Source organism: Pongo pygmaeus, chromosome 9, assembly GCF_028885625.2.
Source record: "Pongo pygmaeus isolate AG05252 chromosome 9, NHGRI_mPonPyg2-v2.0_pri, whole genome shotgun sequence".
Taxonomy (NCBI): Eukaryota; Metazoa; Chordata; class Mammalia; order Primates; family Hominidae; genus Pongo; species Pongo pygmaeus.
The window spans coordinates 109,244,545-109,388,723 of record NC_072382.2 but is presented as its reverse complement, the minus strand read 5'-3'; the positions used below and the strand labels follow the sequence as shown (position 1 = coordinate 109,388,723).

Sequence of the window (144,179 nt, the reverse complement as noted above, 5' to 3'; positions counted from 1 at the left end):
TAAATCAAGCTAATTGACATATCCATTACATCAAATACTTATCATTTTTCATGGTGAGAACAACTGAATTTACTGTTAGTGATTTTGAAATGTACAATACACCGTTATTAACTATATTCACCATCCTGTGCAATAGACCTAAAATATATTTGTTCTTCCTGAGACCTTGTATCCTTTGACCATCATCTCCCCATTCACCCCATTCCCCAGCCTCTGTAACCACCATTCTATTCTGCTTGTATGACTTTGATTGTTTCAGATTCCGCACATGAGTAAGAACATGCAGTATTTGTCATGTCTGGCTTATTTCCCTTAGCATCATGTTCTCCAATATTTTCCTTCTTTTTTAAGGCTGAATAGTATTCCACTGTGTATATAGATGACATTTTCTTTATCCATTCATCTGTTGATGGACACTTAGGTTGATTCCATAACTGGGCTACTGCAAATAGTGTCTACTTTTCTTAATCTTCTTCTTTTGGGGGGCAGTAGCCCTACTCTGTGTCATTATTATTTCCTGTGTGACTAGAACAATGCTGTGTATTTAGTAGTGTTCACTTGATACCAGTTGAACAATTGCAGAAGTAATGGCAAAGGTGATGACTTGGCCTTCTGATGTACATCCCCTCTGCTCTGTAGTGACAGTACCTGGGCAGCATCTGAGGGACACACAGGCGGCAGGAGAGAGAGAGAGTCAAGGAGGCCAAGCTTGCTTCAACTCCATGCACTCCATTCACTGTCTGGGCTCAAGTCAGTCCTTATATTAGTGCATGTTTCACAGGATTTTTACACGAAGTGACACTCAGCCCATTCTCCTTTGGTCATAAATGAAAAGAGAAGCTTTGTACTTGTCCAAGAGAAAGAAGTTCCTCTTTGTCATTTATTTACTTTTAATGATCAGGATTGAAAAAAACCTGAAACAACTAGCATGGTTTAACTTATGACCAGGCAGGCTCTGTGCTTGGCTTTACACACATTGGTGTAGTATCAAATCTTAGTGATGGAAAGGAACAAGTCGATTTTATGTACATTATCAACTGGATCTTGATCACAGATCTTTGAGGGTTATTAGTATTCTCATATTATAGATGGGGACACTGAGGCCCAGAAAGGATAGATCATTTTCTTAATGTTACTCAGTAAGTGGAAAATTTAGAATACGAACACAGGCTTTTGTCACTTCAAGGTCCATTTGCTTTTCACTTTCCCACAGATGGCTTGGGCTAAAGTGTTTGAATTAGCAGTATTGTGTCGCCCTGCCAGTGGCCACTTACGCTTCTTCGTGACTTTTGTATGGGCTTTCCCGGTGGCCAGAAGGGCAGGGCTTATATGATGACTGTGGCAATAGTGACATGGAGAAAACTTCAAGAAGTAGGGTTTTCATTTCTCTCTGGGCATGCGCTCACTCATGTGTTTGGGAAAGTGAGGCAGAATAGCAGAAAGCTGCTGCTCTCTTTCTCCCCAGCTCCATGACCAGCTGGATGTGAAGATGGCAAAGTGAGAAGGCCTCTGAGACGATCATGCTCGATACTGCGATGTGCTAAGAGCTTATCGCCTTCATCAAGGCCTGGGGACTTCTCCCATCATGTTGCAGACTTGCAGAATTCTAGGACTGACATAGGTCTTCACTTTTCAGTTCTCAGGGTAAAAAGGCGGGTAGATGAGGGGAGTGCGTGAAACGAGCTAGTTTAGCAACTAATCAGGCACAAGAGCTCAGCACTGATTCTCAAAGGATGTCATTTTTACACCTGAGAATGTATATGGTGATGGTGGTGGGGAGATACCAATTAGAGATTCAGTGCCAGTGTCAATGTGAATGTTGTTTTCTTAACATTTTTGGCCGTTGGCTAAGTTCTAGATGAGTAGGCAGAGAAATAATTTCAAAGTTTATTTAGAATGTCGTCCTGCTAATGGGCAGAGAAGTATCTTGAAAGAAAGTTGATACGAAATGAATGCTGCTAAGTCATGGGAATTGCTCTCAGGAAGGAAAGTATTAGCAGAGTTAAGTAACGTTAATTGCAAGGGATGGATTTGCTTTGGTACTGAGGTCTGAAATGTTGGAATTCTCAACTTCTTAAATGAGAAACAATAATGTTGATTTTGTAAAATAATGTTGAGTTTATTTTTATTTTGGCTCCTTGCAGGAAACAAGATTTTTTTTTTTTTTTTTTTTTTAGCAGATCTGCAGATTCTAAGGGTTAAACCCTCCTTATGCCTTTGAGTAGTTGTCAGGTGATTTGGGGCGGCTTGCATGTATTTCTGGAGAGGGTAAGGCTAAACTAGTGACAACTACATTCCAGGTGTAATCCCAATCTCGATGTCACAGAAGAAACCACTAATTTTCAGAAGCGTCTGAAGTCTGGGAATTTGTCAATGCACTGGGCACAGTAGTCCTTGGTGCAGCTTAGACATGCTTAAATGAGGCAAACCGGACTGACCCATCAATTCGGTCAAATAAGAAGTAGAATTTTTCTTCTAAGTTACTTCGAAATTGACCAGTTCAACAAAATGACAGCATTAGAGAGCTGTTTTGGTGATATGTTAACATTTCCCTATTGTATTTAACATTTAAAGTATTGTAGAGCTAATTCATAATCTGACATGTACAAAATAAATGCTTATCCCATAAACCTAATACCAACACATGATGTACTACAAATAATTTGATTCCAAATGAATTAAGAGAAAAGGTTTTGAAGTTTCAGATTCTTTTACCAAAAATATCCTGGGAATTTGAGATTGTGCCTGTGCAGCCTCAAACAGATGAATAAAAAGTAATGTAGGCCGGGCACCCGGTGGCTCACACCTATAATCCTAGCACTTTGGGAGGCTGAGGCGGTTGGATCACCTGAGGTCAGGAGTTCAAGGCCAGCCTGGCCAACATGGTGAAGCCCCGTTTCTACTTAAAATACAAAAATTAGCCAGGTGTAGTGGTGCATGCCTGTAATCCCACCTACCCAGGAGGCTGAGGCAGGAGAATCGCTTGAACTCAGAGGTTGCAGTGAGCTGAGATCGCGCCACTGCACTCCAGCCTGGGTGACAACAGCGAAACTCCATCTCAAAAGAAAAAAAAAGTAATGTAAAGTTTTGTTTTTTTCCCCTTTGGGTGGTGAGATTAAAAGTAATTTAAAAATTTTAAATACTTTAATATATTTTCACACGTCATACAATAAATATGTAAATTTAATTTGACAAAAAATAATTTTGAGTGGTTACAAAAAGGGACAGGTGTGGCTTGGTAACTAGGAAAACATTCCCAGCCTGGGAAACATTCTGGTGAGAGCTTGGAGGCAGAAGACAGAACTCTGATTACATTCAAGGAGTTTGCCAGATGGCACCAGATAACTGCCAATGTTCGGTTGCACTATAATTATTATACACTCTCTGTCGCTTCAGCAAGCGCTCTTTTCACAAGACAAGTGGCGACAGAATGTTGTATTAAAGATTATTCATTGCTAAGCTTATGTTAAAATGAGGAAACGAAATGGAAAGTCTTGTTTTGGTAATGTCTCTGGGGTATGAGGAATGGAGGGAAAGTTTTGACTATGAGCATAACTGCATAGAGAATTTTGTTTGTTTATGCCTTTTGGGAATGCATTATTTTGATTGACCCTAATTGGGAATTCAGAGGGGGAGATTTCCTCTATTATCTGTAAAGAAAGGATCTGCTGAGCAAACACAATTGCTAGGGTCATGTTTAAAGTGCTTAATTGATCTGCTTTCAAGTCTAATTTAACAGTTCAGGGGCTCCAAACATGTGATACGTTGGTTACCAACTCATCTTAGTCTAATTTTAGTTAGTGTTCATATTAGAAAGTTGTATAATACTTTTCTTTCTTTCAGATATATTCTATAATTCACATTTTCACTAATTTTACCCAGTTCTCCTTCCACCCCCAATCTATCCAAATAACTGAGTTGAACTGTGTGAGTTTACTGCTCTATTAATTTATTGACAGAGATATACAAACCATGACTTCCTCGGCTGTTTCAGATGAAACTGTAGATCCACGTGTAAACTTGCAATGCACAGCTTAGCTGGAAAGTTATGTGGAGCAGGTGACCGAGGGGATAGCTTTCATTGCTTGGACTAAAGTCAGTTTTGAAAGAGCTAAAGATGCCTGTTGAATTCTGGAGTGTGTGTGTGTGTATGTGTGTATGGGTGTGCATATGTGTGGTGTAAGGCAGCAAACTCTTCACATTTCAAATAACTAAAGATATGGGTGGTAAAATGAAGTCACATTTTTACACCTCACATGCTGACTAGGGAGAGCAGTCAAATGCAGCATCGATTGGTTAAAATTAGTCTATCATTCTTGGTTTATGATGTTTTAAAGACATGTTAAAGTTATTCATGAAGATGTAAAAGACACATTTAAAACCCACATCAATTGCACTAAAAGTCAACTGGAAACAGAAGGTTTTTAAATCCCGGTGGTGGCAATTGGCAGCCAAAGGAATAAAGTCTTAGTCAACATATTTCCATGTCCCCCTGAACACAAATAGCCTCGAACCTTCGGAGGGTGTTCCTTTGAGATGTTTCATCAGTGACATCACAGTGATTGCCAGCTTCCACGGACTACTTTAGGCCCTGCCCAGAGTCCAGGAGTCCAGACAGCCTGGGAGGGGAGAAGGAGTTGGAGCTCAAGTTGGAGACAGCGAGGAGAAACCTGCCATAGCCAGGGTGTGTCTTTGATCCTCTTCAGGTAACTGCAGGATTTTTATGCTTAGCATACGGTGTGTGTGTGTGTACAAGCTGCAAATGAGAAAGGCAGAGGAATGTTTGCATTTCTTAATGAAATAGGCAATGCCCCTTGGATACAGCATGCCTTAAGATATAAAGTGAGTACTATTGCTTTCTGTTTTCCTTTTTTTTCTCCTAAGGGTATGCATTTTCTCCCTTCCTAGTAAAAAAAAAAATTTTTCTTTTTTTGTATTATGGAAGATGGTCTTTTTTCTATCTTCTCTAAGTCTCCATTCAAAGAAAGCCAATGTCAAACTTCCTGCACAATTTATTCAGAGCTTTTTGGGTTTTAGTTCATCCATTTGCAATCACTGGATCATATGGCATGACCTTGACTTCAGGGAATGTTTAAAATGAAACCCAAAGTGTCTTTATGGGTTAACAGCAGAAAAATGGAACTTGGCTGATCTGAATTTCTGCCTAACTGGTTCATTCTTCCTAAAGTGTATAAATGTGTGTGAAAGGAATGTTCACACCACACCTTACAGTTAGCATATGTGTTGATTGAATTGAATTCACTAGAAATTCTCACCTTAACTCTTTATGTTTTATTCATCCAAAATCACATAAAACCACAAATATTCAAGGTCACCATTAAAGTGCAAGAAGTAGTAAGAGGTAAATCCCAAGAAAGAAAGAAGTGTGATGGGTAGCCTGCTAATTCAGAGATGACTGAAAAAAAAAAGTAAAGAGTGCATAAACATATACAGTTTAAACAATGACTAAAAGGCAACACTTCTATAATTATCATCCAGGTCAAGAAACAGATCATTGCCAGCACCCAGAAGCCCATTCTTGATCAACCCCCATTCTGCCCCAAGATGTTGGGATCCTCTTGTCCCTGTTATTCTTTATAGTTTGACCATCTATATCTGCATTCCTAAACAATATGATTAATCTCCCTATTTTTGACTTCATATAAATGGAGTCATATTCTATGTTTCTTTTGTAAATTCTTCTTTCACCCAACAATTATATTTGTGAGATCTACCCATTTTGTGTGTAGCTATAGTTCATATATTTTCTTTGCTTTATGAAATTCAAATGTATGACTATACCACAATTTATCATCCATTCTGCTGTTGATAAACATTTGAATTGTTTCCAGTTTGGAGTTATTGTGATAATATTGCTGTGAACTCTTTGTTTATGTAACCTGGCACACACGTCCTTGACTGTCTTAAGGTAGAAGCGAAATGCTAGATATTACAGAATGAACATTTTCAATATTAATTCTAAGAAAGCTAAATTGTTTTCCAAAGTGGTAGAAAATTTATGCTAACTTTGTTTAGCCAGGCCAGTTAATTGCAGTGATAATTCACTTGTGTCATAACTCCTAGGAATTCTAGTAACTAGTTCCAGTCTGCTAATTCTAGCTTTGCCTCTAACTTGTTATCTGTCATTACACAAACATCTTAATCTCCTCTCTCTAAAATTCAGTTTCTCAGCTGTAATCTTGAGAAAGATAAAAACTGCAATAACACTTGCCTGAGTTGTTGTGAAGGTAACACAAACAGAGCTGTGGAACAGCTTTCAATAGTATTTTTCTCATTTTCTGAGTATATCCTGTTGGATCACTATCCATGATTCCCGTGACTTAACAGCTTAATTTAATAGGCAGATTTGGTGGGACTGTTGTTTTGCTCTCCTTGAATTGTTTTGATCATTATAAGCCAGGCTTCATATTTTCTGCTTATCTCTGCATTTCTTGAGAACTTACCCAAATAAATGGACATTTGGACTATGGTTTTATTTCACTGATAAGTTTATAAGAAAGAGTCTGTCTTTGTTTCTCATTCCTTTGCCTCCAGGCACCTTGGCAAGACTCATTACCTTTCTGTTCTCCTCTGCTCTTTTGTACGTTCTCATAAATCCTTTTTCCTTGATCCATTCATTTTCTTCTGTTTACTTTCTCCTCCATGCAAATCTTTGTAAAGATTTTATATTTTTTCCCCTTTTTATTTTCTTGGAGAGACAGGATCTTGCTGTGTTATCCAGGCGGGTCTTGAACTCCTGGGCTCAAGTGATCCTCCCACTCCAGCCTCCCAAAGGGCTGGGATTAGAGGCATGAGCCACCATGCCCAGCCATTTGTAATGGTTTTCATTGGCAATTTACTATTTCCTTCATGCTGAGGTCTAAAAGATGGATAACAATTAAAAGGGAGATGAAACATGAATCTGTCATCATTTGGCTATATAGCTACTGGTTGGCACCATCTGATTTGAACTTGTATTTTTTTTTGAGACAGGGTCTCATTATGTTGCCTAGGCTGGTCTTAAACTCCTAGGCTCAAGGGATCCTCCCACCTCAGCTTCCCAAGTAGCTAGGACTACAGGTACCGACTGCCATGCCTGGCTGAACCTGTATGTTATGCCAGTTACACAATATGAAAAATGATTATTCAGTTGGCATTTATGCAATTAATAGTTTGGTCCATTGATAATATAATCAATACAGTAATTACAATTAATAATTCAGTCATGTTAGTTAAAAAATACCACTCAGACCAAAAGCTTGCTAACAACCCTTTCAGCCTCTTGAACTCTCACCTTTAGCAAACACACGAAACACCCTTTCTCCCTAAACTTTCACTCTACAGTAGACTTTGGTCCTAAATGTCTAAAACATAGATATCGAATTATCTAAAATATATAAATATTTAATTTCATTTAGACTGCATAATGTGCAATTTATACCATCTCACTGAAGACAATAGTTTGATGACTTCATTGCACATGTTCTCAAAGTATGATTTCCTGTATGGACAATCTGTACATACTATGAAGATACCATCCCTGCTCTTTGAAATGTTTACAAACTAGGCACATCCTGGACCTGACTAAAAATAGCTGGCACAAGCCCTTGTTGAAACCGAAGTACCCATGAAGTTAACACTTGCTCTTTCGGCTGAATGCCTGTTATGCGAGGGGCTTTTGGTTGATCCCAGTAGGCTATGTGCCCAATGCAGGACTTGTCAGAGGCCATGCAGCTGTTGAAAGTACTTTCTGCTTTCAGTAGAGTTAGATGAAGACCTACAGCAGCCTGAGGCCGGAAAGATTATGGCATCCCACTTATCTATGTAATTCAAAGCAAGAACAATACTAAACCATAAAATTTTTCTGTTTTGGTACCCCTGCTTATTGATACTCTTAAGAAAAGTATACACATGCATACGCAAACACACAAACACACACACAGTAGTTGGAGAAAGAAAAATGTAATATTTCACATTTTATGAAAAGCATCAATACAATCATCACAGGAAAAAGTCAGGACAAAAATGGTGGTCTTTATGACATCAGGCAGAGAAGTCAGGCTCTCTCTCTGTAATCATTAGGGCTCTTCAGGGAAACATAACTAATAGAATGTGTTGTGTTGAGCGGATTGGTGTCTGTTTTTAAGGAATTGGCTTGTGCAATTGCAGAGACTGGCAAGTCCCAAATCTGCAGAGTGGGCTGGTAGGCTGGAGACTCAGGGAAGCCTCCAGTCTAAAGATAGTCAGGAGGCTACATGTCCCAGATCAAGGTGTTGGCACAGTTGGTTTCTTCTGAGTCCTTTCTTTGGCTTGTAAATGCCCATCTTCTCCTTGTGTTTTCACATGGTCTTCCCCTCTGTATGTGTCTGTGTCCTAATCTCTTCTGATAAAGACAGTAGTCATATTGGATTAGGGCCCACCTTAATTACCTCATTTTAACTTATTTACCTCTTAAAAGACCCTATCTCCAAACACAGTCACATTCTGAGATACTGTGGGCTAGGGCTTTGACATGTAGATTTTTGGGGGACACAATTTAGCCCATCACACTCTCCTTTTCCAGAACACTTCTGTTTCCTGTGAGGAAAGAACGAGCATTGTTATACAGAAATGCTCATTAATCTCCTTGTGTTTTCTTTGTTATGTGTTATTAGGAGGTGAGGACAAGCCAGAGGTCCTTGGTGTGCCCTCAGAAGTCTGCCTGAAGTTCTCACCAAGCCGCTGTGAAAATGGGGATAAACACCCGGGAGCTGTTTCTCAACTTCACTATTGTCTTGATTACGGTTATTCTTATGTGGCTCCTTGTGAGGTCCTATCAGTACTGAGAGACCATGCCATGGTCCTGGGATTGACTGAGATGCTCCAGAGCTGCCTGCTCTATGCCCTGAGACCCCACTGCTGTCATTGTCACGGGATGCCATTCTCCACCTGAGGGCACCTGTGACCTGCACTCACAATATCTGCTATGCCGTAGTGCTAGGATTGATTATGTGTTCTCTAAAGATGCTGCTCCCAAGGGCTGCCAAGTGTTTGCCAGGGAACGTTAGATTTATTCCCCAACTCTTAACTGAAAATGTGTTAGACAAGCCACAAAGTTAAAATTAAACTGGATTCATGATGATGTAGGATTGTTACAAGCCCCTGATCTGTCTCACCACACATCCCTTCAACCCACACGGTCTGCAACCAAACTCTAATTCAACCTGCCAGAAGGAATGTTAGAGGAAGTCTTTGTCAGCCCTTATAGCTATCATGTGAATAAAGTTAAGTCAACTTCAAAAACAACTTCTAGAATTTATTTTAGCTTCCATGTGTGATAGAGCATTTGACCCTTGGCTGGGATTGGAGTGACAAGTGCTACCGTATTTCTAGCATTTGAGGTAAGCCAAGATGCTCCAACTGCTGAAGATTTGAAACCAAGTCAACACACTGTGTCATATGTCAAGTAATTCCATTGGTTCAGCACTCCTCAAACTTTTCCCCTAAACTAGTCTCAAGGGCAGAGGGAGAATAAATCCATTCCACTACGGGGTCTGAAGCATAGCCTGAATTGCTGGCTAAAAGTGCAACATTTCTTTGGAGTCTTGTGTTTTATCTTTAGAATCCACGAGAAATGTATTTTCTATCTTATAATATCTTCATGTTTGTTTTCATATGAATATTTAAAATTATTTACACTAAGTAACACAAGAACATGAGTCATGTCCCTAAGAGTAGCATAGTCTATTTTGATTATTGTTATTACACAAATGGAGCTAGTCTTTAATCAACTACAGTTCTAAAAGGAGGAAAATAGAAAGTGCAAACTTATATGTTTATAAAAGACATATAAAATAGATGTTTCTTAAACATGTTGCCTGAACACCCCATGTTAGACAGAACAAATTTGCTATTTGTGCTGAGGTAACCACGGAGAAAGGGAATGTTGTTAAACCTCATCTTACATAGCCTCCTTTATGAAGGCATTTCTTGCCGAGAATTTGACCTGTCATTGAGGCATTGCCTACATCACATTATAGTTCTTAACCTTGGCTACATTCAGAGAAAGTCAATTATCCCAGGGGTGATTTTTCAAAATACTGAGGCTGGGTCCTTCTCAGGCCAATTAAATAAAAATCCCGGGGGATAGAGCCCAAGTATCTATCTTTTTAAAATATCTTCTAGATGATTATATTGTGTAGCCAGAGTTGAGAATCACTGATACCAACCCTTGCTTCTCAAAATTCGATGTGATTGTGAATTACTGGGAAGTCTCATTTAAATGCAGATTCTAATTCCATTCTGATTCTGATTTAGTCTGGGGTGGGGCCTGAGAGCCTACATTTTGGACAGACTCCTAAGTGATGCCAGTGCTACCCTTCCAGACTGCTACCCTTGGATTAACATATTAGAATCACTTGGGGGACCTTTAGCAAAACCATGCAAGTTTGAGCCCCATTCCTAGCCATTTCTAATTTTTCGGCCTTGGGTGAACCTGAGTGTTATTCTTTTTTTGGAAGAACTCCAGGTGACTCTAATGTGCAGCCAGGATTAAGAATCCTCAAATAGCTAAAGAAAAAATGTTATATTTTGAGAGGTTCCTCTCCAAATTGGGAAATAGCAGCGTATAGTCCTCAATACCTTGTCCCTAACTTCAGTTAGGACTACACATATGGATGTGCAACTGCTAATGATTTAGTAGGCAGCATATGTACTCACAGACTTGTGGCTCTAGGGCCCTTAGTAGATGGTTAGCAGTCTTTCCCCTATTTGCAGAAAACCTACTGTTTGTGTATGTGTTTGAGAAAGAGAGAGTGTGTGTGTGTGTGTTGGGGAGAGCCACAACATTCCCTTCAGATGTTGGACCATCTGGCCTTTCACGGAAGTCTGAGTGATGGTGCCAACACTGACAACAGGTACCATTTATTGAGTCTACCGTATATGAAGCCCTGTTCTGGGCACTTTCCATAACTCATGCCATTTAGCAGATTTGGGAACTGAGGATCAGAGACTTCACTAAACAGATGTAAGTGGGGAAGCCACGAGAAAAGGATCATCTTAACCTCTATGGGGAACTGTGTACAAATCATGCTTTGTTACAGATCTCCAAACCATTGGATTATGCTTTAGGTTTTACCCTCACATTCTTTAATATTCTAAAATATCAGTCTGTTTATATCAAGGTAACAATTGCAGTCCTCTATGTCGTTTCTTTTTGTTTGTTAATCCTCACTCCTTTCTTTCTCTAACTTCCTGTGACTGAATCTACTGAGAGGGCCCATTTTTCGACCACATTGTGAGCAATCTTTGCAGGGATAGGATATCCATTAACAACTTTAGTGGTGGGGCTAGGAATTATGTAATGTCTTTCACATTCAGGAGTCCTAGTCATTATGGCTAAATCCCAGTCTGACTCATAAATCTCCTTTATGTACAAACTTCCCTATGACCTCAAGTACCCTGACTCATCTTAGAACTCTGCGTCCCTCGATGTTGGCTCCATCCACTGAAACGCTGCCTGATTATCCCAAACAAGATGCTAGTTCTCCTCTAGAACCAGAGCACTGAATCCTAGTTATTAACTGAAGTTCCAGCTCACAGACTTGTTCCTACTCTGGCTTTTTTCTCTTGCGTTCATTCATTCATTCAACAAGTACTTATTATGAAACTAAGTGCTGGGCATTTACTAGACACTGGAGATAAAATGGCGAGCCAGCCAAGCCCCATTCTCATGGAGCATGCCATTTAGTGGGGTAGACAGGTACATAATAGGTAGTTATAATGGTGTGAAAAGTTCTTTGATGAGATAAGGATAAGGTGCTGTTGGAGGAGATTCCAGGCAGAGGGAATAGCATGAATGAAAAACCAAAGCCTAGAGAGGATGGTGAATTTAGGTGTAGTTGAAGCACACAGTATCTCTCCAGCCACTGGCAGTAGTCATGCCACATAAGAGCAGATCTCACAATTCTGACCACGTTGCTCTGACTTCCAAGTTGAATCACTTCTGAGATTCTTGCTGGCATGCCTTATGCACTGGAGGGGGCCCTTTGCCACCGACAATTGTTTGAGTCATGTCTGTGCTTACATATAACTTAGACACTGGCCTAGGGCCATCCTATCACTTGTGTCCACAGCAGCCAGACTGGCTCTTCCCATTTACCATCTCATCCCATTGAGCAGTTCTCTGTTGGGTGATGTTCTCCTCTTCTTGCCATAAGTCCTGGGATGCCAAGATTCCAGCATGCATTGATATTGAGCTGCCCACTTTACCATAGCAACAAAGCAACCATCTGATTTTTTTTAAAAAAGATATCTTTCAGTGCTGACTTAGACTTTCCTTCCAGTCTTCTCTAAACTCACTACTAAGGTGTACATCCTTTGGAACTTCTTGTTTTTATCTAACTATTCTCTTACACTGAAATACACATACTTTTTATTCATTTCTGGCAGTCTCAACACCATATCTGGTCCCCAACTCCTCTTCCTGGGGCTGCCATATAGTTGGCTCCATAAGGCATAAGAAATTATCCAGATAATTCATGTCCCAAGCTGTGGCTCTAAGAAAAGAGACTCAAGATACTCCAACCTGATCAGCATCCATAATCACATTTCCAGCTTTGCTTCATGGACCCACATGGGGTGTGTGAAAATGATCACAAAATGGTAGTGCTTCCATTGTTCTCTAATTTAATTTAAGCCATCTCAAGGGGACAGCCCTTTCTTTACTTTTACTATTCCTTTATCATTTTGCTGTCCCTTTTGCTTCACTGGAACACAGTCTTTCTACCATTCTTGCCTGCCCCATAGGCATGTTGGTGCATAATCAACGCCATTTCTAGATGGCATCCCTGGACCTTTCCTTAGCAGGCTGGGTATGTCTGTTACCACCTTGAAATCTCATTACCCAGAATCCTGTCCTGAATGCCTAGAGTACCCCCAGAAAGTAGGTAGTGACAAATTAAACTGGTTCTGTCCCCTTTTCCCCTGAATATGTTATCTATCATTCTTTCAGTAGATCTAGTTTATCATTTCCTCTTTTCAGAATGTTTTTTAAAACTTTGGCACAGAAGACCCTTCTTAGCGGATCCAGGTCTACCTGTAACCTCTCTTCTGTTTACCTGTCCCCCACGCCCCACCTCCACTCTCATTTCCAACCATTTCCTACTATTTGCTGTTTTCAATCATGCTATGCTGTCTTCTACTGTGGGGTCCTTGCATAGCTATTCTCTTTGCCATTAAGTGTTATTACCCCAAAAGTTATCCCCAGATAATTTCCTTCTCTGGGCCTCATGCCTAAACACTCATAGCATTTATCACATTGTATTGGTTTGTTTGTGTGTCTCTCCCATGTGCAATTCTTGTTTATGGGGACTGTCTTCAATGTTTAATTTTAGTTTCTAGCTGGTCCATCATAATCACTAGATAAGTATCTGTTGAACATGTCAGTGACTACTTGGCTAGATGTAAAAACTTTTGGAATAGACATGTACCTATTTCTATGACTAGGTTCATGATCTGCTTTTAACACAGTATAATAAAAAGGAGGCATAAAAAGTTCCAGTTCTAAAAGTTCTATTAGGTTGATGAGAGAACCAAACTTCTTTTTAAACTTTAGGCAGTTGAAACAGTTGTTCCAAAGGCAGTTTGCTTCTTTATGAAAAATTCATGATGCTTGCTTCTTTCGATCTGTCTCTATCACCACCCTGAACAAGTTGACAATGTTTATGAATTACTCATCAAAGCCCAATGTGTTGAGCATGTTTTTGAGTTCATCTACAAACAGGGTGAAACCAGAGAAATTTCCACTTTTCAAACTGTAGAAAGTTAAGGTCAAACTTCATGTACACACACCATATTTAAACCAACTGTACTGCATGCATCCTATATGTGAGGCAATTTTATGTGTTCTATTTTACTCAATTCCCTTTTATATTGTGAAGTATTTATCTTCATTTGTACCTTAAAAATGAGAAGCCTGAGGCTCAGAAAGGACAAGTAGCCAGGCTTAAAACACAAAGCTGAGAGGCAAACCCAGTTCTCTCCAATTCTGAGAGCTGGCTCTTCCCAGTCACCACGGTTGCCCTTCTGGGCTCTTCCCAGTCACCACGGTTGCCCTTCTGCGTCACTCTAGGACACAAGCACCTTTCCTTATTCTGGGCTGAAAGAGCCAAAAGATGTGTATGTCAGAAGCCTCCAGGTAAATGCCTCAATCACTGCAGCTCAATCATACAGGGTTTGCAACTTACACAATTCTGTGTTTCCCAGGACTTTGAAACAAGCCCTGAAATCACCTTGTCTTTGTCAGTCAACTGAGCAGTAGATAATAAGAGAGGAGAGTATTGATGGTTGATTAGCTGTTTTCAGTATGTCAGTTTTATAGTGGGGATTAAGTGGAAATGACAGCTCCATCTACATCATTAGCTGGTTACACACACTTGCAGGAATTTGTCACATGGTAATTTTCATCTCCCACTTATTAGATCATTTTAAAATAAAGCACTGGAAAAAAGCGTGGTCTTTGGATTCACAGGCTATATTTTGCTTACTAATACGTGATCCCAGATAAGTTACTGAACTTTTGTGAACCTCAATTTCCCTAGCTATAAAAGTAGAAGATAACAGTAAGTATGAACAACTATTATGTATCAATTTAAAAAAATAGAGAATAATGCCTTTTTTCAGGATCACTGTGTTAAGTTAGGTGATATTTTCAAAGTGCTTAGCACAATGCCTGGCATTAGTAAATGCTCAATAAATGATAGTTAATCTTGTTATAACATAAGCAAAGTACGATATTTGATACATAGCCTCACTTTTAAAAAGAAGTGTTAGATTTTAATACTTTTTTTTTTTGAGACAGAGTCTCACTCTGTCACCCAGGCTAGAGTGCAGTGGCACGATCTCAGCTCTCTGCAACCTCTGCCTCCTGTGTTAAAGCGATTCTCCTGCTTCAGCCTCCCAAGTAGCTGGGATTACAGGCATGCACCATGATGCTGGCTAATTTTTGTATTTTTAGTAGAGACGGGGTTTCACCATGTTGGCCAGGCTGGTCTTGAACTCCTGACCTCAAATGATCCTCCTGCCTTGGCCTCCCAAAGTGCTGGGATTACAGGCATGAGCCATCGTGCCCAACCAAAGATTTTAGTACACTTTTAAAGAAAGCATCAAGGATTGGTGGTGGGGTGGTGGTTGCTGCTGCTGCTATTTCAACACTATTTCTTTTAAGAGGGTAATAAAACACTTTGAGAAAGTTGTGGCTTCTTTTTTTCTTTCTTTAGCAGGGGAAAGGGATAGGGATACTGAATTGTAGAATCCCTTTGCTCATGAAGAATACAATGTATTTCTCAAAATGCAAGAACTACTTGAATTACAATACTCAAAATACTTTTTCAATTGCAGATTCCTGCACCAACTCCAGAACTACTGAAAGGGAACTTCTGAGAGTGGGATCTGGCTTGCTATGTTTTAAGCCAGCTCCCCAGATGATTGTTATAGTCACTAAAGTTTGAGAATCCCAGATCTACAACATTCTCCCACACCAGCACCCAAGATTTGCATTTCTGCTCTTTTTTTTTTTTTTCTTTCAGACAGGAGTCTTACTTTGTTTCCCAGGCTGGAGTGCAGTGGTGAGATCACGGCCCATTGCTGCCTTCACCTCCTGGGCCCAGGCGATCTTCCCACCCTGTCAGCCTCTCCTGTAGCTGTGACCACAAACATGCACCACCACACCTGGCTAATTTTTGTATTTTTTTTTTTTTTGTAGGGATGGAATCTCCCTATGTTTTCCAGGCTGGTCTCAAATTCCTGGGCCCAAGTGATTCTCCCACTTCAGCCTCCCAAAGTGCTGGGATCACAGGAGCAAGCCATAGCTCCCAGCCCTGCATTTCTACTGTTTTCAAGAACTTGGGCTCTGGTTGGACTGAGAAGTTCACAAAATTCCACTTTTCTGGAGAGGTCACAAAATTCTTACCCCCATCCCTTTGAACTGCAAATGTACATTCTTTATCTTCTCATCTCTCCAGGAAAAACTTTCCTTGCACCCTTTACCCCCATTCCTAGTCTGTTCCCACACTGGGTCTTTATTCTCTCCCAAACAAGTTTGCCCTGTTGTACTTGGAGATTCAAACCCTGTCTACAATGCCACTTAATAAAAGTTATTTTTTAAACCTGAAGTTATATAGCATGTTAACTTGTATGCAAGAGTTCTATTTTGACATATTTTCAATGAAGATGCTGGGACTGTCATTCCAATTTTAATGGCTTTACAGATATTAAACATCAATAGGTGTTTCCAAATTATGCCTGCTTTTGACTTTCACTTTTCCGGGCAGTCAGATTACACCCAAGGATTAAAAATCAGCATAAATCAGTCTTTACTTTAGACCTCAGACTTAAAAGATTCCGAAATCTTGTGACTTTCTCTCTGGGAAAGTAAGTAAAAAATGAGTTTTCTCAACAGCAGCAATTCCAGCCAGGGTCTGCGTGATATGATATCTGTCTCGAGGCAGTGTTCACAGGTTCCAGCCAATACTGCCTGATCCAGATCCAACTGTGAGCTGTCTCTCTTCCAACAACACACTCGTTTTATGTTCCTCTGACTGCTTCAAAAAGGACATGGAGAAAGAAGTCTATTTTCAACACATGCTGTGTCTACAATGATGACATGCATGGTGATACCCACCACCCACATCACAAACACCCTGCCAAGTCCTAAGCTAATTCGACTTCACAATGGCAAGCTTTTCAGATGCCCAGAGGTTTTATGGTGATTATTTGACGATTCAACACGAAAGCAGCTCCTGTTGTCTGCCGCATCCACACTGAGCTTTCCATTCATTCAGAATGACAGGGCATTCACAGTGTCTTGCAATCAATTTTGAGATGTCTCTGTGAGTGAAAGAGCTCCACTGGCAACATTGCAAGGCCCTTTTTGTAAGTCACCGTTTCCATCCCCACCCCATTCTGTCAGAATGACTGGGGTCACATTCATATTGCAGAGCAACAGAATCAGCGGGAAGCTGAACTTGGAAGATTGGATTTGATCACATGCATCATACCATCTTGATTTTGGAAATGAGAGACAGTCACATGCAATTTGAGAGACTGCCAACCTGAGACACATTTTGAACAATGCCATATGTCAGTGACTTTAAGGATGGTTTTAGACCAGTTCATTTTGAATGACACTCAAGGTGGCTCACGCCTGTAATCCCAGCACTTTGGGAGGCCGAGGCTGGCAGATCACGAGGTCAGGAGATTGAGACCCTCCTGGCTAACATGGTGAAACCCCATCTCTACTAAAAATACAAAAAATTAGCCGGGCTTGGTGGCAGGCGCCTGTAGTCCCAGCTACTCGGGAGGCTGAGGCAGGAGAATGGCGTGAATCTGGGAGGCGGAGCTCGCAGTGAGCCAAGATAGCGCCACTGCACTCCAGCCTGGGCAACAGAGCGAGACTCCGTCTCAAAAGAAAAAAAAAAAGAAACACCACAGACCAGGAATCGGGGCTCACGTCTGTAATCCTAGCACTTTGGAAGGTCCAGCTGGGACCAGGAATGGGGGCTCACGTCTGTAATCCTAGCACTTTGGAAGGTCCAGCTGGGAGGATTGCTTGAGTTCAGTAGTTCAAGACCAGCCTGGGCAACATAGTGAGACCTCATCTCTATTTTTTTTAATTAAAAAAATTTTTAAAAAAGAAAGGGCACATCTCAGACATGTAATACGACTGATGATTAGTCTCTGAGCCATACAGCATTCTGCTCCTGAGAAAGATGTACATAGTGAAATCAATGTATTTCCCTTGAAGACCTCTGTATGTGGTTTCATCTTGTCTTTTTCATCTTTTCCTGGTATTTTCAGTGTCATACATATGTTTATTCTGATGCCACAATGGTTGATGTGAACTTTCAGCTGAGGCTGTATTTAATCTGCAATTAATTCTCTGAAATAAAAGGACATCCTTTTTACCTGCAGTGAAAAGGTAAAGCAAACCCAATTCTTCAGACCTAGCTGTACAAACCACATGGACACTTATCTGTGGAGATAAGAATGAAGGTATATCTCTGCTGGTAGAAAATGACATATTATTACCTGACAGCAGGACATATATTTAGATAAGCATCATTTTTGATTTGCACTTCAAAGCTGGCAAATGTTCTTTTGAATATTATTTATGATGATTTGAAAAAGAGATACCAGAAGAGTTTTTTGTTGTTGTTGTTGTTAATCTGGGTGCCAATCAAAAAAGAACTCAACCAGCCGAGTGCGGTGGCTCACGCGTGTAATCCCAGCACTTTGGGAGGCCGAGGCGGGCGGATCACGAGGTCAGGAGATCGAGACCATCTTGTCCAACATGGTGAACCCCGTCTTTACTGAAATACAAAAAATTAGCTGGGCATGGTGGTGCGCAGCTGTAGTCCCAGGTACTCGTGAGGCTGAAGCAGGGGAATTGCTTGAACCCGCGGGAGGAGGAGGTTGCAGTGAGCTGAGATTGCGACACTACACGCCAGCTTGGCGACAGAGCGAGACTCTGTCTCAAACAAAACAAAAACAAAAAACAAAACAAAAACTCAGCCTTGAAATATGAGTTGTTCTAAGTTACAATACTATTTAATTGTAAATTATTATAACCCTTCATTATAGTGTCTTATATTTTCTGGGAAGAGACAAATTTATTCAAATTTTGTTTGGCTGGAGTTTCCTTGAAGCTATCAGGGCTCTTTGGCTAAGTGATATTAGATTCTAGCCATGTTTATGAAATCATTCTTTCAACATCAACACTGACCTCTTTCATTAACAAAAACTTCTTGGTCATATTTCATAACTTTTTTTTTTTTTTTTTTAAGAGACAGGGTTTTGCTATGTTGGCTAGGCTGGATTCAAACTCCTGGGCTTGAGCTATTCTCCTGCCTCAGCCTCCTGAGTAGCTGGGACTATAGGTACACACCACCACACCTAACTACTTCATAACTTTTAGTTTTTTGTTTTTTTTTGAGACAGGGTCACTTTGTCACCCAGGCTGGAGTGCAGTGGCATGACCATGGCTCACTGCAAACTTGACCTCCTGGGCTCAAGCGATCCTTCCACCTCAGCCTCCAGAGTAGCCGGGACGACAGGCGTGTGCCACCAAACTCAGCAAATTTTTGTAATTTTTGTAGAGATGGGGTTTCGCCATGTTTCCCAGGCTGATCTTAAATTTCTGAGCTCAAGTGATCTGCCCTCCTCGGCATTCCAAAGTGCTGGGATTACAGGCATGAGCCACTGTGCCCAGCCTAATCTTACTGTTGTATGACTATAAAATACTTGAGATCAAGGTCTCTGTAGCCATATTTGTGTTATTGAGGTTGATGAAGAAATCGAGGGGAAAAGAAGAGAAAGAGTGAGGTCTATCATTGCCTCTTTTGATGTGGTAAAACTTTTTGACTTATAGAAAGCGTGGAGCCTTTTTAAATGAATGCTTCACACTGGACACCACCCAGTGGTACTTAAACTAGACTACATGATGTAGGCACAAGTTTCAATAGAGAGTAGGAGAGATACCTCCACAATATGTGGGCTTAATTTCAAGCACCGGGAGTAACTGTCTCCTACCAGACCCCCAATAAAGTTTCCAGACTGTTGCAGCTAGAGGAGATTTCAAAGATACTAGGTTCAACAGTGAGATTTTGTAGAGGTGGGGGACAGGCTTAGAGAAGTTACACAACTACCCATGTTTTGTTCGTGGCAATGCTGGGGTGACAAGCCAGATCCCCTGATGTTTAGACCAAAGTTTTTCCAAGTGGCAACTCTATTAAATTGGATTTCTTTATGGAATCTGTCTTCACAGCTCTCGGGTGGGGGAAAAAAAAGCAAAATGTGGTTCCTTTTGTCTGTGGCCCAAAGAGTGTATCCCATTCCACACATATATAATTGGAAGTGTTTAATCGTGTGGCTACCCATGACCAGGTTTCTCTTTTATAGGCTGGAAAATGTATTGACACTTGTCCTGGCTGGATATCCAGGTATTTTTTTTTACTAAAGATTCAGCTTCTAGTAGTGCAGTTACTTGAAAAAGGGTGGGCTCAGGGGTGCTGGAATCAGAAGCCTTCTGAATCTCTCAGAATCTTTCTAATGTCTGTTTAGTGATAGGCACTTCAGCCATCATTAAGGCTGGAAGTGGAAAGGAACTATCAGCAAGGGTTGAAATTTTAGCTGTGGAGAGGAATAAGTGCTTCTATGACCTCCAAGTTTCCCTACAATGTAATATCATTGGATGGTTTCCTTAAGAACTTTATTTACAACTCTCAGATGCTAAAACCAGCTGATTACAGATATCTTTCCTATCTTTCCCTACTCTCAAGGAACATGATCTAAACATGAGTCATCACAGGCACCAAGATCTTGGCTAGAAAATCTTCCTAGTGACACAGTATCCTATTCCCTGAGAGTTGCCAAAGGAATTCTTTCCATAGCTTCTTCCTCAGAACAGAGGCAATAGGGCATAGTGGAAAAAGATGGACTTTGGCAACAATTAATTAATCCTGACTAAGCCACTTATTAGTGTTTGACCTAAGACAAGTAATTAAACTCCATGAGCCACACTTTTCTCATCTAAATATAGAAATAATGCTACCTATCTCAGAAAGTAATGGAAGAAGTAGAAATGGTGAATATAAAAATACATACAAAGTACAAAACATTGTAGAATCTAGGTAAATGATAACTTTTAAACATAATTTTTAGGTTACATTGGGCTAATACTATGGAACCCCAGCTTCTGTATAAGATAAGCTTTTGAGAATTTATTGCCCCACCAAGTCCTACACACTGACCAGTGCATGTGTGTGTGTTGGGAGTAGGGGGTTGGATGAGAGAAGACAAAACAAGACAATGATTCTCATCTTTTAACTAAAATTTTAGTATTCTTTTTCATCTTTCTCTTTCTCATTCATTGCTTTCTCATTTCCTTTTTAAAAAATACTTTTAAAACAAAAAATATATATTTTTTGTTAAAAAATGTGAACAGAAGCATCTTTGTCAATTCCTTTTTTCTGACTGGGAAGAGTCGAAATAGCTGATGCTATAGAGATGAAATGCTAGCAAGTAAACAAGGCTGGCTCTTCCTGTTAGAAGTCAAGATTGTCTTAAGTACTCTTGCATATTAACTTTTACAAATGAAATTTAGAATCAGTTTTTCAAATTTTGTAAAAAGCCCTTTGGGATTTTGATTTGAATTACTTGAATTTTAAGTTAGTTTCAAGAGAATTATCACCGTTAAAAGATCAAATATTTCCAGTAATGAATGTGAAGTATTTTCCTAAATTTTCTAGTCTATTTAAAAAAAAGCACTTCAGCAAAATGTTTAGTTTTATTTAAAAGGTCTTTGATATTTCTTATTAAATTTATTCCTATAGATTTTATAGCTTTTTGCTATTTTAAATGAAATGTTTTTCTATTAATTGAAAATAATTAGAATATTTTAAAATAACTTAAAAACTAACATTGCTATTAATTTAATAACAATAATATGTTGATAATAATATATTTATTTTATATCTAGCCACATTACTAAACTTTTTGTCAGTTCCAGTAGTTTGGCAGTTGTTGCTTTGGAATTTTCAGGTGGACAATCACATATTAGGCAAATACAGTTTCCCCACTAGGTATGATATTTGACATAAGTTTCTGGTGGATAGTTTTTATCTGGTAAAGAAAGTTTCCCTTCTATTCTGAATTTGTTAATTTAAAAAATTTGGATTTTTTTTTCTTTATCAAACACTTTTCTAGCATCTATTGAGATCGTCATGAAGTTTTTTTCTCATTTGACCTGGTATTAATTAAACTATGTATATTCCTGGGGTATATCCTACTTGACCACAACATATTCTTTCATTATAGTATCAGAGTCAGCTTACTATCTTATTTAGAATGTTTGCATCTGTATTCATAAGTGGAATTGTTTTTTAATTTTCTATTTTTGTGCTATCCTTGTTCAGTTTAGATTTGGTAATAGGATCATGCATCATGCTGGTCTTATGAATTCAATTGAGTAGATTTCAATTTTTCCTTATGGTTTGTAATATTTATGTAACATTATGTCATATTTTATGTAATATTGGAATTATCTTTTCTTGAGGATTTGGTAGAACTCATTGGTAAAATTGTCTTGGTGGACTACAGTGATTAGGGATAGATCTTAGATAATTATATGGTTGATAAATTATTTAGATTTTCTACTCATGAATCAATTTGAATAATTTATATTTTCTCTGAAAATCTTTAATTTCTTCTAGGATTTTAAATACATAGAAAGTGGATAACCCAACCCAACCTTTACTCTGAAAAAAGCAAAAAAAAGCTGGACAAAATATTTTTTAAAAATCTGTTTGAAGGCTTCAGGAGCTAAGAAGGGAGTAAATAATTACAGAGATAGAATAATGGAGAAAAAGAAAACACAAGAAGTCAACTCAGCATTTGGGACTGTTTTTTCCCCATTAGTCTCTAGATTCTGAAGAAGTGACTGAGAGGGTGAGCAGTGGTTTAGATCATCGTTAGGAACTAAGGGAATAAGTATTTGAATTCAGAGTCCCCTAAGAAGGGAAATCATGGCAAGCTCCATAGCCTTTGGGACCCTCAAAAGTGTACCCTAGGAAAAAGGGTAAGCCAGAAGTAAACCAGCCTTCATTCAATCTTTTATTCATGTTGACAATCTCTTTTTAGACCATTTATATTTAATGTAACTATTAATATGGTTATATTTAGTATTATCATTTTATTATTTGTTTTCTGTTGTTCCTTCTGGGTGTTTTTTTTTTTTTTTTTTTTTTTTTCTGTTTCCACTCTCTTGTGTATTGCCTATAAATTTGTCTATTTTTTGGGCTATATATATTTGAATAATTGTTTTAGTAGTTGCTCTGGGAATTGCAATATGCACTTTTTACAATCTACTTAGAGTTAATATTTTACCATTTCGAGTGAAACGTAAAGGGAAATCCCTTTACTTTCCTATCTTTACATTAAAGTTGTCATATGTTTGCATCTATATAAACTGAACCCCCCCAGAAAACGTAATGTTATAATTTTACTTTCAATAGTCAGACATGTTTTAAGGAACTTAAGAGAAAATTAGTCTATTTATTCAGATATTTACCATTTCTATTGCTTTTTCTTCATTCCAATTATTCCTCTGGTATCTTTTCTCTTCCACCTGAAGAACTCCCCTTATCTTCCCTTTTAGAGTAGGTCTGCTGCCAACAAATTCCCTTAGTTTTCCTTCATCTGAAAATTTCTTTATTTGACCTCATCCTTGAAGAATATTTTCACTAAATATAGAATTGTGGTTGGCCATTATTCTCTCTCAGCACTTTAAAAATGTTCCACTGTCTTCTGACCGTCGTGGTTTATTTTTATTTTTATTTATTTATTTATTTTTTTTGAGACAGAGTCTCACCGTCACCCCGGCTGGAGTGCAGTGGCTCGATCTCGGCTCACTGCAGCCTCTGCCTCCTGGGTTCGAGCAATTCTCCTGCCTCAGCCTCCTGAGTAGCTGGGACTACAGGCGCATGCCACCACATCCGGCTAATTTTTGTATTTTTGTAGAGACAGAGTTTTACCATGTTGGCCAGGATGGTCTTGATCTCCTGACCTCGTGATCTGCCTGCCTCGGCCTCCCAAAGTGCTGGGATTACAGGCATGAGCCACCGCGCCCTGCCATCATGGTTTCTTAAAAGAGATCTACAAGCATTCAATTTGTCATGCCGTATATGTGGTGTTTTATTTGTCTCTAGCTGCTTGCAAGATTTTTCTTTTATTTTTGGTTATCAGCAGTTTTAAGTCATGATGTGTCTGACTGTGGTTTTCTTTCTTCCTCACCACCCCCGCCCCCCACCCATCTGGCTGTTGTTTTCTTTGAGTTACTCTGTCTGAGGTCCACTGAGCTTTTAAATCTGCAAATCCATGTCCTTCAACAAATTTGGGATATTTTTGGCCTTTATCTTTTCAAATTTTTTTCTGCATTAATTTATTTCTCTTCTTCCTGGACCTTAGTGATATGGACTATTAGACCTTTGATGTTGTCCTGCAGTTTCCCAAGGCTCTGTTCACTTTTTAAAAAATGGTTTTTGTCTTTGTTTTTCAGATTTAATGATTTCTACTGATCTGTCTTTAAGTTCCCCCACTCTTTTCTCTGCCATCTCCTTTCTGCTATTGAGCCCATTAGTGAATATTTTCATTTTATGTTTCAGTTCTAAATTTTACATTTGGTTCTTTTTTATAGCCTCTATTTCTTTGCTGAGAACTCCTTTATTCATTTCAAGCTTATTGCTTTTACTTCATGGAGCATAACTAGAATGGATGCTTTAAAGTTTTTGTCTGATAATTTTAACTTCTGGTCATCTCTGAGCTAACTGTTGATTCTCTTTTCTATTGAGAATTGTTAAGAATGTCCTTATTCTCTATATGTCAAGGAATTTTGAATGGTTTCCTGGACATTTTGAATATTATGTTATGAGACTCTGGGTTCTGTTAAGATCCTCTGGATAATTTGATCTTTAGTTTTAGCAGGTAACCAGTTTTCATAGTTTAAGATTACAAATCCCAATCTACCTTCTTTGTTCTATGGTTCCAAAGTCAGTTTAGTTTTGAAAACCTTTGCAGTGCTATTTTGGTTCACTTTATTTATGTTCCACCCAAAGGCTAGTTTGGCACTTGGGCAGTGGTCTACACTATGGTTTGGTTCTCAAAACCTTTGCGGTGCTGCTTTATATCAGTTCCACCTACAATTAGCTCAGAAGTGACTTCATACAAAGATTTAAGGAATCCATTTCCCCAGCTCTCTCTTCTCCATGACTTCCCCAAAACTTTCTAGTTCTCAAGGGCTTCTTTTCATGGTCTTCCGGCTAAAAAGCTGGGGTTTCAGCCTCTCCATGTTATTGTGTACTTCTCACAATGGGGTTTGCCTCAGGAGCAGAAAGCAGAGAGAAAAAAGAAAGAAAACGATTAATAGAGATTCCCCCAACATTCTCCAGATCACAGGGACATCTTTTTCCAGCTCCTCTGGTAATAAAAAAGGATTTTCTCTGAGTTTGAGGTGCTTGCAAGCCCACCACTGCTGCTGCTGTTGCAAAAGTGCAGCTTCATGACTTGCCACAGGGCAGGGCCAGGAGATTACTAAAAGAAAGAAAATGAGGATTCCCTTCATGCTCACAATCCTACAGGGCCCCCACACTTTGTCCACTGACTAGACAAAGAGGATTTGTCTCAGTCCTTTTCTGCTCACCTTTGCTGTGTAGTTCCAGGATTCGGGCTGCCATAGAGTGTAAGTTAGGATATATGAGTGGGGAAAAAACAAAAACAAAAGAAACAAGAAATTCACTGTTGTAATGGCTGTCCTATGAGTTTTGAGAAAGATATAGAGTGGAACAATTTTACTCATTTTAACTAACATCAGAAGTCTCTGACATCCAGCCATGAATCATCTAAATCCCTGAGTAGATAATGGTGATACAAGATTGCTAGTGCCACAGCAGCCTGCCAAAGCAAACGAAAACTCCCTCAGGAGAAAGACAGCATAATCCTAGGCATCAACTTATCTTTACCATTTTTCATATACAATGTCTGGTACTCAATAAAAAAGAACCAGGCATAGTGCCAGTGTCTATGGAGCGCTGTAATTTAAGTTATTCAGAGCAACTTTCTTTGAAATGTGTTTTCTTTAAAGTAAAAATAGAAACCTCTTGACAGAAATGAAAAGTCATCACCCCACTTACATTTCCCTCCTCACCACGGTGCACAACAGTGTCTGCTAATATATAAATTAGATGTGTTCTTTTCAGGCAAATATATTATTTTAAGTAATTTGTCACAAGATGAATTGCAATTTTTAAAATCTCTCCTGTTTAAATATTTGCTTGATAGTAACATGATTAAGTCATCACGGCATATGATCTGGCATTTACTTTGTGAGTTGAGATACATTCAGACGTCGTCAGCTAGAATCTCAAGTGATGGATATGTCCCCCGTATGTAGTTGCTTCTTCTCTCTCTTCTCAAAAGGATTCCAAACATGGCAGGGAACAGAGTCGGGTGACCTATCTTTTCATCTATTCTACCACATCTTTATTTTATGATTACTTTATTTCTTCTGAAGGGTTTATTTATGACCTAAACAAGAAACAGAATCTAAGCCAAAACATTTTGTTCCTTCAAATAACAAATAACATGCCTGTAATCTCAGTACTTTTGGAGGCCAAGGTGGGAGAATCACTTGAGGCCAGGAGTTTGAAGCCAGCCTGTCACACAGGCTGGAGTGCAGTGGTGCGATCTTGGCTCACTGCAACCTCCGCCTCCCCAGTTCAAGGGATTCTCCTGCTTCAGCCTCTTGAGCAGCTGACACTACAGGCGCATGCCACCATGTGCGGCTAATTTTTGTATTTTTTTTTTTAGTAGAGACGGGGTTTCACCACATTGGCCAGGCTGGTCTCGAACTCCTGACCTTGCGATCCGCCCGCCTCGGCCTCCCAAAGTGCTGGGATTACAGGCATAAGCCACCGCGCCCAGCCTCTAAAAATTTTTTAAAAAAATTAACTGGGTGTGGTGGAATGCACCTGTAGTTCCAGCTACTCAAAAATCTGAGGCAAGAGGATCACTTGAGCCCAGCAGTTCAAAGCTACAGTGAACTATGATTGGGTCACTGCACTCCAGCCTGGGCGACAGCAAGACCCTGAAAAAAGAAAAGAAAAGAAAGAAAAGAAAGACAAGAAAAACCCCGTAAATAACATAGGTGGTTTCAGCAATAAAATAAACTGACCCCAGGTGTAGAACTGGGGCAAGGTGTAGTACCCCTCAAGTTGAGAAACCTTTGCCCAGAATGAGCCTTTCTGGAAACTTTCCCGTGGGCTTCCTTAAAAGTTTCACTTTATACCCAACATATACACAGCAGAGGGTGCCCCAGTATAATCCAAGAGTCCCAGGGCCACTGAGCAGCTCTGCGATTATAGGGCCTTTGCTCAATTCTTACACTTCTGGTGATGTTTGCTCAACAAACATCTAATGAGTGTTTATTATGTGCCAGGCACATATTCTCTTTAGGCACTTCAGACACAAAGCTGAATTTGGCTCAGTTCCTGTTCTCAAGAAGCTTATATGCAGTCAGGCAGGGGAGATGAACGTGTGTGTTAACTAAAAATATCAACAGCTAACATTTATTTTCCACTTACTATGTTTCCGGCACCATGCTAAAGGCTGTGCCTCTGTAATCTCATCTACTCTCCATAAGAGCTTTCCAAGTTAGTTATTATTATTATGACTGGCATCACGCTGTGAGAAGTGCTATAATCGAGGAATGAAAGTGTGTGGGAAGGAATAAGAAAGAATTAAGTCTACCTAAAGGAGTTAGAGAAAGAAAGAAGTGACATTGACTATTTACTGGTTTACCTTTTCTTCAACTGTGAGCTGGTTGAGTGCACAGGCTGTTTTGCTCAGTTGTGAGACCTCAGTGCCTTGTCTCAATACATATCTGATGAATGAATGAATGAATGAATGAATGATGTTTCAGCTGGATCTTGAATGACAAGTAGATTTTCACAAGATAGGAAAGAGAAAAGGGCCTCCTAGGCAGAGGATGCAGCATAATAAAGTCATTGAGACATTATTGTGAGATACTCAGGGAATACCAAGTAATTTGGGGTAAGAATCAGAGTACAAAGTAGGAAGTGGGAGGAGAAGCTGGAAGGTCAGTTGTTGTCTTATTTAGCTACTGCTGTGTGACAAATCACCCTAAGTCAAGTGGAGTAAACAATAAGTATGTATTATTGTTTATACGAGCCCTCTAGGGGTTTCTGCCAGACTTGGCTGATTTCATCTGGGCTTGGTCATAAATAAGCAGAGACCTGGGGGATAGGCTGGGGGCTGGCTTGCCTAGGATGGCCTCACCCACACATGTGGTGATTGGCTGGATGTTGGCTGAGACATGAGTCTCTGATCATTTAGTAGGCTAGCGTGGGCTTGCTCACGTGGCAGTGGCAGGGTTCCACAAACGTGAGTGGATGTGGACAAGGCCTTTTTAGACCTAGGTTTGGAATTGGTACTCTGTCATTTCTACCACATTCTATTGACCAAAGAAAGTCACAAAAAGAGCCTAAACACAAAGATTGGGGAAATAGACTCCACCCCTTAATGGGAAGAGCTGCAAAGTAAAATTACAAAGGGTGGGGATACAGGGAGGGGTCATGAACTAGAGACATGTTTGCACTCCAGCTATTTCCACTGAGACTAGATAACAAAGGGTTTTCACCATCTGAATGCCAAGTATGGACTTTATTTTGCAAGAATGGGAAGCTCTCAAAGGCATGACATAAGTTTAGGTCTTAGAAATATATCTGTGATAGTGTGACATGATACAAAGTTTGAAGGGAGGAGAGACTGAAAGCAAAGTAACGTTGAGGAAGCGAATCCAGCAGTACAAGATGATGTGGGTTTGAACAAAATCTATGATGTTAGTTTAGTCTATCTAGTCTTTCAAGTTAAATCAAGACCACCTCCTCTATTCTCTGTCCCCACCAATTCATTCTGCATAGAGCTTTAAAAATGTGAGTTTAAATATGTGGGTAAGAAATCAATCTAGATGACCTCTAAATTTCTTCTGTATGTTAAGTTTCCATCATTCTAAGAAGAGCCTTGTCTATGGTCGTTTCAAATGCCTTAAGGATAAAATACTGTCTAAAGGAGATTTTTCTTACATAAAATTTGTGGGGAATCAAGGAGGGTTTTACAGCAAAAGAAAAATGTGATCAGAGCTGCCTATGGGAAGCTAAATTTCACAAATAAGAGTAGAACAGATTAATGGGGGAAAGTTGTAGTGGGAGAACTATTTGGAGTCCATAGACATAGTTCATATACAAATTTATAAGGATGAGGATGAGCCAGCGAGTGGGCAGTTGGGGGTGGGCTGTGGACCCTGGGAGTGGGAGAGGAGGAATGGATCTACAGGGGGGTTGTATTAAGATTAGAGAGAGGCCGGGTGTGGTGGCAAATGCCTGTAATCCCAGCACATTGGAAGGCTGAGGTGGTTGGATCACCTGAGGTCAGGAGTTCGAGACCAGCCTGGCCAACATGGTGAAACCCTGTCTCTACTAGAAATACAAAAATTAGCCGGACATGGTGGCGGGCGTCTGTAATCCTAGCTACTCAGGTGGCTGAGGCAGAAGAGTCTCTTGAACCCAGGGGGGCGGAGGTTGCAGTGAGCCGAGATCATGCCACTGCACTCCAGCCTGGGTGACAGAGTTGAAACTCTGTCTCTCTGTTTGCTGTTTGTTTAGAAGCATTTTGATGACTAAATAAACATACATTTATTTTTATTTGAAGACTAAATAAACACGCTTTTCTCACATGAATTATAGTGTAAGTATTTTTTTTCCATATTAGTACCTATTATTTATTACTGTCCCTTCTTGGCTATATAAATCCAGGCAACATCTGTGCCTCAATTTCCTCATCACAAAAATGGGATAATGGGGCTAGGCACAGTGGCTCACATTTGTAATCCCAGCACTTTGGGAGACCAGGGCGGGAGGATCACTTGAGCTCAGGAATTTGAGACCAGCCCGGGCAACATGCAGAAACCCTGTCTCTACAAAAAATACAAAAAATTAGCTGGGTGTGGTGGTGCGGGCCTGTAGTCAGCTATCAAGGAGGCTGAAGAGGGAGAATCACCTGAGCCTGGAACGTGGAGGCTGCAGTGAGCCAAGATCGCGCCATTGCATTCCAGCCTGGGCGAGAGCCAGACCCTGTCTCAAAGGAGGCGGGGCAGAATAATGGTAGTATTTTTCTCACAGCACTGCTTTGAGGGTTGAGTTAATACATTTAAAGTGCCTTGAATACTGTACGTTGTAGTGTAAGCACGCAATAAATTTAGCTTTGAACATTATCATTTTTTCTTATTAATATTATAAAACAATATTATTTACCACTATGCTATTGTTTTTACTTTTTTTTGAGATGGAGTTTCACATGTTGCCTAGGCTGGAGTGCAGTGGTGCGATCTCGGCTCACTGCAACCTCCGCCTCCCGGGTTCCGATGATTCTTCTGCCTCAGCCTCCTGAATAGCTGGAATTACAGGCTTGCGCCACCATGCCCAGCTAATTTTTTGTATTTTTAATAGAGATGGGGTTTCACCATGTTGGCCAGGCTGGTCTTGAACTTCTGACCTCAACTGATCCACCAGCCTTGGCCTCCCAAAGTGCTGGGATTACAGGCGTGAGCCACTGTGCCTGGCACAAGCATCTCTTTATATAAAATCTTTTTTCTTCTATCTCAGATTACATCCCAGGGACTGAATCCCACAAGGTGAATTACATGGTTAAAAATCACACTCTTTTGGGCTCCATGGCCTTGTGATTTGACTGTTAAGTCTCTGCATTACTCTGTGTGGTTGGAATCAGGGAGATTCAGGCCTAGCTCCAGGCAAAGCAGAGGTGAAGGTGAATGTTACCTAGGTTCCTCCTTCCTCCCCTTTCTATGTTGTTTTCATACCCTCCTCTTCATTCGTTCCTCAATTATTCTGCAGAGAACTTGCTGTGTAGCAGGCGCTGTGCTGTGCAGTGCTTGAGCAAAGAAAGCCGAGTCCCTGACTTGAAGGAGCTTCAAGTCCAGAGGCACGATTACAATTTGGTAATGCTGTTTTGGCGGGAGAGGACTTGAGCTGAGCTGAGGGAGCAGCAGAGAGCTCCCCCAACTAAAATTCTAAAACTTAGGGGTTCAAGTCTTTCTGGGGGAGATAAAACTTGAGATGAGTCAGGCAGTAGAAGATAGCAAGATACCGACATGAATTTGACTCTGCCATTGTTATTTAGTAGATATGGGGCCTAAGGCAGTTTTTAAACTTCTCTGGGCCTCAGTTTCCTTATACATAAAATGGGGATGAAATTGTTGTGAAAAACAGAGAGAGTTGTTTGTAAAGTTCTTGGTATACAATAGCTAATAATGATGCAGCACTTTCCAGGTGCCAAGTATTATACTCATTCAATATATTATTGAATTTTACAGGCAGTTACTCTCAGGCGCTATAACCCATTGAGTCCTCATAACAACCCTATGATGTGGATGATTCTATTATCCTCATTTTATAAATGAAGAAACTGAAGCCAAATATATTGTGTTCGTCTGTTCTCACACTGCTATAAAGAGCTACCTGAGACTGGGTAATTTGTAAAGAAAAGAGGTTTAATCCACTCACAGGCTGTACAGGAGGCATGGCTGGGGAAGCTTCAGAGAACTTACAATCATGGCGAAGGGCAAAGAGGAAGCAAGCACCTTCTTCACATGGCAGAGCAGGAGGAGAGAGCAAAGGCAGAAGTGCTACACACTTTTAAAGAACCAGATCTCATGAGAACTCACTCACCATCACGAGAACAGCAAGGGGGAAATTCACTCCTATGATCCAATCACCTCCTACCAGGCCCCTCCTTCAACAATGATCATAATTCAACAAGAGATTTGGGTGGGGACACAGAACCAAAACAACTAACTTGTTACATCGATCCTAAGTGGATAAACTGGGACTTTAACCTGTGCTTTTAACTGCTATGCTGTAGAATCGCCATAAAACGTCCCCCAAATTGTGAATTACTTATTTATTTTTTAAGAGTATATTTTTAAATTTTATTTTTGTTAAAAATTTCAACTTTTATTTTAGATACAGGAGGTACATGTGCAGATTTGTTACATGGGAATATCGCATGATGCTAGGGGTTGAAGTATGGATCCTATCACCCTAGTAGTGAGCATAGTACCCAATAGGTAGTTTTTAAAAACCTGCTCCCTTCCTTTTACCCTCTAGTACTCCACAGTGTCTACTGTCCCCATATTTATGTCCATGTGTGCTGCTGCCACTTATAAGTGAGAATATGTGGTATTTGGTTTTCTGTTCCTGCATTAATTTGCTTAGGATTATGGCTTCCAGCTTCCTCCATGTTGCTGCAAAGGATACAATTTCATTCCCTTTTTTTTTTTTTTTTTTTTTTTTGAGATGAAGTCTCTCTCTGTCACCCAGGCTGGAGTGCAGTGCGATCTTGGCTCACTGCAAACTCCGCCTCCCGGGTTCAAGCGATTCTCCTGCCTCAGCCTCCTGAGTAGCTGGGATTACAGGCACCTGCCACCACAGCCAGCTAATTTTTGTATTTTTAGTAGAGACAGGGTTTCACCATGTTGGCCAGGCTGGTCTCGAACTCCTGACCTCGTGATCCATCCGCCTTGGCCTCGCAAAGTACTGGGATTACAGGCATAAGCCACCTCACTCTTTTCTATGGCTATGTATATTCTGTGGTGTATGTGTACCACATCTCTCTATCCAGTCTACCACTGATGAGCACCTGAGTTGATCCCATGTCTTTGCCATTGTGAATCATTATTAAAAGAGGAAGAGCACACAATGCAGAGGAACTGGCATGTTAACGTCTGGGACATAAGAGACAGTATAACACTGTGACTTAGGCACATGACTGGTTCTGGTGGAATATCATTGAATCAGGCAGGATTTTTAACTACTAGCAATAGAAATGAATTCAAAATAGTGTAAGCTAAAGGGAATTTGTTGGTAACATCCAGGGGCCCACACAATAGACATAAGCCTGAAGGACCAGGCTTCAGAAACATGTAGAATCCACGGAAATCTCAACAGGCATTGTGGGGAAAAAAATCATCTGGTGAGCAACACCTAGAAAGAATGACATCCAATCCTAGCCCCAGTTGGCTCACATTCCAAGTCCTCATAGGAAGTGTCCTATTGGCCAACCTTAGTATTGCTTGCTAAGACCAGAGGAAGGAGGATCCTAACTCTGCATCTTCTAGTGTGAGAAATGTTTTTCAAGAATTATCCTCTCTCCATGACTACAGGAGGATAATTATTCCCCTGCCAGCAAATTGAGATGCTAATAGAATGTGGATGGATGTTGAAAGCTCAGTAACGACCTAGACCACTGTATGCATTGAGAGTAATGACAGTTAATGTCGAAGTACCATTCCCTAAGCCATCAAACAGGTATTTATTTGAACTCTGAGACTTTGTGTTCCAAGGAGAGAGACAGAGATGTTTGATCATTTTTCACACTGTCAAAAAAAAAGTAGACATAGGCTTCATTACTCTTGGGAGATTTGAAAGGTTTCTGGAAAAAGATAATAGCTGAAAGATTATTCTTTTTCATCATACATTCAAAGTCTAATGTGGATAGCTCCCTCATCCTTGGCTTTGAAATGACAGTTTGCCGGCTTTTTCTCTCTTCTTACAGCTCCTTGATGAAGAGCTGATTCTTGCACCAAAATTAAGGTAGATGACATATCCCCCAAATTACATTTTCTGTTTTATGGCTGACTTCTTCTTTCATATAGAGAGTTGGAGAATTTCAGAAGTGGAGAAACATTAGAGATTACCTAATGTCTTCATTTTCTCGATGAGGAAACTAAGATCCAAAGACATTCTGTGGCCAGCCCAAGGTCAAGCAGAAATAAAACTCATATCTGATCTCAGCTCTGTTTTTTCCATCCTAGCACATAGCCAATGAAATAATTTTTTCTCAGATTTTTTTTTTAAGAGTTTACAACACAACTCAGATACTTCAGAAAACTGAGCTTCCAAATTTCTAGGGAATATATTCTCCTCATTCCATAGGAAAATGTGAGTCAGTTTCTCTCTGAAGGAGAGAAAAACTGAAGGTTTTCCTGTACCCCAATGCTGTTCCCCTTCTCCAGTTTCTGTGGCACTCGGCCCCCGTATCTTGCCAGTGTGCATTCGACCATAGCACAAGGATTGTTATGGTCTGCTCATTGCATGAATATTGTCTGGTGTCCTTGGCTTCTTTATCTTTGCCTATATACACTGTACCACCTAACAGTATTTCAATCAATGTATGAATGATAACTTGTAGGTTGATTAGTTTGTCAATCGTCTTTGTTTTGCAGCTTACTTCTGCTTTCAGCACTTCTTGATCCTGCTCTCCATGGCCGCGGGCTGCCCGCCTGTCCACTGTAGCAACCTGCTTAGGCTACAGCCATGTGTCATTCCCATTCCGGCTATCTTCCCAACAATTGGAGTTAGCTCATTATTCGTGTCTTAGGCTTAGTTGCTTTGTTAACTTTGATGATCATATTATTAGGTATACATGGAGAGTGTCTGTTTCAGATACTTATTGCTGCATTATCAATCACCACAAAATGTAGTGACTTAAAACCACAGGCTTTTATTGTTTCTCATGAGTCTACAGCTGAGTGGCCCTTCTGATCTGAGTTGAGCATGGTTAATCTTGGCTGGGCTTGCTCATGCAACCGTAGTTAGCTGGCAGATCAGCTGGAGACTTGTTGGTCTAGGATAACTTTGTCAAAGACAGCTTGACTTGCCTCCACGTGGTCTTTGGTTCTCCAGCAAGCTAGCCCAAGCTTGTTCCCATGGTGGTGAACACGCTCAAATAGAGGAACAGGAAACTCAAAGATTCTTTTTTCTTTTTTTTTCTTTTCTTTTTTTTTTTTTTAGACGGAATCTTACTCTGTCACCCAGGCTGGAGTGCAGTGGTGCAATCTCAACTCACTGCAACCTCCACCTCCCAGGTTCAAGTGATTCTCCTGCCTCAGCCTCCTGAGTAGCTGGGACTACTGGTGCATGCCACCACACCCAACTAATTTTTGTATTTTTAGTAGAGACAGGGTTTCACCATATTGGGCAGGATGGTCTCAATCTCTTGACCTTGTTATCTGCTCGCCTTGGCCTCCCAAAGCAAAAGGTTCTTTTTCTAGCCTCTGCCTGAGTCAAGTTTGATACTGTCTATTGGTGAAAAGCAAGGCACAAGTCCACAGTCAGTGGAGAGAGTGGAGAAATCAGATTCAGGGAGGTGTGAACCTTGAGGCTTCTAGTGCAATCAATCTAGCACAACATCCATATTAAAATAATTTAAAAACTATCCAAGGCCGGGCACAGTGGCTCACACCTGTAATCCCAGCACTTTGCGAGGCCAAGGCGAGTGGATCACCTGAGGTCAAGAGTTCGAGAGCAGCCTGACCAATATGGTGAAACCCCGTCTCTACTAAAAACACAAAAATTAGCCAGGCATGGTGGCAGGTGCCTGTAGTTCCAGCTACTCGGGAGGCCAAGACAGGAGAATTGCTTGAACGTTGGAGGCAGAGGTTGCAGTGAGCCTATATCGTGCCACTGCACTCCAGCCTGGGTGATGGATCGAGACTCTGTCTCAAAAAACAAACAAACAAACAAAAAAACCAACTATCCAAGCTGGCTGGTTGTCATATATATGCATATACATAAGAATGCATTTGTAGATAAATAGATGATAGATAGATAGAGAATGTCTATGTGTGTGCAATTTTAATCCAAAATAAAAATAATAACCAATGGAGTAGTAATCAATGGAGTAGACATTAGTTGTTTTTTGTCGCCCTTCTCCAGTGTCCATTTGTCCCACTTCTTCTAAAAGTACCTGATTTATTTAGGGGTGAATGACTCCTCCTCTTCTCTTCATGTCTGTAGTTTTGGTGGAGTGGCACATGACCACATTGAGTCAAAGCACCTAGCAACTGTCATTGTTCAAGGGATGAGTGCATGTCTCAGGTTAGGCTACTAAGAGACTCAATTCCAGGTCTTAATTTAAAATAGGCTGCCCTACCAAACTTCTTGCCAGGACCTGAACCTAAAAGTAAATAGCATGGGAGCAGCTTCATTCACTTTGCCACTGTGGAGCCAAGAGACGGAGACAAACTCAATTCTGGTGACATTTTTTGAGCTGCTAGATTCATCTATGTCTGAAGCCAGATGCATGATTCAGTTATTGATATTTATTGATGGTAATCAGTAAATCTTTTTATTTTATTTAAATGTTAAAATATTAGTACGTATAAAGTACTTAGATCCATTTCTAGCAATAATAAGCACTCAATATGTGCTATTACTTGTTTACAGCAATTTGAGTTGGGTTTTCTGTTATTTGCAATCAAAGGAATTCTAACTTAGGCAACCGATGAGAGAACAAGATATTAAAAAGAGCCCATTTATAATAGTAACGGGGAAGTTACAAACCCGCCCCCCCACCCCCACCAAATCCATAGGCATTAACCTAGCGAGAAATGAGACCTATATGAAGAAAGTGACAAAGCTTTATTGAGAGACCAGAAGATCTGAATATTTGAAAAGAAACAAGAACCTAGATGGGAAGATTCCATATTTTAAATGGATCGAATATCCATAAGAAAATCTACACATTTGTCTACTGATTGGTTCCTTTTTCTCCATGTCCCACACCCTGACACACCTAACCCAACTCTTTCAAATGCACACTCTTCTTTCTCCTGCAATCGTGTACTCCTGATTTAACCTTCCCAATATTCTCTGAATCTGTTTCTTCATCTATATACTCACCTCTGCAATTCCAGTTTGGGCCCCTGTAATGTGTCACCTGGACTGCACTACCAATTTCCCAACAATCTTGCTGTTTCTTTTTGATGCTTTAAATTCAGCCTCAAGTTCCAGCTTTTTTTTTTTTTTGAGACAGAGTCTTGCTCTGTTGCTCAGGCTGGAGTGTGGTGATATAATCAGTAGCTCACTGTAGCTTCAAACTCCTGGGCTCAAGCAATCCTCATGCCTCAGCCTCCCTAGTAGCTAGGTCTACAGGTGTGTACCACCATGCCTGGCTGATTTTTTTTTTTTTTTTTTTGTAGAGACAGGGTCTTGCTTTGTTGCCCAGGCTGGCCTTGAACTCCTGAACTCAAGGGATCCTCCTGCCTTGGCCTCCCAAAGTGTTCAGATTACAGGCATGAGCCACCATGCCTAGCCAAGTTCCAGCTCTTTAACTAAGTCATCATCCAAGATCTAGTTGCCGTGACATATGATAATGATTTGTGATCCTAATGTCTGAAAATGGAGTCACTCACGTCAAGTGACGTTGAGCCCACAGTGAAGCTGTTTACATCTCAAAGTGATAAACATATGTGTAATGGACTGAGGTAGTAAGATAATACCTGCTGTGGCCTAGAACCACTGAGATATGAAACGAACCAATAAAAAGTAAATTCAGAAAGGTGGCTGAGATGTTGAGAATGGACATACCTCTGGAGGACCATAAATGCAGCAAGAACCTGACCTTGGACAGGACAACTTTTGACCCTCTGACACTGAGGCCTCCTCCCAACTTGGCATTTGTCCCCTCCCCATCCACTCCCAAGGCTCTGCCTAAGAGAAGCAGTGACTCATTGCTGATTGAAATCAAGGACTTCGGACCCACTCAGCCACGTGTTGGTCCCCCAACCCATGGCTGTGGTTTGTTACCTCCAATTACTGCTTCTGTGGATGTTATACAGGATATTATTGCTTCATTAATCATATGTGACTCTCTTGCAACAAACTGTGAATTTGAGCACATTTAATTGGCTATTGAGTAATTGTGAAAGTCAGTTAGCACACCTAGACTGCACAAACCTAAGTAACACAACACCATTTTTATCCTATACTCCCTGCTCTCTGACAACACTGAATTGCTTGTAATGTTCTGTGCTCTTTCTCACCTTAGTGCCTTCATTCATGTTGTCCCCATGCGTGGCCTCTCCCATAACACCTAGGAGTTGGTACCAACCATTGCCCTCAGCTCACTCTAGCATAATGAACTGTTTTTACGTCTGTCTCCCAACTCCTGGACCTGCAGGTGAGGAGTAGGTCTTATTCATCTTGTATCCAGGTACCTAGCAGAATGCCTGGCATGTAATAGGCCGTTGAAGATTCGCCGAAGCCTGGAAAAAAGAATACAGGGTTCCCTGACCCTCTGATTGTGCCAGAACAGGAAAAATGAACATTTCTTTGAGGGATATTCCTCCCATGTAACAGGACCATAAGCGAGTCGGCCCCAGGGTGCGTAAGGCTGATGAGCGGGAGAAAATAAAGACACAATATTCAGGGTTGAGCAGTGAAATGGAAAATGAATACGGTCACTTGTGCTAAAACTGTCATTCCTTGCAGCAGCGATAATAGCAAGACATAAATATTCATGATGTCATTATTTAGAGAGTTATGAAGTGTCGGCAGAGGACGTACTGTCTGGAATTTTTGCTTCAGTGCCTAAATTTATTACTGGTAAAATTAAGCAAAACAAAACATAAATAAAACCCAGCGGTCTCTGAGTGCCAGCGAGACAACGACAAACTCTCAAGGTCATGGCTAAGCAAAAGGAGGGCCCTGGTCAGCGCCAGCCCAGGGGGCTTCTCTCTGACAAGGCTTTTATCTGGAATATTGCCAGGGTTGGCTATCACTGCTAATGGCAACCTGGCCTGAATACTTAAGAGGGTCTCCTCTTCCTTGCCAAATGCATAAATTCACTCTCCTGAGGCTGTTCTTTCTTTCTCACAAGGTTATTTGTGTTATTTAAATAAAAACATTTATTATTTTCTCCAGATTACAGATAGCCTATATACTCACGAAAGAAAATGTGGTTAACAGAAATAATATGTATAAAATAAAAATAACTTCTAATCCTACCACCCAAAGATAATCGTTTTGGTATATTTTCTTTCAGTTCCATTTCTAACATAATTTAAGTGCTAAACTGGTAGGATATAGCATATGTTGTGTAATAAAGAACTGAGCTGAGCCAGAAAAGCTGGGTTTGCAGCACATCTGTGCTAGTTTCTTAAAGCTGGGAAGCTGTAAGCATGGTACTCAGTTTTCTTATTTGTAAAGTATGGTTAAAGACAATATACCACAGAATTAGTTTGAGAGTTAAAAGAGAAAATGGGCCAGGCTCAGTGGCTCACACCTATAAACTCAGCACTTTGGGAGGCCAAGGCGGGTGGATCATCTGAGGTCAGGAGTTTGAGACCAGCCTGGCTAACACAGTGAAACCCCATTTCTACTAAAAATACAAAAATCAGCCAGGTGTGGTGGCACATGCCTGTAAATCCCAGCTACTCAGGAGACTGAGGCAGGAGAATGGCTTGAACCCGGGAGGTGGAGGTTGCAGTGACCGAGATCACACCACTACTGCACTCCAGCCTGGGCGACAGAGTGAGACTCTGTCTCAAAAAAAAAAAAAAAAAAAAAAGAGAAAATGAATTTGTCCTAATATAATAGGACCATAAGCAAGTCTGCCCGACAGTGTGTGAAGCTGATGAGTGGGAGAAAACAAAGCCAGAATACACTTGACTCAATGAATAGCATGCACTAGGTGGTCAGTCATTGGTAGCTATCGCTATTATTATTATTATTATTATTGAGACGGAGTCTCGCTCTATCGCCCAGGCTGGAGTGCAGTGGTGCGATCTCAGCTCACTGCAAGCTCCGCCTCCCAGGTTCACGCCATTCTCCTGCCTCAGCCTCCCGAGTAGCTGGGACTACAGGCGGCCGCCACCAGACCCAGCTAATTTTTTGTATTTTTTTTAGTAGAGACGGAGTTTCACCATGTTAGCCAGGATGGTCTCAATCTCCTGACCTTGTGATCCGCCCGCCTCGGCTTCCCAAGGTGCTGGGATTACAAGCGTGAGCCACCGTGCCCGGCCACTATTATTATTATTAATAACTTAAGTCATCTAGTCTTAGAAATCATCCTACCCTCCTCCCTATACCTCACCCCTACATCTAGGCGTTACCAAATCCTGCTGATTTTACTTATTTTGTGCTATGCAAATATCTCTGAGGGGATAGGATACTCAAATATATTCCCTCAGTCTCTGCTTTGGTTCAGGCCCTCGGAATTTCTTCCCTGGGTAACCACAGTTCTATTTGTTTCTTTTTCTGCTGCCTTCCAACCATTCTTCAAGAGGCAGGCAGAGAGAATTTCTTAGATGCAAATGTGACCATATCAAGCCTCTGTGATAGTCACAGGGCTGCCTTATATAGGCGTGTATATATGCATATTTGTGTGAATATGTATGTGTGCGCATGCATGTGTGTGTATGTGTGTGTGTGTGTTTGGGAATTCTGAAGCTGAAGGAAGGAGTTTTGTGCTTTGGCCCCAGGAGAGGGATGGAGGGTGTGGAATTGTGTCTAAAATCCCATCTGGGCTTGGGTTCCCCCTAATGGAGGAGCCTGAAGACACTGTTTTTTAGGCATCTTTGGTGAGGCTATTGCTGCAGGGAGCTAGGGACCAGGGGGACTCTGAATGATTTATCATAACATCTGCATGACCCACAGCTGCAGTGTCAGCTGCTGCAGCAGCAAGGAAGCCAGGAGGGTTGAGCTGCAGAAGGCAGCAGCCTGCTGAGGGCTCTGGCATAGCACCAAAGCCAAGGCCAACACACACACACTCTCTCTCTCAATCGTTTGTGGAAGAACACATCTGGATGTGTGGGTATTCCTAAATCTTCCTCAGGAAATATTTCAAAGAAAGGATCTGTGTTCCCGAATACAAGCAGACCTGGTATACCATACCCTTCACGACCTGGCTTCTGCCTTTGTCTCTGGCTCCTGCCTCATTTCTAGTTATGTACCAACAACATCCATGCTCCAGTCATTCTGTGCTAACATTGTTCTCTGGATGTGTCACGTATATCTCCATGTGTTTGCACCTGGTCTGTTAGTCAACATTAGGTCAGGCTGTAAATAACAGAGATTTAAATAAAAGCTAGCAGCTTAAACAAGATGGCTTATTTCACTTTCACATTCAAGTCTAGAGGAGGACAGACCAAAGCTGGTAGATCTGCTGAAGTTCTCAGGGATCTAGGCTATGTCCAACTCACCACTCTGACACCCCTAGGATGTGGCTCTTCTATTTTTGGTCCAAGAAGGCAAATATCGCGTCCAGTTTATAGCGGCAAGAAGAACCTAGAAACAAAGGAGCAGAGAGTAAGTTCCACATATCTTAAAAAAAAAAATTTTTTTTATTGAGACAGGGTCTCACTCTGTTGCCCAGGCTGGAGTGCAGTGGCATGATCTTGGCTCACTGCAGACCTCCACTTCCTAGCTCAAGTGATCTTTTGGCAGCCTCCCAAGTAGGTGGGACCACAGGTGAGGGCACCATGCCCGGCTAATTTTTGTATTTTTTTTTTTTTGTAGAAATGGGGTTTTGCCATGTTGCCCAGGCTGGTCTCAAACTCTTGAGCTCAAAGCGATCCACTTCCCTTGGCCTCCCAAAGTGCTAGGATTACAGACATGAGCCACCACGCCTGGCCTCAGTTCCACATATCTTTAATGTAATAATCTTAGAAGCTTCCAACAATGCTCCCACATACACGCTATTAATCAGAATTAGTCAAATACCTAGCTGGAAGTAAAGTCAGGAAATGTAAGTCTTTATTCTGGGGAACCATGTGCTCCAGTTTAAAATTGAGATTTTCTGTTACTATGAGAGGAGGTTCCAACAGATATTGGAGAACAACTGGCAGCCCCTGCTTAACTGGAGATTCCTACTCTTCTTTAAAGACTTCGGTTAAGCAACAGTCTTCCTGGGGAGATCTTTAACCCTTACCCTCAGCCAAGATTCGTGCCCTCAGAGCTCTCTGAGATCAATCATAACCCTTGTTCCGTCGTGATGTATTTGCTTAGATGTTTACTCACTTTCAAGACTGATAACAATTTAAGGGCAGCTATAGTGTGCCTGGCACACTGTCTGCCTCATAGCAGATTAATAAATATTTTCTGAATGAACTGTTATTATCCAGACAAGAACTGAAGAGCAGGGAGATTCAATGATTTTTAAAAATACCTATGCACTCACAGAAATACATCCAAGTGATTTTTGACAAAGGTGCAAAAACAATTCAATGGAGGAAGGATAGCCTTTCCAACAAATGTTGCAGGAGCAGTTAAATATCTATAGGCTAAAAAAATGAACCTCAATCTAAACCTTCTACTTTATATAACAGTTAACTCAAGATGGATCAGAGACTTAAATGTAAAATATGGAACTCTAAAACCTTTAGGAAAAAAAAATCATAGAACATCTACAGGGCCTAGGACTGAGTGATGAGTTCTTGGACTTGACACCAAAAGTGTCACGATCCACAAGAGGAAAACTGATAAATTGGACTTCATCAAAATTAAATCTTTTTTGTGAAAGACTCTATTAAGGGGATAAAAAGACAAACTAAAGACTGGTAAAAAATATTCACAAGCCACATACCTGACAAAAGACTAGTATCCCATACGTAAAAAGAACTCTCAAAACTAAACAAATTATTCAGCTAGAATATGGGCAAAAGATGTGAACAGACATTTCACTGCAGAGGTTATAAAATAGCAAAAGAAAAGATGTACAACATTTTAGTTATTAGGGAAATAGCAAATGTAAACCACAATGAGATATTACCATATACCAATGTGAAAGGAAAATATCTTGGGACCCCCGAATCACTAAGCTAAAGGGAAAATTCAAGCTGGCAACTGCTTAGGGTAAACCTGCTAAACAAACTGTGGTATGTTCACTCCATGGAATACTACTCAGCAATAAAAAGGAGTGAATTATTGATGCACACAAAAACTTGGATGGATCTCAAGGGAATTATGCTGAGTGAAAAAGCCAATCCAAAAAAAGTTTATCAACTGTATGATTCTATTTATAACATTCTTGAAATGATCAAATGATAGAGATGAAGAACAGATTAGTGGTTGCCAGGGCTTATGGGGGATTGAGGGAGGGAGGTGGCATATTTATGGTGATGGAACTGTTCCAGATATTGATTGGTGTGTTGATTTCATGAATCTACCAACATGATAAAGTTGCATGGAAACACACACACATGTAAAACTGATGAAATCTGAGTAAGTGGGTAAATTGTATCAATGGCAATTTCCTGGCTGTAATTTTGTATCACAGTTACGCAAGTTGTTACCATTGGGTGAAACTTAGTGAAGGGTAGATGGAATCTCTTCATATTATTTCTTACAACCTTATGTTGTAAAGCAATACAAGGATGTTAAGAAGTTTAATAAAAGATGCTTTTGAAAGCTGGAAAAAAGTTCTCCAAATAAATGTACTTAAAAGATATTAATTATAAAAACAAGTAAATCCATAGCTAGTTAATGGTATTTTCGATAGATCCTGTTTAGGTGATCCATGTGTCCTTATGTGAAATAGTAATAATTTTTAAAAAGAGAACTTCTCACATTTGTATAGCATGTTCATCCATGTTAATTCATTTCTTTTTTTTTTTTTTGAGATGGAGTCTCGCTCTGTCGCCAGGCTGGAGTGCAATGGCGCAATCTCAGCTCACTGCAACCTCCGCCTCCCGGGTTCGAGTGATTCTCCTGCCCCAGCTTCCTTAGTAGCTGGGACTAAAGGCGCCTTGCCACCATGCCCAGCTAATTTTTGTATTTTTGGTAGAGACTGGGTTTCACCATGTTGGCCATGATGGTCTCGATCTCTTGACCTCATGATCTGCCCGCCTCAGCCTCCCAAAATGCTGGGATTACAGGCATGAGCTGCCGCGCCTGGCCTTCATTTCTTATTTAAATAGGGTCAGGAATATAAGTCAGGAATATAAGTTTAAGCAAGGAAAAGACCTGAAGCCAGGAAATTAGCTATGTGGCTTATGGTAAGAATGCACGTAACCCCCAAACCTACGTTTCCATAGAAACATGTTAATAGCTTTCTTGTAATTGGCTGGTATTTTTAATTGATTTAAATTCCTCATCTTTATTCTAGATTATTCAAAAAGATTCAGATGGGTGAGATTCTTTGGTTTATTTAAGAATGGATTCTACCTTGCTCTGCAAAGGTTTTGGTATTCTCTTAAAATAGGGTTAGAACAGTTGGGCAGCAGAATTGTACTATTTTGATTGTATTGGTGACTTCAAGCTCCTGGGTTCATTCTAGGAAGCACAAAGCTCAGACTTCAAATAGCTTCTAGAAAGAGTTGGTGCTATGGACTCAATTGTGCCCACCCCGCCACCCCGGACCATTTTATATGTTGAAGCTCTAACCCTCCATGTGACTCTATTTGGAGATGGGCATTTGAGGTAATTAAGGTTAAATGAGATCATAAGGGTAGAGCTCTAATCTAATAAAACTGGTGGCCTTATAAGAAGCATCAAAGACGCCAGGTGTGGTAGCTCATGCCTGTAATCCCAACAGTTTGGGGGGGCAAAGGCAAGGGGATCGCTTGAGACAAGGAGTTCAAGACTGGCCTGGGCAACATAGTGAGACCCTACCTGTAAAAAAGAAAAGAAAAAAGAAAGTTAGTGAGGTGTGGTGGTGGATGCCTGTGGTCCCAGCTGCTCAGGAGGCTGAGGTAGGAAGACTCTTGAACCCAGGAGTTCGAGGCTGCAGTGAGCCCTGATGGCATGACTGCACTCCAGCCTGGGTGACAAAGTGAGACCTTGTCTCAAAAAACAAAAACAAACAAACAAAAGAAGTAAAAGATTCTCAGCCAGGTACGGTGGCTCATGCCTGTAATCCCAGCACTTCGGGAGGCCGAGGCAGGTGGATCACCTGACGTCGGGAGTTTGAGACCAGCCTGACCAACATGATGAAACCCAACCTCTACTAAAAATACAAAATTAGCCAGCGTGGTGGCGCATACCTGTAATCCCAGCTACTCGGGAGGCTGAGGCAAGAGAATCGCTTGAACCCGGGAGGCGGAGGTTGCAGTGAGCCGAGATTACGCCATTGTACTCTAGCCTGGCAATAAGAACAAAACTCTCTCATAAAAAAGATTCTCTCTCACCCTTTCTCTTTGCACATGCACAGGGGAAAGGCCATGGGGCACACAGTGAGAAGGGGGCCATCTGCAGGCCAGGAAGGAGACCCTCACCAGAACCCGACCATGCTGGCACACTGACCTGGGACTTGTGGCCTCCAGAACTGTGAGACTGTTTAAGCCACTGAGTCTATGGAATTCTGTTACGGCAGTCAGAATGGACAAACACCATCACCAAGCTGCAACCAGGTGGTTCTGGTTAGTGAGGGAACAACGAACAAGCTAACAAGTGAAGACTATACTCATTTGTTTTCTCCAGCATCTAGGAGATTGGCCATCCTGACAGACACCTTGAAAGAAGGACCCTCTGAGAAAGGTCATCCGTGGGAGTCCACATCGGGGCAGGACCAGCTTTGGCTACTGTAGGAAACATCCCAAACAGCAAGGGGTAGGGGTAGGCCACCCTCTGAGGCCCATGTCCAGGATGAGGCCCTCCTCTTCTCCATGCCAGCTCCTGTTTGCACCTCTGGGAGATGACAACAGAACACGAAGTCCTTTGTTAGAGGTGGGAGCAGGGTCAAGTTACAGTGACTGCGTAAATTGAGGGAAAACAAAGGGAATGTTTGATTGATTTCTAAACCATCAACAACTGAGACTAAATCTTGTCAGGTTTCAGTGAAGAACCAGATCAATAATCCCTAGAGAAGTGCTTCTCAGCTGAATGTGCACACACATCACCTGGGGGGAGCGTTAAAATGAAGATTATCATTGAGTAGGTCTGGGGAGGGGGCTGAGATGATTCGTTTCTAACAGTGCCCATCGTGGTGGTCCAAAGACTGGGCTTTGAGAAGCCAGGCACTAGATTTAGACTGTGAGGTCCCTGAGACCAAGGCCACACTTTCTTGTCTCCCATTTGGTCCCCAGACTTGGCCCAATGCCTGGGACTAAAATAAGTTTTCAATAAATATTTGCTGAATTGAATTAGTGGGGAACACTGGCTCCAAGGACAAATTTTGTAGCTGAATTCTTTGTTAGAGGAAGCTCGTAGCCAAAAACCAGAGGGATGAAAATTGAACCATAATTAAACCTGTGTTTAACTAGTACTTTGGAGTTTCCCAAACACTTATAGCTAATAACTATTATTAGCTTATTTGAATTTTACTCCTACAATAATCCTCTGAAGAAGAGCTGTCATTATTACTTTTATGTTACAGATGGTAAAAGCAAACTCAGAAGGATGAAATCATTGACCTAAGGAAGGTAACAGCACATGCACTAGAACACGGGTCTTTGGATTGCAAGTTTTTCCTGCTGTGCTCTGCAGAAAGAGCAAAAACATCACCCAAAGTGGATGATGTAACTCTTAGTACCATATAGCTTGAGGCTGTTGATGTCCTTATCCCTCTATAATTGCTATACACTTGGTACAGAGAGCTAATATGTCAAAAATGTAAGTATATGGGTGTAATATGAGGAGATTTCTCAATAATTCATGAGCTCTCTCTGGGCTGCTTGGACAAACCAGCTGCAACTGAAAGCTCCTCTCTCTTCCAGCAAAGAGGTTGCATCCCAGCTTAGCTTCCCTTAAAACCAGAGATTTCCTCCCCCAGGGCAACATCCCACAGACCTAAGGGCCTCCAGGTGCAGGGAGCTGGTGCTCCCACTCAGCTCCCAAACCGCTGGCAGCCAAGCCAGACTGCCTGGCTGCAATGCGGTCTGATCAGATCTTCACCCCTTGGGCAAGGTTGCTTTCAGGCTTTCCCTAAAAGAAAGAACAACGAGGGGCAGGACTCTCTCCAGCTGAACACAGACCTACATCACCAGGCCCTGGTGTGCCTTGTGAGCATGGGAAGTACTTGAACCTTCTTCTGTTGCTGACCCTTGCTTTAGAAATTTTCCTAGTAAAGCTAATTCCAAAACTTATGCCTTGTGATGCTGTGGAAATCCTCCGAGCCTTTGTAGGGCAGGTGCAATCAATCATAAAGGGACCATTTAACTTGAATGACAGAGGGGGTTTACCTGTGGTTTTTCAAGATTAATCTCAGCTTTCTCTTCTCTTTGCCACTCTTTTCTAGTGGCCATAAACTCTGTTTTTTGTTTTTTTTTTGAGACGGAGTTTTGCTCTTGTTGCCTAGGCTGGAGTACAGTGGCACAATCTCAGCTCACTGCAACCTCTGCCTCCCAGTTTCAAGCGATTCTCCTGCCTCAGCCTCCCGAGTAGCTGGTACTACAGGCGCCCGCCACCATGCCTGGCTAATTTTTGTATTTTTAGTAGAGACGGGTTTTCACCATGTTGGCAAGGATGGTCTCGAACTCCTGACCTCATGATCCATCTGCCTCGGCCTCCCAAAGTATTGGGATTACAGGCATGAGTCACCACACCCGGCCCATAAACTCTTCTTCTATGGTCTTTCCCAAAGCATCGTACAGTGCTATGATTAAAAAAAAAAAAGTAGTCAAGAGTTTGATCTTTATAACCATGTCCTGACCCTGTCCTAACCATCTCTGTGGGGTTTCCATGAAGCATCCCAGGGATGTTAGCGGACAACATAATTCCTGTTAGTGTCTATGAGTGGCAGCATTCTGAAGGCTATGTCAGGTCAATGAGACACAAGAACCTCAGCTGCAAAAGGAATGTTTTATTTATGAAGCGCACACATGCCCAAAGCCCTGAGTGTTTCTCCTTCCAGAGAGATAAATGCCATGTAGCTTCCGGCCTGAGCTTGCCATCGCACAAGTCCTGCAAACCCACCTTGCTGAGGTTTCCCCTGCAAGGGAGCAGGAAGGAGGTTTGCAGCCTTCCTCTCCTGGGGGAGACAGGGATCAGCAGAAAGAGTTTACGGTCCTAGAATTGTTCTTTGAGTATCAAGGGGAAAAAAATCTGACCAAAACTGTGGGCGGTCCTGAGGGACAGTATGGCAGCATTTGAACTCACCCTACAGACATCTGAGCAAGAAGTATTTATGAACACATCTGTTATCAATTGGGGGTGGAGTGTGTGTGTGCATTTGTGTGTGTTTATAATTCATCAGTCCCCTGGGATAGTAGAGGATTCCAGTTAGGTAGACAGCAGCATAATGATTGAATGTCTGGGGTTAAGGCCTTGGGTTCAAGTCTAGCTATGCCATTTATTAGGCTGGTGCAAAAGCAACTGCAGTTTTTGCCATTACTTTCAATGGCGAAACCGCAATTACTTGTGCACCAACCTAATACTTCTCTCTCGAGACCTTTGGCAATGTATTAAATTATCTAAGCCTGTCTGTCTAGAAAAACAAGTGCGCAGGCAAACAAAAACCCATCTGATCCTGTGTGTTGTTAAGGAAATGAAATAATGCAAGGTAAGGACTAGCACAGTCCTGGCACATGGCATAAAAACCTGCTAAATGTGAGCTCTTGAAATGGAATCTGTACCAGAATCTCGTTCATCTTCTAGGACTTGATGTTATACTTGGTTCTGCTTTTCTACTATTTTGTCTCTAGATTAGAGCAGCTACTGTTGTTGAGCTCCCTGAAGAGTTAGAGGCATTGCTTTAATAGAGTCTGTGTCACAGGGGCTCAGTGGCTATGGGCCTAACTGATATTTTCCGTTTTCTCTGCCCCCTTCCTTTCCTCTCCATCGTCTCCCATCTCCTATCCTCATATTCCACCAACTCTGTTCCCCTCCTTACTCCCCTTCAATTTGGATCTGGCACCATATGTTTACGGATCAAGATAATTTGTTGCCAAGGAATTTGATTGCCAGGTTTTATTTCCCCATTGCCAACTTAGGCCCCATCTATGCAGCTGAATTTCTCAGCTCAAACCAAGCCCATGCCTGCGATGGGTCTCTAAGATTTTGGGTAGTATCCTGGATATCAAAATGTCTATATCTCTATGATGTACTTCTCCTGCCAGAGGCTTGAAAGTAAAGAAATTGGGCTATATTTGCCTAATTAAGTTGCGGGTGGACAATCCTTATGTCTGTCTCTTGGTCTCTCTTGGCCACCTAACATCTCAGTTTTCTTAAACTGTCCCAGTTTACTCTGTTGTTCTATAGAAACTATTAACAACATCCTCTTTCTCTCTCAACAGTGTTCTGTTTTGGAAGATATATTGTAAGGTCACCCTGTCTTTTGGGATTGGCATATATTTAAGCCTCTTTTCAAATATGGAAAAGATGGTGGGTTACCAGGCAAAAGTTTTTCAGCACAGTACAATAACAAGAACTGTGAGAAGGAAGGTCAGAGTCAAGTTTCAGAAACAGTGCTTCAAAAGGTTTTCTTTCTGTAGTGCAAACAGGAATGTGTTTTTATCATAGCAAGTAGTGCTTTGGAAGACTTGGAAGAGGCTTGCCGCACAATTTACATTTTATGTGGTCAACCCTTATTCAATGGAAAAGCATAAGCTAAAAATATTCAAGGGAAACACACACACACACACACACACACACTCCACATGTTGTTGATGCTTTTGAAACCTCTCCTTTTTCTCACCTCACTTTGTGTGACTGGGAGGAATGCATCTTCCACAAAGTGGTGTGAATGAGAAATCTAATAATACTCAGAGCTCAAAGGAGCTGTCACAGCTTGTTCATCCTAAGATTGTGCAGCCATGTTCAAATACAATAGAAAGAAAGCATCCTAGGAGCTGAGAGGGGAAACTCTTAGCTTTGTTGGCATCAACTATCTCTATCTGAACAGAAGAGACACAAGCTGGTGTAAGTGCCACATGCTGTCAAGCCATGACAGTGACATGGGACCACAATGGATAAAAAGAGACAATGAGCACATGTGGCTGGCAAAGGCTGGACTGCATGTGGAATAATGCCTTCATCTAAAGCAGCTGCAGCTACGGTGGAAAATAGGGCTCCTCAGGCAGGCCTGAGGAACTAGGTTGACAAGTTCTCCCTTACTTGGGAGAGGAATATACATTCTTGTCATTACTCATGGTATCCACCATGTGCTAATCAACTCTTTCCCTTCCTCATTCTAAGAAGGGACACAGGGCCATAAGAAAGGCAATGCAAAATGCTGCCACCTGGTACATGGCTGAAAGGGAAAGGATAATACAATCCCATAAGGGAGAGAAAGGACAACAAAACAATGGGTAGTTAATGTTTCTGCTTTATCTAGCAACAGCCAAGCCAGGTTTCCTGGGAAGTTATGAACCTGCTGACTCTGAATGATGGCGGGATTTATAGTCAGCTCCAGGTTGTCTGTCTTTGACATTCTATTCACTCACATATTTGCATATTCAGAAGCTGTACGAGCACAAAAATATTAATATGAAATCCACTATACGTTACAGTAGAATGACATGTAATTTATTCATATAACTGACAATTAGGCAGTACTCAAAATTCATTTAAATAAGCAAGTGGTTACACAAACATCTAATAATACTAAAATTGATAGTCAGAAGGTATAAAATACCATGGGTATGAAATGCCATGGTAAATACTATTCAACAGACTACAATCATAATTCCAAACTAAATCACGCTTTTTAAAATGATTTTTAGCAGTTCTGGAACAATTTGACTTTTCCCTTTCTAAGCAATTTACTTCTTCCACTGATACAAGACAAGGTCATTATTTTCAAGAAATATCGCAGAGTGACTTAGCTTAGGTTGCTCTCTTGAAACAAATTTTCTTGCAAATTGTTTTTTAATATTGCCCCTTGACATAGAAAACAAACTAGTCAGCACTTAGTTCCCCAAGCAAATACGCTTGGATCAGAACAGTGCCAGGGTGTAACCAAGTTCCGCAAGAGGCAGGCAGTGAAAAACCTTTTGCAGCTTTTGAAATATGCTTATTTCTTTTCTGAGGCTTCAAGCATCATACACTTAGGCATCCAAGCCAGTGAAGTTATGGGAAAATAGTTTGATATACAGATGACTATGACACAATTGCAACTGGGATGAGGGGAAGTTACAATATAATTCTGCAGTACTTCAAACAAAAACAGCTCCTACCTAAAGTTACTTCTTGTAAGCCTCATTACATTTTCATGAAGCATAGCTATGTTTGCAGGAACAGTTTGGCTTATCATGTGTCTGTCTGTATTATTTTATTTATTTATTTATTTATTTATTTATTTATTTATTTTTGAGATGGAGTCTTGCTCTGTCGCCAGGCTGGAGTGCAGTGGTATGATCTTGGCTCACTGCAACCTCCACCTCCCGGGTTCAAGCGATTCTCCTGCCTCAGCCTCCTGAGTAGCTGGGATTACAGGCACCACCACCACGCCCAGCTAATTTTTGTTATTTTTAGTAGAGACGGGGTTTCACCATGTTGGCCAGGATGGTCTTGATCTCTTGACCTCGTGATCCACCCACCTCAGCTTCCCAAAGTGCTGGGATTACAGGTGTGAGCCACTGCGCCTGGCCCTGTTTTGTATTATTTTAAAGTCTTATACTTTATCAGAATGAGGTCCAAGCATGAACCTGGCTTGAAAAGCTAGCAGCAGTAGTCATGAAACATATCAATAAATTAAAAGGCTTTCACAGAATGAGATTCAGCTAAACCTCTTACATACAAAATACAGCTAGAGAAATACAATTCTTTAATGCTGAATTATGAGGGACAGGAAAAAAAGTCTAAAAAAATAGAAAACTCTCTCCATACCTGGGTATCAAGGCAAGATGTAACACTGCATAATGCCACAATATGAGCAGTCACTGGATGACAGATACTCCAGAAACAGCGGTCTCTGGGGATCTCGGAATTATGACCAAGAGATGAAAACACCGTACCAAAAGGCATGCATACAATCACTGTGTGCATTCAATGCGTGAGCTGCGACCTAAGCAGAGATCTAACAAGACAATGAGGCAGTGTTCCAGGGTATCCATTAAAACCGGCGTGGGCAACTACATGTTGATTAAACCTTCCGAGGCAGCAAAATGTGGGCACAGCGCCATGTCTGGGTTCTGCAGCTGTTTGATGATCCTCTTGCGGAATTTCTCCCTCACACGATTAAATTCCATTATGTCCATGGGGTCCTCTTCGATCCAAAACTTATGAAATTCATGCATCAAATAGCCTGTTGAAGACAATACAATGATAAGAATGCAGGAGAAAAAAAATCCTTAATCACATTCAAAATCATTCTGAATGCTGAGGGAGATGCTGAACCAAGCCACAGCAACCATGGAGCTCAAAGAAGACGTCAAAATCTAGAAAATACCACTGTTTAAGATTATTCTTTAAAATCAGTGCAGTTGAAGCCTACCAATCTGCAAGCTTTTTGCAATTGGCCCTGGAATCATTCTAACTCTTCCCAAGCAGGAAGACAAACCAGTTCTGCCATCTCTTGAGTATGAATCGCATTGGGAACATTTTCTGAAAGGCTGACAGTGACTACTTCATCCTTCTCCTCCTAATTAAATTAGTGTAACGGTCCAACTTTTCAAAATCACCCCACTCAGCCTTTATTCTCTTGATATTTGATATAACTAAAGTTTTAAATTACCCCGACAATCAAACAAATGCATTCTGACACTCTATTATGAGACAATAAAAATTGTAAATCAACCCTGAACAACACAGACTGGTCATTAAACCACATGAAATTGTTAATAAGACTTCCTTGCTCTGAAGCAATAATTTCATATTCAAATCCTTTGGTGTCCCAAAAATGCTATCCACGAGTGATCTGGATTGAAACAATTTGGGGAATAAATGTTAAGTATTTGATATAAGAACCTATTCATTGTGCTTTGTTCCCCATTATGCCCCCTCCCACTACCACATTTGTTTAATTATTTTTATCTACCACATTTAGTATTGAAATATGCGTAGTGTTTTTTTTTTTTTTAATACTAGATACTTGTAGGTAGTAAACTACTACAAGCTCAGGTGTCTCTACATGTTAGAAAGAAAAGTACTTAAGGAAGTAATCCTAGTTTTAAAAAAAGAAAAACAGCCAGGCATGGTGGCACATGCTGTAGGCCCAGTTGTTTGGGAGGCTGAGGTGGATCACCTGAGCTCAGGAGGTCGAGGCTGCAGTGAGCTGTGACTGCGCCACTGCACTCCAGCCTCGGTGACAGAGTGATACCTGTCTCAAAAAGAAGAAAAGAAAAAGAAGACAAAAGAAAAACAAAGATTATGCAAAATTTTCTTTGTCTTAACATTAGAAGGAGGTAGAAAATAGAAGACAGGATTCTGGAGCCAGAAACCTGGTTTGAATCCTTGCTTTTCCACCTGCATGCATAAATGAAAATGGGGAAGGGGAGGATGAGAAGAGAATTTGGAATAAACATACTTAATTCTAATAGTACAAAAAAAATCAATACTTTTTGTTTTTCTGGTAACTAGCTATGTATGAAAAAATGCTCAACATAATTTCATACATTTTTAAAAATCTTTACTCATATATTATTTTAATACAAAATTAGGAGTGACCTTCACTGCCCCCAACACACATGGCCGGCTGCTGGTCCTCTTCCACAGACCCTTCCCTCTGGTTACTTGTCTCATTACATTGTTAAGTATGCTTATATTTGTTTAAGTATGTGGTCTCTCTGTAAATATAGGAGAAGGAGGGTTGGGTTGACTGTTCCATTTCTTTTTTTTTAAGTTTATTAATTTTTTAGAGGAAAGATCTTGCGATGTTGCTCAGGCTGTCCTTGAACTCCTGGCCTTGTGTTATCCTGCTGCCTCAACCACCCAAATAGCTGGGACTACAGGCACATGCCACTGTGCCTGGCTTACGCCATTTCTTTTAGGACTAGCCTGCCTTTGGGCCTTTCACACACTAGAATTGACTGTTTTTAACATTTCTGATGAGGGCACACACCAACCATCACTCTACTGGCCTTGAGGTTACACAAGCCAGGGCCCCACTATCACTGTCATGGGAACCTGAACACATCAGAAAAGGCCCAAATCAGAAGTATCAGTCACCCCAGAAGCCATCTCCTCTGTCTCTCTTCATCTGATGCTTGGATTCCCGGAGGCAGCATTCAGGCTTGAACTTCTCTGGTGACAACACTGACTGTTTGTTCCTTGGATGAGGAACCTGATTCTTAAAAGCTTGTTTCTTGCCAGGCACTGTGGCTCACACCTGTAATCCCAACACTTTAGAAAGCCAAGGCAGGAGGATCACTTGAGGCCAGGGGTTTGAGGCCAGCCTGGGCAGCACAGGAAGAACTCATTTCTACAAAATTTTTTTTTGAGAGAGGGTCTCGCTCTGTTGCCCAGGCTGGAGCACAGTGGCGAATCTCAGCTCACTGCAGCCTCCACCTCCCAGGTTCAAGCAATTCTCCCAGGTTCAAGCAATTGCCACCATGCCTGGCTCATTTTTGTATTTTTGGTAGAGATGGGGTTTCACCATGTTGGCCAGGTTGGTCTTGAACTCCTAACCCCAAGTGATCCACCTGCCTCGGCCACCCAAAGTGCTGGGATTACAGGTGTGAGCCACCATGCCTGGCTTACAAAAAGTTTTTTTTTTTGAGACAGAGTTTCGTTCTTGTTGCCCAGGCTGGAGTGCAATGGCACAATCTTGGCTCACCACAACCTCTGCCTCCCGGGTTCAAGTGATTCTTCTGCCTCAGCCTCCTGAGTAGCTGGGATTACAGGCATGTGCCACCACGCCTGGCTGATTTTGTATTTTTAGTAGAGACAGGGTTTCTTCATGTTGGTGAGGCTGGTCTTGAACTCCCAACCTCAGGTGATCCGCCCGCCTCGGCCTCCCAAAATGCTGGGATTACAGGCATGAACCACCGTGCTTGGCCACAAAAAGTTTTTTAGAATAAGATAGCTATGGTGGCTTGCACCTGTAGTCCCAGCTACTTGGGAGGCTGAGGCGGGAGGATCACTTGAGCCCAGGAGTTTGAGGCTGCAGTGAGCTAGGATGGTGCCACTGCACTCCAGCCTGAGCAAGAGAGAGAGAGAGAGAGACTCTGTCTCTAAAAAACAAACAAATAAAGGTTCTTCCTCATTCTGGGCCTAAATCTGTTGCCCTGTATTTCACAGAACAACTTCAATCCTTCCCTAACTCGTGTTTGAAGTGTGCTTTATGCCCCGAGCTTTTCTCTTTCCCTGCTTCTCCTCACCATTTCTCATACGCCATGATTTGGAGCCTGTTTGTCATCTGGTTGTCATACTAGCTACGTATGGAAAAATGTGCACATCAACAGAAACTTGTTTCCTCTGATCTCAGTATCTTATTCAACCAACCAAAAGAATTCAATCACCTGTCCATTTCAGTGACTGGGCAAACTCCTAAAATATTCCAAGAATGATCTGGGGTACTTGTTAAAAATGCAGATCCTCCCAGATTTAATGAGACTTGCAATTCAATAAGATGAAACTTGTGTCACTAAAGTTGAGAACTTTGGTCAAGAAGATTCTCTTTTTAAAAAGAGAGTTTCCTTGGCTTCCTTCTAAATATGATTTTTATGGTTCTAAAATAAATCGATGATAATTTATAAATCCTTCTTTCCTTACTATGTAAAATACATACATAAATTTTCCTGACTGGTCTCTGAGCTCAAATAAACACAGCTATTTTGTACATAGAGTCAGGTTTCCAATACTATGAATTAAAATAATCGATAATGCATCTCATTAGTATTTCTTGAGTGACAGCATCTTTTCTCCTGTTGACAATGATAAACAGGCAATATGAAAAATCACCTTTTAATGAAGAATTCATTTTTCTGCAATATACATAAATGTTCACCTTTCTACAACGTGCAGGAGTATTGGCAACTCACTCTAAAGGTGATGTAGTGTGGCACAGTTACAGAAGAATGTGGATTCATTTGGTTTCCCCATTTTCCTACCTTACACACAATTATAGAAAAACATCTTGAAAGGTTTAAAGGGCTTGGGTAAGGGTAGAGGAGGGGCTGGCTCATAATCTGACACCATGCTGAGGATTCTTCCTCCGAAGATTGAAGACTGATTCCCTGGGACTCTCTTTCTCTATCCCATCAAGAAAATAATTAGAGACTGTGTAACATGATCTTAATCAAAATGCAGAAATGGTGGTCTGGCTTCCAAGGTGCATATTATAATCATAAAACTCCACTCACTTATATAAATTACAGTGTTCAAAAATTCATTTGGTCTGATCTGTCAGTTAACTCATCTGCCGATGAACAAATATGAAACAGGCACAGTACTAGGTATTGCGGATGAAGAAAAAGGCAGACTTCCTGTGCTCCCTAATGCTGGGTCTATTGGAGAGAGGCAAACAGGAGTATAATTGCAGCTGATGATTTGTTCACTACAGAAGCTAACAAAGCGGCATGGAAAGGAGAGGGAGAAAACAGAGGCCAGGCTATTTTCCACCATCTCATTGCATTCTTACAACAGCTGTGGAGTAGGTAACACAGATATCACATCTCCATCTTTCAGATGCAGATATTGGGCTTAGATGAGTTCTTTGAATGGTCTACAATAACAGATACAGCTGGAAGCTGGAAACCAGGGCCTGAAACCAGCTGACTTTTCACCACGGCAATAGGCTGCCTTTTCCAGTACATTCTGTTCCTCTGGTTCTTATTCCTACAGAATAGTTCCTTCTTTTGGAGGTCAAAGAAAAAAATAGTTTCCTTTTCCTCTTCTGGCCTTTGTACTTTCCCTTCTGCTCATTTACACCTAAACTCACTCTATTTCAATGGGGCTGTGTGTTCAGTGGAGCTTTAGACTGAATGCAATTTTTGTAACATAGTGCCTTGGCAGCTCAGTGTTCACCGAATAATACTGTAATGTCACAAGGATGGAGCTATTATATTCTTATATTCTTCTACCTAGACGGAATACTTGTTTTGAATACTAATTTGGCCCTCTGACTCCAGCCTGCAGCATATTTGTTGCTGCTTGAATGTCTTGGTTTTGCTTCACTGCATTCGGTTAGTAGAGAGCAGAGACATATGCAAGGACACAGGTAACTGCAAGAATATTACAGAGGAGACGTGCAGAACTGATCATGTCTGATTGAGGAACACTGAGTCTAGGGCACAGTTTGTTTCCCTTAGAGAGGCCTGAGTCCCTCTGCCTACATACACCACAATCCATAGGGGGATTGCTGCTGCTTCCAAAACCTGATGAGGGCCTTCGGAAATATGTAATCCTATTGCATACTTGCTCATCTGGGCTAGGATTCTCTTGGAAGCGTATCAATCCAGGCCAAGACTAATACTTTTTTTCTTTTGTAGAGATGGGGTTTCACCACGTTACCCAGGTTGGTCTCAAACTCCTGGGCTCAAGTGATTGTCCTGCCTCAGCCTCCCAAAGTGCTGGGATTACAGGTGTGAGCCATCGCGCCTGGCCTAAGGATAAAATTTCCCACAGAAACTAGACTCTCCTTTCTCCTGCAAAAAACATCAGCCAGTATTTTAGCCATCCATCCATCCATCCATCCATCCATCCATCCATCCATCCACCCACCCACCCAACCCCCCACTAGTTACTGAGCACCTCTACCCTGTACCAGGCTTTGTGCTGAGGATACAGCAGCGAAACCTGCCCTTAAATGCCAATTCTTTACGATTCTAACTTTGACTCTTTCCTGGGAGTGCTCCCTCCCTGTGTGGCTCTGATATTCTCCCAGGTGCTGATGAATCACAAATCTGTAGCTTGAGCCTTTCTAATCCTTCAGCACTCCAGAGCCCTATATTATGAGAACGCCCACTCTGCAGCTCCATATGGATTCCCCAAGAACAGCCCACCCTCAGTATGCCTAAAACTAAACTCATTCTACCTCCCCTCAAAACCACTTCCCTGATTTCCCTAATGAGCATGGTAAATACAGAATAGGGCAAGTATAAGGGGCCAGGGAAACATGGCAAGAGGCTTTCTTTATCTAGATGTTGATGCTCTTTGACGTGGCTTACAGAGCTCTTCAGGACTGCCCTCCATCCTGCTCTTAGGCTTCCAGTGCCATCTCTAGTCACCACCCGGCAAACCCTATGCTCGATTTCTTAAATCCACATACTCTTTTGCTTTATGGCCTTCACAGGACCACTCAGCCACCATTGCCTTATTTCCTGCCACTCATTCTTTTGGTGTCTTCAAAAGTGGCATTTGCTTTGGAGAAACTTCCCTGACTTCCAGGCTGAGTGAGCTAAGGCAGCCACAGACTTTTTCAATATTTATTTATTTATGAGATGCAGTCTCACTCTGTCGCCTAGGCTGGAGTGCAGTGGCGCAATCTCGGCTCACTACAACCTCTACCTCCTGGTTTCAAGAGATTCTCGTGCCTCAGCCTCCCGAGTAGCTGGGCTTACAGGCATGCGCCATCACACCTGGCTAATTTCTGTATTTTACATAGAGACAGGGTTTCACCCTTTTGATCAGGCTCTTCTTGAACTCCTGACCTCAAGTGATCTGCCCTTCTTGGCCTCCCAAAGTGCTGGGATTACAGGTGTGAGCCACTGTGCCAGCAACTTTTCCAATTTTTAGAAGCAGTACCTTTACTTCCTCAATCACTAAATTCTTCCTACTACATTTTATTTTTTTAAAGACTTTTTTGTTTCCCTGAAGATAATGCTGGACCCACTACATTTTAAGTATTTGTTTAAATGCCTGTCTTCCTCAGCATAGAACCTAATCCATAGTAAAATCTCAATCATATTTGTTGGAGATGCTCAGAATTTTTATAGGAGTGAATATAATCATCCAATTATCAAAGCAGGAGCTGTGATAATGTATGTAAGGGACTTACATTTTCCATTAACAAGTTGTAAAGTATATGTGTTTTATAATTTACTTTTCATTTTTATCTAAGTTATACATGCACATTGTTCAGAATCAAATAGTTTAACAAGTCTTGTTATAAAAACAAAAAACCAAAAAACTCCCCAAAACAAAAAAAGCAGTCTCCTGCCCTAATTCCTGCTTTCCTAAAGCAACATTTCTTTTAGCTGATTATTTTCGTTATTGATCTTTGTAGCTCTAATCAACATGCTTTCCATTACTTGATTAAAAATTTTTGTTTCTTTATAGAAGATAAAAATTTAGCTCCCGCTCACTCACCCCAGCCACATAGTCACTTATTTTCTCACCCTTTTCTTTACTTTGTATTAATAACTGCCTTCTTTGGTTTATTTGCCTGGCTTCCCCCTTAATTTAAGCCTAAACTGTCTCCTATATATGCCAATGTCTTCTCAATGTGTTCAAACATGGTAATATTCTGTCAATTTCATGTTCTTCAAAGAGTCTCTCCCACGGCCTTCTGACTTTCTAGAATCTAGATTTATTATTTGCAGCCAATTGCACAGATATTTTGGGCTTTCCCTTCGCTGCTCTCCTGGGATAGATTTCCTATTTTCTAGACCCCATTTATTCCTTTAGGATTACTCTCTTATTTTGTGGAAATAAGCTTCCTGACAAAGGTACAGAGAAGTAAAATGTTTACGACCTTGCATTAAGAAACTGTCTTTATTCTACTCCCATACTTGATTGGTAAGGTAGTAAGTTATACTGGGTGTAAAATTCTAAACTGGAAATCATATTCCCTCAGTTTTAAAAGATATCTCTCAACTTTGATTGACTGATTGATTGATTGAGATGGGGTCTTGCTCTGTCACCCAGGCTGGAGTGCAGTGGCACAATCATAGCTCACAGCAGTCTTGGCCTCCAGCAATCTTCTCACCTCAGCCTCTTGAGTGGCTGGGACTACAGCTGGCTAATGTTTTATTTTTTGTAGAGTCAGGGTCTCGCTATGTTGCCTGGGCTGGTCTCAAACTCCTGGGCTCGAGTAATCTTCCCGCCTCAGCCTCCCAAACTGCCGGGATTATAGGTGTGATGTGCAGTGCCCAGTCTCTCTTAACTTTTGAAGACAATACTCTGTTTTTTAGAATACAATGTTGCTGTTGAGAAGTGCAATGTCATCTTGATTCCCAATTCATTGTGACAGCTTTGGAAGTTTTCGGGGTCATCTCTTTCCAGTATCATTAAATTTCACAATGATTAGAACCTTGGTGTGGGTATACATTAATCTATTATGTAGGTGCTTATTACTTTAAGTATGAAAACTCATACTTCAGTTCTGAAAATTTTTCTTAATTTAATTCTTTGATTCCCCTTCCTTAGTTTTCACCACTATTTTTCTGGCACTTCTATTATTCAGATATAAGACCTCACAGAGTGATCCGTTAATTTGACAACCTTTTTTATTTTCTATTTTTCATCTATGCCTTTTTGTTCTACTTTCTAGGAGAGTTTCAACTTAATCTTCTAATCCTTCTTGGAGATTTCATTTCTGCTAAAACATAGATCTGAGAATTAACTCAGGCTATCTTCAGAACCTGCACTCTTAAGTGCTAAGCCATGAGGATCAGAGGGAGAGAAATACCCATGATGTCTTTGAGTCAGACCAGAAGGGGATACACTGAAGATTATGCAAGAGCAGGAAAGAGAAGAATTTACCATGCCTGAAAATATAAGTGTAGATTTTTGAATGAGAAAACAAAAAACTCAGAACCAAAAGAGGAAGTTCAAAGGCTCCAAAGCAGCCATATCACAAAGATCTCTCAGTTTCGACCCTTGTCTGGAGTGTTCTATAGAAATCTCTCTCTCTCTCTCTCTCTATATATATATATTATATATCATATATAATATATAATAAAATATATAATATATAATATATATAATATATAATATATATAATATATATCATATATTATATATTATATAATATATATAATTTATATATTATATAATATATATTATATAATATTTAATGTATTATATAATATATATTTATGTATTTTATATATAATATATAATATATTTTATGTATTTTACATATAATATATAATATATTTTATGTATTTTATATATTATATATTATATATAATATAATATATAATATATAATATATAATATATAATATATAATATATAATATATAATATATAATATATAATATATAATATATTTATATATAATATATAATATATTTTATATATAATATATAATATATTTTATATATAATATATAATATATTTTATATATAATATATAATATATAATATACATTTTTATATAATATATTATATATAATATACATTTTTAATATATTATATATAATATACATATATATAAAATATACATTTTTAATATATAATATATATAATATACATATATATAATTTTTTTTGAGATGGAGTCTCACTCTGTTATCCAGGCTGGAGTGCAGTGGCATGATCTCAGCTCACTGCAACCTCCATCTCCCGGGTTCAAGTAATTATCCTGCCTCAGCCTCCCAAGTAGCTGGGATTACAGGTGCGCATCACCATGCCTGGCTAATTTTTGTATTTTTATTACAGATGGGGTTTCACCATGCTGGCCAAGCTGGTCTTGAACTCCTGAGCTCAGGCAATCCACCTGCCTTGGCCTCCCAAAGTGCTGGGATTACAGGGGTGAGCCACCACGCCCAGCGCAGAAACCTATATTGTTAATTATACAACAGGATACTTACAGAATGTTTGCTGAAAGTGAGACAATGTTGGAGCTTCTGGGGCGATATTGTAGAAATGGGTTTTTAGAGCTCCGCTGACCAGTAGATTATATGCCAGGTCAGTTATATTGATGCCCACAATTGCAAATGAGTACCTATAAAGTATAAACCACAAAACCAACTGTGTGTCACATAGAAGAAATAAGCATTTCCCATTAGCATGCTAAAAGACACTCCTGCCAGTGCCATGACAGTGTACAAATGCCATGGTAATGTCAGGAAGTTACTCTATGGTCTAAAAGGGGAAGAACCCTCAGTTCTGGGAATTGCCCACCCCTTTCCCAGAAAACTCATGAATATTCTACCCCTTGTTCAGCAAATAATCAAGAAATAACCATAAAAATAGCCAACCAGCAGCCCTTGGGGCTGCTCTACCCATGGAGTAGCCATTCTTTTCTTTTATTCTTTTGCTTTCTTAGTAAACGTGCTTTCACTTTACAAAAAAAAAAAGGCATTTCAATAATGGATAATCCGATATTTAACTTACTATTAAATTATCAGAGTGGCAGGTCACCCATCCATCCCCACCCTATGAAAACCTTGACTTTTGTAATTTAGCAGAAAATTTCAGTAATATGTATCAAGAGAATTGATAGTTCATATACTTTGACCTTTCCATTTCCAAATATATGAAAGAAAAAAAATCTGAAGTGGACAAAGCTTTATAGATATAATTCATTATAGCATTTTTAATAATGGCAAAAACATGGAAACTATTCAAATATCCTAAAGAAGATAGACAGCAAAATAAATTATGGTGATCTCATATAATATATTACACCTGATTAAAACTATCTTCTTAAAGACAATTTCAGCAGGATATAAAACATTATGGATAGAGCAAGCCATTTTATTATATACACACAGATGTGCAAGGAAAAAAATTAAAATAAGATGCCACAAAATATTAACATGAGTATGCTAGAGTAATAAGATTGGGTGATTTTTTTGTTTACTTTTCTACAATAAATTGTATATTACTTTTATGATGGGAAAAATGTAAATAAGGATCTTAACAATGTATATTTTCTAGTTCCTTATTTACATGTTTACCAAAAATTAACGGAACCTGAGTTCTTAAATCCTCTCTGCTAATATAAATCCAGCACAGAAAAAAATTCTCTGTTCAGAAATATTTTTGGATAATATGGGGCATTATAAAAAAACTAAAATAAATTTTTATCAAATAGCCCAATATTTGGTAAAATCCTTAAAAGAAAACTACCAAACTACCAAACACAATTCTTTTTTTTTTCTTCTTTGAGACGGAGTCTTGCTCTGTCGCCCAGGCTGGAGTGCGGTTGCGTGATCTCGGCTCACTGCAAGCTCCGCCTTCCAGGTTCACGCCATTCTCCTGCCTCAGCCTCCCGAGTAGCTGGGACTACAGGCGTCCGCCAACATGCCCAGCTAATTTTTTGTATTTTTAGTAGAGACGGGGTTTTACCGTGTTAGCCAGTATGGTCTTGATCTCCTGACCTCGTGATCCGCCCGCCTTGGCCTCCCAAAGTGCTGGGATTACAGGCGTGAGCCACCGCACCCGGCCCCAAACACAATTCTAAGTGATTTCTCAAAATCATTTCCTTATAATTACAACTTTCTACCTTGTCAGTTGTTCATAGGCAAAGTAATATCATATAACCATACAGATAAATCCACAAACATATAAAAGGGTACTTTAAACATTTTAACCAGATTGTATATTTCTATTAGGACAAGTAGAGTTTCACCCTTGTCTTTCATGATACTCTAGTTCTAGTTCTGCTTCTGTTTCAGGTGGACCATCTTTCCAGGTGAGATCCCATACTCACCCAATTGCCTTATCCATCCTTTTCTTCTCCCATTCTGCTTTGCTGAATTTGCTGAATGGATGAATGAATAAGTAAGTAAGTCAGATTTAACCTCTAATTGGTACTTGTTCTCTTTTAATGCTTATGTTAAAACTGTTAACTATATGCAGAGATGTCTGTAGCTCAGTTATCCGACAAATGTTAAGCCACAGTACAATTTATATAGAGGTCAGAAATGGAATTATTTAAGGCCATGCTATTTACCTCCTATCCACTTTAGTATAGCCATGGGAGACAGCCCTAAAGGCCAAACATTAAGCTATTCTTTTGCACTATCATTAATGATCAAACCCCTCCTTCCTGAAACATTTAGTGAGGTAACTAGATGTCGCCTCACTCTCTCATGATTCCCTACTGCATTTTGTTTGGTTTTACCTAGTGGTGTTTATCCTATTTATCATACTATAATAATATAATAAATAATATTATTATATTATTTGTGATGCCTGGTACATGGTAGATGCCAAATAAATGTTCATTGATAAGTAAATGATTGAGTTAGTAAAAGAAAGAAAAGAAGAAAGGAAGGAGGGAGGGAAGTAAGGAAGGTAAGGAAAGGAGGAGAGGAAGGAGAGGTGGCGAGGGGGGGAAGCAAGGAAGGAAGAAAAAAAGGAAGCTAGGGAGGGAGAGAGGAAGGGAGGGAGGGAGGGAGCATTTACAGGTTTTAAAAATTCTGTCCCAATAAGTGCTATGGTATTTCTTCTGGCTAAGCTAAGTCAGTAAGCCACAGCAGCTCCATTTTCATCTTTTTTTGTAATTTGAGCTTCTGAATAAGACTGTTTGAAAAAAGATTTCTATCATAGAAGCATTCTGAAAATGCTTTCTCTCTCTCTCTCTCTCTCTCTCTCTCTCTCTCTCTCTCTCTCTCTCTCGGCCTCGCTCTGTCATCCAGGCTGGAGTGTGGTGGTGCAATCTCGGCTCACTGTGCCCTACATTCTATTACTCTGTGTGCATCTGCCCCACTCCCATTCCCCACCATACAGCCAACAGAAGGAGGCAGGACTCATGTTCCATTCTTCCCTGTAACTGATGTAACCTTTATTCAGTATTTTACACTAAGGTCATATGGCCTTTTCTTATACTTCCAATGCACATAGAGATGTAATTTAACAAGGAGGCACCGTTCATTTATAAAGCTTTGTTGAAGAGAAAATGGGTGCTTATAAATTCTTATATGTAAATTTGTATAAATTGTATAAACTGTAGTTTGCATTTGAACTCAATACAATGTAAAAACTAGTTATTATGAATATTTAATTTCTCTCTATCTAACTAGAAGAAAGGAGAGTTCTCCAGAACACACAGCAAAGATTTTATTACAAGACATGCATATAATACACACAATACACAACCACAAAAACATTGCACAGAATTGATATTTAACAAGTGTACTTTCTATTCTATAAATGGCTATAATTCAAAATAACTGTTTTTAATTCATATTAAAATGTGCCACCTATTTTTAAAGTGTAACTTCTGGCTAACAAACCAAACAGCTGAAGAGGAATCAGGAGATCAGGAGATTTTTTTACCTTAAAGATTCATATCCAAACTAAAATAAGGTATGTGTGCAATTTAAGAAATTTTATATATAAGAATTTATAAGCACCTATTTTCTCTTCAGCATAGCTTTATAAATACACAGTGTCTCCATATTTATTAAATCATATCTCTATCTGCATTGGAAATATAAGAAAAGGCCAAATGATCTCTACTTATTTGATACTTATAGGATATCCTGGCCCAAACAGATGGCATTCCCCTCGTTGGGAGAAAACAAACACACACACAAACTCATAGTCAAAATTTTCTTCTTTAACTTGAATCCACTTTTATCCCTCAAGTTACTTTAATACTCAACCAATGGATGTTTACAAGAGCAGCAATGTGTCATGCTTGCTGAAGGATAGACAGGAAAGAGCTTTCCTTAGTACACACTGACTTTTCTCTCTTGAACACCTGAAATATTCAGGGCTTGACAGAACCTACGCTGATATCATAATCAATCCATATATACTTTTATCAGACATCAGTGAAGGACAGTAGCATTTTGAAACATTCTGATCTGTATCCAATGACATTTACCATCAGTTTGAAGTAATTAATACATGAACTTTATTGATTTAATTTTATTGTAGTTTGAGGGATAAAGCGTGGTAATTTTATATACATGACTACACATATATGCATGCACACACAAATGCTAGTCTCTTTTTAAGTAAGAGTAGTCACCCCAAACCTCAAATACTTTCTCTTGGATGGCTGACACAGGAGATACAACTATAAAGCTTTGCTTTAAGAATGACTCATAGACAAAGTCAGTCCCCCTCCAATGGTTAATCAGAAATATTGCGAGCTTATTGTCACTTTGCAAGGACTGAGGAGGACTCGTGTCTTCTGACTGATGTTCCTCCAGGAAATGCCGCCTGAGAGCATGGACTGACTCCCCAGCCAATTTTAACTAGAGGGAGTTTAGAGTCTCTACATACAGAAAAATGCAATTCAGAAGATGTAGTTAAAAAATTAATATCGCTTGATTTTAACCATATAACAAGAAAGAGCTAAACGATTGTAGTGTTTTTCTTAAAGGAATTAATTTTTAATCGTATAAAATATTACAAATGTAAATTTGGGAAGTGTAATATGACTTAATGAATCTTAGCCAAATGAAGCTAGAATGAGTAAAATAGTAAGGTGGAGGGGAAAAAAAAGCCCAACTCAACCTATCCCTGAATCTTGAGACGGTTTTGATAAAATTTTGGATTTACTTAGCAAACATGAATACTAACAACTAAGCTACCATCATGCTGAGGAGAAAAAAGTCATATAAAATTATGATTGCAAAATTATGGAACTCCTTCTAAGAAGAGTGACTAACACACACACACAAAACTACCATTTATAATAATCAAATTAGATATATTAATAGAAGGGCAAAGTTGTTCTGTGCAACAAAATTCCAAAATAAAATTCCCCTCTCTGGGGTAAATGGAGTCAGAACAGGTGTGGTGAGGTGTTCAGCCTTTAGGTGGGTGTTCAAAATGTTTCTCCAACCAGGTTCTGTCATGGCTGTAGAAAGACTGTTTGACATTTTCCAAGTGGTCAGTCTCATCTGGTTTTCAGTTTGTTAAAGCATAGCCCAGCTACAATTAACCGTATTAGATTAAAAGTTTGAAAATGTTGGCTTTTTGAAACAAATAAATTCAGAGTTCCTTAAAAAAATTCTTACCCATACTTATTCTAAGACAAAATAAAAGCAATAAAACACAAAAACAAATAAAAAATACCTTATTTCTTCTTTAGTGATATCCCTTCATGTAATCAAAGAAAAAAATTAGAAAAGTAAATGAAAATGCAAACAATTTAGAATCTAGAATTTTACAAGAAAGAAATAAAAAAAAAAAGCCTTAGTAATTCCAGATGTTCTTACTTGGTCCCTGACTTCTTAACTTCCATTCTTCCTTCTGTTCCCCCGTCATCTTTCTTGTCTCTGGACTCTTTCCCCCAGATCCTGCCCTTCTTCCATGCTCACCTCCTCAGTCTTCCTGGACACTAGTGACTCTATCAGTCCCTTTAAATACATTCTCACCTGAACGGTGCCACTTTACATCCTAAATCTTGGAATGAGTACCTGAAGTTTTAACCTTCCAACTCAGCATTTATTACAAGGGCTTGTTTGAAAAAGCTTTGAGCCTCACTCTCCTGAGAATCTCATCAACAGATACATGCAGGAGATGAACTTCATTTGATCTAACCCATAAAACCTAATTCATCTTTTACTTTCAACAATTACCTGCATTTCGGATGAAGAGAGTCAGACAGGACCTGCTGAGCTGCTGTGGCATCCCTTTCCGCGAAATACCTGCAGTGGGAGGGAAAGAAAACCGTAACTCTATGCTTGCTTACTTGCTGAATATATTCATTTTAATCCAATTCGAGGTCATTTTGAATTCAGAGATGGATACTGGCATAAGGTTATCACTTGTTTCAGCTCCTCCAGGGAACAAACAGCTTTTCACAACAGAATTTTCCAAATGTAATGACATGGTAGGGTAGCTGTGAAACCCACATAGATTTAAGAATGTATCCAGTAGATTTTGAAAATTTCATTAAGAGCTTTGCCATTACCTAGAGAACCAAGGATTTTATTATGAAGAGGGGTTATAGAAGAGGGGGTCGAATAGTTTGGTGTTTAGAGGCCTTCAGAAGGCAGAAGCCTTGGTGAAGGGACATGATGAAAGAAAGAAAAGACTGGAGGAGATGAGAGAGGATATGTTTCAAATATTCATTGCGAATTTGAATTCTGGATGAATGGAAAATATCTTACTGAGTATAGATATGTTAAAAACAATAACATTTTATTCTAAGGGGAAAAGGTAGTTAAGTTTCCTAATAAACACAAAAAGTTGCACACCCTCAAACATGATTCATTAAAAAGTACTTCATAGAGACAATGCTAAAACAATAGCATATATTATTTAATGTGATATGTGTGTATTTCCTGCATCAATCTAAAGCGTAAAAGAAGTTCTTGAATTTCCTCTCAGGAAATTTCAAACCCAAGTCAGCAATTGTAATGCACACATTCACAGTTGTTAATGAGACTGAGTTTCTTTTCATACTTTTGTCGGTTATCTGGGTTTCCTATTTTATGTCTCGTCTGTTCATATTTTTTGGCTCAGTGAGTCTAAAAATGTCCTCAAATAAAAAAGACAAATAACCTTATAGATAATAATATACTGAACATAGATCCTTTATCATTTATGTGAGTGTCAGTCTTATCTCGTTTTACTTTGTTTATGGGGCTTATCTTACTGCAGTTTTCAATTTTAATGTGTGAAATTTATTGATTCTTCTTTTCCAGTTGATGCTTTTTTTGCTCATGTCTTTAAGAGATCTCTCCTTACTCAGATATCTTGATTTTCTTCTAAAAGTAGGAAAGACTTGTTTTGGACTTTCAACTTGTGAACTGAGGTGAGGTAGTGATTTAATTTATTTTTCTCAATGGAAGGCCAATTGTCCCAGTTATTTGAAAGCTCAGACTTTATCCACTTATCTGTGACATTGTCTTTCTCATTAATGCTTACTTTCCATTGATTAATATTACATTAAAACATTTCATAAAAGAATGGGTGATTATTAAACTTCTTAAATTTAAAATAAAGGGAAAGATCTAGGGGAAAAATGGGATGCCACCAAAATGACTGAGTAAGGCTTAATTAACCTCTTTTAAAAATACATCACTGCCCTAATAGGGTAATGTCAAAGGACACAAGAACCAACTTGAAAGGGCCCTCTGACTCAAAAAATAATGACTACACATGACTGAATTAAAGCATGAAAAAAATAACAAGTACAATTAGTTGAGTTACAATAAACATATAAAAACACAGGAGTTAACAAACGGTGTTATACAAATAGAGCAAAAAAAAAAAAAATTGATCACTAACAAGGGAACCAGGCTACCAACTCTTGACTCTGAGAATTGGCAAGCAAATACAAAAATTGAGTATCTGTCCTGCCTATATTTCAGAGAAACCAAATAACTGTACTCTACAAGGAAACCAAGTCTTTAAAAAGTCCAGCCAACAATTATAGGAAAAATAACAGAAATAGAAAAGCACTCTTTATACAATTAATTAATTGGTTCAGTAAAGATCATAGAAGGAAGAAAGGCTGATGGTGGACTTTACACTGGAGGCATCAGGCTGGGATCCCTCTGATTTGTTGCAGCACAGGGCTGAGAGTGGAGGGACACTGAAGGCCTCCCGCTGTGATGTCAACCTGAATCTCTTCAGGCCTGTCTGCATACCTCCAATTTTCAGGAAATACAGGGGACGGATACAAATGCGAACAGACAAATCCAGACCATGGGACATATTACAGGACAACTGTTCTGAAATCTTGAAGGTAATGACATGAAGGAGGGGGCAAAAGGAAGGGACAGAGCAAGAGAGACTGACCTAATTTAAGAAGACCAAAGAGCATAGTAACTAAGTGCAATGTGTAGATCTTACATGGAAGTGCACTAGGACAAACCAGCCATAAAAAGTATTTTAGAGAGAACTGGGAAATTTGAATATGGACTGGATAAAGATGACACCAAGGAATCATTGTTAATTGTGTTTGGTGTGATAATGGCATTGTGGTTAACGTGAGGTAATATTGATTTTTTTAGAACTACATATTAAAATATGAAGGGTGAAATGATGGTGTAGAATTTTCATTAATACCCTTCTGCCAAAAAAAAATGTTGTGAATATTTCAAAACCTCAACAATTACTGAATCTGGATGATCAATACAAGGGTGTTCTTTACAGTCTTCTCTGTTTTTACATATGTGTGAAAATTTTCAATAATAAAACAATTTTTTAAATATATTTGAGATTTGCTTTAAAAATCCATGAAGTTTGCTGAAATACAAGGAAGGTAGCAGACACTTTTAACATTTTATGAACCTGACCTCTCAGGGGACTTGAATGTTTTCTTTGAGTCTTATGGGAAGTACCTTTGAAGCTAATTACTCAACTTTTGCCATTTCAGTATGAGGAGACCAAAACATCACTCGAACACTCAGCTGTCCTTCATTTTACTTACTGCAAATTGTACAGTCCCAGAAGTCCCATTCCTCGAAAATCTGTTTTAGGATCATCACCTTGGAAACCAATTTCACACCACTGCTTAGAAATCCGAGATTCCAGTGGAGTATTGGGCTTCAAGAATTTCCATAACTGTAGGAAAAAAAAAAAAGAATTACTCTGTTGATACACCCTTTCCTATTGGTTCAGATTTTGTAAACTACATTATTAGGAGGAGCTTTGCAAAGCTGAATGTATGCATATACATTACAATTAAAGATGTGATCATCTATGACAATGAAAGACAGAAAAAAAAAAGATGTGATCATCTTTCAATTATTTATGACAGCATTTCTCAAAGTATGATCTGAAGCCTCCCAGGAGGTTCCCAGGACCTTTCCAGAAGGTCTGAGAGATAAAAACAGAACCAAAAAACAACTATTTTATAATAAAAGAAGAGGTTATTTGCCTTTTCGCTCTCATTGTCTCATGAGTACACAGTTGAATTTTCCAAAGGATGCATAATGTGTTGTGATATCCTTGCTCTGAAGGCAATGGATTGAGTACTTATATATTTTAATGTTTAAAGTCTTTCTATTTTAATTTTGAAAGGAAATTAGATAGTAGGTAGGTAGGTAGGTAGGTAGATAGATAGACAGATAGATAGATAGATTAGATAGATAATCTCCCACAAAAAAGCTCTTTGGTGCTCTCAAAAATATTTAAGAGTATAAAGAAAAGAGAGAAGAGGAAAAATTTCAAGGCCACCTATTATTCAGATTCTGGGAAAATGCTTTAATGTTATATCAAAACTTCTAGCAGCATTATTAACCAAAAAAAAAAAAAAAAACGTGAACTGACATGAGTTTCTTTTTTGCTTTTTTTTGGAGACGGAGTCTTACTCTGTTGCCCAGGCTGGAGTGCTGTGGCGTGATTTCGGCTCACTGCAACGTCCACCTCCTGGGTTCAAGTGATTCTCCTGCCTCCGTCTCTGGAGTAGCTGGGATTACAGGCATGCACCACCACACCTGGCTGATTTTTGTATTTTTAGTAGAGGCAGGGTTTTACCACATTGGCCAGGCTTGTCTCAAACTCCTGACCTCAAGTGATCTGCCTGCCTCAGCCTCCCAACGTGCTGGGATTACAGGTGTGAGCCACCACGCCCGGCCAAGTTTCATTTTTTAGGTCTCACCTATAACAGGAGTGAGAGTAAACATTATCATGTAGCTGGAGGAAGGAATATCAGTAATGTTCATGAATAAACCTCAAAATGTATTATTATCTTTAAGAGTTACCAAAAGTAATGTCAATTAAAATCAATTTTATTAATATATTACTGGACAATCGTACATTTTAAGCATCATACTCTTTACTGCTTAATAAGCTGGTTCTATTTTTTAAAGTTTTCTGTAGAAAGATAGATTCAGCACATATCATTACTTGAGAGAGATGCTGAGACCCATAATTGTATAAATATGTAATGCTCAGACTCTTAGTTTTTTCTAATAGAGATGGGCATGTAAGCAAGTTTACTATTTAGACTTATATCTTCATTACCGACAGGGTATAAACACAAATGTAAAATTTCCTTACTACTATTTCAGAAATAATTCAATTTCTAAATTGCTTATTCTACATTACAAGGCTTAAATGAAACAGTAATACACAAAATACCTTGCTAAATCAAATTGCCACATATCTGACACAGTATAAAACATAATATTCAATGACAGAAAATACTAATAAAAGCTGTTATTCATTTTACTAATGTTATTTTATACATTAAGCTAATACTACTTACTATTCACATTATACAATATTTTATGTTAGTGCCACAACAGGTAAATTTGATTTGTCTAAAGGGCGAGAGAAAAAGGGTAAAAAGATAGGCGGTAGATCCTCATGCTTGAAAGCAAAATATCAAGCATGAATATACAAAATCTCTTTTTAAAGAATTCATATAAGAATGTGCCAGTGCCCTGCATTCATCAAAACACAAACTGGCCGGGCACGGGGGCTCATGCCTGTAATCCCAGCACTTTGGAAAGCCAGGGAAGGTGGGTAACTTCAGGTCAGGAGTTCGAGACCAGCCTGGACAACATGGTGAAACCCCATCCCTACTAAACATACAAAAAATTAGCCGGGTGTGGTGGCCCGTGCCTGTAATCCCAGCTACTTGGGAGGCTGAGGCAGGAGAATTGTTTGAACCCAGGAGGCGGAGCTTGCAGTGAGTTGAGATAGCCCTACTGCACTCCAGCCTGGGCACAAGAGCAAAACTCTGTCTAAAAAAAACAAAAAACAAAAACCAGAAACTGAGATCATCAGAAAAGACTAAATGAGACCAGGTGATCGTCATCGGGGAAAAGTTTTTTTTAAAAAATCCTTTAGAGGGCCGGGCACGGTGGCTCACGCCTGTGATCCCAGCACTTTGGGAGGTAGAGGCGGGTGGATCACGAGGTCAGGAGATCGAGACCATCCTGGTTAATGCAGTGAAACTCCGTCTCTACTAATAATACCAAAAACAACAACAACAACAACAACAAAAAAAAACATTAGCCGGGCATGGTGGAGGGCGCCTGTATTCCCAGCTATTCGGGAGGCTGAAGCAGGAGAATGGCTTGAACCCAGGAGGCGGAGCTTGCAGTGAGCCGAGATCGCGCCACTGCACTCCAGCCCGGGCGACAGAGTGAGTCTATCAGAAAACAAACAAACAAACAAACAAAAACCCTTTAGGAACTGATTTGGTTACTGACACAATGAAGGGAAAAAAGGGGAAAAAAATGTAAAGTTGTCACATTCATTTGAATAATAATGTGAAGTCATCTCAGGGCCCTGCACAACTAAAAAATATCTTGTTTTGGCTGGGTGCGGTGGCTCACGCCTGTAATCCCAGCACTTTGGGAGGCCGAGGCGGGCGGATCATGAGGTCAGGAGCTCGAGACCATCCTGGTTAACACGGTGAAACCCCGTCTCCACTACAAATACAAAAAATAAGCCGGCCGTGGTGGCGGGCGCCTGTAGTCCCAGCTACTCAGGAGGCTGAGGCAGGAGAATGGCGTGAACCCGGGAGGCGGAGCCTCCAGTGAGCCAAGATCGTGCCACTGCAGTCCAGCCTGGGCTACAGGGCGAAACTCTGTCTAAAAACAAAAACAAAACAAAACAAAAAAAGTATATATATATATCTTGTTTCATCGAGTGAGTGCAGCAAGATGGCAAAAGCAGGCACTTCATTTCCGTAGGTGGGTGATAAACCTCACTCATTAGGTGAATGCTTATAGCGTGGGATGCTTAGTAAATGCTTAGTAAAACATTTGAATAATGAAATGCTTTTTTTTTTTTCTTTGGAGACAGGGTCTCACTCTGCCACCCAGGCTGGAGTGTAGTGGCATGATCTCAGCTCACTGCAACCTCTGCTTCCTGGGTACAAGGGATTCTTGTGCCTCAGCCTCCCAAGTAGCTGGGACTACAGGTGTGCACCACCATGCCCAGCTAATTTTCGTTTTTTGTTTTTTTTTTTTTTTTAGTAGAGACAGGGTTTTGCCATGTTAGCCAGGCTGGTGTCAAACTCCTGACCTCAAGTAATCCACCTGCCTCGGCCTCCCGAAGTTCTAGGATTACAGATATGAGCCACCGTGCCTGGCCTGAATAATAAAATGCTTAAAAAAGAAATTTCATTTTAATAATTTTATGGATCATGAGAGACTAGACAAATGGCTAAAAAGTGTTCTTAATTAAGTTGTTAATCTTCAGATGATGGCACTGTGGTCATGGCAGAGGGCATGGCAATGCTGAGGTGGACCAGGCTGGGCACCTGGCCTGATGATTCTTTTGATGAAATGGGCAGTACGCTAGCTGTTCAGCAGTATATGCCACAGAACATAAGAGTGAAGATTGCTCCAATACTGACAAAAATCTTGAGTCACCTGAAGGCCAAGATGCAGGTATATGGAAGTATGAACATTTAAGGCAATTCTGCCTTGAGCTAAATGGACTTGCTGTCAAACTTCAGACTGAATGCCATCCAGATACTTGTACTCAAATGACAGCAAGTGAACAATGGATTTTTCTTTGTGCAGCTCATAAAACTCCAAGAGTGTTCTACTACAGACTATACTAGACAGAGACTTGATGGTGCTGTGTCTTCTGAAAAGTAGTAACTATTTCCCCAGCAGGGTTAGTATAAAGGAATCATCTATAGCAAAACTTGGACCAGCATACTTTAAGATTTCCAGAATATTTTCACATGCTTTTTTTTTTTTTTTTTTTCCTAGATGGAGTCTCATTCTGTCACCCAGGCTGGAGTGCACTGGTGTGATCTCAGCTCACTGCAACTTCTGCTTCCCGGGTTAAAGCGATTCTCCTTCCTCAGCCTCCTGAGTAGCTGGGATTACAGGTGCCAGCCACAACGCCCAGCTAATTTTTGTGTTTTTAGTAGAGATGGGGTTTCACCATGTTGGCCAGGCTGGACTCGAACTCCTGACCTCAAGTGATCTGCTGGTCTCGGCCTCCCAAATTGCTGGGATTACAGGCATGAGCCACTGTGCCTGGCCACATGCTTCTTTTTATTACCCCAGATATTGGATGAATATGAAAACAAAACATTTTTGTGTCATTTTGTATCACTAAGTTTGTGATAAAAGAAAATTTGATGTCCAAGGATAACCTGATTGTACCAGTTTTAGAAGAGGAAGTTCAGAATTCAGTTTCTGGAGAAAGTAGCATGAAGGGGAATCACAAAGAAAAATATACCGATCACATGATTAACATTAATTATGTACAGTATGTATCATTTTAGAACCATCAATCATGTATCCATATTCTAGCTTCTTTGTTTAGTATAGTTGTCTGCTGTGTTTGCCTTTTACAATGGGAAAATTTTTTAAAGTTATTCATAAGCTGTATATTCACCAGTGTGGCACTCATTATTTTTAAATAAGATTAGTATTGCCGGGCACAGTGGCTCACACCTGTAATCCCAGCACTTTGAGAGGCTGAGGTGGATCACGAGGTCAGGAGTTGAAGACCAGCCTGGCCAAAATGGTGAAACCCCGTCTCTACTAAAAATACAAAAAAAATTAGCTGGGTGTGGTGGCAGGTGCCTGTAATCCCAACTACTCGGGAGGCTGAGGCAGAGAATTGATTGAACCTGGGAGGTGGAGGTTGCAGTGAGCCGAGATCACGCCACTGCACTCCAGCCTGGGTGACAGAGTGAGACTCCATCTCAAAAATAAATAAATAAATAAGATTAGTATTATCTGTTTATAATGTCTGTTAATAAAAGAACTTACAGTTTGGTAAAATTGCTGCTAACCAAATATTGGATTACAATCCTCATCAGACAAACCCATCTATTAAAAAATGAGCGAGGGGCCACGTGCGGTGGCTCAGGCCTGTAATCCCAGCACTTTGGGAGGCCAAGGCAGGTGGATCATGAGGTCAGAAGTTCAAGACCAGCTTGGCTAAGATGGTGAAACCCCGTCTCAACTCAAAATACAAAAATTAGCCAGGTGTGGTGGTGGGCACCTGTAATCCCAGCTACTTGGGAGGCTGAGGCAGAGAACTGCTTGAACCCGGGAGGCAGAGGTTGCAGTGAGCTGAGATGGCACCACTGCACTCCAGCCTGGGTGACAGAGTGAGACTCCGTCTAAAAAAAAAAAAAAAAAAAAAGAGTGAGCTCATACAATCCATTTACTAAAAAGGTAGTAATGTTTTCCTTTGATTTTACCTCTGAGTTGAGATATTCTAAATTCTGTAGTACATAGTTCCATCTTACCTGAAATACTTTTATCTCATTTTGGGAAATGAGTTTTTAATATGCATATAGGATTATGTATAATCTAAATGTAAGTGCAAATGAAGCATTAGTAATACTTAAATAATCTTACTCTGCTACATAAAGTATATTCTAGGCTAGCATACTTGGACAGGACTTACCTTCCTGCACCAGTGGACTGTTACATATAAGAGGATGATGATAAGGCATGTAAATGATGTTCCCACTGGAAGCCTGCCCTGTCTGCCTTTTCTCATTTCCCTTAACTCTCTTCTCCAACTAGTTTAGCTGAAAAGCTTTCACCAGACTGTGATTTCACAGTGGCTTATGCCTGTTTATATTTGTATTAGTTGCTTACAGATTATACCTCATATTAGCAATTACATTACACTATAGGAAAAATGTATTGGCATAGGTTCTGGCATATCTTGGTTTTACTAAATTGTGGTAACTACTTAGAAAACAAGTTATTAAACTAGTTTGATTCTTCCTGTTAGAGAGAGAGATATATATATACATTTTTTTTTCTTTTTTCTTTTTTGAGACAGAGTCTTTCTCCGTCACCCAGGTAGAAGTGCAGTGGCATGATCTTGGTTCACTGCAACCTCTGCCTCCCAGGCTCAAGCGATTCTAGTGCCTCAGCCTCCTGAGTAGCTGGGACTACAGGTGTGCACCACCACGCCTGGCTAATTTTTGTATTTTTAGTAGAGACGGTGTTTCATCATGTTGGCCAGGCTGGTCTCGAATGCCTGGCCTCAGGTGATCCACCTGCCTCGGCTTCCCAAAGTGCCTGTTAGTAATATTAACATTTTCATCTAACCATCTAGGCAGCATTAAATAGGACTGAAGAAATATTGTAGTATTTATTTTATATCCCCTCTCCACAAAATTTATGTTTGAATTGTATGCACACATGAGATTAATTGCAATAATTCACAGGTTTTAAGGGTGTTGATGAATGGTCACACATTTACTGGACTTTGTTATAATTCAGTGTCCTAATAATGATTCAAATGCAGATTGAATAATTTTATGATCTATTGAATGCTGTTTTTGATAAAGCACAGAAGGTTTTAGTGCTAAACTGATTTTAATGAGGCACTCAGGGTCAAAAAATTGTTCATGTTGTGACCAAAGTATTTAAATCCTTCTTTTGAACAGATTTAACATGAGGAACTTCTTTTTCGTTAAAAAGGTTATTTTGAAATTAAGACAAAAATGTATTCATCTTAATTTTTTTTCAGACTTAGGTTATAGTGTATTATGAGACAAGAATGTACAGCAAAAATGTGGGACTCGTAGTATACTGAGGGTATGTCTAAATAGTTTATGCCTTTCCGAGCCTGCCAGTCCTTTTGGCTTTGAACAGTGCCCAGCAGCCATAGTCATTATTGTGCCCCTTAAGAATTCTTATGTCCACAGTGAAAGGAATGTTGACTTCGAAATTATGCATTTATATTAATGGTATTGTAAACCAATGGGAATAGTAATTTTTAAAACAAACTTGCTAAATATTGAGAGGCTAAACCAGTAGGTTAATAACTATATGTAGCAAACAAAATTGTCAAACTTATTTTGGAAGATGAAAGCCCATTATGCTAAAATACTTTTATGAAGTACAATTATCTGTATATTTCCTATTTAAAAAAAATCCTTGAGCCAGGCGCTGTGGCTCATGCCTGTAATCCCAGCTACTCAGGAGGCTGAGGCTGGAGAATTGCTTGAACCCGGGAGGTGGAGGTTGCAGTGAGCCAAGATTGCACCACTGCACTCCAGCCTGCGTGACAGAGTGAGACCCTGTCTCAAAATAAATATGTATAAAATAAAATAACCTTGAGCTATTTCGATTCTCTTCCAATAGGTAAGCTCTTCCTTGAAAAAACAAGAGTAGGGGATGGGGTGCTCCTGAAGGATGAGGTCATGCACTAGGAAGCCAACTTCAGATCTCAGAAACGGTGGTGGGCTTATGGTGGGGACTCTGAGGAATCCACTCATCTAAGACTGTGCCACTGGGAGTAGTTATTACAAAGCCACCTGCGAAGTGGAGGAGACCAGGGGCTAGGAAAAGTGATTCCTATAGCAGAAGACAAGAAACAGATGTGGAGACTGCACTCTGAGTCAGACTGTTACCCATCACAGCCTGCTTTCTCTGCTGAACTCTCTTCACTGTGAACTGAAGCTTTACACAAGTTTATTTGAACACTTCTGCCTGGTCTCGAACCCTCTGCAGGACAGAAAGGGAAGGCGATTCATCTGCCCTCGAGCCAGAGCATTCGAGGAGAAGCAGCTTCTCACCAAGGTCACCATGGGATTGTCTCTTTCCATCAGGAGAGGGTCTTTATTCTGGACTTTATGTTTTTCATTAAGTGCATGAATCCACCTAGAATTTTGTCTTCATTATTAATTTGGTTGGAACACTTTTAATAGAAATGTCTATATAAGTGATTCATATGGACAGTGATATTATTCAATTTCATCCCAGGCTATGTTCAAATGATCATAAAATCTAGATTTTTAAAATACTTTAGAACTCTAGTAACACTGATAATGCTCTCCTATGCTTAAAAAGCCAAGCACTTAAACATGTGGCAATACTATATATGACCTGTGCTTAGAAACTAGGGGTCAGCAAACACATTTTTACATTTAACTTAATTTAATTATTATTATTATTATTTTTTAGAAGGGTCACACTCTATTGCCCAGGCTAAGCACAGTGGTACAACCATAGCTCACTGTAGCCTTGACCTCCTGGGCACAAGTGATCCTCCTGCCTCAGCCTCCCAAGTAACTGGTACTACTGGTACTACAGGTGCACATCACCATGCCCAGCTATTTATTAAAAAATTTTTTGTGGAGATGGGGTCTTGCTATGTTGCTCAGGCTGGTCTTGAACTCCTGGGCTCAAGTGATCCTCCTGCCTCAGCTTCCCAGAGTGCTGGGATTACAGGTGTGAGCCACTGTGCCTGGGCACAAACTTTGTAAAAGACCAGTTGACAAATATTTTAGGCTTTATGAGCCATATGGTCTCTCTTCTAAGTACTTAACTTTGCCTTTAAACTAGGATAGCAGCCATAGCAGCCGTAAACGCCATACATAAATGCATGTGGCTGTACTGCAAATATTACTTGTAAAATGGGTGGTATGCCAAATTTGGTTTGCAGGCCTTGGTTTGCTGACTTTTGCTCTAAACAGTTCTGTGAAGTAGGTAACAAGGGTATTATTACCCATTTTAAAGATGAAGAAGCTTAAGCTCAGGCAGTGAAACACAAACCATGGGTCAGCCCTGGAAAGACAAATGCAAACAAGATGTGGTTTGTCTCTCAAGACCTAGTGCAGTGTGGTAGCTCAGAGCCCTTAGCTACTACGCTATGTGAGCTCGCATAGCCACTTCACTGCTCAGCTTCAGTTTCCTCATCTGAAAACTGAAGATAACAGCAGTGTATCACCACAAGGCTACTGTGATAATGAAATGAAATAATGCCAGAAAACACTGACTGTAACAATTGGCACATACTACACACTCCATTAATGTTTTATTATTTCTGATTTTATCATCATACTTGAAACTTGAACAAACGGAAGAAGAGAACAAAGATTCCCACTCCTAAGTTTGCTTGGGGAGCTAGTGAAGATTTCAAAATTCATTGAGTAAGGATTTAAAAAACGAGCTGGCTTCTGCAGTGAGAATAATGGGTAACAGAGGGAACAGCATGAACAAATTCCTGGGCATATGGTATGGCACGACTTACTCTGGGTCATGGTGAATGGCAGAGCATGGCAGAAATGTACTATATGTGATGAGGATACAGGAGCTGTAGCTTCATGAAATACACTGGAAAGCCTCCAAAATGCCATGCTAAGATGCGTGGGCTTTCTACTATAGGACATAGCCTGAAGTTTCTAGTCTAGGGAATAACAATGAATATATCTGTGTTTTGAGAAAAAAAAAATCCCTCCAACAGTATTTTAGATGATGCGAGAGAAGAATCTAATGGTTACTGGCATAATTAAAAGGCTGGCACAGCCCAAGTTGGAGATGATGGCTAGAATAAGGCATTGGGCATGGAAAACATTTCAAAGATACCTTAGGGTGCTGTATGGATAAGATTTAGTGATTTTTTTTTGGTTGTTTGTTTTGAGATGGAGTCTTGCTTTGTCACCCAGGCTGGAGTGCAGTGGTGCGATCTAGGCTCATTGCAACCTCCGCCTCCTGGGTTCAAGCAATTCTCCTGCCTCAGCCTCCCGAGTACCTGGGATTACAGGCATCTGCTACTATGCCCAGCTAATTTTTGTATTTTTTAGTAGAGACAGGGTTTCACCATGTTGGCCAGGCTGGTCTCGAACTCCTGACCTCAAGTGATCCACCCGCCTCAGCCTCCCAAAGTGCTGGAATTACAGGCATGAGCCACCACACCTGGCCAGATTTAGTGATTTTTGAAGATGAAGAATATGCCCCAATTGGATTGTAAGCTGCTTGAGGGCAGAAATGATGCCTTTCCCCAAAGTACCTAATGCAGTAATGAACAGCCCTGAGTTTATAATTTACTAGATGTGTGAATCAGAACCTGAGCTAAAATGCTTATAGTTTTCTCATCTGTAAAATAAAGATAGCCATCATTTACTTGCCTATCTCATATAGCTGACAGTTTAAATGATAACACATAATCTAATCATAACCACAGATAAAAGTCATATACAAGTTCTCGAGATGTAGCTAAAGAACTATAATAATTCATGCATTCACTCATATTTGTTGAAAACCTATTATGTGCCAGCACACATACAACAGATCAGCTAAAGATGGTGCCTAACAGGCACCTGGATGTCACTCATTCTGAGGGAACCTCAGCTATTCTAATAAATTGTTGAGGCTCTTGTGACTATCTGTTAATTACAACACCTCTTTTCTCTGTCACCTCTTATTTCCTATGTTTGGGTAATTTTGTTGAACTACCTCCATCAGAAAATGGTCAGAAAAAAAAAAGGCAATATAAAGAGATAAAATTCAGTCAGCAGGTTAACTAAACTTCAGCAGGGCGAAAAGAAAGAAAAACTATTGCCAAGAATGAGGCATCTTTAATTTTTAATGATTCACATCAGATCCAGCACTAATTAACAGAGACAAATGAGTCATCTGCTTAAGTACTTACATACACAAAAACATACACTCCTTCACACAAAAACACAACAGGATACATTTTTGAAATTACGTCTTCTGTTGACATTTTTCAATAAAATAAAGGCAGCTAAACAAATGTTTTCTTACAGTTTTGTTACTGCCTTTTTGAATTCTAGGAAAAGGCAAGGAGGTACCCTAAAGCACTCTAATTCTAAAGAAGCATCTATTTTCAGAAATGAATTTATAAAACATTTCAGCTAAGTATGTAGTTCTAAAGGGTAGTCTTAATTATTGTGGGGTCTTAATTTCTTTGCCCCAAACTCAGTGTTTTGAGGGAAAGTTTTATTGATGTTTCTTAATATACCATCAGATCCTGTAAGATTTTTAAGGTTTTGCTTTGACAGCCAGGAGTATTCATAACTCCACATTATTTCTCCAGAAGTTCTAGTGTGCCAAATATAAACCTTTACCTCTTCTAATACTCTCTAAGTTACATGCATAAATAATCAGCATTAAGATCTTGGGTAATTTCCCAAGAGGGCCATTGCTGAAGCAGAAACCAACTTTATCTTCTCTGATGTGTATTAAAAGTCATAAATGGGAATCCCAAGTCACTCTTTGACAAATGCTATTTCACCTGTTGGCTTTCAACACTTCTTAAACAATCTAAACTTAAGCCAAATATGACAGCCCACAGAAATCACCTCTGTTGCTTTCTCAGATTACAAAAGAAAACTGGCTTTGCACTTAACTTCTCACAGGAATTTTCTGATGAAAAATTTACTTCCAACACCTGAACCAGCAAGAAAACTTGATCTTACCAACCAGTTAGGTGCCCATGTCTGATCTATCTTTGTACCCCTGATGTCCAGAGCAGTGCCTAGCACATAGCAGGTGCCTGGCAAATGTCAGCTGACTTAGATGAAGAACTGAAATGTGTTCAAGCACTAACCTTCAAAAGCATTTCTTCATGTTGGGGATTATCAGAATCATAGGGCTCTCTACGCAGTTTTTCCACATCTGCAATAAGGTTCCTGTACCCAACGATTTGCAGAAGGCAAGCCTGAAGAGAGATTCCCAGCCTAGGGTGTTCAAAAACAGAAGAGACACACAAGGAAGAACAGGGCATTCACTTTGGCATTTGTTCACTTGATGTATGCATTATAGAACTTTTCATATTAATATAATATTCAGGAAATTGCTCAAAGATGATCTATTTAATAGAAGCACAATTCTTATTAAATCTCCACATGGACAACTGTAGAACCTGGCTAAAATTTGCCTCGAAGTCGGACTTTTTCTAAAGCAAAATTGCAATGGTATGGCTTAAAAATAAGGGATTTCTGAGGCCAAGATGGGAGGATTGCTTGAAGCCAGGAGTTCAAAACCAGCCTGGGCAACAAAGCAAGATCCTATCTCTACCAAAACAAAACAAAACAAAACCAAAACCCACAAGGGATTTCTTTATGCAGGTTACTTGAAATTATAGGTAATACTGGGCTCTTAGGGATTATATAGCACCCCCCTAGGTGGTCATATCAGAATTACTTTAGAAAGATGTGTGGAAGAGAATGAGGATGAGGACAACAGAAAAAGCCCTTAAGGGCTTCAAGGAAAAAAAATCAAAACAAAATGAAGTGAAACAAAATAACAGTAACAATACCACCTCCACTTGGGAGTGTCCTCCTCAGGGGAGACAGTGCTAAGAGGGTAGTTACAACTTTACAAGATGTTCTATTACATTCTGACCGCTGTAGTTGTCTGAACACTTTTTCTTATGCTGCTTTCTTATGCTGCTTTGCTTATTACAAAGTGGTTCAAATTCTGTTCTCTGAGCAAATTTATTTCCACCTTTCCCCTGCCATGACTATTTAAGATAGTGAGTCTTCTAATCTCTAGGGAAAAGAGAAATTTTATTTCTTCAATTCCCTCTCATGGGACATGGCTTTCAGATGTTTTATTTTATTTTTATTTTTTATGTTTTGAGACAGAGTCTTGCTCTGTCACCCAGGCTGGAGTGCAGTGGTACAATCTTGGCTCACTGCAACCTCTGCCTTCTGAGTTCTAGTGATTCTCCTGCCCTAGCCTCCCGAGTAGCTGAGATTACAGGTGCCCACCACTATACCCAGTTAATTTTTATATTTTTTAATAGAGACGGAGTTTCGCCATGTGTGGCCAGGCAGGTCTCGAACTCCTGACCTCAGGTGATCTGCCTCCCTCTGCCTCCCAAAGTGCTGGGATTACAGGCATGAGCCACTGTGCCCAGCCGGTTTTCAGATGTTTTGTGATCGTTCTCAGTCCTCTCTGAATGTACACTATTTGAATAACAGTACCCATAAAGCATCTCACTAGAACAGAAAACAATCTGGCAACTATAACACACAGAGGATCATTACTTTCTGTGATCAGAATGCTGTTTTCCCTTTCTACAGCCTCTAAAGTAATGTAGAATCTAAAGGTCTAAAAGTAGTACTTCACGTTTATTTTTTCCTCCTACATTCTTTAGAGTCATGTATTTTCTGTGGTTCAAAAATGGCTGAACATTGGCAATTGCATATGATAGTCTCCAATCTAGTCTTTTGTCTTGTTCACTCATGGACTTTGAGCATGTTTGAGGTGGTGTGGTGGTGGTCATTATAATCATTGTACATCATCATTTTTTTTTTAGGGGTAAATGACATGCACAGATGTTAAATCTCAAGTTGAGGACAACAGAACTTAGAACTGTGTACCCGCTCCAAACATACAGGACAGTCAGACAACCTAGGAATACTGAACTTTAATAAAGTCATATTCAGTGAATGGCTTTCATCATTACTTGTTACCATAGCACCAAATAACTAGGTCAGATATTAAAATTTAGGAAAGGGCACCATAGCACTAGTCACCCAGAAAGTCAGTGTAGGATGGAGAAGAGAGTTAATTTTGAGGGAAAGAGGAGAATGGAAGGAATATAAGAGGCAGGAATAAGGAAAGTCAACCACATTTTCTCTGGCCGGGCGCGGTGTCTTACGCCTGTAATCTCAGCACTTTGGGAGGCAGAGGCGAGCGGATCACGAGGTCAGGGGTTTGAGACCAGCCTGGCCAACATGGTAAAACCCCATCTTTACTAAAAATACAAAAATTAGCCAGATGTGGTGGCACGTGCCTGTAGTCCCAGCTACTTGGGAGGCTGAGGCAGGAGAATCGCTTGAACCCAGGAGGCGGAGGTTGCAGTGAGCCTAGACTGTGCCATTGCACTCCAGCCTGGGCGAAAGAGCAAGACTCTTGTCTCAAAAAAAAAAAAAAATTAAAATAAATAAATAAATTTTCTCTGTCATAATTTTTAGTGCCACCATAAGCAGCACTTAAAAAATGTAATTAAAACAAGTGAGGTTAATAGTAGTAACAGTTTGGTAAGTTATAAAGTGTTTTCCCCATCTTTAAGCTATTTGTTTTCTCAGAAAACTATTTAATTTTTTTATGTCAGAGCTTATCAATGTTGCTCTGGAAAAAAGGCACTAGAATCCACACGGAGATTTTTTAAAAATATACTACAGGTTGAGTAACCCTTATCTGACATGCTTGGGACCAGCAGTGTTTCAGATTTTGGAATATTTGCATATACATAACGAGATATCTTGGGGATGGGACACAAGTCTAAACATGAAATTCATCTGTGTTTCATATACAACTTATACACACAGCCTGAAGGTAATTTTATACAACATTTTTAATAATAGATGCAATCTGTCACATGAAGTCCACTATGCCATCTTCCATTTGTGGCATGATGTCAATGCCCAAAAGTTCCAGATTTTGGATTTTCAGATTAGGGATCCTCAACCTGAACCTAAAAGGGTCTTTTAAAAAAATGAGAACAAGAGAATGGATGGCAAAGAAATGCTCTTGAATGCACCTTATATAACTTTCATAGAAAAGATTTGCTATTAAATCTAATCCAATCTCTAAACATGATTACAGGACTCATATATCCCTCTTGCCAGTTGTAGTCTTAAATTTTTTGTTCAATCTTAATTATAATGAATTGCCTTCTTATCACCTTCCCAGAAGAATAAAATATATGTTAGAAGGTTTCAAAAAGACATTTACTATATAAGTAAATTAACCTTTGGTAGCTGAATAGGCAAAAGGCAGCTAAGGAACTGAAGTGGCTGCCGAAGAACGCTACGGAGACCAGGCGAAAATGGAGTTTTTGTGATGAGCCCCTGGATAGCTAGTATCTAAAATCCTTCCAAGAGATAGACCTATGCAAGTGTGCTCTGAAATTCCCTTCAGCTACAGTTCCTGTAATTATTAATAAAAGCCTTTCTCAAAGGTAACATCTGAAGTTCTCAGACATGAACATCTAAAAGACAGTTTGATTGTTACCAACATAAAACCTTCTCTAAATATATCTGCATTTGGAATTTATTCTACCCAGTGTCCTCAGTGCAAAATTTTACTGAAAAATTGCTGTACCCAGTGGAAAACATAAAGCTAATTTTAAATGTCAGGAACATTGCCAAATGCATTTTAATACTTCCAAGATGAGAGGAATAAATTATGAAGTTCTGAAGTCTTCATATAAAAACCATTTCTTCTTCCCACACATGCCCGTCTTCTTGACAAGCAGGTAGAAACAGTCTCCAAGATTCTCAGCCTGTCATAAAGTAATATTCATGAAGGAAGTGAAAGACTATTCTAGATGGAACAGAATCAGCTTAAGCACATTTACAATTTGAACATTTACTGTTAGCGTAAAACATAGGCATCAGATAGAGTGATTGTTGATGAATGGGCTCATCTTTCTCTATCGGGGCACCCATCACGTTTCTTACATTCTTTGCATCTCAGAAGCATAAGCCACAAAGGAAGTACAAAGTTGCTGCCATTTACAAACATGAAAAAGGTACTTTTTTTCTTTATTTTTCATCTGAAAGTCAAAACATGGCAGATGATTATTTTAGGGAGAGAGGGAGAAAAAAAAAGAGAGGAGACAGAGAAACACTAAATCTGTGGCCATGTGATTTGTGTTCTGTATTTCTGACATAAGAAACATATTCTTACTGTGGATTTACGTCAGGATTAATTTTTTTCAGTTCCATGATATCTTCTATAGTTTTTTCAATAGCGTCGGGGTGAACACTCACAGAAGTCTGCAACAGCTGGAAAACATGTTTCAATCACTTTCCTTTTCATTAACACCAGAGGCTTAATCAGTATCTACTAGGATAGAGGCTTCAAGCATTCGCTTAAGCTTCTATATGAAGATTTAAGTTAAAAGCAAAAGTTGATTTAGTGTATTTGAATTCTAATAAATTTGACATTTTCATGATGAGGGGGTAGTGCAATTTTCCTGATTACTTTAATCAGGAAAATACATACAATTTTTTTGGTATTGTTCTTACCATTTTCCTGTTTCAAGCTACCTATATTGAAATGTAATATTTTTATTTCCTCGCCCAACACAGTTTCTATTGTTAATGGGTATTATGTTTATGACTAAAGAGTGAGGCACATGAGGGAGATAGTCTTCAGGATGTCAAAATTAATAAGATAAAATTATCAAGAACCTTGAAAAAGAAAATAGGTTTTCTTTCTTATGTGGATGCTCCACTATGATACAAAAGCTAGCATAGTGGCTTCTTTGATGTTATTGAAAAATCTTCAGTATAATGTTAAATGATTTGGATATTGAGGAAATAGTAGGGAGTTAATACTGTTACTATGTTCAAGGAATATTTATTTTATGATTTGGGAAGAGGTATAAGAAAGGGTTCATTTGACAATGAAGTAATAAGTACTTCACAAACCTGCCTAGAAATTCACATACAGTGGCTGTTCTTATGTAAATAGTACAGTGGTTTGTAATGGGCAAATGATTATTTCTTCTCAGTTGGCAGTAGTTTTCCTAGCCAATGGTATATTTTGGTTTCTTAGAATTTTTACTTCTTATGATAGAGGTAAGCTTCCAAGTGAAAAAAAAAGCTGCTGAAAAATAATTTTACTTACCTTACTTTTAGAATCCCTCAGTGATGTTTCTGTGAAAGCAGTAACAAAGACAGTCATTCAAAGATTATTCTTTACACGTGATTTAGAATTACTACACTGAAAGATAACATCGTATCCTCCATCCTACCAACTCTATCTTTTGCTTACTTCTTTGTCTCAGGCTTACCGATTTTCATGGTTCTAGAAGCTCCCGGCTTGGTATTGTAACAGATCCGTTGTAGTTCACATCTTCCAGTTAGCTTCCTCATTACAAATTTCAGGCAGCGCCACAGAAATTTACAGTAAAAATACAGGCACACCTGGATCAACATTCTGTGAAAAACAAAAGACAGCACCCTTCCAATAGAACTCTGGAAGAGAGGAGAAAGCAGCCACCACCAGCAAGAAAAGAAGCCCAGGAGAAAATCAGGAGTTAGAAAAATCACTTTATACTTAACATATGTTTCTAGTCCCATGCTACTTTATTTGCAGTAGCTACACTTACTATGACTGTAAGAAACTCCAGAATTTTCTATTCTAGTAAATCTGATATTCCAACAAACTGAGGATGAAGCATTAGAATCTTTTCTTTTCCCTCCTTTGCCTGAAAACACCTTGGAAATAAATGAGTACCTTGAAAACAGAATCCTTTAATACTGCTTGTGTTTTAGGAGTCACCCCTCCCTTTGACGTGGGGGAAGAACATGCTCTCCTCTTTTGCCTCCATGAACAGCCTCTCAGCTTGCCCTTGTCCATTTCCAGCCCCTCCCTAGTGTCCTCCTCACCCTCCACCAATCCCACTATTTGATTCCTTCCCTTGCTCCCATTCTTTCCTCTCTCCCTCTGCTTTCCCTTAGGCATTGCAGACCTCCTTGAGGACTTGGTTGCGGCCACCTGCCTTTTCTGCTGACCTATCCTAACATTCCCTGGCCTTGTCAGAAGCCCTCCTCCTCAATTCACTGAACAAGCACCATTGACCTTTGATTTTCCTAGAGGTGACAACCTTCTGTGATTTAAGTGTTTCAAAAACTCCTCTTGAGAAGTTTGTTCTTGGCTCTTGCTAAATAAAGTTTTCTTTACTGTACACCCTACCTCACTCCAGCAATACCTCAACAAATGATGAACTATATTGTCACCAGTCATGTGCTTATTCACACATCTGTGGCCCATGTAAGTCCATCTTTTATGATGACTTTTAATTTTAAAAAGGTGAGTGCCTACTATTTTATGGTACGGTTCGGAATTTCAAAATGACTCAAGCTTTAGTGGTAAAGAGGACTTATTATCCAGGAACTTATATAGTCAACCTATTTTCTCTTTATACTGTACATCCCCAGGAGGCAGAATTATTTATATTACTTCCTTTTGGTGTCATTTGGAAAAGATTTTTCTTTATTCTCAAAAGTTCACTAATTCCTTCCAGCTCTAAAATAAGGTGATACATGGTCACTCAGATGTACTGGAGTAGTTAACTAGCAGCCTCTACAATGTGATCCATCCCTAAAAAAGAATCAAAACCTTGGCCGTGTTCCTTTCCTTAAATTGCTCTGGTTCCAATAGCTTCAACAGCCTTGTGTTAAAAATAAAAACTCAAACAGTCTGATTTGCACAAAGGCATGGAGTTTGTATCTTATAAATGCAAAGGAAATGGAAAGAAACCATACAAAACAACCAAGCTGCTGCACTGAGATAACATAATGGAATACTTTGCAGGCAACAAGATTATGTCCTAGAATATCTAATAACATGAAAATATCCATGACATGTTTATCAAGTAGAAAAAAGTTAAAAAGAAATATGTATGGGATAATCCACTTTTCCTTTAAAAAAGAAAACAAAAATTTTAATAGTAATGTATAAAGCAGGATACACAACAAAAATGTTAACAGTGATATTGATTGGTAATAAAATAATCAGTAATTTTAATTTTCTTTTTGATTAAGTACATTTTTATAATAAATATGTATTATTTTATTTAAAAAATGAAAATTATAACTTAAATTATGATGCATAAAATGATCACCAAAAGCCATTACAAAAGTGCATATAAAATTTCCATGTATAGTCAGTACAAAGTCAACCAGATTCTACGGAAACACAAAAATGGATTTACTATATTGTAAAGCCTAACATTCAACTGTTCTAGTCAAATATATCCTAAGATGTGTTAGGATTTAGTTTAACAGCTTCCAAAAAAAAAACACCCCAAAAAACAACAACAACAAAACCCAGTAGCCCTAAAAATAAATTTAGTGGGATATTTTAATTAGACAAGTGAGAGGATTTATAAAACCTCAGGGCTGGACGCAGTGGCTCACGCCTGTAATACGAGCACTTTGGGAGGCTGAGGCGGGTGGATCACGAGGTCAAGGGATCGAGGCCATCCTGGCCAACATGGTGAAACCCCGCCTCTACTAAAAATACAAAAATTAGCTGGGCATGGTGGCACATGCCTGTAATCCCAGCTACTTGGGAGGCTGAGGCAGGAGAATTGCTTGAACCTGGGAGGCGGAGGTTGCAGTGAGCCGAGATCGTACCCCTGTACTCCAGCCTGGCGACAGAGCAAGACTCTGTCTAAAAAAAAAAAAAAAAAAAAACCCTCACTCTCAGCTTGCTCTCTTGGAAAATGTTTTTCATTTTCTAACTACTGGATAGTTACGCCAAAAAAAAAAAAGATTGAGCAATATCTTGTTAACTGGTCCCCAGACAAATGGTAATGATATTAATTACTGGGATATATATGTATATACGTTAACATATTAATATATACTATTAATTACTAAGTCAAAGATAAAAGCTTTCCCTAATATCTGTTCCATGTGCAATTTTCAGGGAAGTCCACCCCATCTGTGGGCTTGCACCTCAAAGGAAGCTACCTTTTAAGTCTGTGTGGCAGAACTCTAGCACAAGTGGAACTATGTAATAATCCAGTTCTGTTTGTACTAAACCTTCCTAGAGAACAGGACCCTTAGGATCGTTCGTGGAGTGTCTCTGTATTCTTCCTATTTAGGTTCCAAGGTATCAAACAGAGCTTAAATTAAGCTACAAAAAGTTTTCCATGTGACCTCTGTATCAGGTCTACACAAAGAGGAGGCTTGAGACCTAGAAGTGTCATCTTAAGTGGCAGGAAGTGTCCATATCTAATTTCTCCCACTGGCATCCTCGTATATGAGAAAAATGGCTGTGTTACTGTTTTGCATCAAGACAGTCTTACATCAAAAGGAAGAAAAGACATCACATTCTGTTTGCTTTTATCTTTAAAAGAAAAACTTCCTTGATGATGTTCATAGTGTCAAAGACAGGAAAGCCAGGAGAAATCCACAGTAGGGGTTAGGGATGAAGCATCATTTCTTAGGGTTCACCACTCTGTGAAGTAAATCACATCTCTCTCACATAATCATAAACAATTTCAATTATGCACATTTGAATTATGAAATGGTATCTATACACTGCTTGTTCTTTCATAATTCCTAGGCCAACAGGACCTGATAATGCTACTTATTATCCAAGATATATTCTATTTTCTCCCCTTATTTTTCTAATGGGCCAACATGCCCACAAATATTTAATTAAAACCTCAGCTTGCTATGCTAGGTGCCATACTTTCTTGCTATGCTAGTTACTATATTTTTTAAATCCAGATCATGAGATCAAATTATGTTTTGACAGGTGTAATTTATTTTGTGTTTAGGTTATAAACCTGGTCCAGGCAGGTCATGGTCAGAGATGGAAACACCAGGGTGATCCCTTACTTTGGAAACAATATACAACTTGCTTCCTTATAAAAGGACCAACTCCTTAAAACCTCCATGTGAGCAACTCAGGCTGGCTGTTCACCATCAAATACTGCCAGGAGCTCACTTCTTAAATTATTTGGACCTATTTAAGTCCCTAAATCACAAAGTTTATGGAAAAAACTGCTGAGGATCAAAAGCAGAACAATAAAAATGATTAACCATTTTGAGAGAATGTTATATTGGCTTGACATGTTTACCCTTAAAAGGAAGCAATGAAGAAATAGATCTGTAAATGCTCTTGAGCTAATCAGTGGTTGGAAAGAAAGAAAGAAAAGAAAGAAAGAAAGAAAGAGAGAGAGAGAGGGAGAGAGAGAGGGAGAGAGAGAGAGAGAGAGGGAGAGAGAGAGAAAGAAAGAAAGAAAGAAAGAAAGAAAGAAAGGAAAGAAAGAAAGAGAGAGAAAGAAAGAAAGAAGGAAGGAAGGAAGGAAGGAAAGAAAAGACAGACAGAAAGAAAGAAAGAGAAAAGAAGGAAAGAGAGAAAGAAGGAAGGAAGGAAGGAAGGGGAAGGGGAAGGGGAAGGGGAAGCGGGGGACACGAGGGAAGGGAGGGACAGGAGGGAGGAACAGAGGGAGACAGGAAGGAAGAGATCAACGAAGGGAGAAAGAAAAGGTGTATCTGTTTCTTATTTGAGTTTAAGGATTTGGGGATTCATTGTACCCTTTCCTCCTTTTAATTTCATTTGTTTTATGTCCTTTTTTTTTTCATGACTGCATGCTTTGGGAGGAGGCATTTCAAATGTACCTGTGAGACAGAACCCACTTACTGTCTCTTGCACCAGCACAAATCTCAACCTCCTGTTTCACACCCTCTTCACCTTCTGAACCCTCTGCTCAGGGGGTTTATGGCTCTGCTCCTTTCCCTCCCAGGCTGAATCAGGAAACCAATAAGCTTAGTTTTAACTGGGCAATATTCGCTTTTCTTCTTCATAACACTAGACTTAGTTTTCTTCATTTTGATGGAAGATTCTTGACTCACTACTAAAAAAAATCTGTTAGATTTTGTAGAAACAACAATTAAATCCTCAAGACTAGATGGAGAAAATACTGATCACCACTTCCTCTTTCTAATAACTACATGCATAGGCAGCAGTTTTTTTGTTTATTTCTATTTTTTAATCACAGCTTTTTGATAGTGTTCCAGAAAAAGTTACTGTAGCTTCCTAAGATGAATGCCTTGCTTAAACACTGGGAGAATCTGATTCAATAATAAGAGCTACTACACATGCTCCATTTCCAATCTTTTCTGTTACTGCCTTTTATTAATATGCTGCAGAGTGATGTTTATGGCTGAGTTCACAGCAGTGTTCTTCCGTAAAGCAATTATGATCACGTTTATTATTTAACATTCATTTTCTAGTTTGAACCAGAATAGCCACCCCATGTAAATTATTCAAAATGGATCATATCTCTGCTACCAAACAAAAGCAACCTCTGGTCTTGTGGCGCTTTGTTAGAGGAATCCATTCAGGAGGGATGGGGCTTTCAAAACAGGAAATGCACCTAAAACCATGTAGCCCCTTGCCTGTGGGGTGAGGGGGTGTGGGTACCTGTAATGCAACACTACTCCATCATCTTAAATTTGTGACTCTGACGTCTTCTTTTGGAACAATAAGAGAAAAGTGGCTTATTTTGAACAGTTTCAATGAATGTGCTAATGAAAGTTAATTCTTGCTTGAAGAAATCCTGTAATAAATAAAAAGTACACTATTGTTGATGAAAGATATGTACAAAAATAATCACAGTTCTTGGTTCAAACCACAGTTTCCCAAATGAAATACTTTTCATCTAAATGCCATAAAGAAAAGCAAGCGGCTCAATGTCCCCGACAGTTCATTTAGTTGCTCCATTGAAGTTCCTAAGTAGGGGCACTGACAATCGGTTGGGAATTAACTTATCAATAGGTACTTTGCCTTGTAAATGGGACCATCCCTATAAGAGCTCTCTACTAGGAAGACAGGCTGCAGAGGACTTGGTACATGAACTGGAAATGTGAAATCACACAAAGAAACCATCCGTGGGTCTCCAGGAAAACAAGAGTACTTCCTTCCTATAGAGCAAGGGAGAGGTTCGAAGATCCCATGCCCAGATAGTGTGGGGCCCTGTGGTTTTTTCACATTATTCTTTTTCTGAAGAGATCACACTAACTCCTGAAAAGTAAAAATTAAGGGGATTGGTGGTTATATATCTATCATGGATCAATGTTATTCAAAATTATACTGCTGTAGCAAAGGGCACTCTTTTTATAATATATTCCAGGGAAATTGTATCTGAGGGCTTAGAGAGCACTAGTTGATTGTGTAATAATTAAAATAAATAAATTAATAGTGTAACCCTTTCCTTTCAAAGAAAAGGAGGTACAGGTTTCTCTTAATTTATTAACAACATCATCATTCAACCAAAATTTTGATGCTTAAATACACTTTATAAGATTTATTTCTATTTATTTATTTGTCAAGACACGGTCTTACTCTGTTGCCTATGCTGAAGCAGCCTCGACCTCTCTGGGCTCAGGTGGTCCTCCTACCTCAGCCTCCCCAGTAGCTGGGACTACAGGTACGCGCCACCATGCTCAGCTAATTTTTGTATTTTCTATAAAGATGGGGTCTTGCTGTGTTGCCCAAGCTGGTCGTGAATTCATGGGCTTGAGCAATCTGCCTGCCTCAGCCTCCCAAAGTGCTGGGATTACAGGCATGAGCCACCGTGCCTGGCTATAAGATTTATTTTTTAAAATCAGGTTATGTTTTACTCTTTGGATAATACTTTTATTGACTTATTTATAAGGAGAAACAATGAACACATTATAACACATTATACTTTGACATTTTAAAAGTATTTAAATGCAACCTCAAATATAAACTTTTATTGGTAAATAAAAATATTTTTAAGGCAACCCAAATTAAGTAAATATATAAATAAAGGAAAGTCAGCAAAGGTATTATTTATGCTCCATCATCCATTATAGGGTTCAAAATAGTCTATGGGGGATAAGAAATAGGCCTGTTATTATTATAAATTTGCTACATAATATAACTCAAAAAAAATTTAAACAACCTAGTTAGAGGACATGCTCAGTATTGTGAACAAATTCATTTTTGTTAAAGACCTAGAGCAGCTGAAAGAAAGAGATTTGAAATAAGTTGGGGGGAAAATGAAAAATGACAATTGAAAGGTATTTCAATTTATTTTATTTATTCCTTCATAGAGCCAAATACAAAATAAGACTGACCGTGCAGTACAGAAGAAATGAGAGTGGGAGATATGGCAGTGGAAAAAGTGACCATGAGTCAAGAACTTATTTTCCCAGCAAGCCATATGACCTCCCTGTCCACAAGGAGCTTATAGTCTAGCAAGGAAAAGGACAGTAAAAACCGAAAGTTGAAAAACAGTGTGACAATTCTATAAAAGAAAAACACCCAGGGTGTTGGAGAGGCAGAGGAGAGAGAGACAGTAAGTTCCTCTCAGGTTGGACAGGAAAGCCAACTCCACCATCCCACAGGGACAGCCAGAACAGCCTGGAAAATCAGCGTGCTTTCCTCACTTCAGTACAAAAGTGAAAATTCCAAGGAGTAAATGAATGAAATTAAAACTAACATTTATTGAGTGCCCATGGCTTTCGGTTATATTGCTCATGCTCTGTGGGAAGAGCTTAACAAACAGTGAAGTGGCCAAAGAGTTGGCCCTGAAAAGCTGAGGGAAAGCCAAGGGGCCGGAGAGCTGGGATGTACGTGATCCAGCTCCCAGAGGATCTCGGACAACAGCTTGAGGGCAATGGGCAGGCTCTGGGAAGGTCACCTACAGGAGATTGCCTAGAAGAAGATGCAGGTTAACATATTTCAATGAGAGTGTGGACACAGCTTTTGTCTGTTTTAATGCAGGGAGCAAAATAATTTAAAATATATGTGTGTATGGACACAGGAAGGGGAACATCACGCACCGGGGTCTGTTGTGGGGTGGGGGGAGGGGGGAGGGATAGCATTAGGAGATATACCTAATGTTAAACGACGAGTTAATGGGTGCAGCACACAACATGGCACATGTATACATATGTAACAAACCTGCACATTGTGCACATGTACCCTAAAACTTAAAGTATGATAAAAAAAAGTGTGTATATATATGTGTGTGTGCATATTTGTGTGTGTTTATATATATTTATGTGTCATATATATGCACACATACATGTAAAAATATACATGCATACATGTATGTACCATTAAAAAGAGAACACTACAGCTAAAAGTACCAGTCTACAGTGAGAGAGGTATTTGGATGCATGGGCAACAAACTTTCCCTTTTTAAGGACTTAGCTTCATATCTCATAAGCTCAGTCAATGCCTCAAGCAATGCTCATCAAATTCTGGAACAACTACACGTTCCTGCACCTTCTGCTCTTCAAAAGCAATGGAAAGTGGGTCATACTGAATAAAATGTTTGACTAACTTGTCTGAAAGTCAGACTTGCAGTCTAGTCCGAATTTGCCTCTATGAACTATGTGACTTTGGAGAGATTACTTTGCTTCTCTGGGTTTCTTCTTTCTCACACGTAAGGTGAAGGGATTGGACTAGATTTCTGGCTCTAAGAGAAGGCCAGACGAGTTAGAAGGGGAAAAGATATTTTTATCCAATTCTCCTTCCTCTTTGAGGTGCTCTTTAAGTCGGGGTGAAAACGTTGCCATGCTCTGGGCTGCTTCATGCTGTGCTTGCAAAGATGACCAAGAACTGCTCCTAACTTGATTTTTGCAACTTGTCTTCTACTCACCCCAAACAGGGTCTACATCTAACAAACCTGGACCACTAGTGCTTATGGCACCAGTCATGCCTTCTTGGCCTTGTTTACAGCATCCCACATCTTCTATCCTTATTTTAAAATATTAAAATCCTAGTCCTTCCTTTCTCTCAACATTGCCTCAATGAAGCGTTTCCTGAATATTCCTTCACAAAATATTTGTAACCTGTCACTGATCGCATTCCTTTATATATCTTAGTTTTGTATGCATACGCCACATCTCTTACCAGGTGATGTGTTACTTTGGAACAGAGATGTCTCACATTCATTTACTTTTGAGATGGAGTTTTGCTTTTGTCGCTCAGGCTGGAGTGCAGTGGCATGATCTCGGCTCAATGCAACCTCTGTCTCCTGGGTTCAAGCGATTCTCCTGCCTCAGCGTTCCTAGTAACTAGGATCACAGGCGCCCACCACCATGACCAACCAATTTTTGTATTTTTAGTAGAGACGGGGTTTCACCTTGTTGGCCAGGCTGGTCTTGAACCCCTGACCTCAGGTGATCCACTTGCCTTGGCCTCCCAAAGTGCTGGGATTACAGGCGTGAGCCACCATGCCTGGCCCTCACATTCATTTTTGAATCACCCACAATACCTTACAGTGGGCTCACAGTAATGGGGTAATGTGACACAAACATGAGAAACAGCTTGGAAGTCAAACAGGCCTGCATTCAAACATCTGTGTGCCTTTGTTTAAGTCACTTAACTTTACTAAGCCTCCTTGTCCTCCTTTGTAAAATGGGATGTTATGTCTTACTTAATTACATTTGCTATGAAGAAAGAATGAAAGTGGCATAAATACTTGCATTATTAGCAATGAATGCACACTAAATGAATTAGTGGACCAAGATATTAATCAAGTATGAGTGACTTAAAAATCCAATTTGTAGTTATTTTTGCTAATTGTAAGCCTTTATTCACCTAATCATACTAGAAAAATAGTTTTTTCCCTCGATTGCCTCAAAGTTGGGACATGGGATAAGTCTGCTGTATTGCTCAGTCCCTCCCACAGAGGTTTGAGCTTGGCAGATATTTTCCTTTTCTCTTTTCTGCTGGAGGAAGGAAAATATGAGGTGAGATCCGGGGCCAAGAAACTGATATTCTGAGACTGGAACAGTTGGAAGCAATGATTTACATGGGTGACTTTAAAATTTTCCTTTATTAATTTCCAAAATTAATCATGTTCTGATAACTTTAAAAAATATAACCTCAATAACTAAATCCCAACGAGGGAAATGATCTTCAGCACAAGTCTTCGGACTTCTCTGTTATACACATCAACTGAATTAAAGTTAGTAAAATATATTACAAAAATGAAACCCTAAGCTTTTGTTCTAGCTGGGACTTAAAAAATGTTCCTTCTTTTTCTGATCACATGTAGGTATGTTTTATTATCCATGTTATCCCATGTTTTCTTTTTCTTTTCTTTTCTTTTTTTGTTTTTGAGACGGAGTCTCACTCTTTTGCCAGGCTGGAATGCAGTGGCGTGATCTCGGCTCACTGCAACTTCTGCTTCCCTGGTTCGAGCGATTCTCCTGCCTCAGCTTCCTGAGTAGCTGGGACTACAGGCATGTGCCACCACACCCAGTTAATTTCTGTATTTTTAGTAGAGACGGTTTCACCTTGTTGGCCAGGATGGTCTCAATCTCTTGATTTCGTGATCCACCCGCCTAGGCCTCCCAAAATGATGGGATTACGGGTGTGAGCCACCACGCCCAGCCTCATGTTTTCTTTTTATGCACATCACGGCTAAAGTCAGATTGGATGATTTGGGGATACATACGCAATATCCCATTTCTATCCTCAATTTAAAATACACATTTTGGCCAGGTGTACTAATCGAATGGCATTTATTCCTTATATTTCATGTAATTTTTGACATACATTGAATATTTTCTCTATTCCTTTTTGCTCTGAATATTTATACCATTAATATATCTGATGGTAGCAGTTGGGTATCATGTATTTTAAATGTGGATCAAAATCCATTTTTTCCCACAATCTGGTTTCTCTAAGGTTAACCTAATTTCTTCTGGGACTGTGCATTGAGCATTTCATTCTAGAGCATCTCAGAAGTTGACAGATTAATCACTGCGTGGGCTTTTAAATAATGCTGAATTCTTCCCAGTGAAAGTCAGCTCCTCATTCTCCATAATACATTTGCTGAGCTCAGGAATTAACACCTGATTCATTCAGGCTTTGCTTACATAACCTTCTCTTTGGTTCAAATGAAAAGATTGCCAAAATCGTCCAACATCTGTGGAAATGGACTACAGAAAATAAATCAACTAAAGAAGGGAAATGATCAAGTTTCCTTTTATTATTTCAAAACCAATCGTCAATGAAAATCCTCAAGTTTCTGTTTTAATGTACAAATTGTTATCCTAGCTTTAGTTTCACATAAATAATCAATGCCATATAATATTTATAAAATATACACTCCAAGTTACATGAAAAAAATGTTTATCAGAACACATAACTAATAGGGATGTGTTGGTTCTGTAACCCTTGGTGCTAGTCTATGCAAAATTACAGTGGTAGATTTTCACTGTACCAGTTCTAAATCATCATATACAAATTAATTCAAAAATGTACTCTTTACTAAACATGTTGCACCTATTCAGTTTAACAATAAAACTAACAGAAACAAAGGCTACTATTTTTCCTAAAATGATTAGTTTTGAGGCTGCTCAAGTTTTTCTAAAACAAATAAGACATTGAGGAAGAAATTGAGTAGTACAAGACTTGGCAACCTTACCACCATCATCACCATTTTTACAAAGGGAGCTCCTAAATTCTAAGCTTCATCTCACACTAAAGCTTTCTGTTAACATAATTCTGCAGATGAAAGACACCATGTTTACATTCAGGAGGTGTGCACAAATGCCAAATTTTCATGAATGTATAGATAGATCAGTTAACTACCATGACAACCAAGAACATATTAGGTCAAATACTTGGCTGGCAAATGTCCTCGTGATTTTTCAAATACTATATTTTTACACAGCTGAGATAAACAGTATTCTGTACAATGAAACAAATGCTGATGCCTATAAATTGTTTCACAGTAACCTCCTGAGAGGTTTTCACAATTCGAAGATCCAGTAAACTACCAGTAGCTGCATCAAAACCCAGTGAATCCCACACAAACTGATCTGGGTGCTCCAGAAACAACAATGGAACCAAAACCACTGGGGTGGGGGGCAGTGGATCTTAAATTATGGCCATTGAAGGAATCAAATCATTTCTTAAAAGATGCAAGCCTATTAATTTGCTTAGAGAAAACAGGCCCGAGCGAAAGACAAGAACTTGTAACAGAAGCAGGTCACCATCTTGAGGAAAAGAAGCCTGATCTTCTGGAAAGTATGGTGTATTTTCTCACATTCAGGACCTGACTAACTTTATTTTGCCATATTTTAATATTATGCAAAATTTATCTGGGAATTCCATTAATAGACAACTGAATGGCAGTCAATACTCTTGAAAATAATTATAACTTTAGGTCCAGTCAAATGGCCTTTAAAACTAAAAAAGATCACCCCAAACATACCAATTTATGGCATACTCTGTCCAGCACAATCTTCAGGGAACCAACAATTGATACAAATTTCAGAGACATCACTGAGGCAGGAAGAGCAGAAGCTTAGAACATATAGTTTGACCCCCCACAAAATTTTAAAATGCCCATATGGATTGGCCAGCCAACCAAAATCTAAATTAAAGGATATTTAAAAGGACACTTATTTCCAGAAAATGATTTTACACAAATTGTATTAAGTGATTCATTGACAGCTATTTCCTTAAACCTTTCAGGCCAGCAGTGTACCATTGTGCAGAGACACATGGCACCAGGGCTGTCTAAAGTGCCCATGCTTTTGTGCCCACACTCTCTCGCCATCTACAAGTGCTCTGTCTTATTATCAGCATGCATATAGAGTTAGCAGAGGAATCTCATGGCCAAGTTATTCTTAGCAAAAATGCAATGCTATTTCACAGAATCTTAGGTGACCTGGTCACAGGATCACAAACAACGACTGGTAATATTACCCTAATCAGTGAGGAGGTTCCTCCACTGCAGAGGGCTCAGCCAGGGAACCGTAAACACATACCTCAGGAAGTGCTTCATGGTGCCCGTGTTGACTGTCCAGATGCTATATGAACTGTCCTCAAGTAATTGCTTCCAAATTTGCCTTTGTCAAAGTAAGTGTCAACTGTGGGAAGAAATTAGATATTAGGTATATTTACTAATAAGGCTGGAAGCTGCAAACCAAAAATTTCTGCTTACTGAGGTAAGCAGGTAACATGCCAGCCACCCAGAACATTATCAGCAGAACTGCCCACAGAGCAATGCAATTCAGTGGATGGAGGTTACAGCTGTAGACTTTCACTTTATACTTATATTAATACAATTAGCCTTTCATTTTAAGTCACTTGCTGGAGAAATTATGAATTTCATGAGCCATCTCTTCAATATTAAGCTTTTCCTTTATTTTGGGTATTGTTCCTATATCTTTAGGAATAGTATTCATAAGAAAAATAAAAATGAAGAACAATAAAATTAACCATCTGGATTTCCAGATAGCCAATGGTCTAGTACCCGGCGGCCCCAACTTTGTAGAAGTACAACTCAAAAATAACTGGAACCAACTAACTTTAAGATAAAAGATAACTGTTAAAGAGCTCAAGCTCAAGAATCACTTAAAGTGCAAGATACTACAAAGAAATGAATGATGCCCCAGGCCCCATTGTCTTTTGGTACTGTGAACAGGGCAGTGACTTTTGATATTTGCATGGCACGTTTCGGTTTATGATTTGCTTTCACAAAGTGTACATCAGGTTATCAGCCTTCTTCCTTTTGATAAGGAGGAGCAGCCTGCAAAGCAGCAAGTTAGGGTGAGAGGGGATAAAACAGACTATAGAAGAGAGAGTGTCTGCAAGTGGAGAGAAGTTATTTCATGAGAAAAGAGACAAATGGACATCCACTGCAGCAGAAATGCAAGGAAACGAATATACATTCGAAAAAGAGCTGCGGGCAGAGACACGTTGCCAACTAGAACAGCCCAGAGTGTGGGAACTCATACTTAGCTCGAATAAAAGCCAGTCTCTTATTTAACACATTTATTTCTGTAAATATGCCATACATGCTTGAAAAAAACTGTCTATACACCAATTTAAGACTGTGGTTGCTTTTGGGAAGAGAGGTGGGGTTTAGGATTGGAAGGAGAAAAATGATCTTCTCAACTTTGTGTGTTTTATTTCTTAAAATATATCTGAGGCAAAATAAAAGGAAAAATAACGTTTATTCATTTTGAGTGGTGGGAACATATATTATCCTTTGTACTTTTGTGGTTTTTCTAAATGAATCCAAATTTTAATTTAATTTGGTTAGTTCCCACCCAACACTTAGATCATAATTTCCAATACAATCAACAACAAAAGCATCTAAGGGACCTTGGGGAAATGGTTGATTCTAAAGCTGGGTCAGAGCAAGGTGAACCTGAAGCATATTGCAGCACAAGAAAGTCAAGAAGTGCTCAAGGTAAACAAAATAGGCGTGTGTAAAATAAACACAGCAGCCAACTGAAAGAACTCCCAATGGTCAAATAATTGATGTAGCCACTCTGCCCTCAAGTAGGTGGAGCAGGCCAGGTGCGCTGGTTCACGCCTGTAATCCCAGCACTTTGGGAAACCAAGGCGGGCAGATCACTTGAGGTCAGAAGTTCAAGACCAGCCTGGTCAACGTGAAGAAACCTCATCTCTACTAAAAATACAAAAATTAGCTGGGTGTGGTAGTGCGTGCCTGTAGTCCCAGTTAGTTGGGACGCTGAGGCAGGAGAATCACTTGAACTAGGAGGTGGAGGTTACAGTGACCCGAGAATGTGCCACTGCACTCCAGCCTGGGTGAAAGAGTGAGACTCTGTCTCAAAAACAAACCAAACAAAAACCTCCCTATCCCTTAAATATAAACTGGACATATGACTTTCTGAGTACAGTGTGGAAAGGGGAAAAAAGAATAACTACAGTAGGGCTGGGTGTAGTGGCTCACACCTGTAATCTCAGCACTTTGGAAGGTGGAGGCAGGCAGATCACTTGAGGCCAGCAGTTTGAGACCAGCCTGGCCAACATGGCGAAACCCCATCTCTACTAAAAATACAAAAATTAGCTGGGTGTGGTGGTGGGCACCTGAAATCCCAGCTACTTGGGAGGCTGAGGCAGGAGAATTGCTTGAACCTGGGAGGCAGAGGTTGCAGTGAGCCAAGATGGCGCCACTGCACTCCAGCCTGGGCAATAAAGCAAGATTCTATCTCAAAAAAAAAAAAAAAAGAAAAACCTGACAAACACTGCCTCAGCCAGGTGATCAAGGCTAAGATCACCAGTGATAAGTCATGTTGATAGTATGTAACCTTGACCTGATATGACAAAAATGGCACTTTACCCCCCCAAACATATAACCCCAGTCTAATCATGAGAAGAACATTAGACAAACCCCAATTCAAGGGTATGCCACAAAATATGTAATCAGTACCCCTCAAAACTCTCAAAAGCTTAAAAAACAAGGAAAGTCTGAGAAACTGCCACAGCCAAGAGGTGCAGGCCAAAGGAGCTATGACTATTACACGTAATGTATTATCCTGATTAGATCCTGGAATAGAAAAAAGGACATTAGGTAAAAACTAAGAAAAATTGAATGAAGCAAGGACTTTAGTTAATAATAAGGTGTCAGTATTGGTCCATTAGTTGTGACAAATATGTCATATTAATGTAAGATGCTGACAACCGGGGAAAGTATAAGGGAACTCTCTGTACTATCTTTGTAACTTTTCTGTAAATCTAAAACTGTTTTTAAAATAAAAAGTTTATACAATATGTTAATGCCTGCTATGCTGTAGACATAGTGAGGCACTAGGGATACTATAGGGTAAACAAAAGGGGCATGGCTCTACCCTGTAGGTGCAACAGTCTTAGGGGAGGAGAGGAGAGAAGATGATACAGAGAAACAAACAGGGACTCAAATACAGTATTACAAGTGGAAATAAGTGCTGTGGCAGTGAGTAGGAGAGATGCTTAGCCTAGATGTAGGAGTTGGGGGTTCTCCAAATAGCACACGCAAAGCCCTAAAGGCAAAAAAATGCACAATATGTATAAGAGATAAAGTTCCCATATGACTTAGTGTGGTGCTCAGTGAGAGGGATGGGAAAAATAGTGATGGCAAGATACGGAAAAGCAAGTAAGGGTCAGATCAAGCAGGCTTAGTAAGTAATGTTGAAGTTTGAACCTTATCTGAAGAGCAATAAAGAGCTATTGAAAGCTTTCAAGCTGAGATGTGACATGATCAGATCTCTAGTTTAAAAAATATACTCTGGGCCGGGCATGGTGGCTCATGCCTGTAATCCCAGCACTTTGGGAGGCTGAGGCGGGTGGATCAAGAGGTCAGGAGATCGAGACCATCCTGGCCAACATGGTGAAACCCCATCTCTACCAAAAATACAAAAATTAGCCGGGTGTGGTGGTGTGTGCCTGTAGCCCCAGCTACTCAGGAGGCTGAGGCAGGAGAATTGCTTGAACCCGGGAGGTGGAAGTTGCAGTGAGCCGAGATTGCACCATTGCACTCCAGCCTGGGCAACAGAGACTCAGTCTCAAAACAAAACAAAACAAAATACTCTGATTGTAATATGAAGAATAAATTGTAATATGAGAAATAAATCCTATACCTAAAATTATAGGTATAGGCTACCATCTACAGACTTGTTGCAATAACCCAGGCAAAGATATTAATGGCAGGATAAGGCAATGGACAGACAGAGGTATGAAAGATATGAGAGATAGTTAGAAGGTAGATTCAATAGGACCTTTGCTAATTGATTGACTGCGGGGGTAGTTGGTAAAGGAAAAGGGGGAGTTGAACATTATATCCATGTTTGTGGCCAGCAACTGGATAGACAGAGGAATTATTCATTAAGATATGATATCTTGGAGAAGCATATTTGGGGATCTGGGTATACAAAAGGTCTTTGGAACATTTTTAGTTTTCAGGACCAAGTGGTAAAGATTCATGGATCTGAAGATCAGGAAGACAACACAGGTTGGAAACAAAGATGTGGGCTTCCTCTGCATGTAGTTGGTAATTAAAACCATAGTTCGGAAGGAATTACTAAATAAGTAGCATATATGACACATGTTCATAACAAAAGCTCTTTGTCATTAGGATACGATTGAAAAAGAATTCTCATGCAACTAAGGTAGTAAAGAATGGATTGCATTTTTGAAATAGTTTATCCAAATTTTTAAGAATTCTGTACCGTTAAGTGGTTTGATTTCAGTTAACTATAAAATTGGTTTACCTAAAAAAAATTTTATTTCATAATGATGTAAGTGAAATAATACTTTAACTCCCCATTCTTTACATAATAGTTCTGGAATTTATCCCTTGTACAAACTTCTTGAATGTTTATGTGTCCAATATTGTGCTGAGTAACGCAGCATAGTTTAATACAGTAAAAGAGCCTTACTATTAAGAGAAAATTTGGCAGATATGGCAGGGAATGTGCATGGTGGTTGAGAGCACAAGTTTTGGAGACAAAGTTCTTGTCTAGGATCTACCACTAGCCAAATGGCAGCTTTAGACAAGTTGTTTGACCTCTCTAGGATTAAATGGGACAAGTAATTAAATTAGCTTGTAGGATTGTTCTAAGGATTAAAAGAACCAAAGCATGTAAGGCGCTCAGCATAGTTACAGGTATTTAATATACATTCAGTGAGTAGTATTTATTATTAGTATTATTATTTTGTCATTCTTATTATGTTCTCCTCTAAAGTAAAAGATCATTTTGTCAAGTGAATAATCACTTAGGAGACTGTTAAAATAAATTCTCACAAGCTGGTGTGACCTGAACTGGGATGATGACTGTGGGGAGGGAGAGAATTGAACAGAAGTAAAAAATATTTAGAAGGTAGAATCAATTGGACTTGCTGATTGAATGGGAAAAGTGAAGGGAAGGAAAATAACCATTAGTTCTAATTGTCTGTGCCCCAAACAGGAACCAAAGATAACAATTAGGTCTCATTATCTGTCCCCCAAAGAGGAAACACCAAAAATGGCTTTGGGTGGCAGAAGAAGCCTGTGCAAATGCTATTTAACTCATTATTCACGGAATATTCATTAAATAACTATGCTAAATGTTTTATATAGAAAACGAAAAATTACTGTTTATTTTTAAAGTCAAATAGCTTTGTTTTAAAGGAGACCCACTTGTTAATGTTCTATTTGCTGTTAATTAGACAATCTGTGTTTAGCAAATCATAGCTGTGTGTGTGATGTTCTGAGCCACTATTGATAAGAAATGCCCTTTGAATTATTTTTCCATGAGTGGTACTGAGCTCATCTATTTCTTTCTACTAAGCCTCCACTATAACCAAACCAGCATTTCCCAAGTGGTTCAGCAGGACCTAAGCATGGGGAGAATTTTTTCAAAATAATTTCAACTTTTATTTTATTTAAATTCAGGGAGTATATTTGCAGGTTTGTTATATGCGTATGTCGCGTGATGCTGAGGTTTAGGTACAATCGATCCTGACACCCAGGTAGTGAGCATAGTATCCAATAGTTAGTTTTTCAACCTTTGCTCCCCTCCTCCTTCCCAACTCTAGTAGTCCCCAGTGTCTATTGTTGCCATCTTTATGTCCATAAGTACCCAATGTTTAGCTCCCACCTATAAGTGAGAACATCTGGTATTTTGTTTTCTGTGTTAATTTTCTTAGGATAATGGCATCCAGCTGCATCCATGTTGCTTTAAAGGACATGATTTTATTCCATTTTATGGCTATGTAGTAGTCTATGGTATATACATAACACATATTCTTTATCCAGTTCACTCTTAATGGGCACCTTGGTTGATCCCATGTCTTTGTTATTGTGAACATATGCTGTGATGAACATATGCATTTATCTTTTTAGTCAAATGATTTATTTTCTTTTGGATATATACCCAACAATGGGATTGCTGGGTCAAATGGTAGATCGTTTTAAGGTCTTTGAGATATTGCCAAACTGCTTTCCATAGTGGCTGAACTAATTTACGTTCCCACCAGCAGTGTATAACATTCCCTTTTCTCCCAGCCTTTCCAGCATCTGCTGTTTTTGGACTTCTTAATAATAGCCATTCTTGCTAATGTGAGATGGTATCTCATTGTGGTTTTGATTTGCATTTTCTTCATGTTTGTTGGCTGCTTGTATGTCTTCTATTGAGAAGTGTCTGTTCGTGTCTTTTGCCCATTTTTTTTTTTTGAGATGGAGTCTCACTCTGTCGCCCAAGATGGAGTGCAGTGGCTTGATCTAGGCTCACTGCAAGCTCCACCTCCCAGGTTCATGCCAGTCTCCTGCCTCAGCCTCCAGAGTAGCTGGGACTACAGGCACCTGCCACCACGACTGGCTAATTTTTAAAAAATATTTTTAGTAGAGATGAGGTTTCACTGTGTTAGCCAGGATGGTCTCGATCTCCTGAGTTGGTGATCCGCCCACCTCGGCCTCCCAAAGTGCTGGGAATACAGGCATGAGCCACCACACCCAGCCTTGCCCACTTTTTAATGAGGTGATTTGTTTTTTGGATGTTGAATTGTTCAAGTTCCTTATAGATTCTGGTTTTAGATCCTTGTCAGATGCATAGTTCGTGACTATTTTCTCCCATTCTGTCTGTTGTCTGTTTACTTTATCAATAATTTCTTTTGCCATGCAGAAGTTCTTTAGTTTAATTAAGTCCGGTTTTAGACCCTTGTCAGATGCATAGTTTGTGAATATTTTCTCCCATTCTGTCAGTTGTCTGTTTACTCTGTTGATAGTTCTCTTTTGCTGTGTAGAAGCTCTTTAGTTTAATTAAGTCCCACACATCAATTTTTGTTTTTTGTTGCAATTGCTTTTGAAGACTTAGTCATAAATTCTTTCCCAAGGCTGATATCCAGAATGGTGTTCCCTAGGTTTTCTTTTTCTTTTTTTTTTTTTTGGATTCTTAGTTTGAGGTTTACATTTAAATCTTTAATCTGTCTTGAATTAATTTTTGTAGATAGTGATAGGTTGGGTTCCAATTCCATTCTTCTGCATATGGCTAGCATGCTATCCCAGCATCATTTATGGAATAGGGAGCCCTTTCAGGATAGAAAGAATTTAAGTTCACTCTTCATCTGCATAGCATTCTAACAATGAGGCAGCCATGATACACTTCTCCTGTGTTTTTACACATCAGCCTATTGACTTCAATATGGTTACATGTAAGCCTGGTTTATACCTGTTTCATTAATTGAAAAATACAGATATTTACTTTTTTTTTTTTTTTTTTAGATAGGATCTCAATCTGTCACCCAGGCTGGAGTGCAGTGGCACGATCTTGGCTCACTGCAACCTCCGTCTCCCGGGTTCAAGCAATTCTTGTGTCTCAGCCTCCCGAGTAGCTCAGATTACAGGCATACACCACCACACACAGCTAATTTTTGTATTTTTAGTACAGACGGGGTTTTGACATGTTGGCCAGGCTGGTCTCGAACTCCCGGCCTCAAGTGATCTGCCCACCTTGGCCTCCCAAAGTACTGTGATCACTTTACCACCAGGCCTGGCCCAGATATTGACGTTTTGTTTGTTTAATTCAGCTTTACTCAGTTATTAGTTACATATAAAAAAATTCACCCTTTTTGTTCATACATAAACTTTAATGCCACCTGCTTCACAAAAATCAAGATGAACATAAAAATCATTCTCTGTGCTGAAACTTCCCAAAGACTTCCTCTCTAGAGGTGTTTTTCAAGGCGGACATTAGAATTACCTGCTCTGTGTTACTAATAAATCGCTAATATTGTTCCAAAATTATCTGTTTCATGTCTCCTTCTGCTCTGGACTGTATGCTTTTCTAGGACACCCATGGACGGCTACAATGCCTGACACACTGCTTGCTTAATATATACTTGTCAAAATGAACTTTGTACTCTTTTAGAAAAGTACATTTTTACCAGCATTATTCAATCATAGTACTAATAAACTGCAAATCTCCCAATTGGAAGAAAACAAATCTGTAGATTTATTTTTAACTAAAATAAAGAATATGATTATAATCCTGGGTTTACTAACCTGTTCCCCTGATTTGTAGTAATTTTTCTCAGTGTATACAGGGACATTGCCCTGAACTCATCCAAAGGGAAGGATCAAATGATTGTGCTTGTCATATCAAACGCCCCTAGAGATAAGTTGATACTTCAGTGCTAAGCTATGAGGTTATCTGCCTCTTGTCTTTTTTTTCTTTTCCAGCTGAGAGAAAAGGGGCAGTAATGAGTGTGGTCTGCTACTTCTGAAAACTCATCCTCTCGCCCGGCATCAAGAAACCAGCCTTGCTTCCTTTGAGCAAGAAGCCCCCTGAGGCTCTTTGTAAAGTGCTACAGGGTAACCCTAACTCTTAGAAGTCGATCTCTCTATTAAGCACCCCAGGGAATGAATTAGAGACTCAACTAGAAGGGACGGAACTCCTTTCTTTAAAATCTTGAAATCGCTAGATGAGACAAAGAAAGCTACTTTCTGTGTAGCTCTTCACATTCTAAGTTTATCCCCTGTAACAACCAAAAGGCTGGTGGACTCATACTGTTTATACATTAAAAAAAAGGTAATCTACAAAGTAAATACTATTTCATTTTTATAATCTTCCTAATTTGAGATTACCCCAGTTTAATAAAAAGTTGTAGAAAGCACATTTATAAACAAAATTTAATTTTAAAAATTAAGTCTTAGCTTAGTTTTATAAAATTAATGATAATAGCTAATATTCACAAAGTGCTTATTATGTGCCAAGCAATATGCTATAAGCTTTATTCATATTAACTCACTTAATCTTAACTGTCATCTTATGAAGTGAACAATAACAATTATCTCCATTTTGCAGCTGAGGAAATTGAAACACAGAGAGGGTAAGGAACCTTCCAAGGTCACACAGCTAGGATGTGGCAGAGATTCAAACCCTTTCAGCTTGCCTCCCGAGGTAGTGCTATTAATCACTTTCCTGTGCTGCCTCTGGAAACCAAAGGTAAACTTCTGGATTGACATGAGAATAAAGAGAATACATAGTATATTCATTTCAAACTAAACTGCAAAGCTGGGGATAATCAAAGCCAGGATGTACATACGCATCTGAATAACAGTGTTCCTCTGGGAGCTACCTGGAAGACTCCCAAATAAAAACAGTTACCCTGCCACTGAAAACTAACCTCTTTCCTTTCCTGAAGCAAATGTATTACAGATCTAGAAGTTTCTAAACCAGAAAATTTTATGGGAAGAAATTATACAATGGAGCGAAAATACATGAGTTTTATATTATTCTTTACTGAGGCTTCATTTCCAAGGCAATAAAAACTGTTGGCAGTATAATTCTGAAATAACTAAAAGTAAAAATATCCCCCACCCAAAATGTAAATCAAGGCTTTCTAAACCTTGGGTTTAGAAAATCTGATGAAATTCAAGCTTCCGGTCCACACTGTAATTTATGTGGTGATTTCGGTTTCCAGTCTTCAGCTTTTTTCTTCATTTCAGTCTACCTCTGCATGCTTTAGCCTTCATAATACATCACACCTTTCCCTTTACAGGTGAAAATATGTTTTTTTTTAACGATACATAAAATATATCTAGTGGCTGGTAAAATATTTCAAATCACCTAGGAGATATATACTAACTTGAATGAATTCTTGAATTCACTGGAAAGCAGAAGAAGTTCCATGGTCCTTTAGGTTTCCCTAATTGCTTCTTCTTGTTTTCTTTTCATGCCATAACACCAGTAGGAGAAAAAAATCAATCACAAGGGTCACCCTCAAAACACAATTACTGTAATTAGTAATAACTAGAATATGAAAACATGTTCCATGTTCCACTCTCCTAGATTTAGATAAAAACCAGAAAGTTTAGGCAAAGTTTTTTTTTTTTTTGGTTGTTTTTTTTTTTTTTTAGAAGTAATGAAAAACAAAACAAAACAAACAAAAAACATTCCGTTTAACAATAAGGTTGTGGGGGGGCCGGGAGTTCACACACAATTTGACTTTGCCAATGATACATTCAAGATCAGTAATATCTAAATTATTTGCCACTGATTAATTTCCTCAGCTTGGGCTATTCTCATTTCAGGTGAAAGAAGAAAGAAAACAATGACATGTAGAACCATAGCCTCATAAATAATAATGTTTGTAGTTTTCTCTCCTAAAAATAAGATTGATCCAAAGCTGATCTGGGTATCAGAAGAAAGCCTGCAGCAAGTTTGGTTCAATAACATTTGTCCTATATATTTTTTGTTTGTTTGTTTGTTTTTTGTTTTGTTTTTTTTTTTGAGACAGGGTCTCACTCTGTCGCCCAGGCTGGAGTGCAGTAGTGCAATCACGGCTCACTGTGGTCTGGACCCACAGGCTCAAGCGATCCTCCCACTTCAGGCTCCCAAGTAGCTGGGACTACAAGTGCATGCCACCATGCCTGGCTAATTTTTGTATTTTTTGTAGAAACAGGGGTCTCACAATGTTGCCCAGGCTGGTCTTGAACTCCTGAGCTAAAGTGATCTGCCTGCCTCAGCCTCCCAAAGTGCTGGGATTACAGGCATGAGCCACTGCACCTGGCCTGCCCTATTTCTTTATTATATTGTGTCACTTTAAAGCTTTTCTAAAAGTAATTGAGAAAGTTTCAATGACAATTAAAAACTACTAGTAAATTCTCTTTAATCTATGTGAAAAATTTTAGTTTCTCTCTTGAATGGTGTGACAGTATGTACATGTGGCCCTTCTAGAGTCTGATGAAATCAAAATAGTGACATCCCTCAATCAGCCCGTCAAGTGGAGATTTTGGAATCAAACAGAAACAGATACAGGCTTCTCTTTTTCCACCGCTTCTTCAGTGATGGCTATTGTCTGGGTGAGGTAAAATGGAGGAGAAAGGACGCTATTCTGTATTTATATGATTTTTAATTGACAAATCATAATTGTATCACACTATGATTAGTATGTATATATATAGAAAGTGGAGAGATTAAATCAAGCTAATTAACATATCTATCATCTCATTACTTGACATTTTTTGTGGTGAGACACTTGAAATTTACTCTCTTTGTTAGAAAGGCAACTGAAAAAGTGGAAAAAGGCCAAAACTAACAGGTAACTGAAACTAATGTAGGTTTCTTTTTTTGAGACAGTCTTGCTTTATCACCTAGGCTGGAGTGCAGTGGTGCAATCTCCGCCTCCTGGGTTCAAGCAATTTTCCTGCCTCAGCCTCCCGAGTAGCTGGGATTACAGGCGCGTGCCACCACGCCTGGCTAATTTTTGTATTTTTAGTAGAGGCGCAGTTTCACCATGTTGGCCAGGCCGGTCTTGAACTCCTGACCTCAAGCGATCTACCCGCTTTGGCCTTCCAAAATGCTGGGATTACAGGCATGAGCCACCGCGCCCTGCCGCCAATGTAGTTTTAAGATGTAATTAATTCCTGTCACAGCTCCCATTAATTCTTTATTATGTTCTGCACATTTGCATGTCTGTGGATGGTTTTCAAGAAATCAGAAAAAGTTCTCCAAAATAAGCCTGCCCTCCTAGCAGAAGCACATCTCTGAGGGAATATCAGGCAAGAGCACAGATGGTTTGCAGATGAGTAGATGGTAAGCCATGTGAGGAGCTGGGCTCTGGCTACGCCAACCCACAAACACAAGGGGTCAGTCTTCTGAAATCAGATGGGCCAAGTATCAGATTCACTTAGGTTTGAATTAGCAAATTGAGATAATGGCTAAGTTTGCATCCTGCTTCATATGTCGTTAGAGCCTAAGAGGCACTATGCCTATGCAAGGAAGACCTAGACAGGTGAGGGACTCATGGATTTCAAAGGATATAATTCAGTAAGACTCTACTACATGAAACAAAATGAGAGAGAAGAGAAGGAAAGGGCAAGGAAAGGAAGAGAAGGAAAGAAAAGAAAAATAAAATTTTCTAAGGTTATTTTTGAGCATTTGAAGCATGAATAACATGCAATTTTTGACTTTATACAGCTATGCACATGAGGAGAGAAAGAAGCGACATGAAAAATTATCATCACATACAAATGAAAAATCTTTCAAATTATCCATTTACATTTCACACAGGCTATGCTGCATCTCATATTAGAGGTACAATGCTTGTGCATAAAGATCTCCCTGAGGCCACATTCCAGAATTTTCCTTTCCTCCCCTAGTGACTAGCCTGAAAAACACTGCTGACACTCATTAAAATGACAACAAAGAAGCTTTTTTCCCCTTCGTGAATAAAACACTCATCCAGAGTTAATTTTTATGATTTATAGCAAGGGAGGTCCATGCCAGCCACAGAATTCAGGGCTGCCTGCAAATGTATTTATGATCTGTTTCAAAGTCAGTGTCTTTCTGAATTTCACTGTGGTTGCCTACATCTTATGCACTGTTTTCAAGGGGGCAGCCAAGTGGGAGGATGCAGGATTGATTAAATTCATCTCTCAAGGCTGGGCGCCCTGGCTCATGCCCATAATCCCGGCACTTTTGAAGGCCGAGGTGGGCGGATCACTTGAGGTCAGGGATCACTTGAGGTCAGGAGTTCAAGACCAGCCTGGGCAACATGGTGAAAACCCATCTCTACTAAAAGTACAAAAACTTAGCCAGGCATGGTGGCATGTGCCTGTAGTCCCAGCTACTAGGGAGGCTGAGGTGAGAGAATCACCTGAGCCCAGGATGTCAAGGCTGCAGCGGGTCAAGATCGCGCCACTGCACTCCAGCCTGGGACACTGGAGGGAGATCCTGTCTCAAAAAGAAAAAAAAAAAAAAAAGAAAATTCATTTCTCAGCTACAAAAGAATAAGGAGATTTCAAAATACATATATTTATCTGTTTTGCCCCAAAAATCATCTGAATTTTATAAATTCTCAATGTTATATTTTAGTTTTAAAATTAAATTTCTCAATAAAACCATGATAAAATAATAAACTTATGTTTGCATAAAAATTAAATTGACACAATTTTGCCACTATAATCTGATGCCTTTGGCAAAATTTTTGCTTTCATACAATCAGAACATAGTGAAAACATTTACCTAGAAACATTTGACAGGAAAGTGCAAGCAAATTGGGGCATTTCCAGCAGCTTGGAGGCAAGCAGGGTACTCTGCTCTTAAGGCAATGCTAACCCTGACTGTGCAGAAGAGGTAATAGCATTCACTTAAAGGAATTCGACCATTTAGACTGGGCATCTGCAACAATTCATAAGGTAAAGCAAAAAAGTAGTTTTTAACACCCTTTAGAGCTATGATTATGCATGGCTTGACAGATGTTTGCTGAGTGAATATGATTTTATTCTTTCCAATGGTATTTCATCAGTGCCACCAATGGTAGAATTCACCATTATTTTATGTGCCCTTAAGGAAAAAAAAATGCTGCTAATTAAACTACAATGCATCTAATTTTAGTGATGTGGGGGGAAAAAAGTATCTTAGAATCAAAGTAACATAGTAAGACTGAAGCCTACTTACTTCCAAATTCCGGGCTGTGATGCTTCTGCATAAGAATTTATCGGTTGGTGACAATGAGTACTAACGACCTGCAGCAAATCACACTATAGGACTCTCATTTCCTGACTCTGACATTTTTATTCAGGTTCAGACAGGTTAAGTAATTCCAGAATATGTTATATGTTGTTGATAGAGCAACTCATATCCTTCTTAGCCTCACTGGAGAGCCTCCCAACGCTCTTACTCCACAGTCTCTGAGCCCTGGTTCCCTTGCCCTATCACAATCCCTCCAGTGTATGTATCCATACATACACTGTAAGATAACTTTCTTTCAACACGAAGAAGACACAAAGACAGCTCATATCGTAAACATTTCTGGAGTGATTAGCACTCCTTACCTCGACACAAAGGGTGGGTGAGTAAGTACATGCTTGGTTGAAGGCAGGGTATGTTCTACTCCAAGCTCCATTTTCCTGTCCTGTCTCATTCAGCTTCTAATACATGTGAAGCTGCTTCTTAAAAGGCCCTTTTTGTGGCTTCTGTGATCTCATGTTCTCCTGGTTTTCCAGCTACCTCACAATCATCATTGCTGATGTATTTAACACTGTTTTTTTTTTTTTTTTATCTTTAATTCCTTTTTTTTTTTTTTAAGATAAGTTCTAGCTTTGTCGCCCAGGCTGGAGTGCAGTGGTGCAATCTTGGTTCACTGCAACCTCTGCCTCCCAGGTTCAAGCGATTCTCCTGCCTCAGCCTCCCGAGTAGCTGGGATCATGATACATGTGCCACCATGCTCAGCTAATTTTTGTATTTTTAGTAGAGACGGGGTTTCGCCATGTTGGCCAGGCTGGTCTTGAACTCCTGAGTGAGAATCTCAGCCATGTTCAGGAGTTTGAGGTGCCCAGTTCCTCTAAAAGTGGGAGTGTAAGAAGAAGCCCAAAATAGAGGCTTGGTTGAAAGGTTTTTTTGTTGTTGTTATTGTTGGTTTTGTTTTTTAAATACAGGGTCTCGCTCTATCGCCCAGGCTGGAGTGCAGTGGCATGATCTTGACTCACTGCAACCTCCACTTCCTCAGTTTAAGCGATCCTCCCACCTCAGCCTCCCTAGTAGCTGGGACTGCAGGTATGCGCCACCACGCCCAGCTATTTTTTGTATTTTTAGTAGAGATGTGGTTTTGCCATGTTGGCCAGGCTAGTCTCGAACTCCTGAGCCCAAGCGATGTGCCCACCTTGGCCGCCCAAAGTGTTGGAATCACAGGCGTGAGCCACTGTGCCCAGCCTGGTTGAAAGTTTTCATAGGAGTAGTTAGGACCTATGTCTCCTTCTCCACCTTTTAAAATTAGGCATAACCCCTCCCCATTCTATCAGCAGAGATGAAATTTACTTGTAAAGAGGTTGAGCTAGAGAGGCTCTGAACTTGGTGATGGAAGAAAATGAGATTGAGTTGACATATTAAATACAAGGAGGTTGCATGAAAATCTACCAGGTAAATGTGAGATCCCTGCCATCATTCTTCTCCCACTCAACTCCCAGAACAGAGGCAGCCAGCATAATACTCCTCAGGTAGTATATTAGAGGAGTTATCTCTCAGGAAACTAACCAGAGATACATATAGCTCTCCCCAAAAAAAGCATTAGCCCCCAACTGGGCTACTGTGAAACAGATGGTCAACAAGCCCCACCTGTGCACAGAGAGCATTTTAGGGCCTCATTCTTAAATATGAACAGATAGCCAAGGGTTATCAGACAACTAAGGGACGTTTCTGACATGAATTACAGAGACCCAAAGCAAAGAAGGAGGGGAAAAAAAGGGAATCTGAAAGAACAAGAAACGATGCAAAGAGAAGAAAACTATTAAAACATCATAATTTTCATAGATAAAAGAAAAATATTATACTCATTAAATAGGAACAGGAATCAATGAAAGAGAACTTTAAAAGAATTAGAAAATGTTCTTGGAAATTTTATAAAAGTGTCTGAAATGAAAGACAAAGTTGAAAATATCTATCAAATTTGAGGGAATCTGCCAGAAGAATTTAACAAAAAGATGAAAAATGGTGAGAAAAAGGTTCAACATCCAAGTAACAGATATTCTAGAGAGAAAGAAAAGCGAGAATGTTGGTGAAAAAATTATCAAAGAAATAATACAGGAAACTCTCCAAGAGCTAAAGAACATGAGTCTCTGGATCAAAAAGACCCACAGGGTACCCAGCTCCTTGAATAACAAAAGATCCTCACCAAAGCACATTATGATGAAATTTCACAACACAAAAGTTTCCAGAGGGGGAACAAAAACAAAACAGTTCACACAGAAAGCACCAAGTCTTCAGGAGCATTCATTCTGTCAACAGGAACACAGAAGCAAAAAGAAAAATGCCAAGAAAAAATTATTTCTAATCTAGATTTCTACACTTAGCCAAAATATTCAGCATGAGGAGAAAATGAAGACAATTTCAGACATACAAGACCTTCATGTATCTTTCAAGTATGCCTTTTCTGGAAGCTTCCGAAGAAAGCATTCCACCAAAATGAAGATGGAGAATGAGAAAGACATTGGACCCAGGAATCAGAAAATCCCATACTGGAGAAAGGTGAAAGGATTTCTTAGAATGATGTGAATGTAAGGCCTTTAACAACAATCTAACCAGTTCAGAGTGCATTAGAGCTTAAGGAAAGATGTCTTCAAAAAAACTGGAACTGACAGATTTTTTGACATGTACGAATGCATACAGAAAATATTCACAACTCTGTTGGTTTGGGGATAAATTTGGGGTATGCATTAATAGATAATAAGAAAATTAATAGAAAATAAGATTAATAGGCTGGGCTTGATAGCTCACATGTGTAATCCCAGCAGTTTGGGAGGCCGAGGCAGGTGGATCGCTTGAGCCCAGGAGTTCAAGACTAGATTGGGCAATGTGGCGAAACCCCGTCTATACTAAAAATACAAAAATTAGCCGGGCATGGTGGCACACGCCCGTAATCCCAGCTACTCAGGAAGCTGAGGCAAGAGAATTGCTTGAATTTAGGAGACAGAGGTTGCAGTAAGCCAAGAACACGCCACTGCACTCCAGCCTGGGCGACAGAGCAAGACTCTGTCTCAAAAAAAGGAAAAAAAAAAAAAAGATTAATAGATATTAATAGAAAATAAGAAAAACAAAATTAGAATTACTAATTCTTTAGAAAACAAAAAGTTGTGCAAAAAAAATAACAAGCTATAAATAAAATTTACATTGTCAAAATAAACATTGAATATCTATTTAATCAAAAATAGTGATTTTGAGAGAATTGAGAAAGGAGAAACGTGTATAAGAGAGAGGGATCAGATACGAAAGTTAAATTTTCACTTCTGTAGTGGAAAATCAATAGATCTGATACTTTTAATATACTGAGAAACAGCAGTATAAACAGTTAAAAGAATTAAAATGGTATTCCTGAGAAAGACAAATCTGGAGTAAAGACAGACTAGGGAATGAGTTTTTCCATTAAAAGTCTTGTAGCAATGCAATGTTTTAAATGACGTATTAAGTGTTCCTTTGATATACACAAAAACTTACATTTTACGAAGATTCTATGGAGCTGTGATTTCAGCCCACGTGGAGGCACCAGTCACGTCTTGAGATCCAGTGCCGTTAAACCTTGACTTAAACCACACTTAAAAAAAAAAAAGAAGAAGAAGAAGAAGAAGAAACTAAGGCTTGAGGAACCAGAGCATTGCCTCCAACAAGTGGAGGAATTCCCAAAACCTAAGCCATTCTAGGACAGTATCCATCAGGCCACACATTACAGATGTGTGTGTTGGTTTTGACATTAGATGAAGATGTGTGGGAAATATTTAATAGTAATGTGGAAGAGCTTGAATAAACAAATGTTTACATGGTTCAACGTGATGTATGCTCATTAGCTAACAGAACGTCCAAATCATTTGATACGGTATTATGAATCCTTCCTTTAGGACCAAAAATAATTAAGGGTCAGATATGGCTTTTCTGAACACCGCATTGGAAATGGCAAGAATATTTTTTACACAAATCCTCAGCTAGAGCATATATTCAAAAGAAAGCTGCAGGATGAAAAATCAGAAGAGATATTATTGCAGAACTGTGATAAGACGTGTTAGCATCATACAAATTTCATAAAAGAGACATCAGTGGACATTGATGTGGACCTAATTTGTTGTTGTTACGTTTTTTAAAAAACCTTCAAAGACAAAAGTAGCTTAAAACTTAAATTAAATTAAAAAAATTTATTTACTAAAAAAAAAAAAAAAAGCCACAAATTATAGATTTTTTTCCAGTGGTATATTTTTGAAAAGTCGTTTTCTTTTAGAGATACATACTGAAGTATTTATAAATGAAATCATATGGTATCTGGGATTTGCTTCAAAATAATATGGATGGATAGAGGGTAGGGTTAGAGATCAAACAGCACTGGTCATGATTTGATGATTTTTAATTACTGGGATTCACACTATCCTATGTACTTCTGGATGTATATGAAATTTAAAAAAAAGGTATCAAAAAAAGGTGCCATCCACATAATTGAGAATCATCACAGGTATGCTAGGTATTTTTTTACAGCCAAGCAAGGCTATAATAATTAGTACCTGAATTGGTTTATAACAGAAGTTAGGGGTAAATCTATTGCTCTTTACTAGCTTTGGAAGACTATGAAACAACAATGAAAAGGAATTTGGTATCTAACTCATATCATTTCTATAACTGACTTAGTTCTCTTAGGGTCTCTTTGAATCCTCTAGTCTGGAGAGTCCCCAGTATGCTGTTAGGATATAGTCTTTTTTTTCTTTCTTTTTTTTTTTCTGGAGACAGGTCTCACTCTGTCGCCGTGGCTGGAGTGCAGTGCCACAATCTTAGCTCATTGCAACCTCTGCCTCCTGGGTTCAAGTGATTCTCTCACCTCAGCCTTCCGAGTAGCTGGGATTACAGGCACATGACACCATACCAGGCTAATTTTTGTATTTTTAGTGGAGATCAGGTTTCACCATGTTGGCCAGGCAGGTCTTGAACTCCTGGCCTCAAGTGATCCACCCGCCTCAGCCTCCCAAAGTGCAGGGATTACAGGTGTGAGCCACCGCACCTGGCAGAAGCATCTTTAAAATAATTATTTATTGAGCTTTTTCCTTAGAGGTATAAAATATAATAGTATATGTCAATGACATCTTAGATTCAGTAAAATATGGTAGAAGAGTTGAGCAGAAGAAAGTAACAATTAAAACACGGCACACTCTAACAATGCTTCCTAATTTCATAAATGTTAAAATGAAGGAAAAAAATTTCTCTTGGAATGGATGAAATGCAGTATTTGTTTTCCTGAAAAGTATCCTTTCTTATCTCAACACTTCATCTCTGTACTAAATCAATTTTTAAAATTAGCATAGCCATGGAATTACATCTACCCTCCCTTTAAGTTTGCCAGTAGTATCCCCACCTCCTCCTACTTGTCCTCATAGCACTAGTTCGAAAATACCAGCTTTGTATGTCTTTCCTTCTGGCCAATGCCAAGCAAGATGCCTTATTCCATAAATACTCAGAGAATGAAAAAGCATTTCCTTTTGTGCCTTTCTCAGTGCTCTGTGCTCAATAGGTCCCACGTAAAAATGGACTCGCACCCTGTTTATCACTGCAAGAAACAGAATCTAGCTCTGCCAACTTAAGCAGAAACGCAATTTGTTCTGAAGGCAACTCACAAAATCTCCAGGTGGGCTAGAGAAGTGGGTATGGAGGCTATGCAGCCAAAAATAACACTTGAAATGCTGACACAGAACTGGCCCAGTAAAGACACCTCTACTGCCACCACCAGGCAGAGACTGGAGTGGCCCCACTGATGCTCCAGCACTGGTCAAGGGGCACTGCCGACTGGAAAATCTGCCACTGGGGCAGAGTTTGGATCATGGGCCCAGGCCCAGGTGCAAGGAAAGGAAGCATCTGGCACTTTCATCTCCTAGAGTGGGGAGTGGGCTCTGCCTCATCACGTAAGAGAGTCCCTGTGATGGTGAATTCTCTGTGTCTACTTGACTAGTCAAAGAGTGCCCAGATTAAACATTATTTCTGGGTGCACCTATGAAGGTGTTTCTGAACGAGACAAGCATTTGAATTGGTGGCCTCAGTAAGTCATTTCTCCTTCCCAGTGTGGGTGGGCATTGTCAATCCATCCAGGGCCTGAATAGAACAAAAAGGCAGAAGAAAGAAGAATTCACCCGCTTTTGCCTCCTGCTTGCTTGCTAAGCTGGGCCATTAGTCTTTTCTTGCCCTTGGACTGGAATTACACCACCAGCTTTCCTGGGTCTCTAGTTTGCAGACAGCAGATTGTAGGACTTCTCAGCCTCCATAGTCAAGTAAGCCAATTCCTCATAATAAGTCTCTTAATATAAATATATCTGCTTTTTTCTGGAGAACCTTCACTAATACAACCCTCAACATGGAAAAGAGATTCAGATGGCACTGTTGAAAAAGAATGACAGTTGTCCACTGTATGCTATAAACAAATACTTTGAAAAGTCAAAACACAATGCAGAGTAACGAAAGAGTACACGTAGAGTACACTCAGAACAAACACATGTTCATCTTCCATCGTTGTCTAATTTGATTAGGTGTGCTGTGCAATTTTATTTTTAGGACTTGGACACAAGCCTATTTTATGGCTACTCAAAATACATATCATCATTTTGAACTAGAATTTCAAATATAACCTTAGATAATTAAAGAATACCTGGAAACAGGCTCCTTAACCTAGTGCTAGTTACACAGCAGATGCACCTATTTTTAGTTAGATTGATAAATTACCTATGGAATAACTAACACATGGAAAAGAATAAGATCATACATTCATTATAAGTCAAAGAAATGATGTACAATAGTCATCTATCACATACATGCTACTAAGCTGAATTAGACATTGGCAGATTTGTGGATAAGTGCCTGGGAGCTCAATTTAAACTGCAGGATAAGATTTAGGAGGTGTTTTTAAGGTCATCAGAATCAACGTCCTACCCAATAAAAGCATTCTCTTTCTCTGATAGGTGGCCCAAAATGCATCACTTTCAGTACAGTATATTTTTTGTTTCTGACCTTCTTCCATCTGGGCTCTATTTATCTGTGAATCCAATAAAGTATAGCATTAATTTCTTCTGTACTGTTTGCTAATGCTCAAGTGAACTAAAACTATTTTTTGAAAATCAAACAGTTGGTAAACTAGGACTTCTACACTATGTCCTTAGCAAGTGATTTTAGAACCTAAATGAACTTCACGTCCATCCTTTTAAAATATAATCTTAGTTTCAGTGCTTGTTCTGGGCTAAGAGATTTCAAATTTAATCCTGATTGTCATCCAAATTCTCTATTGCTTTGAGCTTTGCATTATGATCTGAGTCCTTGATAAAATTGTAGAAATGTCATGGTCAAATAAAGAGCTGTAAGGTAGACCAACAGAAACCAGCTTCTATGTTGGCTTCCATACCTATGAACATTCTTTGGATGTAGCTGATCAACCCAGCTATGACACTACATTCCAGATCTCATTTCTGCCTCTCACCCATAAAGATTACTCAATATTCTAGTTGATAAATGTGTGCTAGAGGGATTGTGTATATATAAAAATTTGATAATTCTGCCTCTATTTTAAATACTCCAGGTTATCTACAGTTTAAAGGAATAGCAGAGGAAATTTTTGGTACAGCATAAAACTCTTTAGTGAAGCAAAAACTATAACTCAACCCATCTGTTTCATAAGTCTTGATTTTAATATATTGGATTCACATATTGGGCTACATATACATTATCCATGAGACAGAATACGAAAGTCAAATTTCTATGTAAAGTATTTTAATAAAGGCTTTTAAAATTATGACTAATGATGTACATAATAGGCATTTTAATTTAAATAGCTTTGATAAATGTTTACCATTTTAAGAGAATGTACAATGGAACTTCTCAACTAAAAGCAATTATTTAAGTTTTTGCTCATTTCAGTGGATTATAAAGCAAAGGAAATCTGAAATTAACATGTCAGTGTTTATGGAATATGGAATCTTCAGAAAATCTGGCTTCCAAATTCTGAAGAGTGGAATATTCCTATTCTTTTAAAGGAAAAAGTAAGAAATGTACAGTAAATTCATTCCAAAGATTGATTCACATTTTAAATATTTATAATGCCAACTGGTAAAGTAAAAAAGATTTAGGGAACAGAGTTTCTGATGTCACTGATGATATCTGTTAAGCCAAAAAACAGCTGTGAGATAAATAAATTATTAGTTTCATTATGAATGAAACCTTCAAAACATATGGTAGCCTTTCACCAACTACCTGTACACACACACGCACACACACACAAATAGGAGAGTTATAACAGCTGAAATGAGCTCTTAAAACCAGCATTCTAATTACCCAAGTCCTAATCCCAATAATTAAAATGGAAACATTTAAAAGTTGTGCAAAGACTTTTGAATCTGCAGTAGTTGGCTTGCATGAGACTGATTTTTAAAAGACGCTTAATGAGCTCTCCTTAGCATTTGCCACAATTATTTTGCTTTGCACCAAAAAAGCAAAAAAATCAAATTGTGAATTATTTTGATGGCATCTTAAATATCATATAGAGTACCCAGACATTGTACAAATCATCTACTTTCATTGAGAATAAAGTTATTCATCCCTTGGAACCATAGCAACACTGAAGAGTTTATTTTATAGATATTGAGATTAGGGTTGGCACAATATTATTTTTTTAATTTGCATATCTTCCATTTTACAGCATAGAAACTGATAAAAATATGACTTGCTCATGGTCAGCATAAGTGAGTTGGAAGGTTAAAAGCTCCCAGGATGAAAGAACATACTGTCTTCAGAATTTTTAAATTCAGAGTATCCACTGAGGACTTAGAATATAAAATGTAAATTGGGCACACAATTTCAGTTAAGGTTCTCTTTGGGTGATATTCCACATAAACTGTCATTGAGGATTACTGCAGTAAGCCTTTCTTTAATAAGCCATGTTCATGAGAAGCCTTGCTGAAAACAAAACCTATGATCTAATTGCCTTGAAATTTTAGCAACATCAATACATTCTTGATCTATTTTTTTTCTCATATACTATCAGAATTATAAGGCAGAATGTGTTTGGCAAACATTACAAACAGGAACAGTAGAAAAACCTGAAGTAGAACTGTTTTCTGCTCTGTTGAAAGGATAATCATTTGAGAAGAAAGACCCTAATGAGCTAGTTATAAGTTTTAGTATAGGGTAATTTTTATAATTTTAAGACCTTATTATAAAATTTGAAGTGGAAATTTAACCACACATATGGACACTCAAACACATGAGGCTCTTCTGAAGGATGGTTCCAAAAAAAAAAAAAACAGATTTGTTGACAGAAGGGCAATCTAGAACGACATTGTATTATCAGTTGCTGGAGTTTGCAAATTGGAATCTTCAAGAAATGAGTAACTGTTCTCTACATGGACTGCAGTGGTTTGATCATCAACTTCCCTGGAAATTTACCATGTTATTCAATAATGAAAGTAGCTTCTGGGTCTTCAAAGACACACATGTATGTGGTGTGCCAGTTTTTTGGAATTAACTGCATTTGGAACATTCTGACTAGGTCCTCTGTGGTACTACAAGCATATAGTCATTTTCACATAGTGCTATTTCTGTAAAATGTACACTCTTTCCATCATCAGAATCTAGTTTTTTAAAGATAGCTGGATCAAATCAGAAATGATCTCAATTTAATTTATTTTCCTACTTGAAGCAACAGATTTGCTAAAACCAAGACATCTGCTTATCTTATTTCAGAAATTTGTGCCAAGAAGCAACTGACTATTGATCGGCATCTCAAATATTATATTTAATTATCTACTTTTATATAAATGTAATAAAACCTTTAAATGATATATTCCAGTATTGTGTGATGACAACTTTTTACCTGAGGAGACCAAGATGGTAACAGAATAGTAAACTAGCACTTAGGGTATGAATCAAGAGCAGATCAATTGCTATTTTAAATGCATTGAGGTCCATTCACCGAAGTACCATTTGCCAATTCCTGCACTTGTCCCTTTTCAGCTCTTTCTTCCATTCCCATTGGCAACTATTTAAAATCTTTCAGAATCCCTCTCCCTTCCCTCATTCTCAGCAGGCCACTCTGTCCTCTCACTGAGGCTATCAGATCAAATCCTTCAACTTCCAGCACCACTCTACTGTCTATTAACCCAGATTTTTTTTTTTTCTCATTTTCGCCCAGGATAAGATCTCGCTCTTTTATTCAAGGCCAGCCCTGTCAAAACTGCTAGGCATCTCACTCCCTGACTACAGCTGCCCAGCATAATTCAGTGCCTCTTCTAGGCTCCTACAGTAGACACGCCCCTCCACCACCACCATAAACACACACTACTGGTACAGCAAGTCCCAGAACTTATGATGCAGATCCCTCCCCCTGCCCCATTTCCCCATGTCATCTTTGCATCCTTGGCACCTTCCACTAAGCCTAGCAAGCAGAGATACCCAACCAATATGTGTTGAAGTGAAACTGTTCACTTTTAAGCAAGAGTTATTTTCAAAAGCTTGAACCAGAACTGAGCTTGTCCCAGATTGTCTGTAGAACAGCATATGATTTCTGCTCCACTTTATTTTTTCAACCCATAAATGACCCAAAAAGGAGGAATGAAACATTTCCAGTAACTAGGGTTGCCAGAAAAATACAGGCTGCCCAGTCAAAACTGAATTTAGGATAAACAACTAATAAAATTTTGTAGTATAAGTTCGTACCAAATATTACATGGGACACAGGTAAAAACAATAATTCACTATTTATCTGAAATTCAAATTTAACTGGGCAGCCCACATTTTTATTTGCTAAATCTGGAAATCCTAACAGTGCTTTGTTAAAAATTCTCAGAGGACTCGGAGAACGCTTCCTTTAATGCACCTGGGGATTTGTATGCAAGCTCCGCAAACTTCTCAATCATCCAGATTTCATGTCTGTTAATGCAACTGGGTTTCTTTCTGAACATCTCAGTAACATGCTTTAAGAAATGCTGCTTAATTTATTATATGACATTTTCACTTATTTTGTCAATTTCATAGAATTTTTCTTATAATACAATTTATCGAAGATTTTACAAAGAATACTGTAATTTTGCTTAAGATCTCTTGGAAAGCTAACATTTATAGAGTTATTATCATGCCTCAGTTAAGTCCTGGCTGCAAGTATTAATTTTTGAAATTTTCATATTTTCAATTAAATCAGCAGAATGCAAAAAGAGAAATAAATAAATCTTTGATTTGGAGATTTCTTTTCTTCATTAATCAAGCAGAGCAATACATAGTATCCTCCCTAACAGGCTTGCAGAAGCAGCCTGGCAGGCGGAGGTGGAGCCTGTGATGTAACTGCAGTAGGTCTTTGTTGGAAAAGCCTTCCCTAAGTGTAAAACATCTGTAAATTGAAGCACTTCAGCTTCACTGTGCATGGGCTGGCAAGATTAAAGAGTTGCTTCTTTCAGCATCCTGTACCGGAGGCTTAAAATTTTGTTCCACAGAAGAATTCCTTATAGGTCTTTACGAAGATTACGTATCTATCTCACCAAAGCTGGGAGAAAAGCAGGTTTTTTTCTGCAAAAGAGGACCATTTCGAGTACTGATTGCTGTGTGTGCTGGTTTACTGGTAAATGGTGGTGATGCAATGGAAGTTATAACCCAAAGTGTAGGAAAGACGCCCTACAGCCTGTTCCAGTCCTCAACGTTCCCTACGTTAATGGGTTCTTCTTTCAGTGTTCTTGACAGTGATGTCTTACAGAGAAGACATTTATTTCTTCTTCCCATGAAAAAGATTAAGATGAGAGAAATACCTCCCAATGTAGATACAACAGTGTGCCTTTGGCAAAATACCAACTAAACTGACCTCAGAGAAAACTTCTGGGGGAGGGAATGACTAAGTCTGCTGTAACTACGTGTTGTCATAATAGGTTAATGAATTAAGACATCTATCCCAATACAAGCATACTACCTGCTTTCCACCACATTGGCAGCACCAGTTAAGGACGGTTGTCAAGCTACCGGCACAACACGTATACATTGCAGAGATGCAGAACAATGCCTGGATGCCTGCCCAAAATCGGTCTCTCCAAATGACAGACTCAATTGATAGTACCAATCTACGGCCCACTGGGGGTTAGCAGCGTCTTTTTCCTAGGTGGTGGGGGAAACGGATGAAATGTGGAAAGCTCAGGGCACTGTGCAGAGCAGAAAGGCTGACAAACATATTCATTAAACTTGATCTGAAGCAAGTGAGCCCGTGAGGTCGTTCCTGAAATATTCATAAGATGTGTTACCGAACTCGCCGCTTAGAGGTTGAGCAGAAACACTGAGTCAGAACAGCCCGTACCCACACTTGGAAAACAAAAAAAAAAGCACCCACAACAGCTCACCCCACCACCACACTCCACTGCTCTGCTTTTAACAACCCCATCAGCTGTCAGCTGTCACTCCCCACTCGGCTGTCCAATTCTACCTGCCCAGGAAAGAGATGCTCCAGTATTGAAGGGCGGAGTTTCCCAGCAGTTGGAGGAGGCGCAGCGCAACAGCCCAGCCGACCGCTGCTCCCAGCTCGCTGCGCGGAGGACCCCACAGTCCGGCGGCCCCGCAGCCCGGCTGCCTTGCTCCTCCCTGGAGACCGAAGCCCACAAGGCAAGGGGTTCCCAGGGACCCAGACCACCCCCTCGCCCCAGCCAGGCCACCCTTGTCCCGTCTTCCATTTTGGCTCTGCCTGGGATCCCTTCCCCGAGCCCTCGGCGTTAGGTCGCTAGGCGACCTACGCCCGGGCGGAGATGCAAACAGCCTCTCGCGCCGACCTGCAGCCTCTCGGGTGTTAACTGGGAGGACAGGATAGAAGGGGAAATCACTGTCCTGGGTGACCCCAGAGCCCCTGCACCGAGGCAGAGTGCACTTTCATTCACGTTCCCTCTCTGCCCCCGAAGCTTAGCATTTCTGCTGCCTCCCAGGAACAGCGCAGCTTGCGTGATGCCTAGCCTCTTCGCCGCATCTCTCTCCTCCCCAAGGGCATTCGCCCCTAGTCCCTAGGCTCCTCTGGGGTCGCCAATCACCTGGACTCTGGCGGCGACAGGCTCAGCAGCTCCCGGCGCGCGGCGGCGTGGTCTTCATCTCCGCCTTTCCCAGGCGCTCCGGCTACGCGTTCCGCGGCGGCGATCGACGCGCTCGGTCCCGGGCGCCGAGGCTGGACAGGGACGGCCGCGGCTGCCGCACTGGCTGCGGGCGCGGAAGGGGCGGGGGTGGGGCGGGAATCTGGGTCGCGTGGAGCGGAGCAAGCCGGGATGCACCCGGGGCGGCTGGCGGCGGGGAGGCTACCGAGAGCAGCGGGGGAGGGCGTGCAGAGGCTTCCCTGGGAGCACGAAGCGGGCGGCTACTGAGCATGCCCAGTCCGGGAGCCGGGGGCGCGGGCGCGGTGCCGGGGGAGGGAGCGCGGCCCCCAGTGCCGGAGTCTGGGGGGAAAGGGTTAAATCTGCGGACCCCGCTGCTGTGGGAGGTGGCTGCTGTGGCCCAGTTTAATTGCTCCCGGGTGGACTCCCTGGAGGAGCCCACGACCGGAAGATGGTGAGCCTGAGATGACCTGTCAATGGGTTTCCCAGACAGTCCCGGGCAAGGTGTGTTCCCCGCCCTCTCTCTGGATAATTGTCCAGAAGTCAAACTTTGTTTTAGTTCAGCTCCAACCTCCCCCATCTCACCGAGTACCCAGTGACTCTCCCAATCCTGATCCCCACCCCTCACCTGCCTTCCCGGGCCTGCAGAACCCTATCCCTCACCCCCACCGGCAGCCCCCGCCTTTCCCACTCCTGGCCCAGTCGGGTCAGATTCTCAAAGAGCCAGCTCTTTAATTAGGTGTAATTGAGAGATCGTGTCAATCCTGCCAGGTCCATATCTGCATTTCAACAAGGGCTTTAGAAACAATACCGTAACCCCGGGGTTAATTATAACAGGATGAATTATAGACACCCTGGTCTGGGGCTATTTGGGGGAACATTGCTTCGTGGGGCCCCAGAAGCCACTTCATACACACACACACACACACACACACACAGAGATAGAGAGAGAGAGACCTGTGCCTTCAGGATTGCATTTCATGTTTGATGAAGAACGTTTTCTCCATAGCTAATCAAAAAAGTCTCTTTAATGAGGCCGCATGGGGTTGAGGAAAGACCAAATGAGCTTCGAGGTCGGCGCTTATTTTAGTTTCATTCATCACTCCAAGCCGGTTACCTGGCCGTCTTGTGCCTCCGTTTCCTCACCTGTAAAACAAAGGGTGGTAATACCTACCTTTGCGAGCTGTTGTGAGGATTACTTGGGCAACCGGCGGCGCAGAGCAGCCCGGATACCAAAGCATCTGCCTGTCCCGCAGTGGATGTTCCCTGAATAAAAGTCTCTGCAGGTTCCACCTCCACTATTCTGTGTTTATGAAAAGTTGGGTTAGTGATAATCCTTAAATGCTGAACATTTATCTTATTTCCTCTTCACATTAAATGATCTTAAAGCCTTGACCTTTCTGATTTTTTTTTATCATTGTTAAATGCATTAGCCACTATTTACTTTTCTTTCTTTTCAGGGAGATATGAAGGATACCTCCCTGAATAAACGTCTTGGAAAAAGATAGATCTTTGGAGGGAAAAGCTTTTCGGGAGAGATTCATTAGGGATAGATTTATCCACCTGACAAAAGAATTTTACTCCATAGTCTTTTAAAAGTAATTTACTTGCATCTCCCTGTGGTCCTTGTTTCACAACTATTGCATGAAGTAATGTATGCCTGTATGGAAGGAAATTTACTTGCCATGCATACTGTTGACTAAGTATCAGCGTTCAAAAGATAAACTTTTCATTATCTCCCAAACATACTATTTTTTTTCATAACACATTGCTTTATTCATGGTGTTCCACCCTTTCTGAAATACCATTCTCTCTCATTCTATTTCATGAAGTGCTACTCACTCTTCAAGCTCAAATGTCACCTTCTCTCTGAAGCCTACCCTGAACCTCAAGGCAGAGTGAATGCTGTGCTCTCATAGCACCAGTGCATACTGCTATCACAGCACTCATCACAGCACTCATCACAGCACTCATCACAGCACTCATCACAGCCTATCACTGTGGTTCAAGCAATGTAAAACTATTTACTGAGCAACTGTTATGTGCAGGCACCATTCTACATGTTAGGAAAATAAGAACAAACAAGACAAGGTTCTTGCCCTCATGGAACTTACAGTCTAGTTGAAAAAGACAGAAAATAAACACCTAAACTGTAAATAATCACTAAGGACAGAAGTCTAGTAATTCTGTTAATTTTTGTCTTTGTGTTATCCATCAAATTACACTATAGAGTCTTGACTCATCCTTCCAAAAAACATCAATAAAAATATTAATACTGGCTCTAGGCCAAACAAATGACATGGACATGGATCTCTGCCAGTTTGTTGCTGAACCAGTGACTTTTACTTCTTTCAGTTGATTCCCTCAGCTAAAACTTTCCTAAACTCAAACCACTCAAGATAGGTAGCTGCAGTCCCATGTGATGAATGGAAAATGGTGGGGGAGGGCCAGAGAGTTTAATCTCCACAACAAATTATATCCTTTATCTAACCTTTAGGAATGGCATTTCTAAAGTGTCCAGAATCAACCTGGATCCCCAGATCTCCTGCATCCCAAAAGTCTCTTCCAGGGTCTTTCACACCACTCCCAACCTCTCACCTTTTCACCATCTTTGGCCTGTATTTATGTCAATAGTTATTCGCTGCCATACATCTTCTGTTTGAATCTACCTACTGTCTGAACGACAAGCTTTTCTCTCTGATTCTCTTATTGTCTAAGTGTGAGGCAGCCTTGGTATCACTTAGAACTGACTTCTTCAAAGCATATTTGTACACATGTATGCCATAGCAATCAGAGACAATCTTGCCACTGTTTAATGTGAGCAATTCAACGGGAGGGTCTCATTCATCTTTGTATTACAGAACTTAGCAGATGACCAATATGTAATAGATACTCAAGGAAAAGTGTGAAAGGAATGAATGAATGCAAGCAGGTTCCCAACTCTATGTGCCTCCTTAGACTATAGTTCTTTTCTAATTGGTTTTCCTGCTAACCCTAGAATTGCTTCACCAGGATTTGGCTCAGTTTTTCTTTTCATAATTTCTCTTCCACCACAAATCCACAGATTTCTCCACTTCTGGGTCCTGCATTATTTTGGGATAAAAATACCTATTGAGAAGATTAACATGCAGTCAACAGAGAGGGTATTTGAAGAAACTGAGATCATGTGAGGTAGCTTCTACAGGTAATGAGTGAAGAATCCAGAGAGGAGAATGTTGTGCCTCTACAGCCTCCCCAGAGTTACAGCCGGAGAGCTGAAGAGGAAGGGGAAGAGCTAAGAGATGCTTTGTCATCGGCTTAGACTCTACACTGGCCCATTACAAGTGACACAGAATTTGAGTCTTTTCCAGACAGGTGGATATACTTCCTTGCTCAGAAGATCTCTTACTGAACATTATCACTTGGAATTTATTTGACTATAAATGTCCTCACCTAGAAATGTCTTCCTTTAGCAAAGGGTAGATTGAGCAATGGACAAGCAAGTAGGAATTTCCTGCCTGGATCATTTTGTGGGTGGGGTGGAAGTCATGGCCCATTTATTTATTTGTAATCTAGCACTGGTCTTAGGCACTGTGGGAGGAAAGTATTCTTCGATATATTGTCTTCATAATAAAACTAGAAAGGGAATCTCTGGACTTGAAAAGCATGGAGTCTTGTCTAATTTTGCATAATTGTTGTGTAAAGCTTAGAAATTAATGTAAGGCCACTCTGCTTTCCAATGGAATGGATTTTATAGGCTTATGGTATTCTGGACGTAAAACCAAAGCAGCAGCTGGACTCAACATGCTCATTAATATCTATAGTGATAAAATTGTGACTGAGATTACATGAGGGTTAATCATCATGTTAGAGAATGCTTTAAACTAAACAAACTAAGACTCTCAGACATGCTGCTGTGGCAGTCCTCTAAATGTGATCTTGAGAGGGTTTCCAGTGGCACAAGGACTCATCCAAATTGTAATTCATGTAATAACCATTTATTAAGCACTTAGTATATATAAGGCACTATACTAGATACTGGGGATACAAAGCTGGATAAGACACTATGATTTTCAGGAACTCAGATCTGGACAGAAGCATACACACCGCCCCCCTCCCCCAACACACACACGCAATGTGGGCTTTCTCTCAAGGTTGGTTTCCAATATAGAATTAAATCTGTATGAAGTCCCCTTCTTGCTGGGCATGGTGGCTGGTTCCTATAGTCCCGGTTACTTGGGAGGCTGAGGTGGGAGGATCATTTGAGCCCAGGAATTTGAGACCAGCTTGGGCAACATAGTGAGACCCATCTCAATAAAATGAAGAAAAAAGGTCCCTTCTTCTCTCTTCTCAGTTACCTAGTCAGACTCTTCTGTGCCTGGTTTTTGTTTAAGGTGTCATTCTCCTATGACAATGGAGGTCAAAAACTTTTGTGAATGCTGCTGCTCAGGCCCCACTCCTTTCAGAGAAGTCCAAGGGAGTTGAATTAACATCTAAAAGATGGCTGATCCTGCAGGTACCTAAGAGCAAGAAACTGATGTCAGAAAACAGGGTGAAAGTTAGAATATTTTGTAACTGGCACTGGATGTGATATTCCCACTTGAAAGTTTTAATGGGCTAATCCTGCAATGGCCTTTACTGATGGCAGCCTCCAGGAGAGGCGTTATAAGTGGCAGCTTCTTACCAGAATTTATTTTTAAGGAGGAAATTTACATTTTGAGGGCATAGAGAACAGTCAAGTTTAGTAAATGGGAAAAAATGTAGGCTTCTACAGGTCTACAAACATCAGGCTTAACCCGCTGTTTTACTGCTTCCTGAAAATATATGCTACTTAGCTTGAAGTGAAACCCTTTGGTGAAACTCCGGAATGATAGGTTGTCTATTTTGATGTCATGATAAACCTTGAGGACAATGCAGAATGTCCACAAAAAACATATTTGGCATGGACAACAAATTAAAGATGTGTCTATCGAAAATGAAGTAACCAGATATGACCTAAAATTAAAACTAGATGGGAATCCTTACTAAGTGATGCTGGGCTCTACATGGCTCTCTGAGACATTATTACCTTTAATGATCAAAGCCCAGCCAACTTCTTAGATATTAGCAGTAGTGTAGAGGAAGCTCAGGTGTACTAAACATTTAAATTGCTCATTGCTGATCCTAAGTTTGAAATCACCCTCAACATTGTTTTAGGTGTGATAGTGAATTTTGCTACCATTGCCAATGGCATCATCAAACACTGCTGAGAACTAGAACTCATGGCCCCTCTGGTGGTCAAGTTTGAAGGATTCAATGTCCAGGAGCCTTAAAATATGCTCAATAGCATCTAACTAACTCCCCATTACTTATGGCATTGACTTGGAGGATACAGCTAAGAAGGCTGTGGCCAGCATGGCAAAGAAATAGCCATGCTTCTTCTTTTTAATCCACTGGGGGAAGAAATCTCCATCCTAAAAAAAGGGGTGAATATCATCACTGAGAAAAAAATATCTATCCACTTGGGGAAAAAGGGGAGGGTGTAGAAGAGGGTCAGTAATCGGTAATAAAAAATCTTAAAGCTGTTCTTTATTTTCATGAATAGATATCCAGATAGCCTAAATAATTCTGATTTCACATACAATCTTCATTAAAATAATGGTCTGTTTTTCATGTTATGTTCTTTATCATGGTAAACCTGTCCATAGACAGTAAGTACTTGGCAAACAATGTGGATATAGTGAAAACTTTGAATCAGACCCTAGTTATTTAAGAGAATTCTGCTGGACATTTAGTTTAGAAGAATTAAAAAACTAGAGACAAAATCTCAGGCAAAATTACATTTCAAACAGATGGTTTGGTCATATTAAACTATTGAAAGGACACAACTAATACATTCTAACAATAGTTATTAGGCATTACAACATTTTAACAAGTTTCTTATTCTGGTATGTATGGCAAATTTGTGAGGTTGTTTTATTCCAAAATATTTTCTAATGAAAAAAATCCACATTTATACCCCACATGAGGATTGTACGATTTGACTTAATCTTTCTACTATTTACCTCACAATAAACATAAACACTAAGGCTTATTTGTGCCTATGGAACAGAAGTTTATTTTTATTTCAAAACTGAAGAATTCTGTCACTTTGTCACCCAGGCTGGAGTGCAATGGTACAATCTCGGCTCACTGAAACTTCTGCCTCCTGGGTTCAAGCGATTCTTGTGCCTCAGCCTCCCAAGTAGCTGGGATTACAGGCATGCACCACCATGCCCAGCTAATTTTTGTATTTTTTAGTAGAGATGGGGTTTTGCCATGTTGTCCAAGCTGGTCTTGAACTCCTGACCTCAAATGATCCACCCACCTTGCCCTCCCAAAGTGCTGGGATTACAGGCCTGAGCCACTGTGGCCAGCCCTCTTTTTCTAGAATCTGCCAGCTTGTGGCAGAAAGATTTTAAAAAGTAATAAAATGTGTTCTTTTCCTTTTGTTTACATTTTGAAAAAAATTTTAAAATATTTTTAGAAATTTGAATAAAATCCTATATTATATGAGCTGTTAGCAACAAATTCTGTACTAAAGCAAAGAAAGGTAATCTTGCCACTTTGCAGTTATTTTCGTAAGTCTAAAGCAACAAATTTCCTCCATATTTTTGAAAATGTGAGTTGGTGGTGTCCTTTAATAGAGTCATGGATGAATGAATGGATGATGAGGGACAGATAGGTGAGTGAATGGCTGGATAGATGGAGAGAGAAAGGGAAGAATAAATGAATAATGTAACTCGCACATGGATAGGGCATTCATCTGTTCAGAATTTTCTGAGATCATCTAGATTTCAAATATTTTCTCTCACTGTCAGATTGTGTTTCAGATGACAGGTCTCAATTTTTGGTTTGTAAAATATAATATGCAAAATATACATGGAGACATTTCTCCTGCTTATTTACTATGGAAACTGAAAAAGATAAAGATTACTGTGACATCCTGTCTTCATTTAACACTTGTTGAGTGCTATGTGCTAGGTTCTGGTGAGCACTGGAGATATGAAGATAAATACTGTGGAGACTGCCTTCAAGAAGCTCACAGCTTGGTAGTAGAAGAAAGTGATGGAAGCAGATAATGCAAAGGAGTACATGGTGGACTAGAGATATGAACAGCTTTCTGACGGGAGCCCATTAGAAGGAGTGTTTATGATCCATTTTTCTTTAGTATGTCCCAGAATTTCCTACACACAATAAAAATATTCCACCAAGGAGCATGCCTACTCTTAGCTCAGTGACACATCATGACAGTGCCCTGTTACTCATGCAGTATAGGTATGTAGGTCACATAAAAGTCTGTGGCTTTACATTTCATAGCATCATGTATTGAAGTGTACTCATCACAATATAGAGCAGCCTGGAGCGATGTGCCCATGAAAGTTTTGACTTTTCAGCTCTTGAAATTCCCCATAACAGCTGTGCTTAGAGCACGTGTTCTTTGCTTTTTTACTCTCGAAAGGGCATTTCTTCTATGAAGCATCTCTGAAACTCGAAAACGTTATTTATGACTTCACCAGGATTAACTTCCTTTACTTCAATTCAATAAGATTTCTTAAGTGCCTACTATAAATAAGACACATATCTAGAGAGATTCCACATGTTTAGGTCCTAAAAATTGGCTGTAGCCCAAATATAATAATAAAATTACCTGAAGGTAATAAAAAGGGATAAAAATAACTAACATACATGCTCTTACTATGTGCCAGGCACCATCCTAAGCACTTCACATATTAACTCAATGAAAATGACATAGGGGGCTCCCACAAGCCTCTGACTTGAGTGTTGTCTATGGTCTTGGGAATAAAGGAGATGAGAGATTGTGTTGAATGTACAGAGAAATAAAGTCCCCTTTTAAAGTCCCTTTTTTACTTGTCAGATCACTTTACCTGGTATTTCCTTAGCGCCAGTATAGAAGGGACTACTGTAGATGGTAGAATTATCAATAATTTTTAAAGGCAGAGAAGCAGCCAGTGATAATAGGGAGAAATTTGGAGGCTCAGGAGGCACCAGGAGGTGAACAAATTTGCCTTTTTTTTTTTTTTTTACTTATAATGTCTATACTTTTATGAAAATAAGAATTGTGCTTTAGTTAAATAGAATTCAATTATATTTTTCCTGTTCTCTATTTCACTCTTATCTCTAGATCAGAGTTCTGAGTTACTCGAGTCTTTCATATGTGAAAGTAGACAGGTATCCTAAAATAAGAAAGTAGGAGGACGAACACCCAAGAGAAAAACAGAAATTGCAACAAATGCCATCACACTCTCAACATCCCAGTGCAGAGTCAGCTTCAAGTGAGAGAAGTAAGTTGCAAAATTACCAGCAAAGGCTTTTGTTGTTGTTGTTGTTTTTCTCATAAAAATGGCAGAAAAATTCACTAAAGAGCGGCTAGTAGCTCAATCTTAATGAAACATAATTCATAATTCCATGGAATATTAGGGACATGAACTAAAGATATTTTCTTCCGTGAGTGGAGAATTTGGTAGAAAATTTCTAGCACATCTCGTTTTGTGGATGCTGTCAAACCTGTAGATGGTCTTTACGTTCTAGTTGAAGCTGGTTTTTGCAGAATGGGAAGAAAGGGTCCAGAACAGTAGTTCTGTCTCAGAATCCCTTGGGTAAATGTTTTCCAAATAAACAAGCCAGAACATCACCTAGGCCTTGTGAATCAGAATCCTTGGGGAATGGGGCCCATACCTGTATGGTTTTTGAAAACTTCCCCAGGTGATTCTAATGCACATAGCTGATTAAGAACCACACACTTAGCAGACAAGCCAAGTAAAAGCAGCAACTGAAGTTCGTTTCCTATTTTATTATATTCTTGCAATAAAATAATAAAACATATATGTTGCCCCAGGCTGAATCTTCTAAACAGGCCTGTTGTGAATAGACTACAATGTAGTTAGTTCCTTTCTTTGACTAACTGAAATTAGTGCATTACTAGCACAATAGTCAGAACATTTAATAGGCTCTCCACAGAGAGAAGCAAGAGCATCGAGTGCCCCAAAGCTTGCCATCCTTTACCGTCAACATTTATTAGGCTGTGACAGGCATGGTAAGGCCAAACGGGACTGGGCCGGTTCATCTGCAAGGGAACATGATGTTGCGCTCAAGGATGGAGGAAGAGACTTAAAGCAAACCTTTTTTTTTTTTTTAGAATAACAGCCAACATGTATAGTGCCTTACTTTGTGCCAGGTCTTAGAACACTGTACCCATATTATCTAATTTCATCCTCATAATGACCTTAAAATATTATTACCCCCACTTTTCCTACAGATGAAGAACCTGAGGCATAACAAGGTCAAGGTCACAAAGCTAGCAATGACAGTGGCTGCAAGATTCCAGGCAGTCTAACTGAGAGCCCAGACCTAAACTTCCTGTGATATTATCTCTCAAAATCGTACCAGTTGACTGCTACTTGATGAGAAAGAATGGAGAGTGCAAGTTTTATTCTGTTTTTTTCCTTTACTAGATTGTTAGTCATAAGCAGCCTCACACATAGCGGAAATTGGGATATACTTTGGAGAAGGAGTGAGGAAGAGTGCATATCACCCATGCCAAGAAACACACACCTTCGTTCGTTCCTCTTGCCTTCCTTATCTCCTTTTATCTTTTCTTTTTTTGTCCTTTTTTCTTCTCCATTAGTTAGGCTGTTAGTCTATAGACATCACCTACAAAATTTTTTTAGTGTTCATGGGAATCCTTTTTAGTGATCATGGGCCAGGGCTGGAGTTTGGGTTGGGGGAGCCAAATACTATGCCAGGCAAAAGAGAAATACTAAGAAGCACAAGGTAAGAATGCAATGGAGAGCAAATGCAGAAAGAACCAGGAATGCATTCAAGCTGAGTGAAGGAAGGGAGGTGTCCCAGGTGGCTCTCCCAACAATTAGGACACCAATTAAGTTCACATGAAGGTTGGAGGGAAGGGAGGAGGTTACATGTTTGAGATGACTTAAGATTAGGAGCACAAAAGAGGAATGCAGTTAGACAGAAACAACATCCATGCAAAAGTGGGAGACGTCCCCAGAGGAGGGTGAGGGTACTGGGAAGCACAGTTCTTAGATGGGATGGACCAATACCAGATAAGACAACTATCATTTAAATGTCAATGAAACAACAAAATCAAACGTTACTGTCAAAGAGACCTCTGCGATAATCAATTTAGGTACGATTTTAAAATTTTAGGCCGGGCGCAGTGGCTCACGCCTGTAATCCCAGCACTTTGGGAGGCCGAGGCGGGCGGATCATGAGGTCAGGAGATTGAGACCATCCTGGCTAACACAGTGAAACCCTGTCTCTACTAAAAATACAAAAATTAGCCAGGCGTGGTGGCGGGCGCCTGTGGTCCCAGCTACTCGGGAGGCTGAGGCAGGAGAATGGCGTGAACCCAGGAGGCGGAGCTTGCAGTGAGCTGAGATTGTGATCGTGCCACTGCACTCCAGCCTGGGTGACAGCGCAAGACTCCATCTCAAAAAAAAAAAAAAGAAAAAATTTTAGCAACTGAACCCTTATACATGACTTTCTACTGTGAACCCCAAAATGTTAAACTGACAAAAGCAGATCCACTCTCAATAAATTTGGGGTAGGCCAGTGCCCCACTCCTCTGTGCTTGGTGGCTACTGAGGCATCTCTAAGAAGCCCTAATAAGGCTCAAAGGAGCACAGTTTGAAAATCAATGGTTTCATCCAACTACCCCATTTTACAGAGAAGCAATTGAGATGTGGGAAGGTGACAGGACTTCCACCCCCATGCAGTGTGCTCTGTCCTATGACTCTGCTTTTAAACCAGCACACAGAATAAATCAACAAATACGTATTGAGCACCACCTGTGTGCAGCAGTGGGTCCTGGATGCTACAGCATAGGATACAAAGGTCAACAGTGGCCTTCAAAGAATTTCTAGCTGGGTGCAGTGGCTCACGCCTGTAATCCCAGCACTTTGGGAGGCTGAGGCAGGCGGATCATGAGGTCAGGAGTTTGAGAGCAGCTGGACCAATATGGTGAATCCCTGTCTCTACTAAACATACAAAAATTAGCTGGGTATGGTGGCAACTGCCTGTAATCCCAGCTACTCGGGAAGCTGAGGCAGAGGAATTGCTTGAACCTGGGAGGCGGAGGTTGCAGTGAGCTGAGATCACACCACTGCACTCCAGCCTGGGCAACACAGCGAGACTCCATCTCAAACAAACAAACAAACAAACAAACAGAATTTCTAGCCTAATTACAGAAAACTGAATAATAATGTAAAAGTTAAATAGTTGAAAGAGCCCAGCTGGGTGCCGGAACTCATTCCTATAATCTCAGCACTGTGGAAGGCTGAGGTGGGAGGATCTCTTGAGCAGAGTTTGAGGCCAGCCTGGGCAACACAGGGAAACCCTGTGTCTACAAAAAAATAAAAGATTAGCTGGGCATGGTGGTGCACACCTATAGTCCCAGTTACTCAGGAGGCTAAGGTGGGAGGATTTTTGTTTTATTTTTAATTTTTGTGGGTACATCGTAGGTGTATGTATTTATGGGTTACATGAGATATTTTGACACAAGCATGCAATGAGAAATAATCACATCACCGTAAATAGGGTACCTATCACCTCAAACATTTATCCTTTATGTTTCAAACAATCCAATTATATACTCTTTTATTTTAAAATAAACACTTAAATTTTTTTTTTTTTTTACTATAGTCACCCTGTTGCGCTAGCAAATACTAGGTCTTACCCATTAACCACCTGCTCCCTACTACCCTTCCCTCTGCTCTCTAACTCCATGAATTCAATTGTTTTAATTTTTAGCTCCCACAAATAAGTGAGGACAGGTGATGTTTGTCTGTGCCTGACTTACTTCACTTAATATAATGACCTCCAGTTCCATCTATGTTGTTGCAAATGACAGGATCTCATTCTTTTTTATGGCTGCATAGTACTCCATTGCGTATATGTACCACATTTTCTTTGTTCATTCATGTCTTGATGGGCACTTAGGTTGCTTCCAAATCTTGGCTATTGTAAATGGTGCTGCAACAAACACGGGAGTGCAGATATCTCTTCGATATACTGATTGGAGTTTTGGAATTTCAGTCTCCAGGTCTGCATGGGAAATTAGCCTGTAGGCACTTGCTTCTTGAATGTGTACACCTCTCTTAGTATTTCTTATTTGGTTTGGCACAGCCCAACTCTAACCTGGTACACCTGAGAGTTGGGCCTTCCTTTGAAGCCTGTCACTTCCATGGACTGTGGCTTTTCCATGTCCTTTGAAGGCTATTACTTCTATGGCTTTCAGTCTGGAGACCAGTCCCTACTTCAGTGTTTTGAGAGCAAAAGGTGTCCTCATCATGTATTCCATGGGTTTAGGGCCTTCTAGGTGATCAAAGTCTGAAATCCAAATCCTTCAGGAATTTCCATATATCAGACTTCCTTGGAGACTTTCTTGTCTCATTTGTATAAAAAATAGAACTGGAGTACTCTGGTGTTGCTTGCCTGTCATCTTCTACCTCAGGACCATCTCTGCTAAGCATTTGTTCCAAACCTGACCTGAACAGGAGAGTATGGGCTTGGATCCTGATATAAAAGAGGGCTGTCTGGACCTAGCAGGGCTGCCCTGAGGCACTGCTGTGTATCTCATGCTGACCACCATCTCCCATAACTTAAAAGAAGGATGACTGAGTCTCACTTGATCCTGGACTCTGGCCTAGATGGACAACCCAATACATTTTGGTCTTAACCCTGCTTATGAAACCCAAAAAATATGGCTAATAGAAGTAATGCTCCTGGAGCACATTTCCCCTCAGGAAATGCAAATGGATCTCTCAAATCTAAGTGTTTTCGTTTAGAAAAGCAAACAAAAGTTCTCAGCTTTTTCTTCCATGAATACAGTTTGACCTCATTTCTCCACTTTCATTGTTCCTAGGTACTTAGGGCTCCAACCACCATCCCTGGTGTAGATTTGTCTAGAGGAACTACAGGCAGTTCTAGATAGTCTTGAGATCAAGCCATGCTTTAAATTAAAAAAAAAAAAAAAAAAAAAGCACAACCAAGAGTGTAAGGCATTGTATTAGAAGTGAACTTCTTACTGCAGTATCTCTCCTCTTGTGATGATGAAGTCTTTCCCACCTCTTCAAGATACTGGGAAGATCATTCATGGGCCTAATTGACACCCCTGTTTCAGTCCTCATTACTATTTACTTAAACAGCCAATTGGCAAGGAAGATCCGGACATTTGCGAACAATACCATTAGATTTTAACTACTTCACAGACACCTTCATATAGCCCTGGAAAGTGGACTACCCTCCAAATACCTGATGGTTTTCCATTTTCCAAACACCTCCTAGCCCAGACCCTCGTCCTCCCAGGAGGCCTGCTGGTCTGCTTCCCACTACTGCCTTAGTAACTGGTGAACCAGAAGCCCAGCCTAGACCACTGGCACTAGCCATTGTATCAACAACTTTGGTTCCCAGTCAGATTTGCTTTTTTTTCTGTTCTGTGACTTGTGGCTTAAATCCTAGTTCATCTTTCAATTGTTATTAAGGTGGTTCAGTGTCTCTGTTAATTCTTGTTGATTTTTTTTTTTTTTTTTGTATCAACTGGGCTGACTTTTGAGAGATTCTTTGTTACTAAGGCTTAGTAACATCTACTTAAAACTCCTAACGTTTGATTTTTGTACTTGGACTCCTCTTTTGGATGCTGAATGGGAGGAGCCTGGCATCACTGCAGGGAAGTGGCACCCTCTAAAGGCTTCCTTATCAGCCAGAAGCCTTTGGTGATTCAGGAGCTTTTGAGACAGTATAACTGCCCAGTGGGTTCATCTTTCCCTCTGCCTAAGCAGAGCCGATCTATCAGGACGGGGGAATTGCAATGGAGAAAGAGTAATTCACCAGAGCCGGCTGTGCCGGAGACTAGAGTTTCATTACTACTCAAATCAGTCTTCCTGAGCATACAGGGATCAGAGTTTTAAAAAATAATTTGGTGGGTAAGGGCTTGGGAAGTGGGGAGTGCTGATTGGTCAGGGTGGAGATGGAATCACAGAGGGCTGAAGTGAGTTTTTCTTGCTGTCTTCTGCTCCTGGGTGTAATGGCAGAACTGGCTGAGCCAGATTCCCAGTCTGGGTGGTGTCAGCTGATCCATCAAGTGCAGGGTCTGCAAAATATCTCAAGCACTGATCTTAGGTTTTATAATAGTGATGTTATCCCCAGGAGCAATTTGGGGAGGTTCAGACTCTTGGAACCAGAGATTGTATGACCCCTAAACTGTAATTTCTAATCTTGTAGCTAAGTTAGTCCAGCAAAGGCAGACTGGTCCCCAGGCAAGAAGGGGGTCTTTTTGGGAAAGGGCTGTTATCAATTTTGTTTCAGAGTCAAACCATGAACTGAATTCCTTCTCAAAGTTAGTTTGGCCTGTGCCCAGGAATGAACAAGGACAGCTTAAAGGTTAGAAGCAAGACAGAGATGGTTAGGTCTGATTTCTTTCACTGTCATCATTTCCTCAGTTATAATTTTGCAAAGGTGGTTTCAATAGTGTTGGTATTCGCCCCAAGATACTTTGTTTCTAGAAGTTCTTGCTTCCACTGCTGCCACCTCCTGTTCAAAGGTGCCTGCTACACTGAAAAGAACTTGTATTTTCTTTGGGTCCTAGATTTTTGTTTTTAACAATTTGTCCCTAATTTTTTGTTTCCTGAATTCTTTGCCAAGGCTTGTGTAACCACCTCATCTCACCCCAATTTCCTTGGGTTTGATTAAAACCAATTAACGTGAAGTCACTGCTAACTACCTCACCTCACCTCATAATATTTATTTATATTCATTGGTCTGAAAGACCATTTAAAACTATGGAGGAATGTGTAATATGAGGGATAACATAAGAAATAAGTCAGAAACTCACAAGCCCCAAATAATAATGACAGGCATGATAAACATTTGTTAATATGAGATCATGGTCCACCTATATTACCAGGTCAAACATTCAACTTCACTAAACTTTTTGTTTCAAGTAATTTTTTCAAAGCTTTTCTCAATATGATATGTTTCTTAGTCCATTCCTGCTATCATAACAAAGTGCCTTATAAATTACCTAGTCTAAGCAACAGAAATGTATTTGAAACAGTTCTGGAGACTGGGAAGTCCAAGATCAGGGCAGAAACAGTTGGTAAAGGTCTCTTCTTCATAGATGGCATCTTCTTGCTATATCTTTGCATGGCAGAAGGACAGAAGGAGCAAACGCACTTCTTTCTCTCCTTTATAAGGGTACTAGTCCCATTCATGAGGGTAGGGTTCAGAGAATTAAAATTTATATTTGCTTTAAGTTGACTCGTTACGTCTAGTGGGGTTGGAGACCACTTAACCAAGCACTTCAGGGATTCTGATGCAAGTAGTCTAAGAACCAGCCTTTGAGAAACATGCCCTAATGCAGTGGCCTCTAAAGTGAAGTGTGTATGGCTTGTGGGATTTAGAAGAATATTCTAGAAATTCCATTTATATATTTATCTAAAACAAATTCATCTCTATTCACATTTAATATCCTGGAAGCTTCATTAGGTGTGAATGTCTGATGTTATATGTCACAGACTTTATGAGAGGTGCTCTAGAAAAGGAGAGGAGTGACAGCTCACAGGCAGGGGAGCTGCCTCGGGCATCCTCCCTCTTTTGATTTAAGCGAGACATTATTTTTTGTGGTGCCTGGTAAATGGATATTTGGATTATATAACCCAAAAACTATTTTTTGCAAAATGGACAAGTGGGTTAGAAAACTCTGAATTCCCTACAGTGAAGATGAATAAAGACAATAATTCAAGCACAAATAACCAACAGGGAATAGCAAAATTAATGCTCCTAGTATGAGCTCTCAGTCCCAACCTAACAGCTAAGACCATCTAATCAGATCTGACAAGAAGTCTACTCCCCAAATTGGAAGCGATCACAAATATAGTTAATAATGAAGCTTGCCCTCTCTGGGCAAATATCTTTGGGTCTTTGAGAAATTAATGATAGAATGAAGCCATCAATGTGGCAAGACATTTTTAAATGAAATGTTTATACATTTTTAAAATATACTTTTTTCTTCTACATTTAAGGGAAACATTTTTAAAAGATTGTGTTTTATTTTATCATAACCTTTTAAAATCCACAAATCCCACACCTCTAGCCACCCCAAAGATTTTCCTGCACCCTGAGTTGCCTGCTAGTTCTTTATTCTCATCTATTTAAAAAATCTGTGTAGAAAAGAAAATTATTCTGCAAAGTAATCAGGCCTTTAGCCTCAAGAATAAATAGACCATTTGGGGGAGGTTAATGCTTCACAGCTAAAATTGTATGCTTTTCAAATGACCAAAAACTAATAATAATAATAATAATAAATGAATTCTCTAAGCTGAGTTTTATGTTTTGTATTATAAATTAAAAGCTGACCCTTTTCCTTCTCCTCTGTTTTTTTTCTTGGTTACTTTTTGCCTCTAATTACTGTACAGGGAATACTTTCACCATATGACTTATAAAACTGCAAACTTTTCATTGAATTTTTATCACCATAGCATGAATAATGTATTCAGTCCTGAAATGTCACAGTGAACATCAAATGGTTTTACATAATGCATTCTTGCTGAAGTTTCAAGAAGCCAGCAACCGGGGAAGCAGCAGAGAAGACACAAATTTGGAAAGAAAACTTGATACAAATTTGTCATTTTTCCAAGAGGGATAAAATAAGTAGCAGAAGAGTAAATGAGAAGAAAGACTGAGAAATAAAACTTAAAAAAAAAACCATAAGTAGAAAAACAAGCAAAACTAGTACAGTTGCCACAGGGGACAAGTGGAAGAAAAACTAGAAAGCAGCCAGAAACAGATGGTGGGGAAAGGGGCTGTAGGGAGAAGGGGGCGGTTAGAAACCACATAACCGTAGGAATTGAGTTTGAAACTGCAGTCAAACAGTATCATAGTTTGGAACTACAGTAAAAATGTAACAATTTTCAAGGACTGTTGGGGCCATTTTCAATTTTTTTCTGATTGAAGACTCATGAAGTAGAATACAATAGCTGTAAGAATTCTACTTTTGGATGCTTTATTAGCTGATGAGAGTGCTCATTACTCTGTTGCCCAGGCTGGAGTTCAGTGGTGCAATCACAGCTCACTGTCACCTTGAATTCTTGTGCTCAAATGATCCTCCCATGTTAGCCTCTTGAGTAGCTAGGACTATAGGTGCATGTCATCATGCCTGGCTAATTGAAGAGTGGCCATTCTTTTAGCATCCTTTTCTCATAGGTTTGGGGAGAGCTCGTAATGTGATAATCTGGCCAAAAATAAGTGCTCCATCCCTTATGGAACACACTGTTAGTGGTCTACCCAGTGAATGTCTCCCCTTTCTCTTGCTAATAGAAACCTATTCCCCTCATTCCCTGCCCATAGTCTGTCAAGGTCTCTTGATCTCAGGGAGGACACAATTCATCCAAGCCCCACAGAGTGAATCATGATTGGCCTTATAGCAGTCATGGTAATTCTACTTCCCTTAGCTACTGTTTGATATGGGGGTAAGCGTGTGTAGCAGTTTTCTATTGCTGCTGTAACAAATTACCACAAGTTTAGCAGTTCACAGCAATGCAAATTTATTATTTCACAGTTCTGTAGGTTGTAAGTTTGGGTTGGTTCAGTTGACTTGTCTGTTCTGAACTTCATAAAGACAAAATCCCAAGAAGCCAACTGGCTGGGCTCTTATCAAGATACCCTTGGAAGGATCTGCTTCCAAACTTATTCAGGTTGTTGGCAGAAGACAGTTCCTTGTGTGTGCAGGATGAAGTCCCCATTTCCTTGTTGGTTATCAGATGGGATGGCCCCTAGCTCATCAGAGGCCTCGCTCCATGTCCTTGCACATAGACCCTTACATCTCAGAGCTGGCTAGTGTTGGAATCCACACTTGGAACCACTCTGACTTCTCTAGCTGGAATAGCTAGAGTAAATGCTTTGCCTTTAAGGAATTGTGTGATTAGACTGGGCCCTTGGCAAATCTAGGATAATCTATTTTAAAGTCTGCAAACCTAACTACACCCATATATTCATAAATTCCAGGGATTAGAGTGTGAATGTTTATGGGGGCCCATTATCCTGCCTACTATAGTATGAAACTCATGTGTGCTTAAAAAAAAAAAAAAAAAAAAAAAAAAGAGAAGTCCGTTGGGAGCTGTATTTCCTGGATGAAAAGACTGAGAAACTGCTTTTTTTTTTCCCCCCCAATTAGGGATGCCAGTATGGGGACAAGATGTCTGGAGCTGTAGCAGCTACTTTGTAACCAGGAGACATCAGGAATGAGGATAACAAGTCAATACATCAAGGATGGCAGAGCAGAAGAACAGAGGGCATTTTTCAGCAGCAGAAACAGTACCAGTGATTGCCTTGTCTGGCTGGCTTGTCATTTGAGGAAAGATAACTATTTGTTTAAGCAATCAGCCCAGTTTTCTGTTACTGGCAACTAAAAGCAATTCTAAATGACATTGATATGGAAGGGAGGCAGGGAAATGCTGGGAGGAGAAGGGTGGGTCCCTGGTGAGGGCTCCACCCCCAGGCCTGTGCCCAGGGAATGCACTCCTGCCTTCGCATCCAAATGTTGCATTTCCCAAGCCCACCCTGGCATGCCATCTTGTGTCTATAAAAGCCCCGAGACCCTAGCAGG

The 144,179-nt window shown here is 39.8% G+C and overlaps 2 protein-coding genes and 1 pseudogene across 6 annotated transcripts; 2 read left to right on the top strand and 1 right to left on the bottom strand.

The window, feature by feature from the left end:
* The first annotated feature begins 4,612 nt into the window (after window positions 1–4,612).
* On the top strand, window positions 4,613–9,282 carry SLN (sarcolipin). Its single transcript, XM_054440022.1, has 2 exons — window positions 4,613–4,706; window positions 8,655–9,282. The coding sequence occupies exon 2, from the start codon at window positions 8,730–8,732 to the stop codon at window positions 8,823–8,825; it is 96 nt and encodes a 31-aa protein (XP_054295997.1). The 5' UTR covers window positions 4,613–4,706; window positions 8,655–8,729; the 3' UTR covers window positions 8,826–9,282.
* Window positions 9,283–49,675: 40,393 nt separating this feature from the next.
* ELMOD1 (ELMO domain containing 1) lies at window positions 49,676–125,768 on the bottom strand. 5 transcript variants are annotated; one of them, XM_063671395.1, is made up of 12 exons: window positions 98,994–99,095; window positions 91,651–91,786; window positions 86,495–86,640; window positions 86,329–86,357; window positions 85,384–85,481; window positions 81,287–81,416; window positions 69,459–69,592; window positions 66,655–66,723; window positions 66,149–66,172; window positions 62,823–62,873; window positions 60,976–61,109; window positions 49,677–51,585 (listed from the first exon to the last, which is right to left on the bottom strand). In XM_063671395.1, exons 3-12 carry the CDS (start codon window positions 86,637–86,639, stop codon window positions 51,413–51,415), a joined length of 987 nt encoding a protein of 328 aa, XP_063527465.1. In that variant the 5' UTR covers window position 86,640; window positions 91,651–91,786; window positions 98,994–99,095; the 3' UTR covers window positions 49,677–51,412. The 5 variants fall into 5 exon arrangements, with proteins under 5 accessions (XP_063527466.1, XP_063527465.1, XP_054296800.1 ...); XM_054440823.2 differs by lacking the exon at window positions 91,651–91,786 and adding an exon at window positions 125,486–125,641 and having other exon boundaries at window positions 49,678–51,585; XM_063671396.1 differs by lacking the exon at window positions 91,651–91,786 and having other exon boundaries at window positions 49,676–51,585; window positions 86,495–86,678; window positions 98,994–99,092.
* LOC129007580 (MOB-like protein phocein) lies at window positions 73,207–78,464 on the top strand (annotated as a pseudogene).
* Window positions 125,769–144,179: the final 18,411 nt, after the last annotated feature.

What these genes read in the sequence shown, in the direction of transcription:
- ELMOD1 (XM_054440823.2), bottom strand. An exon ending in TGAGGGATTCTAAAAGTAAG is followed by an intron (nt 85,482 to 86,328) that starts GTAAGTAAAATT and finishes CATGTTTTCCAG; the next exon opens with CTGTTGCAGACTTCTGTGAG. An exon ending in TCTCTTCATCCGAAATGCAG is followed by an intron (nt 66,173 to 66,654) that starts GTAATTGTTGAA and finishes GATTACATGAAG; the next exon opens with GGATATCACTAAAGAAGAAA.
- SLN (XM_054440022.1), top strand. Translation starts at nt 8,730, where the DNA reads ATGGGGATAAACACCCGGGAGCTGTTTCTCAACTTCACTATTGTCTTG.